General features: G+C 61.7%; 5 protein-coding genes and 3 long non-coding RNA genes across 17 annotated transcripts; 3 read left to right on the top strand and 5 right to left on the bottom strand.

Annotated features, from left to right (window-relative positions):
• The first annotated feature begins 190 nt into the window (after positions 1-190).
• On the top strand, positions 191-1023 carry LOC109261727 (uncharacterized). The gene is made up of 2 exons (XR_002077499.2): positions 191-269; positions 582-1023. It is a non-coding gene; the product is annotated as an uncharacterized LOC109261727 (long non-coding RNA).
• A 15943-nt stretch (positions 1024-16966) lies between these two features.
• Positions 16967-33417, bottom strand: LOC128778658 (translation initiation factor IF-2-like). Of its 2 annotated transcripts, none has more exons than XM_053908494.1 (3): positions 33084-33417; positions 17715-17964; positions 16967-17408 (listed from the first exon to the last, which is right to left on the bottom strand). In XM_053908494.1, exons 1-3 carry the CDS (start codon positions 33225-33227, stop codon positions 17080-17082), a joined length of 723 nt encoding a protein of 240 aa, XP_053764469.1. In that variant the 5' UTR covers positions 33228-33417; the 3' UTR covers positions 16967-17079. The 2 variants fall into 2 exon arrangements, with proteins under 2 accessions (XP_053764469.1, XP_053764470.1); XM_053908495.1 differs by lacking the exon at positions 33084-33417 and adding an exon at positions 18399-18591.
• Positions 33418-33855: 438 nt separating this feature from the next.
• LOC109249973 (uncharacterized) lies at positions 33856-38937 on the bottom strand. Its single transcript, XR_008424389.1, has 3 exons — positions 38545-38937; positions 35455-35827; positions 33856-34056 (listed from the first exon to the last, which is right to left on the bottom strand). It is a non-coding gene; the product is annotated as an uncharacterized LOC109249973 (long non-coding RNA).
• Positions 38938-45790: 6853 nt separating this feature from the next.
• On the top strand, positions 45791-55165 carry GBGT1 (globoside alpha-1,3-N-acetylgalactosaminyltransferase 1 (FORS blood group)). Of its 2 annotated transcripts, XM_019420662.2 has the most exons (7): positions 45791-45911; positions 46500-46673; positions 47212-47277; positions 51343-51393; positions 51477-51512; positions 52052-52186; positions 53769-55165. In XM_019420662.2, exons 2-7 carry the CDS (start codon positions 46588-46590, stop codon positions 54451-54453), a joined length of 1059 nt encoding a protein of 352 aa, XP_019276207.2. In that variant the 5' UTR covers positions 45791-45911; positions 46500-46587; the 3' UTR covers positions 54454-55165. The 2 variants fall into 2 exon arrangements, with proteins under 2 accessions (XP_019276207.2, XP_019276208.2); XM_019420663.2 differs by lacking the exons at positions 45791-45911; positions 46500-46673; positions 47212-47277 and adding an exon at positions 46685-47190.
• A 19262-nt stretch (positions 55166-74427) lies between these two features.
• RALGDS (ral guanine nucleotide dissociation stimulator) lies at positions 74428-104845 on the top strand. Of its 5 annotated transcripts, none has more exons than XM_053908492.1 (18): positions 74428-74604; positions 90603-90713; positions 92138-92331; positions 92793-92888; positions 93769-93962; positions 94194-94525; positions 95248-95463; positions 95790-95893; positions 96359-96443; positions 97419-97487; positions 97835-97921; positions 98484-98516; positions 98885-99006; positions 99194-99289; positions 99575-99776; positions 99942-100184; positions 101653-101767; positions 103780-104845. In XM_053908492.1, exons 1-18 carry the CDS (start codon positions 74443-74445, stop codon positions 103953-103955), a joined length of 2637 nt encoding a protein of 878 aa, XP_053764467.1. In that variant the 5' UTR covers positions 74428-74442; the 3' UTR covers positions 103956-104845. The 5 variants fall into 5 exon arrangements, with proteins under 5 accessions (XP_053764467.1, XP_053764466.1, XP_053764464.1 ...); XM_053908491.1 differs by having other exon boundaries at positions 92790-92888; XM_053908489.1 differs by lacking the exon at positions 74428-74604 and adding an exon at positions 80589-80818 and having other exon boundaries at positions 92790-92888.
• LOC109249978 (uncharacterized) lies at positions 77780-82036 on the bottom strand. 3 transcript variants are annotated; one of them, XR_008424388.1, is made up of 3 exons: positions 81745-82036; positions 78684-78829; positions 77780-77941 (listed from the first exon to the last, which is right to left on the bottom strand). It is a non-coding gene; the product is annotated as an uncharacterized LOC109249978 (long non-coding RNA). The 3 variants fall into 3 exon arrangements; XR_008424386.1 differs by lacking the exon at positions 81745-82036 and adding an exon at positions 80042-80400; XR_008424387.1 differs by lacking the exon at positions 81745-82036 and adding an exon at positions 80065-80400.
• A 5633-nt stretch (positions 104846-110478) lies between the features above and the next one.
• Positions 110479-118275, bottom strand: CEL (carboxyl ester lipase). Its single transcript, XM_053908488.1, has 11 exons — positions 118143-118275; positions 115937-116087; positions 115722-115844; positions 115414-115611; positions 114681-114811; positions 114410-114517; positions 114170-114287; positions 112861-113047; positions 112478-112681; positions 111377-111574; positions 110479-111046 (listed from the first exon to the last, which is right to left on the bottom strand). Exons 1-11 carry the CDS (start codon positions 118206-118208, stop codon positions 110566-110568), a joined length of 1965 nt encoding a protein of 654 aa, XP_053764463.1. The 5' UTR covers positions 118209-118275; the 3' UTR covers positions 110479-110565.
• A 2028-nt stretch (positions 118276-120303) lies between these two features.
• On the bottom strand, positions 120304-134358 carry GTF3C5 (general transcription factor IIIC subunit 5). Of its 2 annotated transcripts, none has more exons than XM_019420673.2 (11): positions 133929-134357; positions 131561-131780; positions 130093-130291; positions 126909-127104; positions 125656-125760; positions 124448-124562; positions 123877-123957; positions 123594-123691; positions 122626-122708; positions 121821-121963; positions 120304-120966 (listed from the first exon to the last, which is right to left on the bottom strand). In XM_019420673.2, exons 1-11 carry the CDS (start codon positions 134073-134075, stop codon positions 120812-120814), a joined length of 1542 nt encoding a protein of 513 aa, XP_019276218.2. In that variant the 5' UTR covers positions 134076-134357; the 3' UTR covers positions 120304-120811. The 2 variants fall into 2 exon arrangements, with proteins under 2 accessions (XP_019276218.2, XP_019276219.2); XM_019420674.2 differs by having other exon boundaries at positions 120824-120966; positions 122622-122708; positions 133929-134358.
• Positions 134359-135140: the final 782 nt, after the last annotated feature.

Here is a 135140-nt window from a genome sequence, read left to right as displayed (position 1 = left end):
TCTTTACAGAAATCAACTGATGAAATTGGGAAACGTCTGGCCGAATCCCGATACACAAGCCCTACAGAGTTGTGCGTGTGCCCCGTCGCCCAGGAGGGCCAACCTGGACCCAGGGAGAGAGTGGCTGCAAGGAGGTCTTGGGAAGCAGAGCCTGGAGATGACCTGGGAAGGCCTCCTTCACCGCCCCGGCCCCCCCGCCCCCCCGCACAGGGTCCTGGTTCACGGGTCCTGGGATCAGGACCCGGAGCCCCCGGAGCCAGAGCCCGAGGGTGAGAAGGCTGGGGTGGGAGATGTGTGTTCACGGGGTCCGGGCGGTGCTGGGCCACCCAGAGAGGAGCCCCCGGGGGCTCGTGTGGGGCCAGGAGCAGAGACTGAGAGCCCGGGCTGCGGCCTGCAGGGGGGCAGAGGTTCTGGTGTTGGTTCCTGGCCGCGGCTTCTCGGGGAGGCTCTGGGGTGAGTTGTGTGTCTGCAAAGGCCCTTGGAGAGGCTGTCGCTGGGTGGGTGGGGGGCGGGGGGAACTTCCCTCCTCTCACCCTGAGGCCTTGGAGCCGCTGCAACCATCACTCTGTTTCCTTCTCAAGAGTCCGGGGCAGGACCAGAAGCCGGTGCGGCTCCAGAGCCCGACCCAAGGGCATCCGGGTCCTCGGCGTCTCTGCAGGCAGGGGTGGAGTCTGGGGCGACTCCTGCAGGGGCCGGAGAGCCAGCAGGTGACCTGGAACCTGTGCTGGGACAGCGGGCACCTGAACAGTGTCAGCTGGTTCCTGCTTCTGCTCCCGACACCGTTCCTGCCACCGCCCTTGTTCCCGTATGGATTCCGGCCACAAATCAAGGGCCCAAAGGCCTTCGAGGGGTGTTTATTGTATTTCTAATTGTTGCTCCAGTCCCAGTCGCCGACCCCGCCACCAGAATGACTCTTCCTCTTCTCCCTTATCCTTTCTCTCCACTACATTTTAGGTGGTACTTTATTTGTTCATGGTTTGTTTAAAATCCACATTAATCTTCAATAAAAATTTATTTATTTTATATTGTGCAATTCCTGAGCACGGGGTACGCTCACGACTCTGTGAACCACGCCACAGAATTTTGCTGCAGAATATCTCGGTCCCCAAGGGTCACCATGTACCCGGAGCCCTCACTCCCCATTCGTGTCCCTTCCAGCCCCTGGGAACCCGAGTCTGTTTTCTCTCGGTGTTCCGTTACCTACTCTGGAGGTTTCCGTCAAGTGGAATCTCGCCAGAGATACCTTTGGGTCTGAACCAACTTTTCAGACGAGACAGATTCATTTTTGTACTTTGTGTTCGTTTGAAATAGACTTTTTGTCCTTTGATATTGAAATCACAATGGATTAAAGATTAGGTGGGTTAAAAGAGGCCCCTTCGGTTACAATGGGCACAGTCTCAGGGTGGAGACCCCTGTTTGTGCCGTGACACCACAGCCTGACACCAGAGAGGACACGGCTGGTCCTCCCGTGGCCCAAACAGAAACCGGGAGATGCAGAAGGCCGGACGGTCACATCACGGAGCGGAGAGCATCCCTCATGACCCAGGGCCCGAACGGTTCACAGGCTTCTGCACCAAATAATGCTCCAAAGCCAGTGCGTTCCCCGGGATGGAGGCCAGACCCGTCCCAGTCCAAGGGGAGGCAGCCCCCATGGGAGCAGGCGTCAGAGATGCGGAACGTCCCGGGGAGGGACTCGGGCAAGTGAAACCCAAGGGACGCAGCGCTGGGCACCTTCAGACGGGCAGGTTTCTGGTCTGGGGACCCGCAGCCCAGGTGACAATGTGAGGAAGCACAGGCCCCAGCCGATCCACAGCGAGAAGTGTGACCGGCACCCCTCTCTTGGACAACAGAGCGCAGGCCCCATCCGTGGCCACAGGCGCGGACCCTCCCCCAGCAGGGCTCGTCCCAGGACCAGCGGAGAAACTCTGGTGCAGCGTGTGGGGTGAGGCGGGGGCCAGGTAGGTGCTCTTCCCGAACCAGCTTTCCCCGGGGCTGGGTGCTGGCCACTCAAGTCTCTTCCTCTGCACCCTGTGTCCCCACATCAGAATTTCCAAAGCGCCCCAGCCCTGGAACATGGGCCGTTTGTGAGTTTTCACTCCCAGCTTCCTCAAGGGATCAACTGTGTGCATAAATCTCTCCTTTTTCAGGACACAAGCCGTCAAGTGGACTTTCTGGGTCAAATTTTATATCATTTGTCAGGTACAAGCCTCGGCTTTCAACCTCCACGGTCTCCTGGGCCACTGAGATCCTTGCTTGGGAAAACGGGGGTGCAGAGCCCCGGGACTATGATCTCCAGGAGGGATCGGGCAGGCGAGCTCTGAGTGGAGTGACCAGGGTACCTGGGGTGGCCGGCCCAGCAAAGACCGTCCTGACCCCAGCCCCATACTGGCCCCCACGATGGTGGCGGTTGACAAGGAAGGAGCGGACCCTCGTGTGGGTAGTTCCACAGCTGGTGCTGGAGCTGCTCTGGCTCGAACGGGGGCTCTAATCCCGGAACTGGCCCCAGGGCTGAAGCCGGAGCCGGCCCCATCTCTGCAGCTGGGGCAAGAGGCGGTGTTGGACGTGGCTCCAGCTCTAGGGAAGGTGCTAGAGCCGCAGGCACCTCCAGAGAGGACCCAGACCTGCTTCTGCAGCCGGATATGGCTCTGGAGCTGAAGCTAGAGCTTCTGCTGTAGACTCTGGCTCTGGCTCTGGCTCCTGAGCGGGTGCTGAAGCGGCTTCAGCTTTGGCCCCGGAAGTGCAGCTGGCCGTGCAGCCAGTGCGAGCGACGCAGCTGGTGCCAGAGTCCCGGGGGTTCCGATCCCGGAACCGCTGCGGGAGCTGTCCATGGTGCTGGAGCTGCTCTGGTTCGGAGCTGGCTCTCGTCGCGGCTGCGATGCCGGACCCGGTGCCGGGGGCCCCGCTTGCATCGCCGGTCCTGGATCTGGCCCTCCGGCTGGTGGGGAAACCGGCGGGGGAGCCGGTCGGAGCCCCGGCGTTGGCTCCACCTGCGGAACCAGAGCCGGCGCTGGAGCGGACACGGGCTCCGGCACGGGAGGCGGTGACGGAGCCGGTGCCAGAGCGGGACGTGGCTGGGATGTCGGTGCCGGAGCTGGTTCTTTGTCCGGAGGTGGCATCGGCTCTGCGTCTACCACTGGTGCCCAAGGCAGCTTTCGCTCTGGAGCTGGCGCAGCAGCTGGCACTTGCGGGGGCTTCTGCTCCGGACCCGGTATGAGAACTGCTGCTGTTGCAGGCTCTGACCCTCAACTCGGTCCTGACTCTAGTTCTGGAGCCGATGCTGGAGCCGATGCTGGAGCTGGCTCTTCCTTGCACCCTGGCACCGGCGTTACATGGGGCTCGAGCAGCTTCTCTCTCTAAAGTGGGCACTGGAACGACCACCGGGGCTGACACTGCAGTTGGCGAGAGAGCGGCCGCCGTCTCTGGAGGCAGCGCTACAGCCGGCATCGAGCCAGGGCTGGCTGGTGGGAGAACACCGACCCTGACCTTGGACCTGGCACCGCAGCTAAAGCTGGACTGGCCTCGATCTCGGCAGTTGAATCAGTGCCAGACCTGGAGTTGACTCGAGCTGGCAAGTGGCTTGACCTCATGCTCTGGAGCCGGTTCTGGCTCTAGTTCTGAGGTGGTGACAGAACCAGCTGTGGCAGTGGCTCAGACGCAGAGGCCGGGGCTCAGACTGACTCTGGGTCTGGAGCTTCGGCAGGAGCTGGCTGGCTCTGCAGGTCTCTCAAGCTCTTGAGCTGGTGCCGGAGCTGGCTCTAGGGTGGGATCTGGCGCTGAAGCCACTTCCGGTGCTGACGCTGGCTCTGGAGACGGTTCCAGCCCTCGAGATGCCTGTAGCTCTAGTCGTGCTGCCGGGAGCGATGAGGACCAGGTCTAGTTCGCTCCTGCCTTGTCCGTTGGTCTGGAATGTACGTCGGTCCGACCCACACTCCAGAGCTGGCTGGTGCCGGACCTGGCAAGTCGGTTGACGACAGAGCTGCCTCAGTCTCTGCAGCCGGTGATACCGCGGGTGCCTGTGCTTGTTCCAGCCCTTCCGCTGGTCTTGGAGCCGGTGCTGGAGCTGGCCGTGGTTCCGGGGCTCTCACGTGAGCCGATGTTAGAACAACAGCTCTGGACTTGACACTGGATCAGGTGGGAGAGCCGGCCCGCGCTCCCTACCTGCCGCTCTATCTGCTGCTGGGCTTGTGCCGGAGACGCCTCTAACTCCGGATTCGGTACCAAAGAGCTGGCCCTGAAGGCGGTGCGAGCTTTGAGCCGGGGGTCGAGCCAGCACCGTGGTCAGCACTGGTGCCACAGGAGGACGAAAATTGGCCACGTGAGCGCCTTCCCACGTGCCTTTGCAAAACCAGAACACGTTCCAGCGCCGCGCAGAGAAGCCCCAGCCCGAGGATCCACCCCAGGGCGTCTTCCTCACCTGTAGACCGTATGCGTGAATGTCAAATACCTTTCTTTTCTTCCCTTCCTTCTTATCGTGTAACATCTTATCGTGTAACATCATATAAGATGCATTAATAACGGCTCACTTCACATCATAGGATGTAAGTCACAGGATATCGAAGACAAGCGTGGACGTCCCCTGAGAGCTCAGCATCCTCCTCGGGGAGAGGATGTGTATGGTTTGAACTGTACGTGGGACAGCTGTGCTACGTTAGGAGGGGGGATGACTTTCTCACTCTCTTTCTTTGGAGCTTAACCTGGAGAACCTCAACTACCACAGCTAAACTGCCTTCCCGTTCCCACTTTAAGAGTCCCTGTCACTTGCGGGCCTTAGAGACCGAGCGCCACGCAGCGTGCAAAGTGCCTCCCCGGTCCAGGCCTCGTGGTGCGTACTGGGCTCTGCGGGCACCTCCCGGGAATGCCGAGAAGTGCGTGGCTGATGCTTTCCTGGCTGAGGACACAGGTGACCCCCCAAGCCCTCTTACCTGGAAGAGGCCAGGTTGTGGGCTCAGAGCTGCCGCTCGCGAGACCGGCCGGAAACACCGTCAGCACCCAGACTCCCGGAAGAGAAAAGCGGGCCTCCCGACGCGAGGCCTCAGAAAACAAGCCAGAAACGGTCTTTTCGGAACGTGGTCTTCCACAAAGGAAGTCGGTACAGAAGACGCTGTATTCCCTCTGACATGCGTCTCGGGTGAGCAGGGGGTTTTGCCTCCTTGTCATTACCCATTGGGACACATGCTTGATATGCTCTGTTTCCCGTACAGTCGTCTCCATTGATGCTAAACATTCTCACTCTATAGTCGGGACAGAGAAGAGGAAATTATGGCATATGCATGCCAGAGGCAGCCACCACCTGGAAGATTATCGTTACTATTTTGATTTCTAGTTGTCCCTTGTGGGGCGTGTCATCTGAAGGGGCCCACCCCCAGGCACACAGCGGCCCGAATGAGGAGAACCAGGACCAAAGAACTCCCATCCGGATCCTGATGAGCTTCCAGAGAAGCTCTGTGTGTTTGTGTGAGGGAGAAAGACAGAAGAAGAGGGAAAGCGACACGACTTCGTGGTTTTCAAGCTGCTGTAACATCCGATCGCCACTAAGTACAGAAAACGCTTGACAGCATCCAACACCATTTCGTGATACGAACGCTCAAAGCAGAAACAGAAGGGAACTTCTGTTCCCCAAATGTCATATCTCCTTTGCAAGTGGGATCTTAAAAACAGAGCTCAAAGAACTCACAGACAGAGCGATCACACTGGTGGTTGCGAGAGGCAGGGGCTAAGGGATGAGCGAACCGGGGAAGGTGGGCGAAAGGTACAAGCTGCCGGTGATAAAATAAATAAGTCTAGGGACGTGATGTGCAGCGTGGTCACTGTAGTTAATAGTGCATTGCACGTGTGGAAACTGCAAAGGGGTAAATCTGAAAAGTCTCTGTGACAAGAAAACATGTGCAACTACGTGTGCAGATGGACATAACGGGACCTGCTGCGTGATCACTCGGCCATACACACAGCTACCCAATCATCGAGGTACATACGGAACTGACTGAATGCCACGCGTCCGTTCAACAAAATCGGGGGCGCCCGGGGGGCCCAGTCGGTTGAGCGGCCGACTTCAGCTCAGCTCACGATCTCACAGTTCGTGGGTTCGAGCCCCGCATCGGGCTCTGTGCTGATGGCTCAGAGCCGGAGCTGCTTCGGATTCCCTGTCTCCCTCTCTCTCTGCCCCTCCCCCACCTGCACTCTGTCTTTCTCTCTCTCTCTCAAAAAGAAACACTACAAGTAGGTGAACTGAAAGACAGCATCCCGAAAGCTAGAAGGCACCCTACTGAATGGGACAATGAATCGGCTAAGGACATATATCCTAAGAGACTCGCATGTGGAATGTATATTAAATCTTACAACTCAACAGGAAGAAACTACGCATCCAATTTAAAAATGGGAAATGCAGGGGTGCCTGGGTGGCTCAGTCGGTTGAGCGTCAGACTTCAGCTCAGGTCATGATCTCACGATTTGAAGAACATGATCAGGCTTGAGACCGACTGAACTCCCAGTCCATGCCGCACTCAGGGTGAACCTTGACAGCATCAGCTGCATTAAAGGAGCCTTCGGAAACCAGCACATCTGCGTTATTCTGTGTATAGAAAAGGCCCAACACAGCCTCCCTAGCTACAGCTGGGCACCTGCTACCAGGTCATTACAGGAAAAATGACCTCAGGTGTGCCCCTGCCCCCAGGCGCCCCGAGGGGGTCGAGGGCAGTGGTGGTGGACGGTGCTCCCCTTGGTGCCGAGGATGCGCCCTCTCACCTGCTGGATGACGGGGGTCCCCGATCCTCCATGGAGGGACGGAGGTCTCCAGCCGGTCCCTTCATACACAAACAAGGACAGTGCAAGACAAAGGCCCGGGGACAGGGAAAGGATCCCCGGTCCCCCGGGGCAGCTGGGCAGTCGAAGGGCACCCAGACCTACCCCAGCACCAGAAAGTCCTAAGTGGACTCTGGGCACCGGCTGAGCGCCGAGCAAGGGCTGCAAACTGTGGGCGGGCACGGGTCGCCCTGCAACAGGTTGCGCACACCCAGTGCGCACGACGAGGCCCCACAGTGGCCGGAGGAACCCTTCCAACACCCTCACGGACTTGCGCCACACGGGACCAGGAGGGGCGGAGTCTCCGGGGTGGGGTGCACGCCCTCCCAGCTGGGTCCCAGGACTCGGCTAAGTGAGGACAGAGGCCCGCGATCTGAGCCCGAGCCTCCCTTCCCCTGCCCCAGGCCTGCATCTCCTCCCCTGCCCTGTTTGGAGGGCCCCAGTCCTGCCCCAGTGTCCCCACCCCTGCCTCCGGCGTCCCCACCCCCTGCCTCCTGCTACCCTCCAGCCCTGCTGAGAGCCCACACTGCCCCCAGGCTGGGTGAGCGATGTGTTTCCACCTCAGGCCCTCGGGGACAGTTGGGAAACAAGCCAGGAAAGGCGGGCACTGGCCCAGGGCAGCTGTAGGAAACACCTGTGCGCTCACTCCTCTGTCCCGGCTGTTGCTGGCCATGTGAAATTCTGGAACGAAAGGTTGGGCCAGTTTCAGGTGGAATACAAAATGTAGACACTGCGGGGAGGGCTGAGACCCAAGAAACACAGCAGGTTTCCGGGGGAGATGTGCGTCCCCCAACATCCCCGCCCCCGCCAGGCGGCCCTGCCGCCCCAGACCCTGCACGCCAGCCACGGTGTCTCCCGCCGGGATGCTGGCCGGGGTCCAGCGTCTGCCATGACCCTCATTGTAGAGGATCTCGTTTCAGAAAATCTAGAACAGGGTGTTATGCAGACATCGTGTGTGATACCTTGTTCCAGTTACTGGCATATTTCCTACAGGATGTTAGAAATGAGAAAAAGAACAGTGATGGGCCCGGAGACACCCCATAATCCCACCGCTGACCTCCACCTCCCCTGGCTCCCAGGTGGGTCCTGGGCGTTTGAGTCGGCATCAGACTGGGAAAAGGGTGCTTGGCTTTCCGCGGCATCGCCCTCGGACGCCCCAGTGTCGGGGCTCCAGGGACTGACCGGCTAGAGGTCACCTGCTTATCCCCCACGCGTGTCCAGACGGGCAGGCTGCAGGCCCCGGGCGCTTCTCCCTGCCCCTCCTCGTCAGCTCTGTGCTTGCCCCTGCCCCTCGCCTGGGGGCCGTGTGGACTCCGCTCCCTCCCGCTACTCCCTCTGCTGCAGGCCGGCGGCCACCACGTCCCCAGCCGGAGAGGGAGGGCCGACGAGAACACCCGCAAGCGACGTATTTCTGACGTCTATGCCCGGCTCGAGCGGCACCCGCTCCGGTCAGCCCCAGGCGCACACACCCCGTCCCGTTCCCTGCTGGATTCTCAGCCCTCAAACTGTGCCGGGTGAGGACTAACACTTCACATCTCGCTGACTCACTGGGACCGTCCCCGAGCCGCATGACGCGGGCCCCGCTGTTCACAACGACAGATGGGAGCCGCAGCCTCGTGTGCATTCATTCATCCCCGCACGCGTCAGCACCCGTGTCTGTCTGCTGCTGTGTGCAGGCACCCGCACACGATGGTGAAGCCCAGACACCACTCCGCCCTCGAGCTCACAGCCTAAGCGGTGGGACGGCGTCTCCCCCACAGTCAGCTGCTGGGGGCCACAGAGGCAGAGCACCCCACCCTCCCCGACCTGCAGTGACCCCCGACTCCAGGCCCAACATCCGGCGCCCTGCGTGAGCTGGTCCAGACGCCCTCCCCTGTGGGCAGCCCTCACCCCACTCCGGCCTCCCGAGGGCCTTCCTCCCCCAGGGAGCCCACGGAGCCCCGGCCCCTCAGAGGCTCCTGCGGCCACCGCCCCTCCCATGGCCCCCACCTAGGACGTCCTCATCTCCAGGGTTGGAGCCTCCTCAGGCTCCCGTGCGAGCTCAGGCTTTGGGTCAGATTGTCCGGGGGGCAAACCCACAATAGGGCCATGTCCCAGCCCTGTGACCCACAAGCTCACGTGGTGGGGGTCAGAGCCTCATTTTCTCCGTTGATAATGGGGTCCGTGACTCCCATCTCAGGAAGGTGAGCAGGAGGCACGGGGGTCACCTGGCTGGGGGAGCCCCAACCCAGGACAAGACCTGTGATGGTCAGGGCAGGGCTCCATGAGGGTGAAGACTGAGTCCCTTGTTCCCGTTCACGGCTGGCCTTAGTCACTCAGAGCTGAGTGCCCTTGATCCCGGGGCCGCAGTTCATGTATAAGAAGGGGTGAAGTCAGTGAGCACCCCGGGGTGTCCCTAGCAACTCTAACGACCCCCAACACTCAGACATCCCCACGATGTGCCCCCTCCTTCCTGGGCTCCCTCCCACCCCTCTGACCCGGCCAGGGCTGCAGCCAGGGACAGGCTGCCCCTTGTGTCCCGGGTTCTGGCAGGAAGACCGTGGGAGGAGGTGGAGAGAAGGAGGGGGAGGCGGGAGGTGACAGGCCGATCCTCTCCTTGCCCGTACTTGGTGTCCACCGTCTCCTCCAGGCCCCCTCCCCCGGCCGTGCACCCAGCTGGACCCTGGGGGGGAGCGTGGGGTCTGTGACAGCTGGGACGGTGTAGGGACATTCGGCGACACTCATGTACCCGCGTGTCCAACCCACCCGGCCCTCAAGTCTGCAGCCCACTGGCTGGGGTGAGGCTGATCCGAGGGCTCACAGGATTTGGGGTTACAGGGCAGCGGTCTGGAGGCAGGGTGCACACGGGATCAGTGGCACGGAGCCCCCCGGGGAGGGCACACAGCCGTGCCAGGCCGAGGACACGAGACCCAGCTGCCCTTTGCTAGGGAGGCCTGTGTGCCTGGCCCATCTCCTCTCCATCCACCCAGGAGGAGAGCCTGGGCCCTGTCCACGCTGACGTCACTCCACGCCCAACCTCAGGGCCAGGTGGGAGACTGAGGCCAGGGACCGGCCCAGGATACGTGAGGTGGGCAGAGTCCAAGCAGTGGGGGTCTCCGTCCTAAACCAAACTCAGTCCTCCCCTGGGGATCACCCTGGGAATGAGACCCCTGAGATCCCATCGGATCCCTATCAACCCCATACGAGGTGGGGCTGTTATATCTGGATGTCCCCAGACCGTACAGGCAAGCACACACACACACAAACACACACACACAGGCACACACGCACACTGACCACCTGGCAGCGGCTCAAGGGGAGTACACCCTGGAGGGGGGAGGTGACACCGGGGCAAGAAGAAGGGGACTGGAGGCAGCTCTGCCACCTGGGCAGGGGCGCCCAGTGGGCTGGCAGCATGACCAGGGCTCATACGTGGGGTGGGGAGACGTGCCAGTCTGATGACCAGCCGGGTCTCCAGGGTACCCAGGGGGCTGCCTGGGCTGGGCACTTCCCCGGGGCACCCGGAGAAGACTGGGTCTGGGGTCCTGTGTCCACCACAAGCCTGGAGCTAGAAGGAGACACCCCGCTAGTGGGAGGGGGCTACAGGACAGGCCTCAGCTTACTCCTGGGTAAATTGGGCTGCATACAAGTGGTGTCCCAAGGGTCCCACAGGCTTGTCTGCTGGCCCTGGACCTCCACCCCTGCCCCAAGATGCTCCTGGTCCTGGGAAAATGCTTTCTCCTCCCTCAAGGTCCTTCTGAGCAGAGGGCAGCCTGAGGGCTTGGAGGACCAAGGACCTGGGTTTGCAGCACGTGGCCAAGCAGCAGACCCTGGTGTGGGGACCGAGGTCAAGACCCTCCTTGTCGGAGCCCCGGGGCCTCATTAGGAAGGGCTTCCAGAGGCAGTGCCTTGGCTGGGGTGAGGAAGCCTTAGGAATGAACTGGGCACCGGGACGGGAGAGGTGGAACGGGGGACAAGGGAGGCTTCTGAAGTCCTCACATCGCCCCTGGAGCCCGCAGGTCCTGCCCCTGTGCCGCCCTAGGGCCAGGGAGGGCTGCTGCCTTGACTACACCCAAACAAAGGTGTGTGTTTTGTTTTCTGGTTTCCCTGCCTGGGGCTGTCATGCCGGTGCTGACCACCAGGGGGCAGGCTGTGTCCACTGCGCTCACTGAAGCCTCGGGAGCCCGGAAGGGACGCTCAGGGGTCAAGCTGGGCGTCCCCTGCCCCCAACCCAACATGTACCTCTTACTATTAGTCTGCATGTCCACAGCGTGAGCTGCTCAGAGGCAGGTAGGGACTCTGAGATCCTCTCTGGACGCATTCAGCCCCTGTGCCTCTCACCCTGAGCAGGGGCTGTGTTGGGCCCGGGGGCCGGAGTCAAAGGTCCCGCGAGGTCCCAGCCCTCCAGGAGCTCACAGCCCAGAGGGGGAGGTGGGTCAAAGCACAAGAGCAAATCCGTGTGAAAGGAAAGACCAACACTGTCGGGAAATGAAGCAGGGTGAAGGAGGGCGGTCAGGGGCCCCTTGGTAGGGGCGGGTCTCACAGGCTTCCAGGGTGGCCCTGATGCTGGGACCCAGAATTACAAGAGGAGCCAGTCCCACACACGTCTGCAAGCAGTGTGCTGCGGGGACGAGCAAAGCTGCACAGAGGGTTTGTCTGGAGAGGAGCTGAGGAGGAGCCAGTGTGGCCGGAGAGAGCTCGGGAGGGAGGAGGGCGGGCCCGGGCCCCAGCCTGGAGGATGGGCTGTTGTCTATGCTGGGGGACACATTCACCTTACTTGGACCACCTCACACTTTCTGTACCAGTCTCCCGGCTCGGCTCGGCTGGGAGCCTCAGCCCCACGGTCACCCAGGAGGCCAGGGCTGCAGCCTCAGCTGAGGCTCGACTGGGGCAGGGTCCGCCTCCAAGACCGCGACCGGGCACGCGCTCTTGGCAGGATTCGGCCGGGACTGGGGGGTCTCAGGACTTCTGTGTCTCAGCCCGGAGCCTCTGCAGGTTCTTGGCACTGGGCCTCCTGGGGCAGCTCATATTATCTGCTCTTGCTTCGTCAGACAGAGACACACACACAGACACACACACTGACACAGAGACAGAGAACGGACCCGGGAGAAAAGGAACCCGGAGAAACCACAGGCTTTCATGAACCAGCTTGGAAGCGACACCCATCATTATATTCTCTCCCTCAGAACCGGTCACACGGGCCTTCCACCGGCGAGGGGACGGGATGTCACGAGGATACAAGAGGCTGTGTTAGTAAAAGAGGGCACGTGTCAGAGATAGAGACCCCTGTGCGTGCTGTGACGCCACAGTCTGACGCCAGCCAGGACAGGGCTGGTCCTCCCGTGGCCCAATCACAAACTGGGAGATGCAGAAGGCTGGACGGTCACACCACAGAGGGGAGAGCATCCCTCACGACCCAGGGCCAGAAAGGTTCACAGGCCTCTGGGCCAAATTTTGCACCAAAGCCAGTGCTTTCCCTGGGATGGAGACCAGACCCGTCCCAGTCCAAGGGAGGCGGCCTCCACGGGAGCAGGCGTCAGAGATGCGGGGCGTCCCGGGGAGGGACTCGGGCAAGTGAGACCCGAGGGAGGCATTGGTGGTCTCTTCAGACGGGCAGGTTTCTGGTCTGGGGACCAGCCGCCCAGGTGACACGGTGAGGAAGCACAGGTCCCCAGTTCAGATGTGATGGGCTCCCGTGTCTGGGAGAGAGTCCTCAGGCAGAGAGGAGGGACCGGGGGCTCCAGGGGGATGTGGCAAGCCTGCCGGGAACCAGCCCCTCCGGCTGCAGGTGCACCCAGGTGCCAGAGGGACCTGAACGGGACAGCAGTGCGTGGCCGGCCTCGCTTTCCCCATCCAAGGCCAACGTCCTCTGCAGCCCTTGCCACTCCGCCCCTCGTCTCAAAGCAAAGTGGTCTCTTCACTCAGGTTCCCTGGTGCCCGTTCAGGACAAGGATGCCTCCCGGTAAGAAAGAGGAGAACCGGCGGGGGCAAACCAGCCCGGGGGCCCTGGCAGACAAGCCGGCACTGGGCCTGTGGGCCACGGCCCTCTCCTGCCCCCACCGGCACCGTCTGCCCTCTGTCCGCTGACCCCCACCTCCCAGGAGACGAATCCAGCCCGAGGACCGCCTCGGGGTTGGCCTGGGAAGAGCCGGGTGGAAGGACACGTGAGGGAAAACACAAGGGGTGTTCTCGACTCCCAAATCTGACGACCAAAGTCTGGGAGGCGAGAGGAAGATGGGAGGAAATGCAGGCTGTGCATTTGCACGTCTTCCTAATAGGAGAGGTGGGTGGGTGATGCAGGGACTCGGGCAGAGACCTGACGCCTTCAAGGGAGCCAGGAGGAGGATCCGAGAGAACCAGAGCAAACCCACTAAAGCACAGGGGCGGCGGGAGGTGCCGGAGACATACGTGTGCGGGTCCTCCAGGGCCCCCACCCTTCGCTCTATGTGTGTGTGTGTGTGTGTGTGTGTGTGTGTGTGTGTGTGTGAGTGTGCACGATAGTTAAAAACCTTGGTGAATATGGCTTACGTGTCTTCTTAGGGTGAGGAGGGCCATGGGGACAGCGCTCCCCTTGCTGGCTGTGGGTGAGAGGCCATACCACCTCCTGGGTGGGGTCCGGGGCTTGCTTTTGGGATCCAGGTTCGGGCACACAGCGGGGAGCAGACAGGGTGCTGAGGGCAGGCATGGACGCATCCACAAAGGAACAAGGACAGAAGCGGTTTCTGTCAATGACAGCACCTTACGCATATCAATTCATCTGCTTATTCGAGAAAGGTAAACGTCCACTACGTTGAGGGAAGGTTCTGGGGACTTGGACTTAGAGCAATGAGCCAACCTAGTTCCTGCTCGCATGGGGCTGACTGGAGCAGGGAGGGGTTCACTGAGGAATTCTGGTGACAGCCACGTGGTCTCGCTGGGATCAGCGGGCTCGTCCAGCAGCTTAGGACCAAGCCAAGTGAGGCCCGCGGTGGAGGGGCTATGCCCGAGCCACCCCGGATAAGCAAGCCTCCGTTCCCTTGGCCTCTCCTTAGATTTCCCATCTGTCCCATGGGTGTGTAGGGAAACAAGCCCCTCGATTTGTCCGTGAACTCGGTCTCGACTCTTCCGGGCAGATGAGGAAGAACTTCCTGGTGGTCGGTCTCCCCACTGGTAACTCCAGGAGAGGGGTTGACGTCACCAAGGGGATGGGGCGGCACCCCCGGGGGAATGGCTAGGGATCCTTTTCTGGTTAGCGGCCAAGCTGGACCGGGAGCCCTGGCCTCCAAACTCCGTCCTCAACCTCCCTACCACCCAGATCCTCCCGCTTGATCCCTGGCTGTGACCTCCGCCTGAGATCCCGGAGGAGGCCCGGGAATGTCTCCCAGGAAGGAGGGGCTACGTGGTCGAGCATGTGTTAGCACCCGGGAAGGAGCAGGAACAGGGCTCCCCAGACCTTCATCTCCAAGGGCAGGTGGAGGCAGGGCCTCTAGCCCAGTGAGTGCACGCACCTCCCATTTGTTACCGGAGGGCAGAACCTTCTGTCTGGAGCAAGGGCCAGCGTTTTCCCGGGAGCCCAGCAGACGGCTCTGGAGAGCTCAGGGTAGACCCAGACATCCGTGTCAGGCCCCGCGGGGCCTCGGTACCGGGACTGGGCGACAACAGGAGACGTGTCTCTGTGGACAGATGCCAGGTCTCAGGCCACCTGCCATGGGCCCTGCCCTCGACGTTCTGGGTGACCTTGGACAAAACCTCAGTGTTTCCCGCTATAAAAAGAAGCGATGGGTTCCTCATGGGCTCGTCAAGCTGTGCTTCTGGGATTGGGGGTCGGGCCTCTAGGGGGCCGTGGACGTTCGGGGAGTCCACACCTCATCCCGGTGTCACCCTGAGCAGCTCTGTCCTGTGTTTGCCACACAGGGTTTCTGCCTTAGGTACCGTCGGGACAACATAGGCCCGCCCCCATATAGGTGAGGTTTAAAAACGTAAGGGCAGGTGAGCGCTGGGCCAAGCCTGTCCCTCCGGGTCTCTGCTCCTCTGTTCCTTGTTGTCCTGTGCGCTCAGGGGGGACCAGTGGGTATGCAGTCTGGTTGCTCAGTCTACGGGAGTCCAGCTGAACCTGCAGGTCATTCTTTCAACAAATCCCATCGTCCCGCACTCGCTAAGTCCAGGCCTCGACCCACAGCCCCCATCCTGTCCCTGGGATCAGCTGGTCATGGGGACCAAATCGGCAAGCTCTTCTGAGACCAGCAGGCCGGGACCCCAGGAGCAGACCCAGGGAGAGGAGAGGGCTGCCCCTGCATCCGGCAGAGGAGCTGAGGGTGGGGCAAGGGGCCCAGACCCACATGTGAACGAGGGCATGTTCGGAGGGGCCTGTGTGCCCAGCAGGCTCACCCTGGGCTGGAGAGAAGGCCTTGCCCTTTGGAGAAGGCTGGGAGGGACGAAGGTCCAGCCTCCCTCATCCACTGTGGGGGTTGGGGCCGCCTTGCCGTTCAGGCTCCACAGGCTGGGACCTGGGGCAGGTGGTCTGGACCTTCTGGACTCGTGCTTCCTTGCAGGCACATGTGCAGAGGCCTCCCTCCCAGACTCGCCAGAGGGGACACAGCGCAGGAAGATTCAGACCCTGCAAAGGAAGATGCCACGTGGGGTATCCTGTAGAGTTGTGTTCATTGATGAGGTCACAGTGCTCGGCACACGGCAGGCACCTGAGATCCCCGGCTGAATTAGGGAAGGAGGAAGGGAAGGAGGGAGGGAGGGAAACCATAGAAGTGGGGTCCACACCAGGTCAGGTCAGAGGTCCCGTCAGAGGGCGTCACAACTCGGGCCCTGGAAGGGGGCACGGGACACGTCCTTCTGTCCCTCCAGCGCTGACCTGCCTCCACGTGGGACCTGTTGACCTCCTGGATCGTCTCCACCTCCTCCGCAAACAACGCTGAGTGTTCCCAGAAGGGGGACAGCGAGCAGGGGCCAAGGAGGAGCTTCCGGAATCCAGTGCCCTGGGGGACTCTGGGACAGCCTTCCAGGTGGCCCTTTATGTCCTCCAGGCACCAGGCCACGATTCCACCTCATGTCTCAGGGAATGTGCCAACCCATCTAGAAGGCCGTTACATCCCCATGTCACAGATGGGGACACCGAGGCTAATAGCACAGCCTGGGTCACTAGTAAGACGAGCTGGGTCAGGAAGCCCATCTCCTTGACTTTGGATTGTCCTTCCTGGAGGCCTGCATCTTGGCGTCCTGGGGCTCAGGGTCCCTCCTCCTGGGGGATCTCACCACCCGCCGAAGGCCCCCCCTCACTGATCTCAGGGGAGCAGAGCTGACCAACCTGCCTGGGGCCCCACATGGGGCTGGGGAAGGGTCGACTCCGGGCTCTGGGGACTCTCCCAGTATTGGGCCAGCCGGTCCCCTGCAGGACGAGGACTTCTCGCTGGGGATCGGCTGGGGCCTCTGCTTCCTCACGTGGACACCTAGGCTGCCGGTCCCCAGACCAGAAACCTGCCCGTCTGAAGGCCACCAGCGCTGCCTCCCTCGGGTCTCACTTGCCCGAGTCCCACCCCAGGACGTCCCGCATCTCTGACGCCTGCTCCCATGGGGGTCGCCTCCCCTTGGACTGGGACGGGTCTGGCCTCCATCCCGGGGAACGCACTGATTTGGAGCATTATTTGGCCCAGAGGCCTGTGAACCTTTCTGGCCCTGGGTCGTGAGGGATGCTCTCCCCACTGTGGTGTGACCGTCCAGCCTTCCGCATCTCCCGGTTTCTGTCTGGGCCACGGGAGGACCGGCCGTGTCCTGTCTCGTGTCAGGCTGTGGTGTCACGGCACAGACAGGGGTCTCCACCCCGAGACTGTGCCCATTGTCACCGAAGGGGCCTCTTTTAACCCACCTAATCTTTAATCCCTTGTGATTTCAAGGTCAAAGGAGAAAAAGTCTATTTCAAACGACCACAAAGTACGAAAATGAATCTGTCCCATATGAAAAGTCGGTGCAGACCCAAAGTATCTCTGGCGAGATTCCACTTGAAGGAAGCCTCCAGAGTAGGTAACGGAACACGGAGAGAAAGCAGACTGGGGGTTCCCAGGGGCTGGCGGGGGCACGAATGGGGAATGAGGTTTCCGGGTACACGGTGACCTTTGGGGACCGAATTATTCTGCAACAATATTCTGTGGCGTGATTCACAGAATCGTGAGCATGCCCAGCGCTCAGGAATTGCACAACGTAAAACAAATAAAATTTTTATTGAAGATTAATGTGGATTTTAAACAAACCACGAACAAATAAAGTACCACCTGAAAAGTAGAGGAGAGAAAGGATAAGGGAGAAGAGGAAGAGTCATTCTGGTGGGGGGGCGGAGACTGGGATTGGAGCAAGAATTAGAAATACAATAAACACCCTTTGTAGGCCTTCGGGCCCTTGATTTGTGGCCGGCATCCATGCAGGAGCAAGGGCGGTGGCAGGAACGGTGTCGGGAGCAGAAGCAGGAACCAGCTGACTCTGTTCAGGTGCCCGCTGTCCCAGCACAGGTCCCAGGTCACCTGCTGGCTCTCCGGCCCCTGCAGGAGTCGCCCCAGACTCCACCCCTGCCTGCAGAGACGCCGAGGACCCCGATGCCGTTGGGCCGGGCTCTGGAGCCGCACCGGCTTCTGCTCCTGCCCCGGACTCTTGAGAAGGAAACAGAGTGATGGTTGCAGCGGCTCCAAGGCCTCAGGGTGAGAGGAGGGATGGTCCCCCCCTCCACCCAGCGCCGGCCTCTCCAGGGGCCTTTGCAGAGACACAACTCACCCCAGAGCCTCCCCGAGAAGCCGCGGCCAGGAACCCACACCAGAACCTTTGCCCCCCTGCAGGCCACAGTCCAGGGCTCTCAGTCTCTGCTCCTGGCCCCACACCAGCCCCTGGGGGCTCCTCCCTGGGTGGCCCAGCACCGCCCGGACCCCGTGAACACACATCTGCCACCCCAGCCTTCTCACCCTCGGGCTCTGGCTCCGGGGGCTCCGGGTCCTGATCCCAGGACCGGTGAACCAGGACCCTGTGGAGGGGCCAGGGCGGTGAAGGAGGCCTTCCCAGGCCAACTCTAGGCCCTGCTTCCAGAGACCTCCGTGCGGCCACTCTCTCCCTGGGTCCAGGGTGGCCCTCCTGGGCGACGGGGCACATGCACAACTCTGTAGGGCGGGTGAATCGGGATTCTGCCAATCGTTTCCCGATTTCATCGGTTGATTTCTGTAAAGACAGTGACCCGCGGACGGCCCGGAGACATCACAGCCCCGCCCGGCCATCCTCAGTGTCCTTCCGCCCTCTCTCCCCGCTGCTCCCAGATCGGACACATCCTGAGTGTGCACAGACCTGCGCCTGGGACACAGTGACATCCACCTGCAGGGCTTGTGATGAACCTCGAAGACAAGAGGACCACCCCAGCAGACCCTGTCCCTCCCATCCAGCCTTGACGGGGATGTGAGCCTGACCCGCCCACCAGGCATCTGACCCCTTCATCAGTCTGCCCCTGCTCAGGTGGGCCTTCCACACACGACCCCTCCTTCCACACAGACACACACACACACACACACACACACACACACGGGGGGACATGGGGCTGCACAGGTCAGATCAGAGTGGTGTCGGGCTGGAATGGATGTCTCTAGGTCTCCCTGTGTTACCTTTGGGTCCCTGCGAGGTAGAGACCTGAGGCGTCCTGTGCACGACCTGACCCACTGTCTCAAGGGTCGGGAAGCATCGCGGCCTCGGGCTCCCCTGAGCCGGCAGCCGGGGGACACGGGCACACAACAGGAGAACATGTTCGTCAAGCGAAGGTGTCCCAACGAATGAGCCCAGTCGGGCGCTGTCTCCAGAACGTGGGTGCCTGGTGACCCGGGTTCCGAGTTCTGTTGGGCTCTGTTACCAGGGAGGTGAGGTCACTTCCTGTGGCCCCCTTACCCAGCTTCCTGCTCCTACAAGAGCCCCTCCCAGGCTGCAAAGGGCTCCCCTCCACCCCATGCCCTGTCCCTACAGTGACACCAACACAGCCCAGACACGTCCCCGCGAGGCCTGGTGCGGCCGGTGCCACGGCTTTGGGGCCACAGAGCTGGGTTCAGACCTGGGATTTCCTCCTGACCTGTGCTGGGGCCCTGCACAGACCCCGTGCCTCCTAGGGCGCCCCGGTCTCCCCATCTGCACAGTGGGGTCCTTGTGGCATCTACTTGTAGGGGCGCCATCAGGGAGACACCTGTAGACACGTCCCGTGCCTGCTATCCCATGAGGCTCGTGGGCACACGTGGCCGTGGAAGGATGAGGAAGGGGTGGGCCTGGCACGGAACACACTCACGCGGGCCTGGGTCTGCTCCAGGTCCAGGCACAGCCACCCCTCCTGCCTGAGTCCCGGGCCCCGCAGAAGGTGGAGGTGAACTCGTTCAGACCCTGTGCCCTCCGGACACGCACTCCAGGGGCTCATTGCATTTGGGCTCGGGTCCCGTTGCCTGGTCTGGGCCTAGGTGCTGGGCGGTCCCCACTGTGGCTCCCAGCCTTCCCGATTCCTGGTCCCACGTCCCTCTGTCACCCCCTCCCCTCCCGGGTGGACGGCCTGTGTGACCGGGTTTAAGGGTTAGTATATAATGACTGGGTGTCGTTTCCGGGCCGATTCATGGAATTTCTGGTTTCCTCTCTCCTGGGTCCATTCTCTGTCTCTGCCTCGGACTCTGTCTCTCTCTGTGTGTCTCGCGGGAGCAGGGCCTGTGGGCTCCAGGGTCCAGGTGACAACCCTCAGAAGCCTCCCTTGTGGCCCGTGTCGCTCCCCTGGCCCGGTGCTCAGGTCCCTCACGAGGCCTCCTCGCCCCAGCCAGGGCTCTGCCTGGGGAACCACTTCCTAATGAGGACCCAAGGCTCCAACAAGGAGGGTCTTGACCTCGGTCCCCACACCAGGGTCCGCTGCTCGGCCACGTGATGCACACACAGGTCCTCCGTCCTCCAAGCCCCCATGCTGCCCTCCGCTCTGAAGGACCTTGAGGGAGTAGGAAGCATTTTCCCAGGAGGGGAGAACAGAGGGCCAGGGATGAAGATCCCAGGACACAGAGTCGTCTATGAGCCTGTGGGACACTTGAGACACTGTCTACGCAACCCAGTTTAGGAGGAGTTCTGTGCTGTAGCCCCATCCACACCTCCTAGCTCCATGGGCTCAGCGTCGTGGACACAGGACCCCAGACCCAATTCTACCCTAGTTCCTGTCAATCCCCCCAGACACTTGTGGACCCCCTGACCCTCAGCCGGCACATATCCCCTCCCTATGTGGTGGGTCCCGGGCTATTGCCAGGAATCCTGATGTCCCTGCCCCATGGCCCCGCTGCCTCCAGCCTTTCTCTTCTTTCCCCCTATTACCCACGCCCTCCCAGTGTGGACTCCCCTCTGATCCCCAGCTGGGCAGTCAGTGTCAGCGTGTGTGTGTGTTTCTGTGCGTGTGAGCCTTTCTGGAGATGTCCAGAGGTCACAGCCTCACACGGATGGGGTGGATAGGGACCCCCGAGCATCTCAGGGGCTCTCATTCCCAGGGAGAACCCCATGTGGGGGCAGAGGCTGGCCTCACTTGTCCTAGGCCAGTCCTTGCCTCTCCTGACCTCAGTGTTCCCCCTGTCCCTGAGGGTCAGATGGCGAAGTGCATCAGCGTGGCCGTGGTCCAGGCTCGCCCCCAGGGGTAGGTGGAGGGGAGGTGTCCTGGGTACACAGGCCTCCCTCCCCAAGGCCAGCCGGGTCTGTGTCATGGCCAGGTATGCCCAGGGACCGGCACTCAACACCTGTGGATGATCCAGAGGTGACGCTGATGTGCGTGAATCCAATCGCTCCCCGTCTGGCTGGTCCCCCATGTTCCCACCTCCGCCAACTACTCTGGAACCCCAACCTTCCTGAGCCCCAGAACCATGCCCTCCCCATCCAGGCAGGCCTCAGGGTGCGAGGCCAGGTGGGTTGGACATCTGGGGACACGATGGCCAGTGACTACACCCACCCCACCCAGCTGGCCTGGACCGCAGACTCCACCCCAGGGTCCAGGTGCTTGGACCCTGGGGCATGGCTGGGCCAGGGTCCTGGAGGCAGCAGTGGAGGCCGACTCAGGGCAGGGAGAAGTCGGTCCTCCCCTTGCCCTTCTCCTTTCCTCCTTCTGCCTTGTCTTCCTGGCAGGACCTTGGACAGAGGTCCATCCTGTGCCTGGCTGCAGCCCTGGGCGGAGTCAGAGGGTGGGAAGAGGCCCTTGGAGGCCAGGGGGCACCTCCAGGAAAACCAAGTGTCAGGGGGCTACTGTAACTGGGCATCCCCCGGGCACTCAGTGATTTCAGCCCTTTGTATACATGAGCCCTGACCCCGGGACCGGGTCCCGGCCCCCTCTTCATCCCACGAGGCCCGCATCCTCCCCAGCCGAGGCCCCGTCGGTGGCCGACTCTCCCTGCAGCCCCAAGAACTCCGCGGCTCCAGAGGCTCTACATCTTTCGCGGCTGGAGCCCGAGCAGCCATCAGGGGCCTGGATCCGGGCCCTGGAGCCCCTCAGGGAGGACAGGTGAGACCGGGCAGGAGCCAGGAGAGGGCCGAGTGGAGTCTCCTTGAGGTCATGGCCTCCTGCTCAGCCCAGACCCAAGTGTGTGCTGATCTCTAGGGCACCTGGACCCCAGCTGCTGGGCAGGCTCGGGGACAGAACCCACAATGTGGCTCCTGGTAGCTCACAGGTGTCCCTGTGCCCTGTAGCTACACCTGTCCTACCAGCTGGACTCCCTCCTGCTCGGCCAGCAATACCTGTGGCCAAAAGGAACAGGCCACCGTCAAGGTCTGGGAAGAATGAGTGGCCAGGCAGAAGGGGAAGGCTCGCCCTCGGCTCGGGGGCTCCCTGCCGGGCTGGCGGGGGCTCCGGAGGTGGTTTTCCAGCTCTCTGCTGACCAGCCCTGTGCCCAGAAACACCTGCCTCCCTTCTTGGGGCCTCACTCTCCTGCTCTGTGAAATGGGTGATGCAGACTGACCCCTCCCATGGCAGGAACAAGACGGGACCCCAGGGCCCAGGTTGTCCTCCCGGTCCTTCCCAGAGACATCGGGCTTCAGCTCAGCTTCAACCACCACACGCCCCGGAGCAGCCTTGGGCCCTCAGGAGCTCTGCCTCTCAGGGTCCGCAAGCACAGCTCCTCACTGCCCCTGACCCCCCAGCCGGCGGGCGACACCGCATCGCCGGTGCCCGCCTGGACATGACGATCAGCAGCTTGGACGAGAGCATCCGCCGAGCTGGCAGGGGGCGCGTCCCTTGGTCCCTTCTCGGAGACCACCGAGGTAGAGACCTCACTTGAAAAACTCCTCTGGCTGGAGACCATCTCTGGACCTGTCAGGGAATCCAGCCCCGGGGGGAGATGACGACCTGCTCTGCTCTACAGAGGGGGAGACTGAGGCAGCATCGTCCTCCCAGGCCGGTGCCTGGGAATCCATGCTTGCCTGGGGGCAAATACCAAGCCCTCAAGCTCCCTCCACATCTAGGATGCCGTGGCTCTGACGACACTGCCTGGTCACGTCCCCTGCGCCTGGCAAGCTGCGGTGACCCCTGACTCCTTACCCGACATCCGGAGCCCCGAGTGAACTGGGCCAGATGCCGTCCCCGGGGTGTTCCCCTCCCCCCTCCCTAGTGTTTTCCTCCCCCAGGGAGCCCACCATCCCTGCCCCTCGAGCCCCCGGCTCCCACCGCCCCGCTCCATGGCTCCCGTCCAGAACACCCTCATCTCTAAGGCTGGCTTCAGAGGTCACCTCCTCGGGGTCCTGCCAAAGCCCAGGCTTCGGATCAGAGCGACCCGGGCTCACACCCAGAGCGGGGCCACGTCAGAGTCCTGTGACACACAAGCTGTATGCCAGCTTCTGGGACCTCGGTGCTCTTTTTGCAGATGGGGTCGGCGGCTCCCACCTCCGCTGGGTGTGTGGGGGATGAAAGCAGGGAGGAGAAGGTGTCCGAAGTGGGGGAGCTTGTGGGGGGAGGGGGCTCTCGGGAAGGCAGGGGGCGGGGATGGGGAGGAGGGAAAGGCGGCCTGACCTCCCCCCTTAGACTGGTGTCCCCCTCCCCCTCCTCCTGGCTCAGCCACGCGCCCGCATGAACAGTGGAGTGGAGTGTGGGGGCCAGGTCAGCAGGGTGGGGGTCTGTCTCGTTTCCCTCTTGCCCCCGTGTCTCCATACCCACTGCGTCCAGCCGCCCTGCTTGGGTGGAGTGGCCGTGGGCTCAGGCCTAAGGGGATATGAGGGTCACTGAGCAGGCGTCGGAGATCGGATACGTGCGACCCCAGGTGTCGTGGGCTCCTGCCGCGAGGTGGTCCCGTGCGTGCAGTCCCGTGGTCCCGGTGCACCTGCCCACGCTCCACCTGCCTCGACCTTTGGTGGGAGCACCTCCCCGCCCACAAGGCTCCCGCGCCACATCCTGCCCAAAGGTGGGAGCCAGGGGCCACTCTAGCCGGACTGGTGAAGCCCCTCCTCCAAGCGCTCATGGAACAGTCAGGAAACTGAGGCAGGAGAGGCAGGCACTGGCCGGGGACCCAGCAGGTGAGCAGAGCCTAGAGGGGCTGGGGGAGGTTTCGGGTCCTAGGCCAGGGCTTCACTTTCCCAGGGGGTTTTCGAGGGAATGAGAGCCTCTAAGTTCCTGGAGGACCACTGAAGCCATCCCGTGTGGGGTCCTTTCCTCTGGGCATCCCCGAGTGGGCACAGGTCCACGCAGTTGCATGGAAACACGGTCCCCCGCCCCCCAGTAACTAACCACCCGCGTGGGGGTCAAAGGATGAGTGGACCCTGGAGGTGACAGGGGTTGGGGGAGAGAAGAGTTGTGGGGCGGGGACCTTGTCTCCAGGGAACATGCCCATGAGGGGAGCCACGCCAGGCCGATGGCCAGGGGATCCCCAAGATGCCCCCGTGTGTATCACAGGCACCCCCATTCTAGAGAAGCACCCCACTCAGCTCCCGTGGTTGGAGACCTTCGAATGCGCGACGTGTTCTCATGCTGTGTCCTGATCTTGAGGCTGTGGTCTCAGGAAAGCCCACAGGGAGAGCCTTTTCCCACCTGCAGACGGTGGGTCAGGTCTCACCCTTGAAGGCTGTGGTCATGTGCCCGGAGGGACGCAAAGGTGACACCGGGAGGCCCGGGACTGGCCGGTCTAGCCTGACACGGCCCTGATCCGACTGGTGAGTCGCACGAGCCTCCCTGTGTCTGTGAGTGTGTGTGAGGCTGTGTATGTTTGTAAGGATGGGACGTGGGGGGGAAGCCACCAGAGCAGGAGCAGGCTGATGGGAGGGTCATGTCCACACCCCAGGTCAAGGGTGACCGGGAGGGACAAGGTGAGTTGTGTAGAGCTACAGGACACAGGGACACATTCTGGTGTCCGTCCCCGAGCCTGGCCGGAAGCTGGGGTCCAGGTGCCCTAGGGGTCGGCACACACCAGGGTCTGGGCTGAGCAGGAGGCCGTGACCTCGAGGAGACTCCACTCGGCCCTCTCCTGTGTTCCGTGCCAGGCCCACCCTGTGGCGGGGAGCCACAGTGGGGACCGCCCAGCTCATAGGCCCAGACCAGGCAATGGGACCCGAGCCCAGATGTAATGGAGCCCCGGGCGTGCATGTCTGGTGGGCACAGGGTCTGAACGAGTTCACCTCCACCTTCCCCCGGGCCCGGGACCCAGGCAGGAGGGGTGGCTGTGCCTGGACCCGGAGAGGACCCAGGCCCGCGTGAGTGTGTTCCATGCCAGGCCTACCCCTTCCTCATCCTTCCACGGCCACGTGTGCCCACGAGCCTGATGGGATAGCAGGCACGGGACGTGTCTACAGGTGGCTCCCTGATGGCGCCCCTACAAGTAGATGCCACAAGGACCCCACTGTGCAGACCGGGAGACCGGGGGGCCCCGGGAGGCACAGGGACTGTGCAGGGTCCCAGCACTTGTCAGGAGGAAAACCCAGGTCTGAACCCAGCCCTGTGGCCCCAAAGCCGCGGCCCCGGCTGCAACAGGCCTCGCGGGGACGTGTCTGGGCTGTGTTGGTGTCACTGTAGGGACAGGGCATGGGGTGGAGGGGAGCCCTTTGCAACCTGGGAGGGGCTCTTGTAGGAGCAGGAAACCGGGTAAGGGGACGCCAGGAAGTGACCTCACCTCTCTGGTCACAGAGCCCAATTGAACTCACAACCCGGGTCACCAGGCACCCACGTTCTGGAGACAGTGCCCGACTGGGCTCATTCGTTGGGACACCTACGCCTGACGAACATGTTCTCCTGTTGTGTGCCCGTGTCCCGCGGCTGCCGGCTCAGGGGAGCCCGCGGCCGCGACGCTTCCCGACCCTGGAGACAGTGGGTCAGGTCGTGCACAGGACGCCTCAGGTCTCTAGCTCGCAGGGACCCAGAGGTAACACAGGAGACCCAGAGACAGCCGGTCCAGCCCGATACCGCTCTTATCTGACTTGAGGGGCCCTAGGTCCCCGCCCGTTTGTGTGTGTGTGTGTGTGTGTGTGTGTGTGTGTGTGTGCCTGGATGGAGGGGTCATGTGTGGAGGGCCCTCCTGAGCAGGTGCAGGCTGATGAAGGGGTCAGATGCCTGGTGGGCGGGTCAGGCTCACACCCCGGTCAAGGCTTGACGGCAGGGACAGGGTGGGCTGGGGTGGCCCTCTTGTCCCCAACGTTCATCTCAAGCCCTGTAGGTGGATGTCACTGTGTCCCAGGCACAGGGCTGTGCACACTCAGGATGTGTCCGATCTGGAAGCAGCGGGGAGAGAGGGCGGAAGGACACTGAGGATGGCCGGGCACGGCTGTGATGTCTCCGGGACAGCCGCAGGTCACTGTCTTTACAGAAATCAACCAATGAAATCGGAAACGTCTGGCCAAATCCCGATACACCTGCCCTACAGAGTTGTGCGTGTGCCCGGTCGCCCAGGAGGGCCAACCTGGACCCAGGGAGAGAGTGGCTGCAGGGAGGTCTTGGGAAGCAGAGCCTGGAGATGACCTGGGAAGGCCTCCTTCACCGCCCCGGCCCCCCCACCCCCCACACAGGGTCCTGGTTCACGGGTCCTGGGATCAGGACCCGGAGCCCCCGGAGCCAGAGCCCAAGGGTGAGAAGGCTGGGGTGGGAGATGTGTGTTCATGGGACCAGGGCGGTGCTGGGCCACCCAGGGAGGAGTGCCCGGGGGCTGGTGTGGGGCCAGGAGCAGAGACTGAGAGCCCCGGGCTGCGGACTGAAGGGGGGCAGAGGTCCTGGTGTGGGTTCCTGGCCACGGCTTCTCGGGGAGGCTCTGGGGTGAGTTGTGTGTCTGCAAAGGCCCTTGGAGAGGCCGTCGCTGGGTGGAGGTGGGGGGGGGGGGGAACTTCCCTCCTCTCACCCTGAGGCCTTGGAGCCGCTGCAACCATCACTCTGTTTCCTTCTCAAGAGTCCGGGGCAGGACCAGAAGCCGGTGCAGCTCCAGAGCCCGACCCAAGGGCATCCGGGTCCTCGGCGTCTCTGCAGGCAGGGGTGGAGTCTGGGGCGACTCCTGCAGGGGCCGGAGAGCCAGCAGGTGACCTGGGACCTGTGCTGGGACAGCGGGCACCTGAACAGAATCAGCTGGGTCCTGCTTCTGCTCCCGACACCGTTCCTGCCACCCGCCCTTGTTCCCGTATGGATTCCGGCCACAAATCAAGGGCCCAAAGGCCTTCGAGGGGTGTTTATTGTATTTCTAATTGTTGCTCCAGTCCCAGTCGCCGACCCCGCCACCAGAATGACTCTTCCTCTTCTCCCTTATCCTTTCTCTCCTCTACTTTTTAGGTGGTACATTATTTGTTCATGGTTTGTTTAAAATCCACATTAATCTTCAATAAAAATTTATTTATTTTACGTTGTGCAATTCCTCAGCACGGGGTACGCTCACGACTCCGTGAACCACACCACAGAATTTTGCTGCAGAATATCTCGGTCCCCAAGGGTTTCAAACCCTAAACGTGGTTTTCAAGCTGCTGTAAAATCTGATTCCCACTGAGTACAGAAAACCCAGGCACCCAGCTGGACCCTGGCCAGGGGAGCCTAGGGTCTGTGACAGCTGGGACGGGGTAGGTACATTCGGCGACCCTCGTGTACCCGCGTGTCCAACCCACCCGGCCCTCAAGTCTGCAGCCCACTGGCTGGGGTGAGGCTGATCCGAGGGCCCACAGGATTTGGGGTTACAGGGCAGCGGTCTGGAGGCAGGGTGCACACGGGATCAGTGGCACGGAGCCCCCCGGGGAGGGCACACAGCCGTGCCAGGCCGAGGACACGAGACCCAGCTGCCCTTTGCTAGGGAGGCCTGTGTGCCTGGCCCATCTCCTCTCCATCCACCCAGGAGGAGAGCCTGGGCCCTGTCCACGCTGACGTCACTCCACGCCCAACCTCAGGGCCAGGTGGGAGACTGAGGCCAGGGACCGGCCCAGGATACGTGAGGTGGGCAGAGTCCAAGCAGTGGGGGGTCTCCGTCCTAGGCCAAACTCAGCCCTCCCCTGGGGTTCGCCCTGGGAATGAGACCCCTGAGATCCCGTCAGATCCCTATCAACCCCGTACGAGGTGGGGCTGTTATATCTGGATGTCCCCAGACCGTACAGGCAAGCACACGCACACACACACAAACACACACACACACACAGACACACACACACAGGCACACACACACACACACACACAGACACACACGCACACTGACCACCCGGCAGCGGCTCAAGGGGAGTACACCCTGGAGGGGGGAGGTGACACCGGGGCAAGAAGAAGGGGACTGGAGGCAGCTCTGCCACGGGGCAGGGGCGCCCAGTGGGCTGGCAGCATGACCAGGGCTCATACGTGGGGTAGGGAGACGTGCCAGCCTGATGGCCAGCGGGGTCTCCAGGGTACCCAGGGGGCTGCCTGGGCTGGGCACTTCCCCGGGGCACCCGGAGAAGACTGGGTCTGGGGTCCTGTGTCCACCACAAGCCTGGAGCTAGAAGGAGACACCCCGCTAGTGGGAGGGGGCTACACGACAGGCCTCAGCTTCCTCCTGTGTAAATTGGGCTGCATAGACGTGATGTCCCAAGGGTCCCACAGGCTTGTCTGCTGGCCCTGGACCTCCACCCCTGCCCCAAGATGCTCCTGGTCCTGGGAAAATGCTTTCTCCTCCCTCAAGGTCCTTCTGAGCGGAGGGCAGCCTGGGGGCTTGGAGGACCGAGGACCTGGATGGGCAGCACGTGGCCGAGCATGGACCCTGGTGTGGGGACCGAGGTCAAGACCCTCCTTGTCAGAGCCCCGGGGCCTCATTAGGAAGGGCTTCCAGAGGCAGTGCCCTGGCTGGGGTGAGGAAGCCTTAGGAGTGAACGGGGCACCGGGACGGGAGAGGTGGAACGGGGGACGAGGGAGGCTTCTGAAGTCCTCACATCGCCCCTGGAGCCCGCAGGTCCTGCCCCTGTGCCCCCCTAGGGCCAGGGAGGGCTGCTGCCTTGACTACACCCAAACAAAGGTGTGTGTTTTGTTTTCTGGTTTCCCTGCCTGGGGCTGTCATGCCGGTGCTGACCACCAGGGGGCAGGCTGTGTCCACTGTGTTCAGGGAAGCCTCTGGAGCGGGAAGGGACGCTCAGGGGTCAAGCTGGGCGTCCCCTGCCCCCAACCCAACATGTACCTCTTACTATTAGTCTGCATGTCCACAGCGTGAGCTGCTCAGAGGCAGGTAGGGACACTGAGATCCCCTCTGGACGCATTCAGCCCCTGTGCCTCTCACCCTGAGCAGGGGCTGTTGGGCCCCGGGGGCCGGAGTCAAAGGTCCCGCGAGGTCCCAGCCCTCCAGGAGCTCACAGCCGAGTGGGAGGTCGGTCAAAGCACAAGAGCAAATCCGTGTGAAAGGAAAGACTAAGCGGCCAAGCTGGACCGGGAGCCCTGGCCTCCAAACTCCGTCCTCGACCTCCCTACCACCCAGATCCTCCCGCTTGATCCCTGGCTGTGACCTCCGCCTGAGATCCCGGAGGAGGCCCGGGAATGTCTCCCAGGAAGGAGGGGCTACGTGGTCGAGCATGTCTTAGAACCCTGGAAGGAGCAGGAACAGGGCTCCCCAGACCTTCATCTCCAAGGGCAGGTGGAGGCAGGGCCTCTAGCCCAGTGAGTGCATGCACCTCCCATTTGTTACCGGAGGGCAGAACCTTCTGTCTGGAGCAAGGGCCAGCGTTTTCCCGGGAGCCCAGCAGACGGCCTTGGAAAGCTCAAGGTAGACCCAGACATCCGTGTCAGGCCCCGCGGGGCCTCGGTACCGGGACTGGGCGACAACAGGAGACGTGTCTCTGTGGACAGATGCCAGGTCTCAGGCCACCTGCCACGGGCCCTGCCCTCGACGTTCTGGGTGACCTTGGACAAAACCTCAGTGTTTCCTGCTATAAAAAGAAGCGATGGGTTCCTCATGGGCTCGTCAAGCTGTGCTTCTGGGATTGGGGGTCGGGCCTCTAGGGGGCCGTGGACGTTCGGGGAGTCCACACCTCATCCCGGTGTCACCCTGAGCAGCTCTGTCCTGTGTTTGCCACACAGGGTTTCTGCCTTAGGTACCGTCGGGACAACATAGGCCCGCCCCCATATAGGTGAGGTTTAAAAACGTAAGGGCAGGTGAGCGCTGGGCCAAGCCTGTCCCTCCGGGTCTCTGCTCCTCTGTTCCTTGTTGTCCTGTGCGCTCAGGGGGGACCAGTGGGTATGCAGTCTGGTTGCTCAGTCTACGGGAGTCCAGCTGAACCTGCAGGTCATTCTTTCAACAAATCCCATCGTCCCGCACTCGCTAAGTCCAGGCCTCGACCCACAGCCCCCATCCTGTCCCTGGGATCAGCTGGTCATGGGGACCAAATCGGCAAGCTCTTCTGAGACCAGCAGGCCGGGACCCCAGGAGCAGACCCAGGGAGAGGAGAGGGCTGCCCCTGCATCCGGCAGAGGAGCTGAGGGTGGGGCAAGGGGCCCAGACCCACATGTGAACGAGGGCATGTTCGGAGGGGCCTGTGTGCCCAGCAGGCTCACCCTGGGCTGGAGAGAAGGCCTTGCCCTTTGGAGAAGGCTGGGAGGGACGAAGGTCCAGCCTCCCTCATCCACTGTGGGGGTTGGGGCCGCCTTGCCGTTCAGGCTCCACAAGCTGGGACCTGGGGCAGGTCATCTGGACCTTCTAGACTCGTGCTTCCTTGCAGGGACATGTGCAGCGGCCTCCCTCGCAGACTCGCCAGAGGGGACACAGCGCAGGAAGATTCAGACCCTGCAAAGGAAGATGCCACGTGGGGGACCCCGTAGAGTCATGCTCACTGAAGAGGTCACAGTGCTCGGCACATGGCAGGCACCTGAGATCCCCGGCTGAATTAGGGAAGGAGGGAGGGAGTGAAACCACAGTAGCGGGGTCCACACCAGGTCAGGTCAGAGGGTGTCACACCTCGGGCCCTGGAAGGGGGCACGGGACATGTCCGTCTGTCCCTCCAGCGCTGACCTTCCTCCACGTGGGACTGTTGACCTCCTGGATCGTCTCCACCTCCTCTGCAAACAACGCTGAGTGTTCCCAGAAGGGGGACAGCGGGCAGGGGCCAAGGAGGGGCTTCCGGAATCCAGTGCCCTGGGGGACTCTGGGACAGCCTTCCAGGTGGCCCTTTATGTCCTCCAGGCACCAGGCCACGATTCCACCTCATGTCTCAGGGAATGTGCCCACCCATCTAGAAGGCCCGTTATGTCCCCATGTCACAGATGGGGACACCGAGGCTAATAGCACAGCCTGGGTCACAAGTAAGACGAGCTGGGTCAGGAAGCCCATCTCCTTGACTTTGGATTGTCCTACGCACAGGCCTGCATCTTGGCATCCTGGGGCTCAGGGTCCCTCTTCCTGGGGAACCCCACCACCTGCCGAGGGCCCCCCCCCCGAACTCAGGGGAGCAGAGCTGACCAACCTGCTTGGGGCCTGGCATGGGGGCTGGGGAAGGGCCGACCGGGGCTCTGGGGGCTCTCCCAGTACTGGGCCAGCCGGTCCCCTGCAGGACGAGGACTTCTCGCTGGGGATCGGCTGGGGCCTCTGCTTCCTCACGTGGACACCTAGGCTGCCGGTCCCCAGACCAGAAACCTGCCCGTCTGAAGGTGACCACCGCTGCCTCCCTCGGGTCTCACTTGCCCGAGTCCCTCCCCGGGACGCCCCGCATCTCTGACGCCTGCTCCCGTGGGGACCACCTCCCTTGGACTGGGACGAGTCTGGCCTCCATCCCGGGGAACACACTGGCTTTGGGGCATTATTTGGCCCAGAGGCCTGTGAATCTTCTGGCCCTGGGTCGTGAGGGATGCTCACCCCTCTGTGGTGTGAGCGTCCAGCCTTCTGCATCTCCCGGTTTCTGTTTGGGCCACGGGAGGACCGGCCCTGTCCTGGCTGGCGTCAGACTGTAGTGTCACAGCACACACAGGGGTCTCCACCCAAAGACCATTGTCACCGAAGGGGCCTCCATTTTCCCACCTAATCTTTAATCCATTGTGATTTCAATATCAAATGAGAAAGAGTCTATTTCAAATGAACACAAAGTACTAAAATGAATCTGTCCCGTCTGAAAAGTTGGTTCAGACCCAAAGGTATCTCTGGCGAGATTCCACTTGACGGAAACCTCCATAGTAGGTAACAGAACACGGAGAGAAAGCAGACTGGGGGCTCCCAGGGGCTGGCGGGGGCACGAATGGGGAGTGAGGGCTCCGGGTACACGGTGACCCTTGGGGACTGAGATATTCTACAACAAAATTCTGTTGCCTGGTTCACAGCGTTGTGAGCGTACCCAGTGCTCAGGAATTGCACAATGTAAAACAAACAAAAATTTTTATTGAAGATTAATGTGGATTATAAGAAACAATGAACAAATAAAGTAACAGCTAAATAGAAGAGGAGAGAAAGGATAAGGGAGAAGAGGAAGAGACATTCTGGTGGGGGGTCATGGTCCGGGAATGGAACAACAATTAGATATAGAAGAAACACCCCGTGAGAGTCTTCAGGCCCTTCATTTGTGGCTGGCATCCATGTGGGAGCAAGGGCAGTGGCAGGGGCGGGGGCAGGGGCGGGGAGAAGGGCATTGGGAGGGGCGGGGAGAAGGGCAGTGACAGGGGCAGGGGCAGGAGTGGGGAGAAGGGCATTGGGAGGGGCGGGGAGAAGGGCAGTGACAGGAACAGAGTTGGGAGCAGCAGCGGGAACTGTGACAGCAGCAGAGGCAAGAGCAGAAGCAGGACCCAGCTGACTCTGCTCAGGTGCCCGCTGTCCCCGCACAGGTCCCAGGTCACCTGCTGGCTCTCCGGCCCCTGCTGGAGTCATTCCAGGCACCACGCCTGCCTGCAGAGCCCCGGAGGCCCCCGATGCTGTTGGGCCAGGATTTGGAGCCGCACCGGCTTCTGCTCCTGCCCCGGACTCTTGAGAAGGAAACAGAGTGATGGTTGCAGTGGCTCCAAGGCCTCAGGGTGAGAGGAGGGAAGGTCCCCCACCCTACCCAGCGCCGGCCGCTCCAGGGGCCTTTGCAGACACACAACTCACCCCAGAGCCTCCGCGAGAAACCGTGGCCAGGAACCCACACCAGGACCTCTGCCCCCCTTCAGTCCGCAGCCCGGGGCTCTCAGTCTCTGCTCCTGGCCCCACACCAGCCCCCGGGGGCTCCTCCCTGGGTGGCCCAGCACCGCCCCGACCCCGTGAACACACATCTCCCACCCCAGCCTTCTCACCCTCGGGCTCTGGCTCCGGGGGCTCCGGGTCCTGATCCCAGGACCGGTGAACCAGGACCCTGTGGAGGGGCCAGGGCGGTGAAGGAGGCCTTCCCAGGTCATCTCCAGGCTCTGCTTCCCAAGACCTCCCTGCAGCCACTCTCTCCCTGGGTCCAGGGTGGCCCTCCTGGGCGACGGGGCACACGCACAACTCTGTAGGGCTTGTGTATCGGGATTCGGCCAGACATTTCCCAATTTCATCAGTTGATTTCTGTAAAGACAGTGACCCGAGGATGGCCCTGAGACATCACATCCTCGCCCGGCCATCCTCAGTGTCCTTCTGCCCTCTCCCCCTGCAGCTCTCAGATCGGACACAGACCTGAGTGTGCACAGCCCTGCGCCTGGGACACAGTGACATCCACCAGCAGGGCTCTGGATGAACCTTGGGGACAAGAGGGCCACCCCAGCACACCCTGTCCCTGCCGTTCAGCCTTGACGGGGGTGTGAGCCTGACCCGCCCACCAGGCATCTGACCCCTTCATCAGCCTGCACCTGCTCAGGTGGGCCCTCCACACATGACCCCTCCTTCCTCGCACACACACACACACACACACACGGGGGGGGGACATGGGGCCGCACAGGTCAGATCAGAGCGGTGTCGGGCTGGACCGGCTGTCTCTGGGTCTCCCTGTGTTACCTTTGGGTCCCTGCGAGCTAGAGACCTGAGGCGTCCAGTGCACGACCTGACCCACTGTCTCCAGGGTCGGGATGCGTCGCGGCCACGGGCTCCCCTGAGCCGGCAGCCGCGGGACACGGGCACACAACAGGAGAACATGTTCATCAGGCGAAGGTGTCCCAACGAATGAGCCCAGTCGGGCGCTGTCTCCAGAACGTGGGTGCCTGGTGACCCGGGTTCCGAGTTCTGTTGGGCTCTGTGACCAGGGAGGTGAGGTCACTTCCTGGGGTCCCCTTACCCGGCTTCCTGCTCCTACAAGAGCCCCTCCCAGGCTGCAAAGGGCTCCCCTCCACCCCATGCCCTGTCCCTACAGTGGCACCAACACAGCCCAGACACGTCCCCGCGAGGCCTGGTGCCGCCGGTGCCACGGCTTTGGGGCCACAGCGCTGGGTTCAGACCTGGGTTTTCCCCCTGACCAGTGCTGGGACCCGCTCAGACCCTGTGCCTCCCGGGGCCCCCCGGTCTCCCCGTCTGCACAGTGGGGTCCTTGTGGCATCTACTTGTAGGGGCGCCATCAGGGAGCCACCTGTAGACACGTCCCGTGCCTGCTATCCCATGAGGCTCGTGGGCACACGTGGCAGTGGAAGGATGAAGAAGGGTGGGCCTGGCACGGAACACAGGAGAGGGCCGAGTGGAGTCTCCTTGAGGTCATGGCCTCCTGCTCAGCCCAGACCCTGGTGTGTGCCGACCCCTAGGGCACCTGGACCCCAGCTTCTGGCCAGGCTCAGGGATGGAGACCAGGCAATGTATTCAGAGCCACGGCATCCTAGATGTGGAGGGAGCTCGCGGGCTTGGTATTTGCCCCCAGGCAAGAATGGATTCCCAGGCACCGGCCTGGGAGGATGATGTTGCCTCAGTCTCCTCCTCTGTAGAGCAGAGCAGGTCGCCGCCTCCTCCCGGGGCTGGATTCCCCGGCAGGTCCAGAGATGGTCTCCTGTCAGAGGCATTGTTCAAGTGAGGTCCCTACCCGGAGAGGTCTCGGAGAGGGGACCAAGGGACGTGCCCCTGCCAGCTCGGCGGATGCTCTCGTCCAAGCTGCTGATCGTCACGTCCAGGCCGGCACCGGCGATGCGGTGTTGCCCGCCGGCTGGGGGGACAGGGGCAGTGAGGAGCTGTGCTTGCGGACCCTGAGAGACAGAGCTCGTGAGGGCCCAAGGCTGCCCCGGGGCGTGTGGCGGCTGAGGCTGAGCTGAAGCCCGATGTCTCTGGGAAGGACCGGGAGGACAGCCCGGGCCCTGGGGTCTCTGGGGGGAACTGGGAGGACAGCCCGGGCCCTGGGGTCTCTGGGGGGGGACTGGGAGGACAGTCCAGGCCCTGGGGTCTCTGGGAAGGACAGGGCTCCAAATTGAGACTCACAAGCTGCCGAAGCAAGTTCCTGCCGAGTTTTCTGTGAAACCTCCTTTCAGTGTATATGGTGAATTCGGGGGCTCACACATTCAAGTGTAGACTCACTGTTTACAGCCAGTATAACCCGCTGACCCCCTACCCTCGCCAGGAAAATAGTCCAGGGAAGAGCTGTCTGGGCTGTGGGAGGGCTCCTCCCATTTCTCCTGGCCTGGGGGGACCCCAGAGAACGTCTCCATTGTTCTCTTTCCCTCCAAGGGAGGAGCTGCCCCGAGCACCCCTGCACCCTGGATGTCCCCACCCCCAGGTCCCCACTGCTGAGAAAGAGGCCACAGTGACCTGTGTCCGGAGTCTGGTCGGCCACTGCTCCTGCGGCCATGCCAGGCCCTGGTGGCTGGATGGAAAGGCTGGATGGCTTTGGGGGCGGGCCTCACTGGCGTCCCCTCTCCCCTTCCCCACTGCGGTCTGCGATCCGGGCCCTGTACGGGTGCTCCATCCATCGCCGTTACCCGCCTTGTTCCTGCCATGGAAGGGATCAGTCTGCATCACCCATTTCGCAGAGCAGGAGAGTGAGGCCCAGAGAAGGGAGGCAGGTGTTTCTGGGCACAGGGCTGGTCAGCAGAGCGCTGGAATACCACCTCCAGAGCCCCCGCCGGCCCGGCGGGGACCCCCCGAGCCGAGGGCGAGCCTTCCCCTTCTGCCTGGCCACTCATTCTTCCCAGACCTTGACGGTGGCCTGTTCCTTTTGGCCACAGACATTGCTGGCCGAGCAGGAGGGAGTCCAGCTGGTAGGACAGGTGTAGCTACAGGGCACAGGGACACCTGTGAGCTACCAGGAGCCACATTGTGGGCTCTGTCCCCGAGCCTGCCCGGCAGCTGGGGTCCAGGTGCCCTAGGGATCAGCACACACTTGGGTCTGGGCTGAGCAGGAGGCCATGACCTCGAGGAGCCTCCACTCGGCCCTCTCCTGGCTCCTGCCCGGTCTCACCTGTCCTCCCTGAGGGGCTCCAGGGCCCGGATCCAGGCCCCTGATGGCTGCTCGGGCTCCAGCCGCGAAAGATGTAGAGCCTCTGGAGCCGCGGAGTTCTTGGGGCTGCAGGGAGAGTCGGCCACCGACGGGGCCTCGGCTGGGGAGGATGCGGGCCTCGTGGGATGAAGAGGGGGCCGGGACCCGGTCCCGGGGTCGCGGCTCATGTATACAAAGGGCTGAAATCACTGAGTGCCCGGGGGATGCCCAGTTACAGTAGCCCCCTGACACTTGGTCATCCTGGAGGTGGCCCCCAGCCTCCCTGGGCAGCCTGCCACCCTCTGACTCCTCACAGGGCTGCAGCCAGGCACAGGCTGGACCCGTGTCCAACGTCCTGCCAGGAAGACAAGGCGGAAGGAGGAAAGGAGAAGGGCAAGGGCAGACCGACTTCTCCCTGCCCTGAGTCGGCCTCCACTGCTGCCTCCAGGAGCCCTGGCCCAGCCATGCCCCAGGGTCCATGCACCTGGACCCTGGGGTGGAGTCTGCGGTCCAGGCCAGCTGGGTGGGATGGGTGTAGTCACTGGCCATCGTGTCCCCAGATGTCCAACCCACCTGGCCTCGCACCCGGAGGCCTGCCTGGCAGGGGCGGGCATGGTTCTGGGGCTGAGGAGAGGTTCGGTTCCCAGAGCAGTTGGCGGAGGTGGGAACATGGGGGACCAGCCAGGTGGGGAGCGGTTGGATTCATGCACGTCACCGGACCGTCTGGATCATCTACAGGTGCTGGGTGCAGGTCCCTGGGCACACCTGGCCACCCCACGACCCAGCCGGCCCTGGGGAGGGAGGCCTGGGTACCCGGGGCACCTCCCCTCCACCTACCCCAGGGGTGAGCCTGGGCCCTGGCCACACTGATGCACTTCCCCATCTGACCCCCAGGGACAGAGGGACCCTGAGAAGAGGCAAGGACTGGCCCAGGACAAGACAGGTGTGCAGGGTCCAAGGCGCAGGGCTGGTCTCCAGTCCTAGGCCAGCCTCTACCCACACATGGGGTTCCCCCTGGGAATGAGAACCCCTGATGTTCGGGGGTCCCTATCCACCCCGTCCCTGTGAGGCTGTGACCTCTGGGCGTCTCCAGAAACGCGTGCACACACACACACACACACACACACACACACACACACACACACACATTCTGACTGTCCAACTGGAGATCAGAGGGGAGTCCACACTGGGAGGGGTTGGGTAACACGGGAGAAAGAAGAGAAAGGCTGGAGGCAGTGGGGCCATGGGGCAGGGACATCAGGATTCCTGGCAATAGCCCGGGACCCACCACATAGGGAGGGCAGATGTGCCGGCTGAGGGTCACGAGGTCCCCAAGGTGTCCAGGAGGATTGGCAAGAACTAGGGAAGACGGGGTCTGGGGTCCTGTGTGTACCATGCTGGGCCCCTGGAGCTAGGAAGTGTGGACGGGGCTACAGCACAGAAGGACTCAGCTTCCTCCTCCTAAACTGGGCTGCGTAGACAGTGTCCCAAGGGTCCCACAGGCTCATAGATGAGTCTGTGTCCTAGGATCTTCATCCTTGGCCCTCTGTTCTCCCCTCCTGGGAAAATGCTTCCTACTCCCTCAGGGTCCTTCTGAGCAGAGGGCAGCCTGGGGGCTTGGAGGACCAGGCCCTGGGTTTGCAGCACGTGGCCGAGCAACGGACCCTGGTGTGGGGACCGAGGTCAAGACCCTCCTGGTTGGAGCCTTGGGTCCTCATTAGGAAGTGGTTCCCCAGGCAGTGCCCCGGCTGGGGCGAGGAGGCCTCATGAGGGAGCTGAGCACCGGGTCGGGGGAGGGACACGGGCCACAAGGGAGGCTTCTGAGGGTTGTGACCTGGACCCTGGAGCCCACAGGCCCTGCTCCTGCGGGACACAAAGAGAGACACAGAGTCCGAGGCAGAGACAGAGAATGACCCAGGAGAGAGGAAACCAGAAATTCCATGAATCGGCCCAGAAATGAAACCCAGTCATCATATTCTAGCCCTTAGAACCCGGTCACATGGGCCGTCCACCCGGGAGGGGAGGGGGTGACAGAGGCACTTGGGACCAGGAACCGGGAAGGCGGGGAGCCACAGTGGGGACCGCCCAGCTCATAGGCCCAGACCAGGCAATGGGACCCGAGCCCAGATGTAATGGAGCCCCGGGCGTGCATGTCTGGTGGGCACAGGGTCTGAACGAGTTCACCTCCACCTTCCCCCGGGCCCGGGACCCAGGCAGGAGGGGTGGCTGTGCCTGGACCCGGAGATGACCCAGGCCCGCGTGAGTGTGTTCCATGCCAGGCCTACCCCTTCCTCATCCTTCCACGGCCACGTGTGCCCACGAGCCTGATGGGATAGCAGGCACGGGACGTGTCTACAGGTGGCTCCCTGATGGCGCCCCTACAAGTAGATGCCACAAGGACCCCACTGTGCAGACCGGGAGACCGGGGGGCCCCGGGAGGCACAGGGACTGTGCAGGGTCCCAGCACTTGTCAGGAGGAAAACCCAGGTCTGAACCCAGCCCTGTGGCCCCAAAGCCGCGGCCCCGGCTGCAACAGGCCTCGCGGGGACGTGTCTGGGCTGTGTTGGTGTCACTGTAGGGACAGGGCATGGGGTGGAGGGGAGCCCTTTGCAACCTGGGAGGGGCTCTTGTAGGAGCAGGAAACCGGGTAAGGGGACGCCAGGAAGTGACCTCACCTCCCTGGTCACAGAGCCCGATTGAACTCACAACCCGGGTCACCAGGCACCCACGTTCTGGAGACAGCGCCCGACTGGGCTCATTCATTGGGACACCTTCGCCTGATGAACATGTTCTCCTGTTGTGTGCCCGTGTCCCGCGGCTGCCGGCTCAGGGGAGCCCGTGGCCGCGACACTTCCCGACCCTGGAGACAGTGGGTCAGGTCGTACACAGGATGCCTCAGGTCTCTAGCTCGTAGGGACCCAAGGGTAACACAGGGAGACCCAGAGACAGCCGGTCCAGCCCGACACCGCTCTGATCTGACCTGTGCAGCCCTAGGTCCCCTCCCGTGTGTGTGTGTGTGTCTGTGTGTGTGTGTGTGTGTGTGTGGAAGGAGGGGTCGTGTGGAGGGCCCACCTAAGCAGGTGCAGGCTGATGAAGGGGTCAGATGCCTGGTGGGCGGGTCATGCTCACACCCCAGGTCAAGGCTGGCTAGGAGGGACAGGGTGTGCTGGGGTGGCCCTCTTGTCCCCGATGTTCATCCCGAGCCCTGTAGGTGGATGTCACTGTGCTCCGGGTGCAGATCTGTGCACACTCAGGTCTGTGTCCGATCTGACAGCTGCAGGGGGAGAGGGCAGAAGGACACTGAGTTGGCCAGGCGGGGCTGTGATGTCTCCGGGCCGTCCGCGGGTCACTGTCTTTACAGAAATCAACTGATGACATCGGGAAACGATTGGTGGAATCCCGATACACCTGCCCTACAGAGTTGTGTGTGTGCCCCATCGCCCAGGAGGGCCACCCTGGACCCGAGGAGAGAGTGACTGCACTGAGGTTTTGGGAAGCAGGGCCTGGAGTTGGCCTGGGAAGGCCTCCTTCAGCGCCCCGGCTCCACTGTAAGGTCCTCATTCACCTGTCCTGGGACCAGTACTTTGAGTGTCCAGAGTCAGAGCCCGAGGGTGAGAAGGCAGGGGGTGGGCGATGGGGGTGCACGGGGCCCGGGTGGTGCTGGGCCACCCTGGGAGGAGTCCCTGGGGGCTGGTGTGGGGCCAGGAGCAGAGACTGAGAGCCCCAGGCTGGGGACTGCGGGGGCAGAGGTCCTGGTGTGGGTTCCTGGCCGCGGCTTGTCGGGGAGGCTCTGGGGTGAGTTGTGTGTCTGCAAAGGCCCCTGGAGCGGCCGGCGCTGGGTGGTGGGGGGACCTTCCCTCCTCTCACCCTGAGGCCTAGATGCCGCTGCAAGCATCACTCTGTTTCCTTCTCAAGAGTCCGGGGCAGGAGCAGAAGCCGGTGCTGCTCCAGAGCCCAGCCCAACAGCATCGGGGTCCTCGGCATCTCTGCAGGCAGGGGTGGAGTCTGGGGCGACTCCTGCAGGGGCCGGAGAGCCAGCAGGTGACCTGGGACCTGTGCGGGGACAGCAGGCACCTGAGTAGAGTCAGCTGGGTCCTGCTTCTGCTGGTTCCACTGTTCCCGCTTCTGCTCCCAACACTGTTCCTGCCATCGCCCTTCTCCCCGCCCCTGCCACTGTCCTTGCTCCCACATGGATGTCGGCCAAAAATCAAGGGATTGAAGACCTATACAGGGTGCTTTTTTTATTTTCTTTTATTTTTTGTTTATTATATTTTATTTCAAATTTATTCTCTAATCCCTGACCCCGATCCCCACCAAAATGTCTCTTCCTCCTCTCCCTTATCCTTTTTCTCTTCTACTTTTTAGCTGTTATTTGTTCATTAGTTATAATTTATATTAATCTTCAATAAAAATTTTGTTTATTTTACGTTGTGCAATTCCTGAGCACTGGGTACGCTCACGACGCTGTGAACCACGCCACAGAATTTTGCTGCAGAATATCTCGGTCCCCAAGGGTCACCGTGTACCCGGAGCCCTCAGTCCCCATTCGTGCCCCCGCCAGCCCCTGGGAACCCCCAGTCTGCTTTCTCTCCATGTTCCGTTACCTACTCTGGAGGTTTCCTTCAAGTGGAATCTCGCCAGAGATACCTGTGGGTCTGCACCGACTTTTCAGACGGGACAGATTCATTTTCATACTTTGTGGTCATTTGAAATAGACTTTTTTTCCTTTGATATTGAAATCACAATGGATTAAAGATTAGATGAGGAAAAAGAGGCCCCTTCGGTGACAATGGGCACGGTCTCAGGGTGGAGACCCCTGTTTGTGCCGTGACACCACAGCCTGACACGAGAGAGGACATGGCCGGTCCTCCCGTAGCCCAAACAGAAACCGGGAGATGCAGAAGGCTGGACGGTCACACCGCAGGGGGGAGAGCATCCCTCAAGTCCCAGGGCCTGAATGGTTCACGGGCCTCTGGGCCAAATAATGCACCAAAGCCAGTGCGTTCCCCGGGATGGAGACCAGACCCGTCCCAGTCCAAGGGGAGGCAACCCCCATGGGAGCAGGCGTCAGAGATGCGGGGGGGTCCCTGGGAGGGACTCGGGCAAGTGAGACCAGAGGGAGGCAGCAGTGGTCACCTTCAGACGGGCAGGTTTCTGGTCTGGGGACCGGCAGCCCAGGTGACAACGTGAGGAAGCCGATGCCCCAGCCTATCCCCAGCGAGAAGTCCTCGTCCTGCAGGGGACCGGCTGGCCCAGTACTGGGAGAGCCCCCAGAGCCCCGGTCGGCCCTTCCCCAGCCCCCATGCCGGGCCCCAAGCAGGTTGGTCAGCTCTGCTCCCCTGAGATCAGGGGGGGGGCCCTCGGCAGGTGGTGGGGTTCCCCAGGAAGAGGGACCCTGAGCCCCAGGATGCCAAGATGCAGGCCTGCGGGTAGGACAATCCAAAGTCAAGGAGATGGGCTTCCTGACCCAGCTCGTCTTACTTGTGACCCAGGCTGTGCTATTAGCCTCGGTGTCCCCATCTGTGACATGGGGACATAACGGGCCTTCTAGATGGGTGGGCGCATTCCCTGAGACATGAGGTGGAATCGTGGCCTGGTGCCTGGAGGACATAAAGGGCCACCTGGAAGGCTGTCCCAGAGTCCCCCAGGGCACAGGATTCCGGAAGCCCGTCCTTGGCCCCTGCCTGCTCTCCCCCTTCTGAGAACACTCAGCGTTGTTTGCAGAGGAGGTAGACATGATCCAGGAGGTCAGCAGGGCCCATGTGGAGGAAGGTCAGCACTGGAGGGACAGACGGACATGTCCCGTGCCCCCTTCCAGGGCCCGAGCTGTGACACCCTCTGACCTGACCTGGTGTGGACCCCGCTTCTGTGGTTTCACTCCCTCCCTCCTTCCCTCCTTCCTTCCCTCCCTCCTTCCCTCCCTCCTTCCCTAATTCAGCCGGGGATCTCAGGTGCCTGCCGTGTGCCGAGCACTGTGACCTCATCAACGAACACGACCCTACGGGATCCCCCACGTGGCATCTTCCTTTGCAGGGTCTGAATCTTCCTGCGCTGTGTCCCCTCTGGCGAGTCTGGAGGGAGGCCTCTGCACATGTGCCTGCAAGGAAGCACGAGTCCAGAAGGTCCAGATGACCTGCCCCAGGTCCCAGCCTGTGGAGCCTGAACGGCAGGGCGGCCCCAACCCCCACAGTGGATGAGGGAGGCTGGACCTTCGTCCCTCCCAGCCTTCTCCAAAGGGCAAGGCCTTCTCTCCAGCCCAGGGTGAGCCTGCTGGGCACACAGGCCCCTCCGAACATGCCCTCGTTCACATGTGGGTCTGGGCCCCTTGCCCCACCCTCAGCTCCTCTGCCGGATGCAGGGGCAGCCCTCTCCTCTCCCTGGGTCTGCTCCTGGGGTCCCGGCCTGCTGGTCTCAGAAGAGCTTGCCGATTTGCTCCCCATGACCAGCGTGGGTTCAGGGACAGGATGGGGGCTGTGGGTCGAGGCCTGGACTTAGCGATGAGGGACGATGGGATTTGGTGAAAGAATGACATACAGGTTCAGCTGGACTCCCGTAGACTGAGCAACCAGACTGCATACCCACTGGTCCCCCCTGAGCGCACAGGACAACAAGGAACAGAGGAGCAGAGACCCAGAGGGACAGGCTTGGCCCAGCGCTCACCTGCCCTTACGGTTTTAAACCTCACCCATATGGGGGCGGGCCTATGTTGTCCCGACGGTACCTAAGGCAGAAGCCCTGGGTGGCAAACACAGGACAGAGCTGCTCAGGGTGACACCGGGATGAGGCGTGGACTCCCCGAACGTCCACGACCCCTAGAGGCCCGACCCCCAATCCCAGAAGCACAGCTTGATGAGCCCATGAGGAACCCATCGCTTCTTTTTATAGCAGGGAACACTGAGGTTTTGTCCAAGGTCACCCAGAACGTCGAGGGCAGAGCCCGTGGCAGGTGGCCTGAGACGTGGCATCTGTCCACAGAGACACGTGTCCTGTTGTCGCCCAGTCCCGGTACCGAGGCCCCGCGGGGCCTGACACGGATGTCTGGGTCTACCCTGAGCTCTCCAGAGCCGTCTGCTGGGCTCCCGGGAAAACGCTGGCCCTTGCTCCAGACAGAAGGTTCTGCCCTCCGGTAACAAATGGGAGGTGCGTGCACTCACTGGGCTAGAGGCCCTGCCTCCACCTGCCCTTGGAGATGAAGGTCTGGGGAGCCCTGTCTTCCTGCTCCTTCCCGGGTGCTAACACATGCTCGACCACGTAGCCCCTCCTTCCTCGGAGACATTCCCGGGCCTCCTCCGGGATCTCAGGCGGAGGTCACAGCCAGGGATCAAGCGGGAGGATCTGGGTGGTAGGGAGGTCGAGGACGGAGTTTGGCGGCCAGGGCTCCCGGTCCAGCTTGGCCGCTAACCAGAAAAGGATCCCTAGCCATTCCCCCGGGGGTGCCGCCCCATCCCCTTGGTGACGTCAACCCCTCTCCTGGAGTTACCAGTGGGGAGACCGACCACCAGGAAGTTCTTCCTCATCTGCCCGGAAGAGTCGAGACCGAGTTCACGGACAAATCGAGGGGCTTGTTTCCCTACACACCCATGGGACAGATGGGAAATCTAAGGAGAGGCCAAGGGAACGGAGGCTTGCTTATCCGGGGTGGCTCGGGCATAGCCCCTCCACCGCGGGCCTCACTTGGCTTGGTCCTAAGCTGCTGGACGAGCCCGCTGATCCCAGCGAGACCACATGGCTGTCACCAGAATTCCTCAGTGAACCCCTCCCTGCTCCAGTCAGCTCCATGCGAGCAGGAACTAGGTTGGCTCATTGCTCTAAGTCCAAGTCCCCGGAACCTTCCCGCAATGTAGTGGACGTTTACCTTTCTCGAATAAGCAGATGAATTGATATGCGTAAGGTGCTGTCATTGACAGAAACCGCTTCTGTCCTTGTTCCTTTGTGGATGCGTCCATGCCTGCCCTCAGCACCCTGTCTGCTCCCCGCTGTGTGCCCGAATCTGGATCCCAAAAGCAAGCCCCGGACCCCACCCAGGAGGTGGTATGGCCTCTCACCCACAGCCAGCAAGGGGAGCGCTGTCCCCATGGCCCTCCTCACCCTAAGAAGACATGTAAGCCATATTCACCAAGGTTTTTAACTATCGTGCACACTCACACACACACACACACACACACACACACACATAGAGTGAAGGGTGGGGGCCCTGGAGGACCCGCACACGTAGGTCTCCTGCACCTCCCGCCGCCCCTGTGCTTTTGTGGGTTTGCTCTGTTTCTCTCAGATCCTCCTCCCGGCTCCCTTGAAGGCGTCAGGTCTCTGCCCGAGTCCCTGGGTCACCCACCCACCTCTCCTATTAGGAAGACATGCAAATGCCCACCCTGCATTTCCTCCCATCTTCCTCTCGCCTCCCAGACTTGGGTCGTCAGATTTGGGAGTCGTGAACAGCCCTTTTGCCTTTCCTCACCTGTCCTTCCACCCAGCTCTTCCCAGGCCAACCCCGAGGCGGTCTTCGGGCTGGATTCGTCTCCTGGGAGGTGGGGGTCAGGGGACAGAGGGCAGATGGTGCCGGTGGCGGCAGGAGAGGGCCGTGGTCCACAGGCCAAGTGCTGGCTTGTCTGCCAGGGCCCCCGGGCTGTGTGAGCCCCGCCCGGCTCTCCTGTTTCTTACTGGGTGGCATCCTTGTCCTGAATGCGCACCAGGAAAACTGATTGAGGAAAAACCACTCAGGTTCGGAGGGTGGCTTGTGCCTGGCTTCCTGGAGGCACAGCGCTGTCCCTGTCCCGACAGTTCACTCTGGTTCCGCTGACAGACTATGGTGATTCCTGAGCCTCAGTCTGGAGGCCCTTAGACTATTTCTGGGCTATGTGTCTTGGCAATACAGCTGCAAAAGAATTAGCAAAACATTGTCAAGAATCAGTAAAGCATGCGACTCTTGACGTCAGGGTCTTCAAAGCCCCACTTTGAGGGCAGAGCTTACTTAAGAAAAAAACAACACATGGGCGCCTGGGTGGCTCAGTCGGTTGAGCGTCCGACCTCAGCTCAGGTCATGATCTTGCTGTCCGTGAGTTCAAGCCCCGCGTCAGGCTCTCTGCTGACAGCTCGGAGCCTGTTTCAGATACTGTGTGTGTGTGTGTGTGTGTGTGTGTGTGTGTGTGTGTCTCCCCCTCCCCCGCTCATGCTCTGTTTCTCTCTCTCTGTCAAAAATAAAAAATAAACATTAAAAAAAAAAAGAAAAAAACAAAACAAACAAAGAAAAAAAAAAACCCACTCAGTCCCAGACCAGGTCCCAGGGAAGCAGTGTTTGCAGCTAAAAATGGAAGCATGACCTTTCCGCGGGCACTTACCAGCTTCCCCAGGCATGTGCCAGGCTCCTGCGTATTCTGGGGACACTAGCCCCACCTGACGGAAACCTGCGGTCGTCAAGGGAAACCCTAAGGACACGGTGACACCTCCAAAGGACCTGAGAGGCTATGCCCAGGGTCCAAGAAGAGTTACAACTTCAAGAGGCTTCCTTGTGACCTTGAGCAAACCTGCAACCTCTCTGAGCTGCATGAGTCCTTACTTTCCCCTGCTGTTTCTGTCTCTCCCTTGTTGCTACTCCTTTATTTACCATTAGGGTGCCTTCCTTTTTTGTCCCTCTTTATGACCCCTCCCTCATCCAGGCCCAAGCAAAGGCCTCTCTCCTTTCCAGACCCTCCAGCCCTTGGTGACACATAAGAGGGTCCCCATGGGGCTCTAGAGTCTCTGAGGTGAACAGAGGGCAATGGTACCCCAACAAGCCGTGGGAGGAAACTATTTCGACTCCTTTTCCAGGGGAGGAAACAGGCTCAGGGAGATTCCGGAACCGCACCGGGGGCCCGAGGCCAGCGTGCCGGCAGCTAGGCCCTGAGCAAAGGGGGAATGCCTAAAACCGCGGAACATGCGCACCGTTCAGCTGGTTTTGCCTTCCTGTGACTGTTTCGACGCTGTTCTAAAAACACGAAAGTGTTTCTAACTTCTCAGGCCCTCACCCCCACCCCGAGTTCCCGGATCGGCTCTTCTCGCCCGGAGCTGGGCCCGCTGCGCCAGCGGCTGCCGCCCACAGGGCCACGGGACGGCAGAGCCCAGGGGACACTCCGCTCCCTAGGACCCGGGGACGGGGGCCGTGGCCCGGGCGGGGGGCAGGGCACGAGGGGCGGGTGGGCGCGGCTTGAGGGCTGGGCTCGCGGGGCGGGGGGCGGGGCAGCGGAGGGGGAGGGGCGCGCGGTTCCCTTCCCCCCCCCCCCGCGGGCCCCGCCCCCAGCCGGAGACCGCTCGCCGGGAAGCCGGCCCTGCCCCAAGGGTCAGCGCCGCGCGCGGCTACAGGCGCCGCGCGGCCGCCGGGCATCGCCGGGGCCCTGGCGAGCCGAGTCCCTGCTCTCCCGGCCTCGGTGCGACCCTCCGTCCTCAAGCTGGTCTGGCGGCAAGGGGTGAGTCTACAGCCCTCGGGGACAGTCGCGCTTCCTCCTCCCCGCGCCGCACCCGAGCGCCCCGCGCCCGCAGCGGCCGGCGGAAGTCGGCTGAGCGTCTCGGCCCCAGGCGCGGGGTGCGGACCGCTTTGGCCGAGGAGGACACCGAGACCGGCCGAGGGGGAGTGAAGTGACTCGTCCAAGGGTACCGGGCCATTGAGAGCGGAAGCGCGTTCCCGCCGCCCCCTGGAGAGCCCTGGCTCGGCCTCCCGGAGGAGGACACGGCTGCCCCCACCCCACCCCGGGGGCATCACGGCCGCCCCTCTCCGCGCAGCCCCCGTCCAGGCCGGGTGTGTCCCCGCGGGGCTGACTCGGGACTCGACTTCCGGTGTCCCCGCTGTTGCCCGCGGGCATCCTTCTCCCAGCCCCGCCCAAGCGCCCTGCCCTTCGCTGCTGCGGGTCCCCTGGCCCGCCGCCCTCGGCGTCCCGCGAAGGGCGGCGGTTGGGAGGCAGATCCGAGAGCGGCTATCCTAGCTGGAGCCACCCAGGGGAGGGCAGGGCAGCAAGGATGGGGCCGCTCTCCCCTGAATAGGGCGCATTCCTTTGCAGGTGACACGGCTTTTAGAGCCTGCCAGCCCCGGGAGAGGTGGACTGACTCACCGAGGCACGCTCAGTCTCTGCAAGAGCCCGGGCTCAAATGCTGTACCCAGCAATGCGCGGCCACAGACTGGCCCTGGGCCTAGGATTCTGCCTGCTGTTGGGCACTGCCCTCTGCTCGCTGTGGTGAGCGTGCCCCATGCAGCCCACCCCTCACCCCTGACTCCTCCCTTTCTTGGCCTTGCAACCCCCAAACCTTGACCCCTTTATGGATTCCCAGGTCCCATCCACCTCTCTCGGCCCGCCTGTCCCCCAACCCCAGCCCCAGTAAGACCAAACTGGTTTTGGCTTCTGGATTTTGCTTTGCACTGGCCTCCTGGCCTTTACACTTGCTTCTTCCTCTGCCCGGACCATTCTTCTAGCCACGTTAATGAAGCACTTGTGTCCACACCCCAAAATGCACCTCATGTGTTCCTTCTCTGAAGCCCCACCACCCCCGCCCCCACTCACCACCAAGCTCTTTTGGGGGGAGACTGGCGTTAAGAACATTCCTTCCCTGGGAAATGAAAGACCGCACTGCAGAAGACCAGGAGGCTTTGACCTCCGAGGTCAGCCAGACCCAAGGAGTGGGGGGATCCCCAGATGCTCTCCACTGCAGGCCTCCACTCCCTTAACGTGCACCAAGAGGGTGCACGGTCAACAGGTGGGTGTTTTTCCTTCCCAGGATGTATTTTGAGAACTGGCTGCGGGTCTCCTATGTTCCCTATTATCTCCCCTGCCCAGAGATCTTGTAAGTATGGGGCTGGGAGAATTTGGGGCCCTGTGGGCTGTCTGGAGTGGAGGCAGTGGGAGAGTTTTACGGTCAGTTTGCAGATTATTAGTTCCTAAGCTCATGATTCCGATCAGTTTGAGAAGTATTTGGGTAATTTACGGGCTGCCACAAATACGGAGTAAAATTCCTATTTCAGTCCTCCAGTGTCTTTGAGCGCCCCCTCCGTGGTTTGACCTTGATCCTGCCACACGGCTCTGAGTCTCACTTGCTTCATCTGTGAAATGGGCTGATAGAGGTGTCGCTCCTGGCCGTCTGGAGCATGCAGTGTGAAGACGTCTGTATAGCCTCCTGTAGCAGGTGGCACATAGGAGGTGCTCAGGAGACAGTGCTCTCAGGACCTGACCTTTTGGCTAAATTTTGTGTTCAGTGAGGATTCAAGGAACAAATGAACATGTGACCAGTCTTCCCCCACATAAGGAACCTGATGCTTTGACAGTTTAGAGTGGAAAAACAGGTTGGCACAGTCTCAAGGGGGTGTCTTCATGATAGCTAAAGGGATGTTTAAAATCCGGATCCTAGACTGCTTGCTAATTAACAACAGGCGGGTTTTGCGGTTAGAAACACAGAGTATGGAAAATTAGGAAGCTAGAAAGCAAAACAAAACGCTGTTGTGTCCTACGGGTCTGAGTTACACTTTGCTTCCAAAGTTCCTTGTCAACTTGTTGGCTGCTTTACTTTCTCATTGAATAGACGGTGCCTCTTACTTGGTTCTAAAACCAGAAAGCCCGCTTGCTGTTGAAAAGAGCTGAGATTGGGGCGCCTGGGGGCCTCGGTTGGTTAGTCTTGGTTTCGTCTTCGGTCACGATCTCGCGGTTCGTGAGTTCGAGCCTGGCGTCAGGCTCTGTGCTGACAGTGAGGAGCCTGCTCGGGATTCTCTCTCTGTCTCTGTCTCTGCAACCTTCCCCACTCACGCGCTCTCTCTCAAAAATAAATATACAAACGTTAAAAAAAAAAAAAAGCTATGATCATAATGTTTTTGCAATTTTTATCCTGTTTTCCCAGAATTGGCATATGTGTACTCTTCATGGCCACCATCATTTTACCGCCCCCAGGAGCTGGGTCCTAATTTTTCAACCCCTCCCCCTCTCCCTCCAACAACGGGGTGGGTATTTTCGTTGCGTCCAATTCCCCAGTGTCCTAAATTAGTTTATAATGAGCAGCTTTGGATATAAAGCTTTTTCCATATTAAAAATCCTTTCATGGGGTGCGTGGGTGGCTCAGTCGGTTGAGCGTATGACTCTTGAATTTCGGTTCAGGTCATGATCTCACGGTTCATGAGTTTGAGCCCCGTGTCGGGCTCTGCGCTAACAGCACGGAGGCTGCTTGGGATTCTCTCTCTCCCTCTCACTGCCCCTCCCCTGCTCGCGTGTGTTTTCTCTCTCTCAAAATAAATAAAATACGCATTAAAAAGTTTTTTTTTTTTAATTTTTTTTTTCAACGTTTTTTATTTATTTTTGGGACAGAGAGAGACAGAGCATGAACGGGGGAGGGGCAGAGAGAGAGGGAGACACAGAATCGGAAGCAGGCTCCAGGCTCCGAGCCATCAGCCCAGAGCCCGACACGGGGCTCGAACTCACGGACCGCGAGATCGTGACCTGGCTGAAGTCGGACACTCAACCGACTGAGCCACCCAGGCGCCCCGATTTTGGTTGATGTTAAATGGTCACACCTTCCCTGCTTTTCATCTGGATATCTTCACTTTTAGTTTTCCTACCTTCCAGTGTGAAAACATGAAGCTGATTTTTTTTCTTCGCTCTGGCTCACATGTGGCTTCGGTATTCTTACGACTGACCGTGTTCTTTAATGCGGCTGGAGCGTGGCTGGGCTTGGAGGCGGGGGTGGGGGGTCCAACCGCCAGGGCTGTGGGCCCTTTTCCTGTTCACTTCCCGCCTTCCCAGAACGCCGTCACTTTCTGAGCAGGGACCTGAAGCGTGCTTGTCTGCGGGCACAGGCGGCCAATTTGATGGACTAACTTCTAAAAACTGTTGACTCAAGAGGTCAAAGTAATCACAGAAGGACAACTGTTACAGGATTCCACTTGTAAGAGATCTCCAGAACAGTCAGAGCTCTAGAATAATGGTTACCAGGGCCCGGGCAGATGGGGCAGAGGGGAGTCAGTGTTGAAAGGGGACACGGTTTGGGTTGGGGAAGATGAGAAAGTTCTGGAGATGGATGGTGGAAACGGCTGCACGCTAGTGCGAATGTGCCTAATGCCCCTGAAGGGCACGCTTGGCGATGGTTAAAGTAGTAAATCTTTGTTTTGTACATTTTACCACCAAAAACAAACAAAAAAAGCAGCAGCAGAAGCATAGACTAAAAATTGGAAGGAAAGCTCAAGGAGGCTTAAGCTATCCTCTCAAATACGCCATATTGAAAATTCTCGGGGCTCTTGGGGGGGCTCAGTCGGTTAAGCGTCTGACTCTGGATTTCAGCTCAGGTCTTGATCTCACGGTCTGTGGGATCGAGGACCGCGTCCAGCTCTGTGCTGATAGCCTGGAGGCTGCTTGGGATTCTCTCTCTCTCTCTCTCTCTCTCTCTCTCCCTACCCCCCACCAGCTCATGCCTGCTCTCCCTCTCTCAAAAATAAATAGATAAACATTTAAAAAACAAAAAGAAAATTCTTTAGCGAGTGGCAGTCACCGTCCCCTCAGGTGGTCTGCCCCTTACAGCCAACCTCAGGCGTCTTCAGGAGCTGATCCACTCCAAAGGTCCTCAGGCAGGGGTTTGCCTTCTCTGGGCCACACTTCTACCCTCGGGGGAGGACTTTATCGGGAGGACTCTAGAGCCCCAGGAGTCAAATGTCTGGCTCCAGGTATCTCCAGCCAGTTAATGGCAGACCCAGAGGCTCTCTGCACCCTGCAGCCTCCGTCCTTAGGGACCTCCTTCTTACTTGCCCACCCAGGCTAACCCTGGCTGTTGCTGGGGGAGGCTGGCCGCCCAGGCCGCTTGCTAAGAAGGGGACAAGACGCCTGGTCTTAACAAGCGTTTGCTCTGTGCTGGGCGTGGGCACACACCTTGTTTAATTCTCAAGGCAGCTCTCAGGGTTAAGGATGGCTACCGATTTTACAGATGAGGAAAAGTGGGGGCATCAGTCAGGGTTCCACTAAAGAAACAGAGCGGAGGCGGGAGGGAGAAAGGTTGACCCACTAGGCTAAGCCAGTCTGGACTCCCTGGAGCAGGCTGGACCCCGGGAGTGGACACTGACCGAATCTCATCACGGAAACCTCAGCTCTGTTCTTCACGCCTCTCACCTGGTTGTACCAACCCCATCCAGGCCATGTGGAATATCTTTTTTGTTTTTAATGTTTTATTTATTTTTGAGAGAGCACAAGCGGGGTTGTGGCAGGGAGAGCGGGACAGAGGATCCTAAGCAGGCTCCGTGCTGACAGCAGCGAGCCCGACGTGGGGCTCGAACTCACACACTGCGAGACCATGACCTGAGCCGAAGGTGGACGTTGAACGGAGGGAGCCACCCAGGCGCCCTGGGATGATCTTTACCTAAGGGCAGCGGGTGTAGATGTTAATCACATCCGCCAGGCACCATCACCGCGAGGCCTCCCTCGATCGGTGATTGGTGTTGGTGTAACCGGTTACCATAACTGACCGTCGCCGCGGGCTCAGGTAAAGGGACTCGCCCAAGGTCCCCAGGCTGGAAAGCAACAGAATGGCGCTCACCAGGCCTTTGCAGCTTCTCAAAACTTGTCTGCTGCCAGGCCCCTCCAGAGTGACGTGTGTGAGAGAGCATCGGCTTGGGAGACAGACGGCACCGGGTACCAATCACCGCCTTGCCACTTAGTGACCCTGGACAGGCTGCTTCCGTAGGAGCCCAGCCCCCCACCCCTAGCAGAGTGGGCACGCAGTGGGGAAGGGCGCGCAGAGGGAGTCTGCACGGAACCTGGAAGGGTGCCTGCCCTTGCGGGGGGGGGGGCGGGTGGTTGGTTATTCTCCACTCTGTCCTTCCCGCACCGAATACGTCTGTCCCCAGCCCTGGCACTAACAGCTCTCTCTGTCCTCTACCACCAGCAACATGAAACTGCAGTATAAGGGGGAGAAGCCATTTCAGCCTGTGACACAGTAAGCAGACCGTCATTTCCCCCTTTGTGGCCCCGGGGGGTTGGGGGCTGCCTCCCCTCACCACTGGCCCTTTTTGGTCACAGGTCACTGTACCCTCAGCCCAAGCTTCTGGAGCAAAGGTAGGTGTTGGGTAGGGCCTGGGAACGGGGAGATCTGGTGTGGGGAGGGAGGCTGGGGTGGGCAGAGCTCTGATTTACAAGTTGGGGTGGTGGGGGTATCAGGTGGCCCCGGGGTCCAGCCCGGTTCTGCCACCGGCTGTGTGACCTTGGGCAGGTTACTCAACAGCTCTGGGCTTCTTTCTATGCAAGTGGCTAATAAGAGCCACCTCCTGGCAGCTTGGAGGACTGGATGATGGGACGGTGTTTGCAGAAGCACGGCTCCATAGCAGGTGCCCAATCTCCACCCCTCATGTATTCGGCACTTAGCAGGCACCTGAGATGCCAGGCCCCCTTAGACACTCGGTGTGCATTAACTCCCGGTCCTCTCAACCGTGCTGGGAAGGAACTGTTCCGAACCCCGCCTTCCACATGAGGATAGTGAGGCTCAGAGACAGGGATGAAGCTGCCCAAGGTCACACAGCGGAGGAGGCCGGGCCGGGGAGAGGCTGAGGCTTTCACAGGGAAAGGGCCTCCGTGCCCACGGCCTCCCCCGCTGCCAGGCCCGCAGAGCTGCTGACCCTCACGCCCTGGTTGGCGCCCATTGTCTCGGAGGGAACCTTCAACCCCGAGCTGCTGCAACACATCTACCAGCCGCTGAACCTGACCATCGGGCTCACAGTGTTTGCCGTGGGCAAGTGAGTAGTGGGCCGGGTGGGTGGTTCTCACTGAGCCACGGGAGCTGCCGGTCTGGGAAGAGACAGGACCTGGACGGCAGGGACACCCTGAACCAGGCACCGTGTGTGGGGGGGGGAAGATAGGGGGTAGAGGGTGATGATCGGAGGGCTTCCTGGAAGAGGGGATCTGGCCCTGGCATGGAAGCGGGGAGCCAGCCCCGGCGACGGAGCAGCAGGAGACTTTGTGACGACACCCCCTTGCCTCCTTACCCCTCTCTGCTTCCCCTGAACGGTCCGGGCAGGTAGGAAGGAACAGAATCCCTCAAGACCATCACATAACTGGGGGTCCATGGTCAGGCTACAGGCAGGTCAAGGCCTGCCCTCAGGGCCCTCTCCCCTCTCCCACTCTGGGCCTCCCCCTCGCCCCCCGTTTTCCTCTCCTGTCCCTCACCCCACCTGGCCTTTCCTTTAGGGGATACCACCTGACAGCTTCCCCCCGGGGCTCTCGCTGGGACTCCTGAGAGAGAAACCAGTGGGGCCCCAGTATCTAAAGTGCTGGGTGGGGTGGGGTGGGGGGGGCATGTCAGGTGACCCTCTGGTCCAACCAGCTTCGACCTGGGGGGTGCGGCCCTGCGGGTTCCTCCAGCTGGGACCTCAAGAGCCCCAAGCCCCCAGCACCACTCACCTGGCCTTGAGGCAGCACATCCGGGCCATGTGATCACCTTCCTCTCTCTGAGCCTCAGTATCTCTGCCTCTAAAAACGGGGATTATGGGGGAGGCACTGGCTGGCTCAGTAGGTGGAGCCTGAAAAAAATTAACATTACAATGGGGAGTAGGGTGCCTGCCTTCAGGGAGTTTAAGAGGCTCAAAGGAGCTAAGAATCCCTTGAAACTCTGCCCGACTCCTAGGAGGTACTCAGTAAACGTCAGCTTAGTTTGCGAGTTTGCGGATTTTAAGAATCCTCGTGAGGGATCATTCCTACGAGGGCTGTAAGAGGCTGGTGCTGGAGGGCGCCCGGGGGGCTCGGTCGGTGGAGCATCCGACTCTTGATTTCAGCTCCGGTCATGATCCCCGGGTCGTGGGATTGAGCCCCACATGGGGCTCCATGCTGAGTGTGGAGCCTGCTTAAGATTCTCCCTCCCTCCCTCTCTCTCTCTCTCTCTCTCTAAAATTAAAAAAAAAAAAATTTTATTTAAAAAAAAAATTTTTTTTTTCAACGTTTTTTATTTTATTTTTGGGACAGAGAGAGACAGAGCATGAACGGGGGAGGGTCAGAGAGAGAGGGAGACACAGAATCGGAAACAGGCTCCAGGCTCCGAGCCATCAGCCCAGAGCCTGACGCGGGGCTCGAACTCACGGACCGCGAGATCGTGACCTGGCTGAAGTCGGACGCTTAACCGACTGCGCCACCCAGGCGCCCCAAAAAAAAAAATTTTAAAGAGGTTGACACTGCAGTTGTGGGGCTTTGACAGAGAAGGGCCCCGAGGGTCACACCTGCGTGGCTTCTCAAGGTGGGGAGCTGGGAGGTGGACCCCAAGCCCCACGCCCTGCACAGGCAGCGGCCCCGTGGGGCCGGGGAGGATGACGGGGTTCTTCCTGCCAGGTACACCCGCTTCGTCCAGCACTTCCTGGAGTCGGCCGAGCAGTTCTTTATGCAGGGTCACCGGGTGCACTACTATGTTTTCACCAACGACCCCGCAGCCATTCCTCGGGTCCCGCTGGGCCCCGGCCGCCTCCTCAGCATCGTCCTCATCCAGAGGCACTCGCGCTGGGAGGAGATCTCCACGCGCCGGATGGAGACCATCAGCCGGCACATTGCCGAGAGGGCACACCGGGAGGTGGACTACATTTTCTGCCTCGACGTGGACATGGTGTTCCGGAACCCGTGGGGCCCTGAGACCCTGGGGGACCTGGTGGCGGCCATTCACCCGGGCTACTATGCTGTGCCCCGCCAGCAGTTTCCCTACGAGCGCAGGCATGCTTCCACTGCCTTTGTGGCGGACGACGAGGGGGACTTCTATTATGGTGGGGCGGTCTTTGGGGGGCGGGTGGCCAGGGTGTACGAGTTTACTAGAGGCTGCCACATGGCCATCCTGGCGGACAAGGCCAATGGCATCATGGCCGCCTGGCAGGAGGAGAGCCACCTGAACCGTCGTTTCATCTCCTACAAGCCCTCCAGAGTGCTGTCCCCTGAGTACCTCTGGGATGACAGGAAGCCCCAGCCACCGAGCCTGAAGCTGATCCGCTTTTCTACGCTGGACAAGGACAGCAGCTGGCTGAGGAGCTGACGGCTGAGCCAGGCTGCTGTGCATGGGGACCCTAAGCCCTGCAGCCAGCTCGCCCCGGCAGAGCACCCGGCTCGTCCCCAGCAAGCACCCCGCTCGCCCCCGGCGGAGCACCCCAGCTTGTCCCAGCAGAGCACCCTTTACCAGTGCCCCCCCTTCTCAGGCCTCAGGTGAGATCCATCCGGTCCTGCCTCCCTCAGTCTATCAGCAGAAGTTCACCTGGAAAATGGATGTGGAAGGGCCTTTGTAAACTGTGAAGGGCTGCGCCCACATGAGCGGAACACCAAGATCACACGGCAGCGTGGCCCGAGAATGGTCAGGCGGGAAGAGGTGAAGAAGACAGAGCCGCAGGCCTGGCCCAGCAGACGTGCCTTCGGGGCAGGCTCCGGAGTCAGCCCTACTCAGTGCCTGAAAGCCCGCCTCTGCCCCACTTCTGTTGCCTATTTGCCCCTAAAGCTGCACTTCTCAGACCCCGGTGTGAAAGGCATCCACACGCCTCTTCTCTGGCTGTAGGGGTCCCGGGTGCTGGGACGTCCCCCAGCCACACGGCGCCAACCCCTCGCTCGGCCCTGGAGTGAGTCTTTGCAACAGAACAGGCCTGGCCCTCTCTGGCGTTGAGTCTAGCCCGCACCCCACGGCGGACCACACTCTCTGGCACCAGCCCCACCTTTGCAAGGGGGTTTGGGCAGTTTTTAATAAAGGTGACGTGCACGAAGTCCTCACCGGGGCGTTTTCACCTACGCATCCGAGCGTCTGCGCGGCCAGCCACCGGGGATCCAGGCAGCCTGGGTTCCACGTACAGTCAGCCTGTGGGGGTGGAGGAGGGAGGGTCCGGTCTCCTAGAAAGCCTGCATTACAGCGGCCGCTGCAGCAGACGAGATTCTGTTCCCGTTTTCCTGGGAGAGGGGTGAGGTGAGAGCGAGCCATACCCCCCGACCACGAGGGGGGCAGAGCTCATCAGCTGGACACCACGGTGGCCTCTCAGCCCCTGATGTCGGCCCTCTGCCGGCACCTCCTGACCCTGGGGCAGCCTCAGCCCTGTGAGGCCACCTGCGGGTGTCGGGCTCCACAGCTATGGTGCAGGCCCAGGATTAGTGGGCGCGGGAGGGCAGCCTCACCAGTGTGGCAGCCACAGAGGGACTTCAGAGCCCCTTCGGTGGCCGCGTCTGCCTGGCAGGATGGAGATGGGGGGGGAGGGAGGGCTCAGGGTTTGGTGGCCCAGTGTCCCCTCTGGGGGCAGCATCACCTTTGCCAAGCGGGGCACAGAGGGGTACACTCTGGCCACGTAGGGAGGAACAGGCACCCAGCCACATGGCCCCCCTCCAAAGCTGGGGGTCAGCCCAAGGCGCACTCCTGTGGCCTGCAGTCTGTCCAGCGGGCAAGGACAGATTACTAGAAAATGAGCAGAGGGGAGGGCAGGTCAGGGAAAGGCGCTGAGGTGCCTGCAGGGCAGAAGGGCGAGGGTGGGCCCACAGTCCACGTGTTCTGGTGGGGAGCCCCTGCCTTGCTCCCAGCCCGGCCCCTCCTGGCCCCAGCTGACGGACCTTCCCAGCCGCGGCCCGAGCCCCCAAGGAGTACAGCTGACACCGCCATCGCAGGACCCAGCTCTCAGACACAAGGGAGTGATGGGACCCAACTCTTAGACCCCAACCAGGGTCCAAGCTACTTGCCAAAGAAGGGCTGAGGGCTTAGAGCCACAGCTGCTCCACAGGTGGGGAGAAGTGAGGGGCCTGGCGGGGGTGCAGGGGGGACGGGGACGGGGCCTGACCTGGCAGACAGAGGTGAGAGGGCTCAAAGACAGTCCCAGCGGTCCTCAGCCCCTGACTGGCAGGATCGGGTCTGAGCCCCAGGCACCAATGTTGTCAGGGCCCATCAGTCTGGGGGGCTTCGAAGTTTTCTAAATTGCAAAGGTACTTCTTTAAGAAACAGACAATAGCCCGAATACAAAATGTCTGCCGTGGAGGCCCCTGAAACTTAGGCTTCCTGTCCCTTCACGGCCAGCAGCTTCCTCCCCGCACTATCATTCGGCCATCGGGCCTGGCCCCCACACCTCTGCTCACACTACCCACCACTCGGGTCTGCCAGTCCCATCACCGAGCTGATTTCTGGGGACTCGTGCCTGACATCACCTCCGGGAAGTCTGCCTTCATTTGTGCCCCCCTCCAGAGTGGGTGCCTTTCAGTGTTTCCACGAACCCTCCGCAACCCTGTGTCATGACGTCTGCCTATGTGCACCCCTCGCCCCAGCTGGTAAACTCTAAGGGGGGATAGAATGGGGCGGCCCAGATTCCCCTGGTAGCTGGAACCCAGGGGGCGTCCTATAAATGTTGAATGACTGTGGGAGGGGAGACAGCACCTGTGGGATGTTGGACAGGTCATCTGAGGCCCTGGGGTGAGGGCCAAATGAGATTATGGCTGGGACACCAATTCCTCTTGGGCAGTTGGTGAGATGTGGCTTCTGAGACGTGGCTAGGTCTGGGCCCTCCAACCAGCGTGCCCCCAGCCTGGAAGGAGACAGCAGATGACCCCCAGAGCCCCCATTACACAGGAGGAAACTGAGGCAGCCTCCTCCTCCCTGGTTGGTTTTGGGGATCCATGCTTGAGTGGGGCCAAATAACATGCCCACCAAACTCCCTCCAAATCAAGGATGCTGTGGCTCTTATAAGACTGCCCGGGGGCGCCTGGGTAGCTCAGTACGTTAAGCATCCAACTCCCGATACTGGCTCAGAGCATGATCTCACAGTTCGTGAGTTCAAGCCCCAAGCTGTCAGCGTGGAGACTGCTTGGGATTCTCTCTCCTCTCTCTGCCCTTCCCTGATCACACACGCTCTCTTGCTCTCTCAAAATAAATAAACTTTAAAAAAACCAAAAAGGTTGCCTGAATTGTGTCCCCTTCCCTCCCCAACCTGCGGTGACCCCCGACTCCTTACCTGATATCCAGAGCATTGCATGAACTGGTCCAGACGCCCTCCCCAGTGTGCACCCATCACCCTACTCCAGCCTCCCTAGAGCCTTCCTCCCCCAGGAAGCCCGCCCCTCAGAGCCCCTTGCCACCAGTGCCCCTCTCCATGGCTCCCACCCAGGACATCCTCACATCCAAGGCTGGGATCAGAGGCCACAACCTTTGGGTCAGATTGACTTGAGTTCAAACCCACAGTGGGGCTATGTCACACAAAGCCCTGTGACCAACAAGCTCCTGTGGTGGCTTCTCAGAGCCTCATTGAAAATGGGGTCTGTGGCCCCGACCCCAGAAGAGTGACCTGGAGGCACAGGGGGAGCCCTAACCCAGGACAACGCCTGTGATGGTTAGTGCAGGGCTCAGTGAGGGTGCAGACAAATGACTCTGAACCCCCCGTTCGTGTTCACGGCTGGACTTGGTCACCCAGAGCCAAGTGACCTTGATCCCTTGGAGGCACTGCTCATGTATAAAAAGGGGTGATGCGGCGCCTGGGTTAAATCAGGCTCAGTCAGTCAGGCATCCGTTCTTGATTTCTGCGGGGGTCACCATCTCACCGTTGGTGCGTTCCAGCCCTGCCACCACGGGGTGGCGCTAACAGGGCAGAGCCTGCTTGGGATTCTGTTTCTCTCCTCTCTCTGCCCCTCCTCCTGCACCCTCTCTCTCTCTCAAAATAAATACACTTTTTTTGGTTGTTTAAAAAAGGAGGAGGAAATCACCGATTGCCCAGGGAAGTCCTTTGCAACACTCGGCGCATCCCTCCGGCACCCCCGAGGAGGGCCCCCTCCTCCCTGGGCTCCCTCCCACACCCCTGACCCCAACCAGGGCTGCAGCCAGGTCTACGCTGCATCGCGTGTCCCGGGGTCCCGCCAGAGAGATTAGGGGAAGAGGCGTAGAGGAGGAGGGGGAAGGGGCGCACTGACCTTCTCCCTGCCTGTGCTCCGTGTCGACCGCCGCCTCCAGGTCCCCTGGCCCAGCCATGCACCCAGCTGGCCACTGCAGGCTACATGTGGGGACCAGGACAGAAGGACAGTGCTGTATATTCAGAGATTCCCAAGTCTCCAGGTCTCCGCGCCAACCCGGCCCAGCGCCCGACGGCCCCCGCCCGCTTGGGTTCGGGGTGGCACGAGGTCCCAGCGGGCGTGAGCGACGCGTGGGACCCGCCGCGCGCTGAGCCCTCGCTGTGCTGCGGCGAGGCGCGGCGCCCGTGCACGCGCTGTCCGCGGGCCCGCACGGGCCCCGTGCGCGCGCGACAGTGGACGAGGCCCGGGAGCCTCGGCAGGGTCCCCCCACCCGCGCCGGCGGGAGGGAGGCCGAGCGCGCCCCCGAGCGCGCCCCCGAGAGCGCGCGCGCGCGCGCGGCCCGCCCCTCACACCTGCGGCGGGCGGGCGGGGCGCGGCGGGGCGGGGCCGCGGCTGTCCCCGCCCACCCGGCCGGAGCCCGGGAGCCCGGGCGGAACCGAGCAGCGGGGCCCGAGCGGCCGGCGGCGCGGGGCGGTGCAGACAATGGGAGCGGCGCGGGCGGCGGCGGTGGCGGCGGCGGCGGCGACGCGGGCGGCGGTGGTCGCGGAGTCCCGGGCCCGGCGAGGACGGGAGGCCGCGCCATGAGCCCCGCAGCCGGGCGCCCCCCTGGGCCGCGCGCGGGCCGAGGCGAGCGGCCTCTGCGAGCCCCGGGCCCCGCCCTGGGGCCGGCGATGCGCTGCCAGGGCTGAGGATGATGGTAGATTGCCAGGTGAGTGCCCCCCGCCCGGCCCCGGCCGCCCTCCAGGCCGGCGGGGGTGGAAGGAGGACCACATGTCCCCGGCCCACACCCCATCCGGCGAGGAGGGTGCACGGCACCCGGTCCACGCTGAGCGCGCGCTTACGCAGTTCCGCGTCCAACCCCTCTTGGTACAACTGGGAAACTGAGAGCAGGAGAGGCGGGGACTTGCCCGGAGCCGTGAGGTGAGCAGAGCCCAGAGGAGAAGGGAGGGTCCCGGCTCCGGGGCCACGGCTCCACCCTCCCATACGGTTTCCAATGAAAATGAGAGCCCCTAAGATCCTGAGGGACTCCGTCCACCCCTTACCATGTGGGGCCCTTTCCTCTCGACATCCCGACGAGCCCGCAGGTACATACACACATTGACTTCACACATGGGGACCATGGGATGGGGTCAGAGGAGGAGTGGACACTGGGGAGGTGACAAGGGGGCAAGAAGAAGGGGACTGGAGGCAGCTCTGCCACGGGGCAGGGGCGCCCAGTGCGCTGGCAGCATGACCAGGGCTCATACGTGGGGTGGGGAGACGTGCCAGCCTGATGGCCAGCGGGGTCTCCAGGGTACCCAGGGGGCTGCCTGGGCTGGGCACTTCCCCGGGGCACCCGGAGAAGTCGGGGTTTGGGGTCTTGTGTCCGCCACCAGCCTGGAGCTAGAAGGAGACACCCCCCTAGTGGGAGGGGGCTACGGGACAGGCTTCAGCTTCCTCCTGTGTAAATTGGGCTGCATAGACGTGATGTCCCAAGGGTCCCACAGGCTTGTCTGCTGGCCCTGGACCTCCACCCCTGCCCCAAGATGCTCCTGGTCCTGGGAAAATGCTTTCTCCTCCCTCAAGGTCCTTCTGAGCGGAGGGCAGCCTGGGGGCTTGGAGGACCGAGGACCTGGATGGGCAGCACGTGGCCGAGCATGGACCCTGGTGTGGGGACCGAGGTCAAGACCCTCCTTGTCGGAGCCCCGGGGCCTCATTAGGAAGGGCTTCCAGAGGCAGTGCCCTGGCTGGGGTGAGGAAGCCTTAGGAGTGAACGGGGCACCGGGACGGGAGAGGTGGAACGGGGGACAAGGGAGGCTTCTGAAGTCCTCACATCGCCCCTGGAGCCCGCAGGTCCTGCCCCTGTGCCCCCCTAGGGCCAGGGAGGGCTGCTGCCTTGACTACACCCAAACAAAGGTGTGTGTTTTGTTTTCTGGTTTCCCTGCCTGGGGCTGTCATGCCGGTGCTGACCACCAGGGGGCAGGCTGTGTCCACTGTGCTCAGGGAAGCCTCTGGAGCGGGAAGGGACGCTCAGGGGTCATGCTGGGCGTCCCCTGCCCCCACCCCAACATGTACCTCTTACTATTAGTCTGCATGTCCACAGCGTGAGCTACTCAGAGGCAGGTAGGGACTCTGAGATTCTCTCTGGACGCATTCAGCCCCTGTACCTCTCACCCTGAGCAGGGGCTGTGTTGGGCCCAGGGGCCGGAGGCAAAGGTCCAGTGAGGTCCCAGCCCTCCAGGAGCTCACAGCCCAGAGGGGGAGGTGGGTCAAGGCACAAGAGTGAATCCGTGTGAAAGAAAGACAAAACACTGTCAGGAAATGAAGCAGGGTGAAGGAGGGTGGCCAGGGGCCCCTGGGGGGGGGGGGGGTCTCACAGGCCTCCAGGGTGGCCCTGATGCTGGGACCCAGAAGGACAAGAGGAGCCAGTCCCACACACATCTGCAAGCAGTGTGCTGCGGGGACAAGCAAAGCTGCACAGAGGGTTTGTCTGGAGAGGAGCTGAGGAGGAGCCAGTGTGGCCGGAGCGAGCTCGGGAGGGAGGAGGGCGGGCCCAGCCCCCAGCCTGGAGGATGGACTGTTGTCTGTGCTGGGGGACACATTCACCTTACTTGGACCACCTCACACTTTCTGTACCAGTCTCCTGGCTCGGCTCGGCTGGGAGCCTCAGCCCCACGGTCACCCAGGAGGCCAGGGCTGCAGCCTCAGCTGAGGCTCGACTGGGGCAGGGTCTGCCTCCAAGACTGCGACCTTGCACATGTTCTTGGCAAGATTCATCTGGGCAACGGGTGTGGGCAGAGAGATATTCCAGAAGGAAGTGTCCTGTGGTCAGGATTGATTCAAGGCAGGGAGGCTGAAGATGAGGGTGATAATTGGGGCCTCTGTCTATTGTGTGCTCACATGCACTCTGTCCTCGCTGCCTAGGTCGCCTCCTGCATTGCCATCAGGTTCCTGGGGCTCTGCCTGGGACACTGGCTTGCCTGCACTTGGCTAGGGGAGCAGCGGTGGGAGATGCTCCTGGGGGAGGGGTTATATTCATTTTTTGTTGCCACTGTCACAAAGGAGCACAAGCTGGGTGGCTCAAAACAACAGAAATGTATTCTCTGTCAGTTCTGAAGGCCAGAAGTCCAGAATCAGCAGGACTTTGAGTCGGCAGTTCCGTGCTCTGTCTGAAAGCTCTAGGAGGGGATCCTTCCTACCTCTTCCAGCTTCTGGTGGCTGCAGCAAGCTGTAGTGTTCCTCGACCCAGGGATGCATTGGTCCGAACTCTGCATCCATTTCACACGGCCTTCTCTGCGTGTCTGTGTCCGGTTATCCCCTGCTCGTGTAAGGACACCGGTCGTTTGATTAGGGCCCACCCAGATCCAGCGTGCCCTCGTCTTAACTTGATGACATAGGCAAAGACCCTCTTTCCAAGTAAGGTTTGTGCACAGGTGCTGGGTCAGGACTTCAGCCTAGCTTCTTGGGGACACAGTTCAACCCACAACGAGGGGCGTTGGAGTGGTTCTCCCTCCCCCTCCGAAGGTCAGGTACCCAGGTGCCCACGGGGATAGGGGGCACAGTTGGTGTCTGCGGAGGTCTGGGGGACTCTGCCCCCAGTTTGTGGGTGTGAGGGGAGCCTGAGGGTGTGCTGTCACCAACAGCAGGTGGCGCTGTGACCTCCTTACTGCCGCCCTCGCAGGGCTCGGAGGCTTGGAGTGGCGCTAGAGCAAAGATCTCACCTCTCAGTTGCGAGGAGACAACACTCAACTGTAAACACCAGAAGCACCGTCATTTCAGGGGTGACACGTGCCATCAAAATCAAACAAGGTGGGGCCACGGGATGGTGAGCCGGTGACACCTTGGACAGGAGGCCAGGGAACCTAGCAGGAACAGGCCTTCCGAGGTCAAGAGTCTGCGTTTCCTCCTACACCTGCAAGTTGAGCCGGCCCTTCTCAGCCATTTTTCAAGGGCCCTGCAGCTATGATTACGCTCTGTGGTTTCTGGGCAGCTCCCCCGTTACTGTTACCGAAGGGCAGGGCGGCTGTGTCTGAGGAGCACGCAGAAGGCAGCCGTCTGGATGGGTGGGCTGTCGAGATTGAGGGGTCCCTGTCCCCAGAGACCCTTCCCAAAGGGTCCCCCCACTGCTCACCTGCTGGGGTTCTGCCCGGTCCTCATACAAACCGGAGAGGGCCATCTGGGGCTGAGGAACAGGGGCCCTGGACTCCCCACGGGCGAGTAGGCTCCTAGGGGCATCAGTGAAATGAAGCAAAGTGCCCAGGGTGGCCTGGCCCCAGAAGAGAGGCCATTTCTTACTGTGGCCCCCTGGGCACTTCTGGGTCCCACAAGGCTCAAGTCGCCAGCCCTCGACAGTGGGTCATTCGCTGATTTCTACGAGAGGTACTTACCCAAGGGCCTCTGAGCATCGTGCCTGGGCTTCACTCTGGGAGGATGAGACCGTAGAGAAGAAATACAGGAAAAGGGGTGTAGGACCGACCGCAGATCCTGGGAGAAGGCATTGGGACCCCGGGGACCTGCACACCAGCCATTGGACTATGCTCTGCAGAATAACCCCCGGACCGTCCCACACTGCTGCCGGGTGGTATGGATGTGGCCTATAGCGCCACCCCCCCCCCACACACACACACACATCCCCCTCCCCCCGCCGCCCTGGCCCTGGCCTTGGCCTGCACTGTCTCATTATATCCACAAGATAGGTACCACTGCCATCTTCATTTACAGCAGGGGAAACTAAGGCACTGGAAGGTGAACGGGCTCCCCGACTAGGTAGTGGCAGGGCTGGTGGGGACGTGTCCCTGCATGCAGACACGCCCGGGAGGGGCTGGGCGTAGGTGCTGGGACCAAATTCCTTGCAATTACAATAAGCTTCCGAAGTCTGGGCTGGGCAGGCCCCAAGGTGATGGTTAACAGTGGGAGTGGAGACATAAACAGAGTTAATGAGCCCCTTCCTCCTCCTCAGCCCCCACGCCCCCTCCCCTCGCTCTAATGAAGGCCTTGGGCTCTGGGCTCTGCATTTTCTCGGAGTTCTGGGTGTTTGATGCTCAGATTCTTCACTTAGGGTCACTGCCGGCTGTGTCTCCGTGGGGGCTGGGGAATGAGCTTAGGGAGCCTGGATATCTCCCTCCAGGGCGGCCAAGCCAGGGTGAGGAGGTGGAAAAGAGAGGGCATCCCCCTAAAAATGACAAGCCCCAGAAGGAGGGAGAGTTCCCATGGTAACCTAGAGGGGTTGCTTGGCAACTACAGGCCCCCAAAATACTTGCCTGCAGGAAGGCTCAGGGCTGGGGCTTTCCGATGGCCTGTGTGTAGACGCTAGCAGTGGAGTCTGGTCCACCCCGCCCCCGCCCAGCAGCCCCCACCCTGGATCCTTCCAGAGGGAAACCCTGGTCTGTTCCTCCCTCCCTGTAGCTCCACCCTGTATCAGGCCGGTCCCCTAGCAACAGAGGCTATTTCCTGGATACCTGAGTGACAGTTGATGGCACAACGTCAGAAAATGTAGGGTCAGAGAGCACCGTAGATGGGGCCAGGCGCCAGCCAGAGTAAGGGGAGCTGGGCTTGGTGCCCTGTACTTTGTACCCACTGCAGCCACGAGTGACCTGGGCCTGGGGACAGGGTGGCGCAGCGGCAGGGAGGTGTGGCTGGGAGGGTGGGGTGGGTAGAGCCCCTGGAATAGGGAGCTGTGGTTCTGGTCTGAGCCAGCTGAGACTAGCTTTGTGACCTTGGCAGGTCCCATCTCACCAGCCTCAGTTTCCCCATCTGTGGCCCCTTCTTCCCCTGTGCCTGTGTGTTCACCATTCAGTGCACGAACACTGCCCTGTAAATCATGTCACCTACTGGGGCTTTGGGGGTGGGGCAGTGAGGGGCCTCTGGGCTTGCTCATCCGCTGGCCTGATTCCATCAGGGTGCTGGGGGGAGGCAGGCGGCCTCACGGTTAAGGCCATTGGCTTTGGAGATGGAACCTGTGTCTATATCCCAGCATAATGCTTGTTACTGAATGTCCTAGAATGGGCACCAAACCCCTTGCTTTTCCTCCAGCTGTGAGCAAAATATGGGAATGGAAGGAAGTCTGGCCCTGCGGGCTGTTAGGGGCTGCTTTCCTTCGTGGGTGCTGACCCTGTACCTATCAGTGAGCGGACTGGCCGGGGCTGTGTCCAGCAGGGAGGGCGCAAAGCCCCGGAGCCCCTGCCATGCCTTGGGATGGAGGAGAGAGGGCCTCGGAGGGCCAGACTGCCCTGGGGTGGGTCGTAGATTTTGGAGCCGGGAAGATCGTGAAGCCCAGGTGCCCCCTGGGGAGGGCGGTGATGGGTGGTCTCGTTGGTGAGGGGTCCCGGGTGCCCTCAGGGAGCCTGGATTCTAGTCTGACCTTGACCATTCAACTCATTCTGTGACCTTCGACTATAATCCCACCCTCTGAGCCTCCCTGGCCTCCCAAAGGGGAGGGGGCGTGCCCACCTCTGGCGTTGGGAGGAGGCGTGGTGGCCTCCTCTGCCCAGTGCCGGGCACGCACGTTCGGCGCGGGGGCGGGGGCGGCGGCTCCCGTGGCTCCCGCGCCTCTGCCCGCTGTGCCCCACCGCCCCTCACTCGTGCGCGGCGGGAGGAGGGGGCGGGGCGAGGGCGGCGCAGACAATGGCCCGGGCCCGGGTGGCGACGACGGTGCCCGGAGCGGGGCGGGACGCTGCGAGCCGGGCGCCCGGCGACCGCGGGCGGCGCGCTCCAGCCCTCGGCCCCAGGCGGGGTGCGGCCCCTGCCCGCGTTCATGCTGGTGGTCCCGCCGAGCGTGCGGGCGGACGAGGTGAGCCCCAGCCCCGCGGGCTGCCGGGGGAGGAGGGGCAGGGGCCGCAGGGTGGCGGGAGCCCAGAGGCCGGAGCGCTGCCCCGCCCCCACGATAGAGGCGGGCGCGCTCCACCTCGGGCTCTCCCCCCCTTTTCTAGGTTGGGATCCGGAGTGGGCTCCCTTGGGGAAGACCCCGCCTGAGGTTCCAAGTGTGCCCACCTGCCCTGTGGGTCCGCGCTGGGGTAGGGAGGGCGTGGCCCGGGCCAGTGAGGGGCTGAGTCCAGAAACCTGCCCCGCCCCCCCCCCCCTCCCTTCTTGAGATCTGGGCGAGCGGGCGCAGGCCTTCCTTCCAGGAGCTCCTTTCCCTGTAACCGTGCGGGTCAAAACTGGGCGGGGGAGCGTGTGTGGGGAGGACCGGAGTGTGCGGGCCCTGGGGGCTGCCGCCACCCGAACTGAATCTCTCTGCCTGATTCTTGCCGCAGCCACTGCGGCTGGGCCGAGGCGGGAGCATAAGGAGCCCAGCCCTGGTTATCTCTGTCCGCTGCTCTCAGCACGCGAGGTCAAGTCTGTCTGGAGGTCAACGGGGAGAGAGAAGTCTGGGAAGGCCGGGTGGGAGCCCTGGCTGGGGCTTGCTGGACCCCCGGCAGGTACTTTCCTTGACTCCTCTGTGCCTTGGCTGCCTCACCTGTGGATGTCAAGGTGTGTGAATGTGCTGGGGAAGCAGGTACTGGCACCAGTAAGCCCTCCGCAGGTGACAGGAAAGGTCTCTTCCAAGGAAGGCAGATGGTGTGGGGGCCAGAGAAGTTGAGTAGATTGCCCAGGCCAGAGGGTGAGCCCCACCTGGATCGCCTTCCTCCCTGAGGCCAGAGTTCTAGGTCCCCGCCCCCCCCCCCCCCCCCCGCGGGGTGTGCTGACCAGGAAGTTGCCCGGGGGTGCCCTTTGGCCCTCTAGTTGATAGGGTTGAAAAGGGTGAGGCAGTCCGCCTGGCCTGAGGCCCTGGGCGGCCCGAGAGGTGACAGCTGTGGGCTCCCGAGACAGGGGAGCAGAAAGGTAGGCAGGCAGTGCCCCGTGTGGACAGGCTGAGCTGCCCCCGCCTGCCCCCCTCCCTGCAGCAGGGGACAGTGGTTCTCCACTATGTCAAGGAATCTTCTTCGCAGCCACGTGGGACCGGGAGACCCTTGTGCAGCACACGGGGCTCCTTTCCTTCTCCCCAAGCCAGAAGCAGGCGCGGGGTGGGACCCGAGGGCGCACGCTCAGGGTCTGGGGACGCCGGTGGCCGTCACTGTCTGGCAGATGCGCGGGGGGGGGGGGGGGGGGGGGGGGGCGGGGCTGGCGGGGGCTGGAGGTACCTCCGGGGCTTCTGGGGTTGACCTGCGGTCCTGCACCTGCGCATGGGAGCGTGGGTGCACGTGACTTGGGAGGAGCCCCATGCCTTTGGGTGCCGGCACATTTGAGTGCATCTGTATCCACGTGCCTCGTCGTGGGCCCCCAGTGTGCACGACAAACCCAGCGGCAGCTGAGTGAGCACGTGTGTGAGGGGGCTCGTGTGGAAACACGGCTAGTTACGGGGGTGCGTGTGCGGCACGAGTTCACGCGTGTATTTGTGCATCCGCGCGCGCGCGTGTTTGCATCTTGGATTTTCAAGGCGCCAGCCCCCCCCCCCCCCCCCCCCCCGTTCTTGACCACGAGGAACCCCAGGTGTTCCTACCCCCTCAACTTCTCAGTGTCGGTTTCTCACGGTTTTTGTTTGTTTGTTTGTTTGTTTTTAAGTTTATTTTGAGAGACAGAGAGGAACGGGGGAGAGAATCCCAAGCAGGCTCGGTGCTGCCAGCGCAGAGCCCGATACAGGGCTCGGTCTCACCAACTTTGAGACCATGACCTGAGCTGAAATCAAGAGTCGCACGCTTAACCGACTGAGCCACCAGGCGCCCCACGTGCCTCATCTGTTAAAGGGGTTAATAAATGTACAAAAGCTTACAAGGCTGGGTGGCTTTAAAGTACTCAGCCCTGTGCCCGGCGCACAGAGCCGCTCTGTTGCCTGCTGGCGGCCGGAGATCTGCACCGCTCTTGGCGGGTGCCCGGCAGGGGGGGTCCACCCGGTGCCTTGCAGAGCTCAGCACATATCCCATGTACGAGCAGGTGGAGGCAGGGAGGAGAGGCCCTGGAACCTCGCCAAGGAGGAGAAACCAAGGAAGGAGCCAAGTCCTGGGCCTGGCAGAGGGACCGTGGGTGGCAGGAGGAGGCTGGGACACAGGCTGTGTCTCCGAAGCTGTCAGCCCCAAGGCCCTGGGAACCCAAGGCATTGCCCCCATCCTCTCCTGCCCCCTCCACACCTGGGGAAACTTCCTTGCCGAAAGACTGTGGGAAAGGCACCAGCCCCCCACCCCCCGGCAGCCAGCTGGAGCCCCGGGTCCCTTCCAGAGGCTAGGGCAGCTCAGGGGGCCCCCCTCTGAAAGGGTAGCCCTGCTTCCCAGGCCCTGGGCCCCCGCATGCAGACAGCAGGCGGGTGGCGGCACCGGGCACACAGTGTCCCTGGCACGGCGGGCACCCTCCTCACCACAACGGCCCGTTTGTCCCAACTCCCCTGGCCCTGAAGCCCCAAGTGACCAGGCCCTGCCGGGCACAGCGGCCTGACTGTGGGCTCCGCTCCCCCCACCCACCCAACCTTTAGCAAGCCCCGCCTGTCCTTTAGGGAGAGGCTCCTTAGCGCAGGCCAAACCTCTACTTACCCGATCAGCGGAGACCCATTCCCCAGGAATTGCGGAAGGAGAAAAAAACCCCAGGTTGAACCAGAGCTGAGCCGACTGCCTGCCTCCCCGCCCTGACACCCCACGGCAGGCTGGCTTCTGGGAACCTCCTGGCTCCTGCTTCCCAGAAAGCCTGGCTCGCCTCCAGCCTCGCTCTCCGGAAGGCGCTGTCATGGCAGGCTGGCAGAGAGGGCCTTGCCCTTCCTGTGCTCTTTGACATCCCTCGGGCTCCTCTCCAGCTCTGCTGCCTCCTCCAGGAAGCTTTTCTGGCGGTCTCCCCACGAGGAACCCTCTGGCCCCGAACCCTGAAGATTTTTCGAGTCCAGGAACTTGAGACTGGAGAGACTGGGTGGACCATCCAGGCGTTTGTTGAGAGCCCACCGTGCGCCTGGAGCTGCCCTAGGCATCGGTACGTCAGGGGGAACAGAGTCCCTGCCCTTCCCAGGGCTTACGCCCCTTCCAGTGTTAAAAAGAGGGAAGGGCTGAAAACACGTGGGACGCCCAGGGGTGGCGTGTGCATACGTGAGTGGCATGGCCACCCACCTACCTGTTGGCAGTTACGAGAAAGCACCACGGCCCAGGCGTCCTTCTGGGCACTTGGGTATGAAGAGCTGGGAGCCCGGGGGCCGGGTGGGAGAGGGGGTATGAAGCCAGCCCACAGTGGATGAATTGTTCTGTGAGTCTTCCCCCACAGGGTACTTCCTGGCTCCCCCACCCTATCGAAGGCTGCGGCGACGCTCCACCCCTCTTAACCCTCTTCTGGTTTTGCTTCTCCAGCACACCCACCCCCCCAACGCCGTAGTTTACTTCTCGTACCCCCGACCAGAAGGTGACTTTGACCCGTTTGGTTCCCTCGTGTGTTTTGGGCACTTGCACATGGCCTGGTCCCTCCCTGGCAGGTGCCCTGTAGACTCCCCAGGGCGGGTCTGCGATGATGTCCTCGAAACTACTGCTGGTCCTCGGGGACGTGGGGTGGAGTGAACTTGTTTGGAGATTTTTACGGCAGCTGGACTCTGCTAGGAGGACTTTCTGTGGCATCTTATGAAGTATCAGTTGTCCCTGACTTGGCACGTCCCGGGCCACCTTGGGGTAATGTTTTTTTGACCGCGGGGCCTATGCCAGGCCCTCTTCCCAAGTGCCCCCATCCGTTGGAGACAGAAGCCGTCTCCTTGTGTAGGGCCGGACAAGTCTCAGCAAGTGACAGGCTGCGGGTTTGAACCTGGATTCCGTCTACCCAGGGCCCCCAGCTCATAGCTGCCACTCTGATCCTTAAAGTTAGACGTTGGGCTCGTTGGCAAGACGGGCACAAGGAGCAGGCCCAGAGGGGCCTCGGCTGCCGTGAGAGGGGGTCTTGTGGTCCCCTTGGCGGGGCTGGAGCCTGCCAGGCACGAAGCCAGCAGCAGCAGCTGGGGCAGGGCCTGGATTCTCGGATCCTCAGCTTCTCAGCAACCTGGGTGACTCAGTGGGCCGGTATAAAGGGCCGGCAGGCAGGCAGGCAGCCAGCACAGGGGAGTCCTGGGCGGGTGAGTCAGCAGCTGGAGAGGTCCACCGACCTACCTCCCTACCGCCGGTTACTGTTCTGCGTGGGGCGGGGCTGAGCCTCGGCTGCCAAAGTAACGAGCCCCTCCTCGCCTTTCTGCCTCCCAGCTCTGCCCCACCGTGGCAGGGGGTCCCCAGGTCTCCCCAGCCTGGAGCAGAGGAAAGGGCTGCCCCATTTGCGTCCACGGCCTTCCTCTGGCCCTTCTCAGCCTTTCTATAAAGGAGGGGGGTCCTCTGCTCACAGAAGGGCACCAGGAGAATAGTATCAGCCTCAAAGCCAGACTGCCGTGTGACTTTGAATCTGATGGGTCTCCAAGCTTCTGTCCCTGAGCCCACCTGTAAATCTGCTTCACATATGGGGACATGTCATATCCACAGCGGCGCATCAGTGAATAGTAGAAACATCTAGGGCGGCGGGTCATTGAGTCCAGCTTATACACTGGGCTGGGGGGCAGAGGGGCGGGGGAAATTGAAGTCAGGATCCCTAACTGGGCCTCATACAGGGAACAGACCACCCACCTGCTGACAGGGACCCGGCGGCCCCACGTGTGGTCTTTGACCCGGCCCAGAGTGGAGGAGATTGAGCTGCCTTGGGGGCCAGACAGGCCAGGGTATGTACCTGGCCTTGGTAGTGACCCACTGTGCATCCTTGGGCAAGTTGTTTGCCCTCTCTGGGCCTTGATCTTAGTTTTACGGCAGAGATGATCACTGCGGCTGCGTCTGTTTCACAGATGCTGCGTGGAAAAGTCCTTTGTCCCCAGAGAGGAGTGAGGAGGGACAAAGGCGGAGCCGGGCTGGGCCCTGGGTGCCCAGGAGGCATCAGGAGCCGCTCCGGCCTCCAAGGCTTCTAAGTGCAGGCAAGCTTTTGCCTTTGGCTGCAGGGCGGCAGCGTTTGCAGTGTCCCGGGCCAGGGGCCTCTCTCAGAGCTGAAGAGGGAGGGGAAGCCAGAGGAGATGCACCCTGGTTCTGAGCCCTGTTCCTGGCTCCGAAGGCTGGTCCCTCACACGCAAGGCTGCAGCGTCACCTGACCTAGCAGTCTGGCAATGGCTCTGACCTAGCAATTTGGCAGTGACCGTGTGATGATGGGGCTGCAGGTTCCCGGAGATGAGGGGGAGGGGAACTGGGCTGTCCCGCGCCCCCAGCAGGACCCCGAGTCGGGTCAGGAGGCTGCCGAAAGAGGAGCCAAAGCCAGCCAGGCCTCTCCTATCTGCTTCCTGGACAGGATGTTGTGCCGAGTAAACAGCTTCGAGAAGAGTCACGGCTCGCTCGGGCTCTGAGTCACAGCTCCTAGCGACAGCCACACATGTTTATAAACAATGTGCTTTGCACCCACCAGGGCCCGCCCCCCAGGAGCCCGCAAAGCGTGAGAGGAACCCCCCCAGATGTGGGATGTAGCAGGGGCCCACCCAGGAGTCCCTCCCCTGCCAAAGGGCTTAGGTCTGGGTGGCGGGGAGCTTTGGCGCGTCTGTGCACGCATGTGTGCTCGGGAGTGGGGTTTTGCTGCGTCTGGGCTTGTGTGTGGCCGGCCAGGTGCGTCAACCCAGAGCCATCTGGTGTGGTGGGCAGAGCACAGGACTGTTGGCAGGTCACGTGACCTCGGGTCCTGGGCGAAGCATCTCAGGGCTGGCGTGAGTGTCCCCGGGGGCCGAGTTCACGCAGAGCTCCGTGCACAGTGGGCGTGCATAGGAAATGCTTGTGTGCGTGCGCCTCAGTCCTCAGGAGGCCCAGCCCCCGGAGGTGGCAAAGGGGTGGGGGTGCAGGTGAAGTGCCCCTAACTGTCCCCAGCCCCCAGAGCCCTGGCCCTCCGCAGCCGGTCTTTCGTTCCAGGCAGTGACAGTGATATGGCGCACCATGTGGTGACACCAGACTGGCAGGGAACAAAGGCGCCTCTGCTCTCCCCCTCCCGGGTGGGAGGAGGGGTGGATGCGCCCTGCCCCTCCCCTCCCCTGTCCCGCCTTCCCGGGGCTCCCGTTTTTTTCTTGCCTGCAGCTGGTCTCCCCAGCCTGGGCCTTCCCGGTGAGCCCTGTCCTGGCGGCCTGGCTCCAAAGGCCCAAGATGTCCGGGGGGGGGGGGGGGGTCGCTGGAGAAGATCACGGGGACCCTTGTGTGACACTGAGGAACTACGGAAGGGAGACGTGGTGCCTTGCAAGGGGCCTGGTACCTGGGAAGGGCTCGGTAAATGCTCCTGGAATCAGAGGCATTGACACACAGATGCACCTAAGGGGCAGCCTGTACCCCCGTGGTTCCCACCACCCACCCCCACTTCCTCCAAGGGCCTCTTGAAGCTCTCCCCCGCCCCCAAACACGTTCGCCCAGTCGGAAGCACTTTCCCTTCCACTGACTCCTTCCACAGCACCGGGATGAGGAGGCCGGGTCTCGGGAAAGGCACTCCCCACCCCCTCAGTTCAGCTAAGGCCCCCAAAGGCTCAGGAGAGCTCGCCGGGATGCATGGAGGACAGCCAGGCTGCATCAGGCAACGCCCGAGGTCCCACAGCCAGGCAGCACGGGGGGCTGAGCGGCCGAGGTTCTGAACAGCCTGCGCACCCCAGGGCTGTCTGCCCCCTGGAGCTCTACTGACTCCCGGGGGCCTGGCGCCTCCACCAGCGCTCCGGGCCTCTTTGCTGCTTGTAGACAGCAGACGTTCCTGGGTCATCCACTGGGATCCAGTTCCGGGGCCCATGCTAGCACCGGACAGACCCCAGATTGCCATTTGGAGCTGGCCCTCAGAGATGGGAGCCAGGCAACGGCACCCGCCAACATCCCTTGGGTGTTTATTACGAGCCCGGCACGGGAGCAGGCTTACGACTGTGGGAGAGGATCAGAATGCACATACCTTGGGTGCCGGCCACCAGCAGGCCCCTGCTGAGGTCTTGCCAAATCCTCAGATGAGGAAACTGAGGCAGTAAGTGACGCTAAGTCACTGGCCCAGGGTCTCAGCGCTGGCTGATTCAGAGCCCCGTCGCCTGTGCCGTTTCTCAAAGGTCACGGTGGGCACGAGGGTGGCACGGGAGGCAGGTTCCACCTGGGACTTCCAGCTCTGTTTCTCCGATGCCCACCCAGCCCCCCACCCCTGGATGCCCACCTCCCCAGGGATTCCTATTTTTTTTTAATGTTTATTATTTTTGAGAGAGAGAGACAGAGCGCAAGCAGGGGAGGGGCAGAGAGAAGAGGGGAGACACAGAATCGGAAGCAGGCTCCAGGCTCTGAGCTGTCAGCACGGAGCCCGACGTGAGGCTCAAACTCACCAACCGTGAGATCATGACCCGAGCCGAAGCGGGACACGTTAACGACTGAGCCACCCAGGCGGCCCAACGGATTCCTAACTTGTGCTCACAGGGATTCTTTTGCGCCTGAAAGAAATTTTCCTCTGGAGCCCAGCAATGAGAATTCGAGGCCAAGAGGTGCAAGGGGGGCAGGGGTTGGGAGGGTTCAAGTGTGAAAACCTCTGTGTCTGCCCCTCCCACCCCCACATCCATGACAGATCAGGAAACTGAGGCTCAAAGGGAAGAGGAACATGCAGGTCCCATAGGGAGGCAGTGCTAGGCGGGGACAGGAACCAGGTCTCAGCCCCTGGGCTTCGAGCAGCCTGCTCAGCCGGGTCCCCTGCGCCCCACAAAACCACCGGAAGAGGATGTGAAACTCAGGCAGAGTGAGTGCTGGTGTGGCTCTGTGTCAGGGCAGCATACTGGGCCCCCGCCACCCCACCACAGCCAAGGGACCCGATGTGCGTGCAGACCGGCTCCAGAGCCCCTGCGCCGCCCTCTCTGCTCCCAGCCCCTGTCAGCCCCCTTGCAGCCAGGGGCAGGACGTCCATCCCGCCAGGGGGGCCTGCAGGGTAAGGAAGCAGCCCCGCCTCTCAACCTCTCTTTGCCCTGGGACCTCTGGGTTTGGGGATCTGGGCTCTGAGCACTGATGGAAGGAGCATCTGTGGACTCTGCAGAGCTTCAGACAGACACAAGTCCTGAATTCTCCCTGTGAGATTTCGGGCAAGCCCCTGCTCCCCCCGGGCCTCGGTTTTCCCATTCGTCAAATGGGTGTATTGGACTCGTTCAGTGCTTTCCGATGTCTGGTTTGCAGCAAAATGAGAAAAGTGGGCACAGGGTTGTGCGCTTTTCTTAAAGCCAAATGCACTCGTTTAACAACTGCCCTCTTTTCTGATGGTGTCTCCTAGTTATTTTTGGTGGCATCTTTTTTGGAACGATGGTATTTTTTTTTTTTCTACGCTACTTGGCAAAGTAAATACTTGTCAACCCTCGGTTCGTCTTGCAGTTTAAAATGAAGTCTTGTAGGGAGCGCCTGGGTGGTTCAGTTGGTTGAGCGACGGACTTCGGTTCAGGTCATGATCTCGTGGTTCCTGAGTTCGAGCCCCGGCGCGTCGGGCTCTGTGCTGACAGCTTGGAGCCTGTTTCGGATTCTGTCTCCCTCTCTCTCTGCCCCCACCCCGCTCACGCTGTCTTTTTCTCTCTCAAAAATAAATAAACATTAAAGTGAAGTCTTGTATCTGGGGGCCACAGCCAAGGAGCTTGAGGGCAGGGTGCAGGGAAGCTTCAGGAATGAGGCGGTGGCTTTGAGTAAGTGAGGATGTCCTGTGCTCCCTCCAACGCCGCCTGGCCAGGCTCACACCTGCCTGGTGGCCCCGCTGGCTGAGCCCTGTTTTGATCTCGGTGACTTATACCTGCCAGTGTTGTAACTCTGGGGAATGGGGATGGGGCCTTGGGGTGGTTTTTGGAGGGGACGGCGGGGCCCAGCCAGGAGGGGCCGTTCTGGCTGGAGCTGCTCACACAGCCTTGGCTGGCCCACGGCCTGGGACAAGCGGGAATTCCTGGCCCTGCCCATCATGGGAGCAGGTATGACAGCCACGCAGGTGACACCAGGCCTAGGCACTCGGGTGCTGGACTCCACCGGGGCAGCCAGGCATCCAGGCAGACTGGCAGAGGGCCTCCTTGGGAGCCCAGCCCCTGCCTGGCTCCCGTGCCGCCATGGCCCGGGAAGCCAGGCCCGCTGCGCCCAGGGTGCGGAAGGGCTGGGTGTTCTTTGCCTGTGTCTCTGTGGTGACTGCCAGGCGCTGGGCCATCGCCCGCCGCGCCACGCTCCGAAGCCCCGCACCTTGGCCAGCATCTGTGCCAGCACCAGCCACCGAGGTGAGTCTCCGGGGCAACCGGGGCCGCTGCCGGGAGGCCGGGTGGGTCACGGCCAGGGCCCGCCGCCCCTCCCTCAGAACTGGTTGAAGGAGTCTGGCCGGAAGCCAGCGGACGTCGCCATCCGTGTCTGAGAGGAGGGGGCGCACTCGGCAGTGGCCGTGTGCGCCCCCCCGCCCTGGGCCGGCCTGTCCCGCCCCCTGCCTGGGCGGCCGCTGCCAGGGAGCTGTGGCGTCCAGCGTCTCCTGTTCCTGTCGTGCTTCTCAGATTACCAAGGGCTCCTGGGCATTGTTTTATCATCCGCTCTCCTGAGAGCCCGGTGGTGGCGTTATTATTATCACCCCATCCTACTGATGGAGAAACTGAGGCCGGGAAGGTGCAGAGCAGGGACGAGCACAACTCTAGGCTCCAGATCTCAAGAGAGAGTCTCCCAGACCTACGGGGCTCCCCCTCGGCCGTGTGTGCGCGGGCTCTGCGAGGGTCAGGACCCGGCCTCCGACTCCGTTTCCTTTCCCAGGGCTCCCCTCTCTGTGATTCTCTGTGTTTCGGCCTCCCCTGCGGTCTCTGTGTGCATTTCCATCTACTTGTGTCTCTTTCTGCCTCTTCCTCCTTCCTCCCTTCACCTCCAGCCGTCGCAGGGTGGCTGGGTGGCCTTCAGAAGTGTCAGGGGTCAGCGACCCCTGGGGTGGTGGGCCCCAAACTCTCCAGGAGTGGGGGACCGTTATCAGAGTGGCCCCTGGCTCCCACCGGTGTGGGTGCTGTTTATCAGGGTGAGCCGGCTGCCCTGTGCTCCTCTGAGTGACCCCCCTCCCTCCCCCCGACACCCTGGGAGTCAGTGTCAGGGGCGGCGAGAGCCCACTTCCTGGGGAGGCCGGGGAGGCCCCACAGCAAGCTCCAGGCTGGTCTGGAACCCTCGGCCTGCCCCTCCTGGGCCGTTTCCGTGGCTCCAGGCGATGATGTATTTTGTTCTAGTTGCCCGGGGACAGTAACGCCCTGTGAGGTCAGAGATTGGGGGTGACAGTGATATCACACCCCTCCGCCCAGGATGGTCTCCGGGAGGTTTAGATACTTCATTTTCCGCCTCCTGACCAACCCGGAGCTCGGCCTCCAGCCTGTAGGAAACCCCCTCCCCCTGAGGAGGAGGAGGAGGACTTGGAGGACGAGAAGGAGGCCCCTGGAGGTTCCCAGGAACCCAGTGACGGAGGAGGTGGGGCTAAGCCTACGCTCTTAGCCCAGGTGCATCACCTCCTGCCAAGGTGCGTCACCTCCTGCCAAGGTGCGTGCTCACCTGCCCACAGAGGGCCGACCTGGGAGGCAGGCAGGCCAGGAATGGTGACGTTGATGTCAGGAAATGACCCAGGAGCCTGGCCAGGCTACACCCTCTTCGTGTCCTCCTCAGGCTCTAAATATAGACCGCAAAACACAGGTGGTCACCTGCTCAGAAAGAGGTGAAAGGTCCTTTTCCACTGAGGGCCGGCCCAAGTCTGGGTACCTGGCTGCTATTTCTCACTAGGCCACCAGCGCCCTCTGTGGCCTTGGCTGAGCCCACGTTGGAGGCGGTGACGGGCAAGGCCTGCGTGGCCGCCTGGACGTGGCCTGGAGCCCAATTCTCGTGCCGAGACCTCCCCAGAGCAGCAGCTAGGCCCCAACCCCGTTCCCCGAGACCCTGTGCAGAGGCAGGGCCGGGTCTCGATTTGAACGACCACCGGAGCAGCACTGACGAATCCCCTTCCGTGTACAGGGAGGGCAAGGGGTGGGCAGTGGGTAGGAAGCAGGGCCAGGCGGCCGGCAGGGGATGGCTTGAGGCGCCGGGGACCGTAGTGGTCCTGTGTGAGCCTGGCTTGCCCCGAGGGCAGCGGGGGCACTTTTGAAGGGTCAAGACCAGCGGGAAGGAAAAAGTGCCCCAGAGATTCGGCCTCTGGACCCCTCTCCCTTCAACTGGGGGCGGCTGGCTGTCCAGGGGTTCTCCAAGCCAGGGAGCGATGGAAGGCCCGGTGGGGTCTGTGGCAAACCTACAAGCACAGGGTCTGCCCAAAGGGGACAGCTGCCCGCCAGCCCCCACCCAGCCTCCGGTTGCCCAGGAACACAGACCCCATGCGGCCAGATTGTCTGAAGTTACGGGAGAAGCCAGAACTGCGGATTTTCATATGAAATCACCTGACCTTTTACTGTTGGCTCAAAAATGTAAAAATACTTTGCAAGCCAAACAAAACACACGTGTGGGCCGATGTGGCCTGCCTCCAGCCCCTGACTGCCAGTTCTCTGCCTGTCTTGTAAGCTTCCTCTGCGGGGAGCATCCTGGCGGTGGAAAGGTCTGAACAGCATACGGTTGTTCTCGGAGCTGCTTGTGACCCCCGGGGAAGGGCAGGTGCACTCCCCGGGGAAAGGTTGGGAAGCTGGGACTGCAGGAGGTGGGGTGAGCTGTGAGCGGGATGAAAGGAGGGCCCCGATTCTAACACCCCCCCCCCCCCCCCCGCTTTCTACAGTGCTCTGTTTCTCCCAGCAGACCCTCCAAGGGCAGGGGTTATAACCTTGGTCTTTACCCACCCAAGGTCACTGGGCTGCCATGAGCCCCATGTGCACAGTATGACTTGGTTTCCCAGCCGCCCACTGCCGTGGCCCCCAAAGTGAGGCCCCCAGCCTCTTTTGATGTTAAGGACGCTGGGAGCGCCTGTGGGCCTGGGGCGAGTGATAGATAAACATGGAAGACGGCGGGGCTGGCCATGTGTCACTGCCATGACCTGGGGTCTGAAGACTGTTGCCCTCCCTTGATGGCTGCTGAGAGCCTAGGCGCATGCATTGAGGGTGAGTCTCAAACTCTGTCCTTTTTCTTTTTAACTTTTACGATGGCAGATTCCAAACAGACACAAAAATGGAGAAAGTGCATAAACGCATCCCAGTGCGGGGACTCTCTTGTTTCCGCTCACCACCCCCATGTCCTACCGTCCCCCGCAGCGGACAAGGCTTGTGCAAGTCCCGGGCACGTCGTTCTATCCGTAAAAATCCCAGCGTGTTACTCTAATAGCAACTGCAATACCGTGATCGCACCCAGAAAATGATACGGAATATCATCAAGTATCCAACAGGGTTCACATAATCTCAGTGGTCCCTTAGGTTTTGTTTTGTTTTGTTTTATAATAGTTGCCCTACTAAACAAAACCCACATGTTGCATTTGGAGATGTCTCTCACCTTTCTTTTAATCTGTGGTTTTCCCGTTACTTTTTCCCCCTGAAATGCATTTGTTGAAGAAACTGGGTGGTTTGTCCCGTCGAGATTCCCACAGTCTGGAGTTTGTGGATTGCATCCTCAAGGGTTGTGTTTAACGTGGTCCCCTGTCCCCTGTAATTCCCCAAAACGGTAGTTACACACACAAGCCTGGTTGGATGAGTGTTTAGTTTTTGCCAGGAACACTTTGTGGATGGCTCTGTTCTTCTATCAGGCAGCACCTCCCCGCTTTGGGGCTGCCCCTGCCCTGGTAAGGTCCCCGCTTTGGGGCAGGATTAGGAAGGGAGGCGCGTTGGGGCTCAGGAGAGGGTCTTGCATGCGGGAGGTGCGCCGTGACTCGCGGCCCCCGTCACTGACTGTGTGGGGCAGAGTCTCTGGCCCGTTTGACTCGGGGGCACCAAGCACCTCTGTGAGGTGCTTCACCTGTGCTGTCTCATTAGTTATGCCCCCTTTGCAGGGGAGAAAGCTGCGTTGGAGGGGAGGTGATTTGCCCACAGGTAAAGGAGTCACTTAGGAAGAGAAAAATGGAGCTGGGCTTCAAACCCAGGTTATTTCAGCGTCTGAACCTGCCCTCTGTGCTACACCAGCACCCTGGGAGCTAAGGTGTGTGTGCACGTGCCTGTGTTCACACTCATGTGCGTGCAGCTGGAGCAGTGGGCAGGTTGGCCAGGACCCCCGAGGGGAGCCCCAAAGTGGGGGTGAACAAGGCAGGGAAGGGGACTTTGTAAAAACAGACAGATGCGAACCAGAGAGATTGGTCGACTGAAGCGCACCCCCCCCCCGCCCCGCCCTCCAGCCGTGCTGGGGGCAGGTGGTATCGGGATGGAATCCCCCCCCCCTCACCTCTCCAACCTACCTGGGCCCCAACCCCAGCACCTGGACCTTCAAGGTTGGAGACGTGCTGGGAGCAGGTGGAATCCCCCCACCCCCTTGAGTCACTTGGCCTGCACGGGCCCCTTTCCAGCTGTAAAATGGGCTTGAGCTCGCTTTCCAGGCCCCTCCCTGGGAGAAGGAGATAAAGAGAGCAGAGAGATAAGTGAGGGCAGGCTCCTGCTGGATTAGCCCGGAATTCCCAGCAGCGCCTCGAGAGCGTGGCCCCAGGGGAAGGAGTGGGAAGAGGAGTTGCTAGTCAGAGGGCAGGGGCCAGTGAGCAGGTCACCCTTCTGTTGCTCTTTGAGGCCCTCCTTCCTCTAAATGCGCACCACCCACCTCTCGCCCTCCCTGGTGGCAGAGCCCAGAAGCTTCCTAAACAGCCTCCTAGGGATCTCCACCCCAAACTAAATCTACCCATCTTGCTTTATTTATTTTTAACTTAAAAAAAAATTTAAATTTATTGAGAGAGAACGCGCGCGCGCGCATGAGCAGGGGAGGGGCAAGGGGGGCGGAGAGACTCTAGCAGACTCTGCTCAATCAGTGCACAGAGCCCGATGTGGGGCTCCAACTCACGAAACCGTGAGATCAGAACCTGGGCTGAAAGTAAGAGTCGGGCACTTAACCGAATGAGTCACCCAGGAGCCCCTAGGTTTTTTAAAATGTATGTTTGTTGGTTTGTTTGTTTATTTCTGAGAGAGGGAGACAGAGAATCCCAAGCAGGCTTCATGCTGTCAGCACAGAGCCAGATGCGGGTCTCAAACCCACGAGCCATGAGATCATGACCTGAGCTGAAATAGAGAGTCGGATGCCTAACCGACTCAGCCACCCAAGTGCCCTGGTTCGGCACAGCTGTAATCGACGTTTCCATAAATAAGCTTGTATTGACAGAGACCCACGTCCCTCCCCCTGATTGCTTCCTTCGGGTGAATTCCTACCAGTGCATCATTGAATCAAAGGGCATGAGCATTTTTTTTTTTTTTAATACCCTTCATAGAAACTGCCGGATGGCTTTCTACCAGTCCTTGTCGAGGCCTTGCTTCAGGGCTGGACGGTGTTCAAGCTGCCGTGTGGGTGGGGCATGCCGGGGGCCCCACTATCCATGGATAGCTGAGGCTTGGCACACAGTGGGTACACACGATACGCTTACGGAATGTGCAGTCTGGCCTTCCCTCTCCTCTTACAAACAGAGAAAGCGAGGCCCGGCGATGGGAGACCGGTTCTGGGGAGGTCGGTAGCATTGCCAGGGCTGACAGGTGATAGTGCAGCAAAGGCCCCCGCAAGGACAGGGCTTGTCCCCACACACCACACACACACACACAGCACTGAGGACTTTACGCGCACGGGTGTACCGAAGGCACAGTTACCATTCCAGGACTCAGGAGCACAGAGCCAGGCGCAGGCAGCGGCTGAGGGCTGTGCATGACTTCCCCGCTGCGATCCTTCCCGAAGCAGAAACAGGCTCAGAGAGGTTTAGCAATTTGTCCGAGGCCACAGAGCTAGGCTTAACTGGAATTCGTGGGAGGCAGGTCTGACACCAGGGCCTCTCGACCAGTCTCAACGCCCACACAACGCTGGCACTGCACCAGCGCACGCACCCACGCAGGGCGCCTCACCGCGGGCCCACGGCACGCACAGCACGTGCACTCCGGGCCACGCTTAGGGCAGTCTCGCGAGGACGCGCGCGCGCGCGCGCACACACACACACATACACACGCCCCCGGCATCGCCGGCCCCGCCCCCCGCGCCGCCGGCCCCGCCCCGAGGCCCCGCCCCCGGCCTGACCTCCGCGGGGCCGGGCCGCCGGCGCAGAGCGCAGGCTGCGCCGAGCCGCGCGGGCCGCCGCCGCCGCCGCCGCCGCGCGCCGGGCCGGCCCCGCGCCCGCGCCGCCCCGGGTCTCGCGGCCCGGCCGGCCGGCCGCGCGCCCGCGAGCCGTTCATGGTGCAGCGCATGTGGGCCGAGGCGGCCGGGCCTGCGGGCGGCGCCGAGCCGCTGTTTCCGGGCTCCCGGCGGAGTCGCAGCGTGTGGGACGCAGTGCGCCTGGAGGTGGGCGGCCCCGACAGCTGCCCGGTGGTGCTGCACAGCTTCACGCAGCTCGACCCGGACCTGCCGCGCCTGGAGGTGGGTGAGCGGGCCGGGGAGGGGCCTTCCGCACAAAACCCGGGGCGGCGAGGGGGGCGTGGGGGCTGCCGCACAAAAGGTCCAACGCTTTGGGGGCCAGAGCCGAGACTTCGTGGTTCCCCCCTCCCCCCACCGCCACCGTCTGTCCCGGGACCTGGCCCCACCGAGCTTCTAGGTGTGCCAGTCCCGCGCCCCCTGCAGCCCAGGTAGATCTGTTCCCGCGCGCTGTCACTGTTTACGTCTGTGAACTTCTGACAGCAGGGGCTGGGCCTGCACCGGCGGTTAGGCTCGGCGGTGCAGGAGGTGAACCAGTGGTTGGGATGACAGAGTCCTCCCCGGCAGTTGGGACCACAAGGGCCTTCCAGACAACACCCCTTGGGGGCAGACAGGGATCCGATGTTCAGAGCTGCCCCGAGAAGCAGGGTGGAGGGCAGACAGGCAGGCCTCCCGCCTGTGCCTCTAGGTGTCCAGGCAGGGAGGTTGGGAGAAGGGCCTTTGAGGCCGAGGGGGTGACTCGTTTCTGGGTGACGAGAAAATATGCCGACACCCTGAATTCATAAGGATTTAGGAGGGCCCAGAGAAGGGGCATGTGCCTGCCACGAAGGGGGCTGGGGATACCTAGGTGAGGGCTGGGTTCCTCGTTTCCGGTGTGCTCTGGGCAGTGAGGCTCAGTGGCTCGTGGGGTCTCCACCTCCCACCTGACTGTGCACCTGACTCTGCAGCAGAGTCTGGCACAATCCAGGGATGGGCCCCCTCGCCCCGTTCTGCCTGAGCGTGGGGCCTGGACAGAGGCTGTCCCTGGGTCCCGGGGCTCAGGGCACATCTAGGCCAAGCCAGAGCCTTAAGAGTGAAGTTTGAGCCCCCGGCTGGTTAGAGCCCCTCCCCCTTGGTGCCCCCTCCCCTTCCATCATTTAGGGCCCCAGTACCTTGTAATTGCTGGAGATTGCCAGCCTGGATCTTGTGCCTCTGCATCCCCAGTGCCTAGATGGGGCCTAGATAGGTATTTGCCCGAGGATAGAGCATGTCTCCGTGCCCCGCATGGGGGAAAGATGGGGCGGGGAGCTCGCTGAGGGGACTGTGGGTCTGGGAGACTCCTCCTGAGCTTGGCGGATGGCGGCGCCAGGCGAGTCCTCCAGCCCTCATCCCCCCACAGCTCCAGTCTTTGGCGGCTGGAGCAGCCCCCCAGGGAGGGTGGGGGTGGGAGGCCTGACACCAGCCCAGTGCTCATCTGACTTTCATTATGTCTGGCAGTGGCTCCGGCTTTGTGTGCTGGGAGGGTCCGGCGTGCGTGCGCACAGGGGCCGGGCAGGTTCCTGGCCTGGGTGGGGCGGGCCTTTGTGGCTTCTATGCCTCCCTCCCTGTCCATCTGCATCCTGGAGGGTCGAGGAACCGAGGGAGAGGCAGATCTGAGCCCTTACCCCTGCCCAGGGGTCTGCCTTCCCTCCATCTCCCTGCTTCCCCTCCCCCTTTCTGTCTCCCTCTTTAGCTGCTACTCTCCCTCACCCGGCCTCAGCGCTGAGATCCAGGCCATGGCCGCTGTTTAGAAATCAAAGGGGAAGCTTCTGGCTGGGGCAGGAAAACCAGGGTCCTGGCAGAAGAGGAGGCCACTGCCGGAAACCAAACACAATGACCATTTACCATGGGCTGAAGGGAGGGGGGCCAGGGAAGTCCCTGTCCCTCCTGCCAACACAGTGCCCCCCCCCCCCCCCCACCATCCTGGGGCTGGTTTCCTGGTCTCTGTAGCAAGCCAGAGCTGAAGCGGCCCTGCTCGTGGCCCTGTCCTGTCTGGAAACCACCAGGCAGTTTCTGCTTGCCCCCTCCCAACCCCCGCCCCCCAACCCCCATTTCCCCACCACGCCTCCACCCAGGCCCTCCCTCTCTGGGCTGCCAGATGTCCTTGCACATCTGGGCATCCACTCGTCATCGTGATCGAGAAAGCCAAGTCGCTGCTGACCCAGCTTGGCCTGAGGAGTTCTGTGCTTTCTGGAGGTCACCTGGCCCATGCCCTCGTCTCTGGGCAGGCCACTACATTGGCCAGGCAGGGAGGAGTTCTCAGGGTGCAGCACGTACTGGCTGCAGGCACCACCCCTCTCTCCAGCTGGCTTTGACCAACCCTGCAGAGTAATAGCCAGCCCCACTTTATAGCAGATAAAGGGAGGCAGAGAAATGAGGTCCCTGATTTTCACGTACACCCAGCCGAGGACGCACAGGCAGGATTTGAATATGGGCTGTTGTTTATTGGGGGCCTGCTGTATTTGAGAGCCCACCGCAAGGATCAGAGAAGGATAGGGCAGAGCTCACTGCCGAGGCAATTATAAGTTCATGGGGAGGGCAGTGGAGCTGTCAGGGGAACAGAACCACGTCCAGGCAGCTCAGAAGCCCCCGGGCAAGTGAGGGGTAGCAATGCTTCTAGACCAGAGAAGGCAAAAGTCCTTTGGGCCAGAGGACACTGGGGAGGGCTTTTAGGAAGGAGCGAGCCCACAGCTGGACCCCAAACGTTTAAAGTCATAGCTCATATGAGCCAGCCAGCGCTTTGTGGGAGGCCCTGTGCTAAGTAACACACAGGCAGCATTTCTCTTTGCTGCCAGGATCATCGATTGCCCATTTCACAGATGAAACAACTGAGGCCCTAGAAGTTAGACTGCACAAACGCCCCAAGTTAGTGAGTGGCAGAGATGGGATTCTGACCCACACCATGTGACGGTAAGGCCTGAGCACACTCTGGATGGAACGGAATGAGGAGGGCTTCTCTGTTCTTCTGGTAGAAATAAATAGGAGAGTCTCCCCACCCCCAGTCTCCTGCCTCCTTCCCGGTTGTCTGGTCTCCTGATCAGCTTTGTGCAGCTCTTCAGTTTCACCCCCAGGGCTCATTTGCCTTTGACACCGGAGGCCCTAGAGGCATAGCCTTGGGTGGGAGGGAGTCTCTATCTGCACACTGCAATCTTTGAGGAGGGCTCCTTAGCTAACTCGGAGGGAGCAGGCTCCAGGCTGCAGGCCAAATCAAGTTCAGGAGGGGACTGACTGCCACCTGCTGGGCCCCCGTGAACCCCAGGAGAGGAGGAAGGGGGGCCGCAGGCTGGCTGGTACCGGGTCGTCGTGCCTTCTGCCAAGCTGCCTCCCTGGGGCAGCCGAGGTGAGACTGCTCACAGGCGGGGCTCCGGTCCGTCCTCAACCTAGAAGTCGGACGTGTGTTTCTAGGCCCAGCCTTCACGGCTGCTAGAAGGGGTTGGAGTAATCCCGCGCTGGCCCCAGGCAGTCGAGGACTGGCTCCCGGGGCTGCTGACCGGCCACCCGGATAGCTCCCATGGCTCAGTACCATGCTGTGGCCACCCTGTCCCGGGCTCGGGCTTCTGGCCTCCCGGGCTCCGAGACGCCGTGTTCCTGGACACACAGCTCTAGCGAAGCGACTCCCCACTCTGCTTCTCAGGGGATGGGAGTAGAAATCTGCAGCCTCGGGCAGGAGAAGCAGAACTTTGAGCTGTCCCGGGCCTGCATCCCCTGGCTGGGAGCGAGCAGATGAATGGCTGGGAGACTGCTTGGTGAGCGGGGCCGGGACATAAGGCTCAAGGGCCCGCGTTTGGGGAGCTCTCGGGCATGGGTGTTGCCTCGGCATTTCCCTCTCCGCCCTGGGGAACTGTTGGTTGGCCAGTCACACCTGGAGGCAGAATGTCCTTTTGAACCGGGGAACAGCGTCGTGCGTGCTGGTCCAGAGCTGGGTCTCTAGGGAAGAGAGCTGCGGGGCAGTGCCAGCTTGACCCCTCGAAACCCTAGACCTGCTCCCCATCCCTGAGCCTTGGTTGCCCATCTGGAAAATGGACCTGATACCGGTTCCTCTCCTAGGGTTCAGGTGGAGACTGCGAGAGGCGGCCTGGTAAGCGGTCCCCACGGTGCCCGATGCAGTGTCAGAGCCAGGCAGGTCATGACTGCCACGGTCGTGTGGTCTGACAAGGTGCCAGGGGAGTGCCCGGGCCCTGGACTGGGCCGCACGGCTGTCTGATGCAGCTGGCGTGGTGCTTCTCAGGCCTGGGTCCTGGAGCTGACCTCAGGGCCCCGCGGCAGGAGCCCCAACCAACCACCCGCTCCGTGGAAAGGTGTGGGCGCCGGGCCCCGCCATCCCCGACGGGCTGTGCCCTCTAAAGAAGGCCTTCCCCTCTCTGGACTCTGCTCTGAGGCTGTGACTGCAGCAGCCACAGTGGATCAGGGTGGCGGCCAGGCCCGGCCAGGAGGGTCATAGGCCAAGGTTGAAATCCCTGCCCCGGCCGGCCGCCGCGTCCTGGCTGCTGACCTGAGTGAGTTCCCTGCCCAGCTCTTCCCTCACGCGTCAGGTGAGGCGTTGCGGGGTCTAAACGTGAGGAGTGTGTGCGAAGGCCGGCACCCAGCAAGTGCCCGCAGACATTGGGCGCTGTGGTTGGTGGTGTTGCTCTTGGACTGGACCTTCAGCCGGCCCTGCCCTGCACCCCCTTCGGGACCAGGCCACCCTCCTCCTGAGCTGTCACCAGTTACACTCCCTCAAAGGCCTGGTCTGTGGTGGCCTGCTGACCTGACAATCAGGAGCTGGCCCCGGATGGACAGAAGGATGGGTGGGCAGGGCCAGCCTGGGGGCGCCCTCACCCCTCCCCGCTCAAGGCACATTTCCTCCTCCTAAAATTTTTTATTGTTTTTTATTTATTTTCGAGAGAGAGGGAGACAGAGCATGAGTAGGGGAGGGGCAGAGAGAGAGACGGAAACGCAGAATCCGAAGCAGGCTCCAGGCTCTGAGCTCTCAGCACAGAGCCCGACGCAGGGCTCAAACCCACGAACCGGGAGATCATGACCTAAGCCGAAGTCCGATGCTTAACCGACTGAGCGCCACCCAGGCGCCCCAAACTTCCTCCTCTTTAAATGCTGATGAGTAACTTGGACTCAGGCTGATGGCAAGGGTTCTTGGGGACAGCCTCTTTGGGGGCTCCACGAGGCTGGTCCCCAAACTCCAGCTTCTGGGGTCCCCAAGCTCCCCGGTTGCCCTGGCAACCAGGCACCTTGCATGGTCCCCAGCAAAGGTCCCCTTGCCTCTACGGCTGCAGTGGGGGGGGGGGGGGGCGGGAGTGTGGCTCGCCCCTGTCCAGGGCTGACCTCTTGTCCCCCACTCGGTCCCGTCTGTGCCCTCAGACTCAGGGTGCAGGACACCCACCCAGAGCTTGAAGGCAGGGCCCTGCCGCACACAGCGGCCTTTTTCTTCTCCCCCAGTTTTTAGAGCTTATGGTCTAAGAGATGAACCAGGACTTGGACTTGAGAAGTCCGTTTCTTTTCAGCCCAGATCCTCAGTTTCCACTCTGAATGGGTGTGGGGTGCCGCGTTTAAACTGTCCCAGGAGCCTCGGATCCCAGGAGGGCTGATCAGGCCCTCTGATCTGTCTCCCGCTGTGGTTCCTGCATTTGAGCAAAACGCAAAAAGTCCGAAGGCTGCAGGGCTGGCTCGGGCAGTTTTAGGACACCTGCCCTCTCCGTACTGGCTCTCCTCCAGGTTTCCCTAGGTGCCCTCAGGGTTTTCCCGCTAAATGTCTGTCGGCAGCTCCTGGGGGCTCTGGTTGTTGGGTACTGCCCAGTAGCAACAGCGCCCTGTCCCCCTTTCCTGGGCACCACCTGTCCCCACTTCCTGGGTGCCACCTGCCCCCCTTTCCTGGGTGCCACCTGCCCCCCTTTCCTGGGCACCACCTGTCCCCCCTTCCTGGGCGCCACCTGTCCCCGCTTCCGGGGCGCCACCTGTCCCCCCCTTCCTGGGCGCCACCTGTCCCCCCTTCCTGGGTGCCACCTGTCCCCGCTTCCGGGGCGCCACCTGTCCCCCCTTCCTGGGCTCCACCTGTCCCCCCTTCCTGGGCGCCACCTGTCCCCCCTTCCTGGGCGCCACCTGTCCCGCTTTCCTGGGCGCCACCTGTCCCCCCTTCCTGGGTGCCACCTGTCCCCGCTTCCGGGGCGCCACCTGTCCCCCCTTCCTGGGCGCCTCCTGTCCCCGCTTCCGGGGCGCCACCTGTCCCCGCTTCCGGGGCGCCACCTGTCCCCCCTTCCTGGGCGCCACCTGTCCCCGCTTCCTGGACGCCACCTGTCCCCCCTTCCTGGGCGCCACCTGTCCCCGCTTCCGGGGCGCCACCTGTCCCCGCTTCCGGGGCGCCACCTGTCCCCCCCCCTTCTGGGGCGCCACCTGTCCCCCCCCTTCCGGGGCGCCACCTGTCCCCGCTTCCGGGGCGCCACCTGTCTCCCCTTCCTGGGCGCCACCTGTCCCCGCTTCCGGGGCGCCACCTGTCCCCCTTCCTGGGCGCCACCTGTCCCCGCTTCCTGGACGCCACCTGTCCCCGCTTCCGGGGCGCCACCTGTCCCCGCTTCTGGGGCGCCACCTGTCCCCCTTCCTGGGCGCCACCTGTCCCTGCTTCTGGGGAGCTTTCACGGGCCAGGCGCCGAGCTGGGCATGCTGCGTACATTTTCTTAACACCCACTCTTGCCCTGTAGGGAGCTGCTGCTCTTTTTCCCATTTCACAGATGAGCTCACTGAGGCCAGGGCCAGAGAGGCTCAGCAGAGCTGGAAGTCAGAGCCTTTCACGAGAGGCAGTGCCCTGGGGTCTGGTGGTTGCCTCCTGTGCCCAGGGCTGCAGGGTGCCGGTCAGTGTCCAGTGAGGGCCTGGGGTAACCTCTGTGAGTCAGTGGCCCTGGGCAGTGGCCGCCACCCTGCCTGAGTGTGACTGGGTCTCCATGTGTAGCCTGAAGAGAAGACAGGAGGACACTGTGGTACAAGCTCGGGCCCTTCTTTGTCCGCCCCAACCCTCAACCAGGTCTCTTAGGAGGATCCAGTCCGAGGTGGAGGCCCCTGTGGGTCTGGAGGCCCCTTATGGCCCCTCATTGTGGCTTCCACGGGAAATGTATACCCAAGGAGGGCAGAGGGGCGATTGGAATGAAGGTGCCGTGATGTCTCCAGGTGTGTGGGCCCCGGCCGCCTTGTGGGACAGATGGCAGGGCTGGGGAAAGACCAGTAGGTCCCCTCAGGTCCATCCCAAAGGAGGTGGGGCGGGCGACCCCATTTTTCTCCTTTGAGCGAATGGGGCCTGGCCTGCAGTCATCTGGGGACAGGCATCCTGCTGGCCTGTCACCCTAAGAAGGCTGATCAGGTGACACACGACCAGATGCCACCCAGGCCATTTCTCCTTGTCCCTGGGGCTCTGAGCTGTACTCAGAGGGACAGCAGAGGGTGAGGCACAGAGGTGCCATGCTTCCAGCCTCCGCTTACCGGGGCCTGGGGGTACCCTCCCCCCCCCCCCACTTGAGCCAAGCCGTGGAAGGTCAGGCAGTGTGTGGGGCATGGCTGCCAACTGGGTCTCGGGGACCCGGGGACACTGGCCCCCCCAAGGACACAGCCATCCCTGTGGCATTCTTTTCCCTACAGAAGCCTCCCCTCAGGACATCTGCTGTTTGCTGGGCGGCTCCCATTCTCCCCCAGGAGCCCCCCAACCCCTCGCCACAGACCTGCCCTCTCGGGCTGCCTGCTCCCGGGCCCGCATGCTGTGCACACTGCCAACAGGGTGGCCCAGGGTCACCCACAGGTGCCAGGGCCCTGCCTTTCCTGCCCTAGAGGGTCGGGGGCGGGGGGCAGATGCCACGCTTGGCTGCTTTCCTTCTCTGTCCCTGCAAAGGAGTAGGAGCCGGAAACAAATGCCCCCCCCCCCCCCCGTCTGCCAGTTTCTGCCCAGGCTCCGGGGCAGTTTGCCTGAGAACCTGGTCATCTGTCTCTTGGTAGATGGTTTCAATGGCGCCTGCACTCGGCATTGCTCTGAGCATCTGGTTTTGTGTCTGTGGCGGCTGCTGCGTGAAGGGGCCGGAGCAGCCCCGCGTCTGTGTGACAGGGTAGCAACTCCCTGTCTGTCCCTCTCGGCGTCAGCCCTGCCCCCCACCCCCCACTGGCTTCAGAAGGGGGCCCCAGGGGGTGGGGGAGGGGCTCAGGAACCATGTGACACGCAGGCCAGCTGCTCTGCCAGCGAGGCGGGTGGCTGAGTGCAGGGCCTGCTCTCTGGCCCTGCGGGAAGGGGCGGGGGGGGGGGGGGGGGGGGGGGGGGCGCGACTGCCTGGCCGAGGCCCCTGCCAGGGCCGGCCTTGACGGAGCCCCGCTGGGAGCCAGGTGCTATGTGGAGTTCAAGTGCGGTGCCCTCTGGCGGGTGGGTCCTGCATGGGGACCTCCAAATCGCTGCCACCAACCTGGGTGTTTTGGACACGGACTGGTTCCCAGCTGGGCCAAGTGTGGCTCAGAAACCCTGGAGAAGGGCAGGTGCTTCCACTCGAGCCTCGGCCTTTGCAGGAAGCATTCTGACCCCTGAGAACGTGCCTGGGTGGTGGGTCCCCAGTCCAGCAGGGGGACAGCTGGTCCCCGAAGCCTGTCTTCTCTGAGGCCTCTTCCAGGCAGGGAAAGGGAAAGTGAGCCTATGGCTCAGCTTTTCTGCCTCAGGAATCTCCCTTCCTCAGTGGAAAGGCCGGACCTCCACGTGTCCCGGCTATTTGACGGGCGTGGGCGTGGGAGGTGCCGCTCGGGGTTGGGGTGACCTCCGCCTGTGGTTCCCCCTGGCTTCCCAGAAGTCGGCTGGCTCTCTCTCTCTGGAGAGAATGTGATCGCAGTGGCTTCCCCGTTGGCATGGTGCCCAGTGTGGGAGGGCGGCCACAGGCCAAAGGAAGTGGTCTTCCCGAAGGCAGCCCCCCCAGGGCCCTCAAGGGTGGGCAGGAGGCGAGAGGCCCAGGCGCCCCATCGCTGCCCCCGGAGGCGCAGTGGGGACCAGCTTAGGCCAAGGGCTTCAGGGAGGGCACTTTCGCCTGGGTCTTCTGTCAGCTGCAGCCCACCTCGGGTCAGGGCAGTGACCCACACTCCCAGCTGCGGGTGAGGACCGGCAGCGTGGCCCTCTGCCAGCTGGCACCTCCCAGCTCCTCCCTCAACTCTCAGAGGTCCCCCTTCCCACTGCGGGCTCGCCCTTCCCTGGACAGGGGCAGGTGGGAGACGGGGCTGTGAGGCCCGGGCTGATGCGACTGAGTGGCCTTAGCCAGGTCTTGATGGTCACGGCCCCCCAGACCAGCCTGTTCCATGGAAGGGGTGGCTGCCCCCTAAAACCAGGGCATTTCCTCTCTGGTCCTGGTCCAGGGAGCAGCCAGATGATCCCCCTTTCTACAGCCCTGTGATTTTGAGTCCCGTGAAAGCCTAGTCCTCTGCCCAGATGCCTGCACCGTCATCATTTTCACCCCGTCCCCACGCACGTGATGACGGACAGGGAAGGGGAACTCCTCTGTTACCCAAGAAAGCACCCGGGCTTGAATGAGCAGAAAGGGAAGGAAGTGGCATCGGATGTGGCCTTCGGGGATGCCCAGCACCTGCCCCAGACCCGTGATGCTGACTCCGGGGCTGGGTCCGTAGGAGCTGCTGGGTCAGCCGAGGGGTGGGGGGGGTGGGGGGGCATGATGATGAGCTGGGGAGACATGACGAGGGCCTGGGGCCCCAGACCGTGGGGGAGGCACCTTCCGGGTGGCACGAGCAGGTGGCTGGGGGTTTGGGAGCCTGGGGACTTGTCTCGCTCGTACCCAGCTTGTGGCTGGTGGAGTAGGAAGGGGGCGAGGCTGGGGGTGGTGTCCACCTGCCCCGATACTACTCCTGAGAGCCCTCGAGCCGTCGGCCCATTTAGTCCTGGCCTGGGGATCTGTGTGGACACCGGGCCTCAGCTGCAGACCGGAGGTTCATGAGGCAGCCCCTGACGCCCCTGCCTGGTGGCCGGGCATTGTCTCCCCAGAGCTGCACGCAGGAGATCGGCGAGGAGCTGGTCAACGGGGTCATCCATTCCATCTCCCTGCGGAAAGTGCAGGCACACCACGGCGCCAACAAGGGCCAACGCTGGCTCGGGGTGAGTGTGGGCACGGGGGGCCTCCACCGCCCCGGGACCCTGCAGAGGCACCCCGCTCGGCGACTCTGTTGGGTTCCCTCCCAGGGCCTTCCTGCCTGAGGGCCCCACAGCGCCCCCTCCCAGAGGATCATGGGCCTTCGTGCCCCCCCCCCCCCCCCCCCCCACTTTCTGGTCCTGGGCTCGGCCGGGAGCATCCCTCTGCACGTATTTGATGAATGTGAGAAAAGACACTCTTTGGTAAAACATTTATATTTAAAAAAAAATATTTTTAATGTTTATTTATGAGAGAGAGAGAGAGCGCACACGCACTTGTGCGGGGGGGAGGGGCAGAGAGAGAAGGAGACAGAGAATCGGAAGCAGGCTCCAGACTCTGAGCTGTCAGCACAGAGCCCGATGCGGGGCTCGAACCCACAAACCATGAGATCATGACCTGAGTCAAAGTCGGATGCTCAACTGACAGAGCCACCCAGGAGCCCCCCCAAAAAGACCCTTTTCGAAAAACACAACAAAGGCACTTCCCTGCTTTTTTTTACTTCACGTTAGGCTGCAAGTGATTTTGTACGTTGCCCCGGTTTTTCTCGTTTTAATTCCTACCCCCGGTTGTGTCAGGGGCCGTGAGCCCGCCCTTGCAGACCCTCAAGCCCTTCCGCTTCCGCATCACCTCGCTTAGAAGGGCTAGTTGACCCAAAAGGGGCGGAGGCTGAGGCTACTATATAACTTGCGGTCTCCTGGGGCACAGCCCTGTGACCCCTCCAGGTCAGAGGTAGGGCCGGACTCAGCAGCACAATATTCCAAAGGGGAGGCCCGGTCGTCATGGTGATTCACCCTTTCATGCTCTAGGACCTGGTCTTGATTCCTTCCCACAGCTTTCCCCGGGGCTGCACTGAACATGCCGTATCTCTTCTCACCCCAGAATAAGCCTCTGTGTTATCGTCTCTAGAATGGGCAGGTTTTGCCAGGGCTCACGGGAGTGATGCTCCTAATACAAGGAGGGGCGGTCGTTTTAAGTTCCCCTAACAGAATGGCCGGAAAGTGTTGGGTTAGTATTTTTTAGCCCTCCCCATCTCCAATTCCACTTTTTTTTCCCAATGCTTTATTTTATTTTTGAGAGAGAGAGAGAGAGAGAGGCAGAGTGCGAACGGCAGTGGGGGGCATTGGGCAGAAAGAGGGAGACAGAATCGGAAGCAGGCTCCAGGCTCTGAGCTGTCAGCACGGAGCCCGACGCGGGGCTCGAACCCGCGGACTGCGAGATCGTGACTTGAGCTGAAGTCGGATGCCTAACCGACTGAGCCACCCTGGCGCCCCTTCCGATTCCACTTCTTAAGCTGAGAACCTTTTTCTGCTGGGGGCACGCATGTCTGCGCCCTTGCCACATGTCACTGAGCTCTTGGGAGTTCATCGGAGCCCCTGTGTCCCACCCCCAGTGTGAAAATGAGTCAGCCCTGAACCTGTATGAGACCTGCAAGGTGAGGACGGTGAAGGCCGGCACGCTGGAGAAGCTGGTGGAGCACCTGGTGCCCGCCTTCCAGGGCAGCGACCTCTCCTACGTCACCATCTTCCTGTGCACGTACCGAGCCTTCACCACCACCCAGCAGGTGCTGGACCTGCTGTTCAAAAGGTGAGCACGGCCCTCCGCGCAGCACAGCGGCTTCCCCGCCCCCTCCTGGCACCCTTTTTGAGCCTCAGGTGTCTCGTGGGAACCCTGGGTGTCAGGAGGACCACCCCACATGGGGTCTGTGTCCCACTGTTGGGACAGGTCCCCCACCCTGTGCCCGGCCCGTGGAGGGGGTTGCCTGGGGCTGCCGTGCTTCCTCTCTGCCTCCGGCCTGGGTGTCCCGTGCCTGGGGCGAAGCTGCTCTCGCCCTCGATTCCATACGGGGGGACCCATCCTGGGGGTGGCCAGGGAGGGGGTCCCCGACCCCCCTCGGATGTCTGTAAGGTGCTGGCTGGGCTTCGTTCACTCAACAAGTGGGGCACGGAGCCCCTTCTAGACGTTTCGCATACCCCAGACCAGACTCTACCCTCCTGGGCTTCCGTTCTCGTCCAGAAGTCAGCCAGTAACCCTAGACATCATAGCAGGTACGGTAGATGTGATGCCCTCACGGCCTCCTCTAGATACGGATGCATCCTTCCTTATTCTGACGAGGACGGCGGACCCCAGGACCAACTGAAAAAGTGAGCGGACTTGGGAGCTGATGGGAGGACCCCGTCTCCAAGGTGGGGGACATCTGGGGCGGGGGGCGGGGGGCGCCGGGCAGAGCCGTGGCTCCCACACGAGCTGTGATTCCTGCTGGAGGGCCGAGGGGTGGGGGCCTCTCCTGCAGGAGGAAAGGAGTCAGACAGCCGTGGCTGGGGTCCTGGGCCCTGGGGAGCAGAAGAGAGGCCGGGGGCTGAGGTTGGCCCCTGAGAGAGTGGGTCCCCCCCACAGCCCACCCCAGCCCTTCCTGCCCGGCCCCGACCCGGGGTCCCAGGACGGAGGCGTGGGGGGCCACCTGCTCAGCCATCGACCTCACACGTCAGTCCCCTGAGTCCAGCTGCCTGGACTGAGAATAGTGTTTCTGAGAATAGTGTCTGTGGGGAGAGGAGACCCCCAGGAGCCTCGAAGGCAGTACGGCAGCCATGGGTGCAGGAGCTGGGGACGAGGGGCCATGAGAGCCCACGCAGGCTGGGCGGGAGGACGGGGCCTGTTCCCTCCTCCTCACACACTTACGCAGCACCTACTGCGTGCGGCCAGGGCAGGGACAGGGCAGACACGGCAGCCCTCCGCCGTCCTGGAGTTTACGCCGTAGCCAGGAGGCCCCCGGACAGACAGAGGGGAGGGGCAGGCCTCCCTGAGGAAGGCAGGGGTGCCCACACCGTCGATGGAGGGCTCCCTCCCGTGGGGACGGCCAGGCCCCCGCCTCCTGACCGGACCTGCCCCTGCCTGGACGGCCAGTGGCGGTGGGGGGGGGACGGTGCTCAGGTGGGCCTGGCCTCTGGATGGAGGACCCGCAGGGGGCCGTGCGGAAGGAAAGGCCGGGCCGCTGACTCTGCTGCCTGCCCCCCCTCCCTCCAGTGCCATCTCCTCCATTCTGGGCACCTGGCTGGACCAGTACTCGGAGGACTTCTGTCAGCCCCCAGACTTTCCCTGCCTCAAGCAGCTGGTGGCCTATGTGCAGCTCAACATGCCTGGTTCTGACCTAGAGCGCCGTGCCCAGCTTCTACTGGCCCAGCTGGAGCACGCAGAGCTCACGGAGGCCGAGCCCGAGGGTGAGAAGGCTGGGGGGTGAGGATGGGGGTGCACGGGGCCGGGGCGGTGCTGGGCCACCCAGGGAGGAGCCCCCGGGGGCTGATGTGGGGCCAGGAGCAGAGACTGAGAGCCCCGGCGGGGGACCGCAGGGGGGCAGAGGTCCCGGTGTGGGTTCCTGGCCGCGGCTTCTCGGGGAGGCTCTGGGGTGGGTTCTGTCTCTGCAAAGACACCTGGAAACTTCTCTCCTGTAGCTCTGTCGCCAGCTCCAGCGCCACTTCTAAAACCAGCTCCGGAACTAGAGCCGGCTTTGGCACCTGAGTCAGAACCAGAGCTAGAGCCAGCTCCAACACCGGCTCCAGAACCAGAGCTAGAGCCGGCTCCGGAACCGGCTCCGGAACCGGCTCCAGCCCCAGCTCCGGAACTAGAGCCAGCTCTATCGCAAACTGTAGACCTAGAGGCAGCTCCGGTGCCCGAGCCTCCCTGGCCGTCACCTGTGGCTGCAGAAGATGGCCTGAATGAGAAGCCTCACCTCTTGGCCTTCCCTCCCGACCTGGTGGCAGAGCAGTTCACACTGATGGATGCGGTGAGCAGTTTTTCTCAGCCGGGCGGGGCAGGGGAGCACTTTCCTCCAGCCTCTGGTCCATTCCCTGCCATTCCCCGGCATATCCCAGCTCCGTTCCTGCGTGGTCTCTGGACTGTGGATGCAGAGTTGGGACCCTCCCCACCCCATCCCTGTGCGCAGTGACGGTGGATTAAACGAGACGGGGCTGTAGAAGGCTGGGCGGAGCCTGGCCCATTCGGTGGGGGGGTGGAGCTCACCGTGGTACGTCCAGCTCCGTGGGTCACCCCACCATGTGCTCGGGAGGCCTCGGCACCTACGAGGCACCGGCCACGTCCTGGAGTTTATGGCAGACAAAGCCTGTGGGTGGAGCGCCCGCGGTGAGCGTGCATCTGGACAGGGTGGGGGGACCTGAGCCACGATGGGGGAGCCGAAGGTGCCGCCTGGTGTGCGCAGCTGTGAGCCAGCTTCTGGTGCTTGCAGTGAGTGAGGGTGGGCGTCTGAAAATGCCAGACGCTCTTCGCTGCCCGTGTGTCATCCGGGTCACTCGTGCGCTGGGCGCCCACGGTCGGCAGAGAACAGAGCCCAGAGGCACGGCCCCCACCCCGGGCCCGCGAGCCTCGAGCCACATCCTCAGCTTTCCCTGAGCTCCAGCCCTGACCGGGGACCCTGCCTGGGACTAGGGAGACCGGGGACGCGGAGCTGGGCCGTGGCAGTGCTAGGTGACGCTCCCCCTGATCCCCCAGGAGCTGTTCAAGAAGGTGGTGCCCTACCACTGCCTGGGCTCCATCTGGTCCCAGCGGGACAAGAAGGGCAAGGAACACCTGGCTCCCACTGTCCGCGCCACGGTCACCCAGTTCAACAGTGTGGCCAACTGCGTCATCACCACCTGCCTGGGGGACCGGACTGTGACGGCCCGGGACAGGGCCAGGGTGGTGGAGCACTGGATCGAGGTGGCCAGGGTATGCCTTGGAGGGGCCCTGGGGAACCCCTTTCTCGCCTTCATCTGCCCTCAGGGCTGTGGTCTGCGGTCCACGGCCCTGCAGAGACCCCAGCCCTCCCTTCCCAGCGGCTCGCTGGCCTTGATTCACACATCCCACTGCCTCGATGCTCACTGCCCGCTTAACGTCCTCCCTCGTGTTGAGCTCAGAGCCTCCTCCCTGGGAGTGTCACGGACGGGGGCCCAGGTGCTCGTTGGGGCTCCCTGGGAATCTGTGCCACCCAGGATGGAAGGTCAGAGCTCAGGGGACTGCACCCGCACCCCACGGCCCTTCTGTTCCTCCGCCAGGAGTGCCGTGTCCTCAAGAACTTCTCGTCTCTCTACGCCATCCTGTCGGCCCTGCAGAGCAACTCCATCCACAGGCTGAAGAAGACGTGGGAAGAAGTTTCCAGGTGGGGAGACCTCTCTCTGCAGGAGCTCCACCTGGAGGGACCCGGGACCCCCCCAAGCGACTGAGCATTGTCCCCTCAGTGAGCCTGGGACCTGCCAGGAAGCAGCAAATCCTGAGGCCGGCCTGCTGGCTGAGGGGCACCCCTCCAAGTGTCCGTTGGCCTTAGGCCAGCACCTCTGCCCTGGGACTCAGTTTCCCTATCTGTCAAGCACTAGACAGAGCCACACTGGAGATTTCCCTGTGTTTCCTTGCCAGCCACACCACTCTGTCCCCTTGAAATCCAAACCGATCCAAACAGAGCCACACACGTGGAGCTCGCCTCCCCCAGCCCACAGAGCGCCCTGGGCCCAGCAGAACCCTGGGTGAAAACCACCCGTCTGGGCGGTTGGGTCCTTGGGTCCTAAATGGATGGGCACTCATACCCCTCCCTGCCATTCCCATGGTTCTCCTCCCTTCCCCCACCCAGGGACAGTTTCCGCATCTTCCAGAAGCTGTCGGAGATTTTCTCGGATGAGAACAACTACTCACTGAGCAGAGAGCTGCTCATCAAGGTAAAGTCTGGGCAGAGGAGGGAGGTTCTCGGTGGACGTTTCTTTGAAGAGTTCCAGTCCTGTCTGGGCGGGACTTTGGGGAGAGTGGGATCTTTTTGGTGCATGGGCCGGTGTGGGGTAGTTTGGGGGACAGGAGGCCCCGGTAATGGAATGGTGTGGGAGCAGCTGAGGTGTTCACGAGGCGGGGAGCGGGGGGGTGGCTGGATCGGCAGGTCTCCTGCTTCCTCCAGGCTGCTGGGCGGCTGGGGTCCGGGGTGGGAGGCTCCTTCCGTCGGCGCTGCAGCTCAGGGTGGGCACACCCTGGCTCCCTGAGGACAAGGTACCGCAGGGGGTGCCAGAGGCTAAGTCCCGAAGGGGCTGCTCGACCTTGGGTCCAAATGAGCAGTCCTGGGAGGCAGCTCTGGGAGCCCTGGGGGACTCCTCACCCCGCCCCGGGGCAGGCGCCACAAATGGATCCCAGACATCCTGCAGGCTGTCACTGCAGGGCCTCAAATTAGCCGGATGACCAGTTAGCAGGAACAGATCTCCAGCCCACTCACCTCTGAGTCCCTCTGGGACCTTGGGCAGGTCACTACCCCTCTCGGGGCCTCAGTTTCCTTAGCGGGGGAGCGGAGGAAGGATGAGCCTGGGGTCCCTCTAGTCTCACGACTCACGAGGAGGCAGTGAGATACCAGGAGAAGAGGAGTGTGGGAGAGTTCTGTGCAGGGCCCCCACCTCGGAGAGGGCACGGGCTGCTGAGTCCTTGGAGACCTCCCGGAGGTGGGTGTCTTGCTCACCTGCACTTTCCAGACCAGGAAACAGGCTTGGGGAGGCCAGGCCACTGGCCCCACGTTCCCACACCCCGGGAGCGCCAGGGCACCCCACTGGTGGCAGCAGAGTGTTCGGACCAGTGACCAAGTACCAAGGTCAGGTCTGCTGGAGGGGAAAGAGCGGACGAGAGGAGGGTCTCACTGATCCTGTCCTCAACCCTGGCAGGAGGGCACCTCCAAGTTTGCCACCCTGGAGATGAACCCCAAGAGAGCCCAGAAGCGGCCAAAGGAGACGGTGAGTGCACTCGAGGCCGAGAGAGGTGAGGGGGGGCCGGCCCGAGGCAGGAGAGGAGGGGTCGCCCCCAGCCCTTCCCCCCCTGCCGCTGCAGTGACCTGCGCTCCTCTGGGCCCTGACAGGGCTGTGCCCTGACCAGCAGGGGGTCTCGAGGGTGCCGATGGCAGCTGGGCTCGGTGGGCTTAGGGGTGGGCAGGGTCCAGGGACCACAGAACCTCGGCGAGGTTGGGGTCTGTGGGCACTGGGAGGGAGTCTGGGGGAGACCGCTAAAGGTCCCCGGGCTGCTCCGAGTGGGAGGCTGGGGGAGGCCTCGGTCGTTGCTCATCAGCCCTACCCCAACGTCACAGGGTGTCATCCAGGGCACCGTTCCCTACCTGGGCACCTTCCTCACAGACCTGGTGATGCTGGACACCGCGATGAAGGACTATCTGTATGTGAGTGAGCCCCGGGGGCCGGGGCCAGGCGGGAGTGGGGCCGGGGTCCTGGAGCCCTAGGGAAAAGCGCCCCTCACCGAGCCCTGAGCTCTCAAGCGCTGGGCACACCTCGTCTGAGGGCCCCCAGCCACCCCCACGTGCCTGGGCTCCTGCCCAGCTCACCAGTGAGTAAACAGAGCTAGGTGCCCAGCCGCTGAGGCTTAGAGCTGCCCAGGGTCTGGCCCAGCTGCCCACGGCCCTCCCTTGGGCAGCAACCACAGGAGGAGAGAGGCCCGGCCTCCAAGCTGGGCCTTCCTGCCTGACGCCTCAATCCTTTTGTCCTCAGAGGGCTGGGCCAGTAGTTGGTTGAAGCTCTGTCCCTCTGCCCACCACCCTCTAGATCCTAGGACCACCCCCTCCCCAGGCCCAGGGGTGTGTGTGTGTGTGTGTGTGTGTGTGTGTGTGTGTGTTCGTCCACCCCGCCCCCTGGTGTATGCTGTCGGTAGTGCAGCCTGAGAGGGGTTGAGGGGTGGTCATGGGCAAGGGGACGCCTTCTGATGCTCCCTGGCTGTCTGCCTTCCAGGGGAGACTGATCAACTTCGAGAAGCGGAGGAAGGTGAGCGGCTGCCGTCCGTACGTGTTGGCGGGGGGGCGGGGGGGGGGGAGTGGAAATCGGAGACCTGCCTCAGCTGCATCCTGCTTCCTGTTATATTTGTGGGGAGAGTTGGATACACAGAGGAGGGGGGACCTCTCCCACTGGAGGGGGGTACAGGAGGCCAGAATCAAGGACAGCTTCCTGGGAGGGGCTGTTTTGTTAGAACAGAGTGGCCCTGGGCGGGAGTAGAGAGTAGGAGAGGACACAGAGACCCTGGGCCCCTGCCCCGCCCAGCACCCCCACCCACGACCTCCCCGGCAGCCCCCCCGGGGCCACACCCAGCACCGCATCCATCCCACCGCTGTCCCGTCCTTCCCTCTGGGCCCCAGGAATTCGAAGTGATCGCCCAGATCAAGCTGCTCCAGTCGGCCTGCAACAATTACAGCATCACACCCGAGGAGCACTTTGGGGCCTGGTTCCGGGCCATGGAGCGACTCAGCGAGACGGAGAGGTGCGGCTGGCTGGGTGCGGGTGGGGCACGGCAGGGGCGGGCGGGCTGCGGTGTGGGATCTTGCTCAGGACCGGGCTCCGTTGCCTGGTGGCGGCTGGGCGTCTGGACCCCCACTGCCAGGCAGGTTCTGGGAGGGAGACCCGAGTGTGCCTCCTGCTCGCCTCACAGCTGCCTCTCTGTCCTGTAGCTACAACCTGTCGTGTGAGCTGGAGCCCCCCTCCGAGTCGGCCAGCAACACCCTCAAGGCCAAGAAGAACGCGGCCATCGTCAAGCGCTGGAGCGAGTGAGTGGCCCCGGGCTGGCAGGAAGGGCTCCCTCGGGGCTTACGGAAGCCTCAGGCTGAGCGCGACTGGGGCCACTTGTCTACCCTCCCTGGGCCTCAGTTTCCTCCTCTGTGAAATGGGGCGATCCTAAACCGATCGCTTCCAAAGCAGGGACAGACGTGGTGCTGGTGACTGACCGAGCCCTTGGCGCAGAGCCTGGAGTGCCGAGTGGGGGGGGGGGGTGGGGGCAGGGGTGGGATGTGTCCCAGGGGAGGCGCCCCGAGTAAGCTGAGCCGTCCACGCAGCCGCCAGGCCCCCAGCACGGAGCTCAGCAGCGGCGGCAGCTCCCACTCCAAGTCCTGTGACCAGCTCAGGTGCGGCCCCTACCTCAGCAGCGGGGACATCGCCGACGCACTCAGCGTCCACTCGGCCGGCTCCTCCAGCTCCGACGTGGAGGAGATCAACGTCAGCTTCGTCCCGGAGTCCCCCGATGGTCAGGAGAAGAAGGTGACCGCCCGCCCCTTCTCCCTGACGGCCCTTCGCGGGGCCCGGGGCCCCCACGCCACACCCGTGAGCGGCCGAGGGGCGCTCCCGGCTCCCGAACAGAGCGCCCGGGGTCCCCCGGAGCCGGGCGCTGGCCTGGGCGCCCTGCTGACCGTGCCGTCCCCACAGTTCTGGGAGTCGGCCTCCCAGTCGTCCCCGGAGACCTCCGGCATCAGCTCGGCTTCCAGCAGCGCGTCCTCCTCCTCCGCCTCCACCACGCCCGTGGCTGCCACGCGCACCCACAAGCGCTCCGTCTCAGGGGTCTGCAGCCACGGCTCCTCACTGCCCCTCTACAACCAGCAGGTGGGCGACTGCTGCATCATCCGCGTCAGCCTGGATGTGGACAACGGCAACATGTACAAGAGCATCCTGGTGAGCGGCGCGGGCGGGCGTCCCCGTGCCCGCGCTCTGCCGGGCCGCACGCGCGTGCTGGGCTCCGTCCCCTGCCCGCTGTCCTGGAGCCGACCTTCCGGGGGGGGTCGGGAAAGACAGATGGTCGGCGGACAAAAAGAAAGCAGCTTCCGTGGAGATCCGGGGCCAGGGAGGGCTTCACAGACAAGGCGCCCGAGGCGGGCAGGGAGGGAGGGGGGGAGGGGGGGAGGCAGGGAGGCCTGAGGTCCGGGGCTTGGGGCCTGGATCTCCGTGGCGGCAGACAGAAGCCGCTGCTGGCTGGGGTGACTGGTCGGGTGACTCAGGGCTTCTCTGCGGGGGTGGGCTGGTGGCCGGAGAGGCAGAGGGGCCAGTCAGGAGGCGGTCAGGCCGGGGAGAACGGTGGCTACCAGGCTGGTGGCTGTGGAGGTGACGGGCAGTATGAGACGTTAGATGTCATTTAACGCTTGAGATCAAGCCAAGGGGATTTGTCTCCAGACACTGTCTGTGCTGCTGGTGGGGGCAGGGACTCGCGTTCCAGAACTCAGGCTGTAGATGAGCCCTGTGCGCTCTCTGGAGGTACCCCATCCGGTCACAGTGCCCGCGTTCCCTGGGGCAGCGTCCTCGTTGGCCCCTGGCGTGTGCCCCTTCCTGGGCGGGAACCGGCCGCGGGAGACCTAGTTCGCAACTAGCTGCACCAAGGAGCGAAGAGAAAAGGCTTTTCTCCCGGGGCCCCGCAGCCAGACGGCCAAGCCCGAGGGCCGTTCACAGGGACAGGCTGGCTGAGAGGGGAAACGTGCTTCCGAAAGAACCTCAAATATGTGAAAATGCACGCACGGGTGACCCTGTCCTCGTCCGTGCAGGCTGCCGTTAACAACGGGTCAGGTGCCCGTTACATACCCACCGCGTACTGAGCTGCTCTCCCTGCCAGGAACTAGCCTGACTGTCCTTAAAGAGCCACCTGTATGACCCCACGTCCGAGGCCTGTCTGCACTCTGACCTTTGGGGTCGAGGCAAGACGGGCGGCCTGTACTGGCCACCACAGCAGCCTCTAGCCAGTGCAGGCCTGGCCTACAGGCAGCCCCTGGGCATCTGGCCAGCTCCTCTCCTACCTCCAGAGCTGGGACTAGATGCCCTCTCCTCCCTGGGTTCATTGATCCCATTGTCCCGCCGGGCCGGGATCCAGGGGAACAGCCCCCGGGAGCAGGCAGGTTCCCACGGTGGCATGGGAGGAGGTGGCAGGCTTGTAGGAGAACGGGGGGGTGGGGGAGGCAGGAACAATGGGGAAAAGGCCCTCATCGTAGTGTGGGGGGCCTCCCGGGGCAGGACCAGGTGGTGAGGCGCCCGTGGACCCAGCCAGAAGCTGAGCCTCTGAACGCAGCACAAGGCAGCTCCGAGGGTCCCTGGTGCTGTGCTCTGTGGGGGCTCTTCCCGGACCCTCGACCTCATGGCTGCCCCCTCCCCGATCCAGGTAACCAGCCAGGACAAGGCTCCAGCCGTCATCCGCAAGGCCATGGACAAACACAACCTGGATGAGGATGAGGCTGACGAATACGAGCTCGTGCAGGTTATCTCCGACGACCGCAGTAAGTCCGGGGCCAGGCGGGCAAGCTGCGGGGGGTGGACAGCACCACACCCCAGGCCCACGGCCCCGCGCTCCCTGGGGCAGCGTCCTCGTTGGCCCCTGGCGTGTGCCCTTTCCTGGGCGGGAACCGGCCGCGGGAGACCTAGTTCGCAGCTAGCTGCACCCAGGAGCGAAGAGAAAAGGCTTTTCTCCCGGGGCCCCGCAGCCAGACGGCCAAGCCCGAGGGCCGTTCACAGGGACAGGCTGGCTGAGAGGGGAAACGTGCTTCCGAAAGAACCTCAAATATGTGAAAATGCACGCACGCGTGACCCTGTCTTCGTCTGTGCAGGCTTCCGTAACAAAACACCACGGGCCGGGGAGGGGCTGTTAAACTAGTGAAATGTATTGCTCACGGTTCTAAAGGCTGGAAGTCTAAGATCAAGGTGCTGGCAGCATCAGGTTCTGGTGAGGGCCCTCTTCCGGGTGGCAGACGGCCACCTTCTCGTGTCCTCACGTGGCAGAAGGGGCGTGGGGGCCTCAGGAATGGGATTATAATATCCTGACCTCATCACTGCCCCAAGGCCCCAGTGCTTGGGGCATTAGGATTCCCACACGAATTTTGGGCACACGCAATCATTCTGATCATAGCAGACGTTAACAATTGAAAAAAAATTTTTTTTAGTGTTTATTTATTTATGTATTTATTTTTAACGTTTTTTAATGTTTCTTTTGGAGAGAGAAGGACAGAGCACAAGTGGGGGAGGGGCAGAGAGGGAGACACAGAATCCAAAGCAGGCTCCAGGCTCCAAGCCGTCAGCACAGAGCCCGATGCAGGGCTCGAACCCATGAACTGGGAGATCGTGACCTGAGCCGACGTCGGACGCGTAACCGACGGAGCCCCCCAGTTGTTTGTTTATTTTTGAGAGACAGCACGCACAGGGGAGGGGCAGAGAGAGAGGGGGACAAGGGGCAGAGAGAGAGGGGGACAGAGGATCCGAAGCGGGCTCTGTCCTGACAGCAGAGAGCCTGACGTGGGATTTGAACTCATGAAACGTGAAATCATGACCTGGGCCGAGGTCAGGCGCTTAACCGACTGAACCCCCCAGGCGCCCCCGGCAGATGCTAAAAACAGGCTCCGAGGGTGTGGCTCAGTGGGTCAGAGCTGGGAAAGCGACAGAACCAAGAGCAAGCACAGACTCGGAGCCGGGCTGCGGGGCTCGGAGAGCTCGGGCAAGGTCCTTAGGCCCCCTGTGCCTGTGTCCCCATCCCCACGAGAGCGGGGAACGAGCCAGGGGTTAATCCCTACATACACCTGGCAGCACGTGCTGTGCAGGTTCCCTGTGCGTACTGTCCTCGCCCTGCTTTCTCTCCACGAGCCGCACATTTGCCGCCGGCCGTTAGTGACCCCCAGCGTCCCCACAAGTGGCTTCTAAACCCTCTCCCACCTTCTTGCACCATTTCGGTGGCGTGGGGAGGGGGACTGCGCAGGCGCGTGCCCCATCTTGCAGGGCAGGAGGACTGAGGCCCAGGCAAGGTAGGGAAAGTGAGGCAGGGGCGCGATGCTGGGCTACAGACAGGGTAGGAGGGGCCCAAGTAAAGCCTGGCATCTGCCACTCGGAGCAGGGAGGCATCCTGGACCCAGGCACAGAAGACCTGGGGCAGGGCCTGCCCGTCGCTGGGTCCCTCAGCCTTGGTCCTGAGTAGCACGGGATCCAGGGGACGGGTTCTAGATTCCAGCTCGGGATGGTGGTCAGTGGAGGCAGCAGGTGTGCAGGATGGATAGCCCTTTTCCGGCTCCAGGCCGAGGCGGGGACTTAGGGAGTCGAGTCCCTTTGTAACCAAGAGTCATTGGGTTTCATGAGTCCCAGCAGTCGACCCTCGGCAGGTGTCCTTCCCAGGGGTCCTTGGTATTCCTGGATTTAGACTGGGCGTCTCAGGCCTTTGGCTCGGGCCTGCCCTCGGTGGGGAGGGGCGGGGGGGGTTAGGTGAGGTCTCTGTCAGCACCGCTGACCCCCCCCGCCCCTCCCCCACCAGAGCTGAAGATCCCGGACAACGCCAACGTGTTCTATGCCATGAACTCTACTGCCAACTATGACTTTGTCCTAAAGAAACGGACCTTCACAAAGGGGGCAAAGGTCAGGCATGGCGCCAGCTCGACTCTCCCTCGCATGAAGCAGAAAGGGCTCAGGATCGCCAAGGGCATCTTCTAACTCGTCCCCGGTGCTGGCCCGCCACAGGGACCCCTCTTGCAGGGTCCGGCTGCCTGGGTAACTGAGCGCTTGCGGACTCCGGTGGCCCAGGCCAGGCGGGCACCCTCTGCCCAACCCGCCAGCTCAGGCCACCCCCAGACTCGTTTCACCCTCAACGTCTCCCGCTGCCGGGATTGACGCCTGCTGCTTGACAGGCTGACCTGGCCTCCTGTGGACCACTCGCCGCCTTAGGTGCCTTCTGCTCTCCGGAACCAGAGGACCAGCTGACTTTGGCCGAGGAGCGCCGTCGGTGGGCACTGCCCTCTGTGCACTGCCCCTCACACCTGCTCAGGTGTGGGTCACTGCCACCTGTGCCCGTGGGCACCCCAGGGTACCTGCTCATCCACCGGGTCTGACCACTGCAATTCTCTCCTCCGCCCGTGGGCATCGGCCCGTGCCCTTCTGGGGTCCCGGCCCCTCTCGGCCACCACACTAGCCTTTCCCGGGCCGCACCAAAGATCCCACCGTCGGGGCCAGCAGAGTGAAGGAGTCTCGCCCACCCCCTGCCCAGCCCTCCCCCAGGAGGTTGGGGTGGGGGGGGAACCCTCTTCACAGATCACACTCCTCACCCGGTGAGTGAGGACGGTCTCAGCCGAGTCGCGTTGACACTGAATCTCACGACACCGCGGGTGCCGCTCACTACCACACCCTGGGCTTCACGAGACCGCACACGACGGGGGTTAGTGGGAAAGAAGGATTTGGGGGAAGGGGAGGGGTGTTGAATATTTGTATAAAAGGCAAAAACAAAACAAAACAGAAAAAGTTTACCAGTTGGGGAGGGGCAATATTTATTTGTTGTAAATAGCAAATGCTAGACTTGAATATTCTATTAAAATCCAGTTTCTACTATAGCCTGGGAGTCGTGGTTTTGTTCTTGCACATCCAGTGAGCTACAGACGCTCACCTTCTGTGTTCAGATAGGAAATCTTGCGTGGCTGGCTTATTTGTATGGAGGAGAGGCGAGAGGGGCCAGCCCCCGTTCTCCGGCTCCCCTCCGGAAACAGGCAAGCCCGTCTTTCACAGAGCACATAGATGCTCACCTCAGTGTCATTCACCTGGGCACCGAGCCCCCCAGAAACCCTGGGATTAGAGGCTGGAGGTACTTTCACAGGACGTAACCATAAGCCTGGAAACTTGGGTGTGTTTAAAAATAACATTGGTGAGGGGCGCCTGGGTGGCTCAGTCCGTTAAGCGTCCGACTTCGGCTCAGGTCATGATCTCGCGGTCTGCGAGTTCGATCCCCACGTCAGGCTCTGTGCTGACAGCTTGGAGCCTGGAGCCTGCTTTGGATTCTCCCTCTCTCTCTGCCCCTCCCCTGCTCACACTCTTGTCTCTGTCTCTCAAAAATGAATAATAATAAAAAAAAAAGTTAAAAAAAAATACCATTGGTGAGAGAAAATCGTGGAGGAAGCCACGCCGGGGCCAGCCTGTCCAAGAAGACGGTTCAGCCAGGGGGAATAACGATCAGAATTAACAGTCCGGGGACTCCGGGACCTCATCCAGCGCGAGAACCAGGGGCGTGCTTGATGGCCAGCAGCACAGCGGGACGTCGGCGGGTCAGGCATCTCTGCCAGACCTCACGCTGACCACCAAGGCAGCAGGACAGAAGCTTCGGTCCCTGACCAACAAGGAATACAGGGAACGGCAGAGCTGGGAAAAGTCACTATAGAAACGGAAGACCGCAGCTCTCCAGCAGCCGAAGTAAGCCCTGGTTTCCAGAGTTACCACATTATCATCTCCAATACCCAGTTCCCAACAAATTGACAAAGTTTACAGAGAAGTAGGAAAATGGGGCTTGCAGGTAGGAAAACAAAACCGGACAAAGTGCCCGAGGGAGTCCAGAAGGTGAAGTTACTAGTCAAAGACATTCAGTCGACTGTCTTAAATACGCCCAGTGAGTTAAAGGAAACCACAGACAAAAAGAAAAAGAAAAAAAAAAATCCCTAAAGGAAATCAAGAGAACGATGTAAGAACAAATGGGAAGTTTAACAGAGACAGAAAAACTCAGGAGTTCAAAGTACGAGACTTGACAAACTCACTAGAGGGGTTCAGTGGCAGAGTTGCACAGGCAGAAGAGAGAAGCCGTGAACTTGAAGATCAGGACGACGACACTGTGCTCCTCGAAGAGCAGAAAGGAAAAAGAGTGAAGAAAAATGAACAGTCCCAGAGGCACTGCGGTGACATCCTCAAGTATAGCAACATGGGCAGATGGGGGGTCCCAGAGGAAGAAGAGAGAAGGGACCAGAGAGATTATTTGAAGTAATAATGGCTGGAAACATCCCAGATTTGATGAAAGACCCAGATCTACACACAAAGAAGCTCACTGAACTCCAAGCAGATAGACTCCAAGAGAGCCACGCAGAGATACGTGATAATCAAGTTGCTGAAAGACAAGGAGACAATCCTGAAAGCAAGAAGCGATTGATCGTGGACAAGGCACCCTCAAAAAGATGAAAAGAGGGGTGCCTGGGTGGCTCAGTTAAGCATCCGACTCTTGATTTCAGCTCAGGTCATGATCTCATGGTTCGTGAGATCGAGCCCCACGTCAGGCTCTATCCTGATAGTGTGGACCCTGGTTGGAATTCTCTCTCTCCCTCTCCTCTGCTCCTCCCCTGCTCATGCTCTCTCTTTCTCTCTCTCAAAAATAAATAAACATTAAAAAAAATTGCTGTAGCAATACACTGTATTTAAAGAGACTCACTTTGAACACAAATATACAAAAAGGGGGTGGCGCCTGAGTCAGTGAAGTGTCTGACTTTGGCTCAGGTCATGATCTCGTGGTCTGTGGGTTCGAGCCCCGCGTCAGGCTCTGTGCTGACAGCTCGGAGCCCGGAGCCTGCTTCGGATTCTGTGTCTCCCTCTCTGTCTGCTCCCTCCCCTCTCGTGCTCTGTCTCTATCTCTCAAAAATAAGTAAACGTTTAAAAATAAATAAAAAAAATACCTAGAACAGGGTTGCCTGGGTGGCTCAGTCAGTTAAGTGTCCAACTCTTGATTTCGGCTCGGGTCATGATCTCACGGTTCGTGAGATCGAGCCCCATGTCGGGCTGTGAACTGACAGCGTAGAGCCTGCCTGGGATTCCCTCTCTCCTTCTCTCTCTGCCCCTACCTCAGTCTCTCTCTCTCTCAAAATAAATAAATAAACTTAAAAAAAAGAAAAGATCTAGAACAGGCAAATTGGGACAAAAAGTAGAAGAGACTCTCGGGTGGGGGAGGAGAGAAGGGAGGACGGTGTTATTAATGGGTACAAAGTTTCAGTTGGGGGTGATGGAAAAGTTTTGGAACTAGATATGGTGACAGTTGCGCAACAGTGTGACCGGCCCTAGCGTCACTGAATTGTACTCTCAAAAGTAGTTAAACTGGCACATTTTATGTTGTATATATGTTATGCCGATTTTCAAAGAACGACATTTGCAAAGACCATTTCCTGACCCGGGACGGTGGCTGCCCTTCTACGGTTTTGGAGGAAGAGGGAATATTTTCTCCTTGTTCTATTGGGGTTTCTGTTGACCACCAGTTAGGAACTTACGGATTTCAGGGTTAAATTTGAATTCCATCAGCGCTAAGCGGTGGCGGTGGGGGTGGGTGGGGTTGTAAGCAGATCAAAAATTTGCAATAGGAGCGTATTAGCCAGTGGACTATGGCCAGGCGCCTCTCTCTAGGGACCCGTGGTCAGCCCTTTACCTGGACTGAATTCTTCCTGGGACCCTCGCCTCTGTCCTTAGATTTCCTCCTCCTGCTTGCTTTGAATCTGGGGGAAAGATTTGTAATGCCGCCTGAAGGCTACAGCCGAGCCTTGTTCCGTAAGCATTTCCGCTACCTATGAGCTAGGATTTTCAGCCTCCCTGCAACCCTACATATAATTGATTTTGCCCAGAAACACGCTAAAAATCCCCACCCCACCCCACCCCACCCCCCACCTCTCCCTGCCGGGCTCACGGCGGCTGCTCATCCTGGCTGGGGTCTGATGACTCCCGGCTGAATGCTGGTGGGGATAAGCGTCCTGCCAGTGAAAGACCACCACACCCCCCACCCCTGGCCAAGACGAATTCTGGAGCCATGTGCTTCTGAGGTCCAGTATCGGGCCATCACCAGCGTATAGATAGACTCAGTCGTGTTGATGCCAAATTGTCCTAAAGGGTAGGTAGGCCAGAGCCCTGAGAGCTTGAAGCGCCCTGGATGGCTGGGTTGGTTCTTTGTCCACGTCTGTGCTTTGCTTTGTCAGGAAGGAGATGGGTGCATTGAACCTTTCCTGCGGGGACGGTAGAAAGATTGTGCCGTGGGCGAGAGGTGTGTTACCAGGGTAGTAAACAGATGCTGTCCTCGGCTTCCCTGAGTGTCCTCCCTGGGCTTCACCATAAAAGGTTAGCAGAAAAGGGTAACACCTGGCCCATCGGGGAGCCTCCAGGACCCTGGACAGCCTCCAGCCTGCACTTCCGGTAATCATAGTTGACCGTTGAATAGCACAGGTCTGAACGTGCGGGCCCAATTCCTCACAGCTTTTTTTTCCCAATACAGAATAGTACTGTGAACGTATTTTCTCTTCTTTACGATTTTCCTTTTTTTTTTTTAATGTTTATGCATTTTTGAGAGACAGGCGGAACATGAGCGGGGGAGGGGCAGAGAGAGAGGGAGACACAGAATCCGAAGCAGGCTCCGGGCTCCGAGCTGTCCGCACAGAGCCCGACGCGGGGCTCGAACTCACGGACCACAGGATCACGACCTGAGCTGAAGTCAGATGCTCAACCGACTGAGCCACCAGGCACCCCAGGAGACCATTTGAAATACCTATACAAAATACGTGTTAATCGATGACTTACGCTATCGGTGAGGCTTCTGGTCAACAGTAAGGCTGTTAAGTTTTGGGGGAGTCAAAAGTTCTATATGGGGGGTCGGCACCCCTAACCCCCACATTGGTCAAGGGTCAACTGTATTTTCACCTTCGTCCTCTGGATACCGCCTGTAAAGGCAAAAGCCAGATGAATTGTGGGATGACCTTGAGTTGTCACCAACTGCAGGTGTCACCCAGACATAGCGCAAGGCCGGCCTCTGCCAGAAAGGTCTTCTCCGCCCAGACCTGGACCCCGATGCCCCCACCACTCTGACACGGCCTGGCCATTCAGGGATGCGATTTCCTGAATGACAGGCAGGCACGACTATGCTTCCCCTCCCCCCGCCCCCCACAAACAGGGGCGAGAAGCGCCACATCCCAGGGCCAGTCCAGGGCCGGTCAAAGGCACTGGGGTCCAACGGGTTTCTCCTACTGTGTCAGGAGGCTCCTGAGAGCAGACCCAGCAGGTACAAGCACGTAGGGAAAGTTGTGTGTATGCTAATGTGGTGGAGAGACACGTTGTTGCGTTCTTGAGTTTCCATTGGCCAAGAGCAGGGACAGTCACCAGTAGAGGCCACAGGGCTGCCAGGGTCGCTCCCCTCAGTCTTGGACGAAGAAGCCCCTCTTCACACCTGAGAGCCCTCCACCAAGCCAGAAGCCCAGGGTAGCCAAGGTGGCCACAGGCCGGCCCGAGTGCCCCCTGCTCCTTGAGGGGGGGACACAGGTTTTCCCCCTGTCCAGCTCAGCCGCGTGGGGCCCAGGCTTCAGTCTTCAATCTGTGACTAGAGAGGGAAAGAGTGACTGGCTGGTCCCCGTGTGCTGCTGTCCCCAGTCCCACCAGGCAGAGCCATCCAGGACTCCAGAATCCGCTCTCCTGTGAGCCCTCACCACCTCCCCACAGAGAAAAGAATGGGTGAGGGGTGGGGAGGCTCCCCAATATCGCCTCACGCACTAGCTTTGGAGTTCCTGGATTTGAGTCTTTGATGACCTGGGGCACGTGTCCCCCTCCCGGTGCCCACCTCGTGCGGCCATGGTGAGGTCAGGCTGCTTAAGCACTTGGGCACTTGGCACGATGCCCGGGCCCAGACGCCCAGATGTGGGAATGGCCCTGACCTCTGCCTCCCGCCCCCCTCTCCCCCCTGTCCCCAACCAGCTCTGCCAGAGCCACCCAGGGCCCAGTCCTCTTACACCCTCTTCCTTCTGACCTTCCAGTGTGATGCTTTCTTCCCCTCGACTTGCATCCAGCTGGAAGCAGAGCCGGTTTCCAACCCCGGGCCAGTTCCCCAGACCCCGGCTACAACCCAGGGGTCACTGCCCATGCCCCAGAGGGCTTGGCGTGGCTGGACTCCACCGGTCCGGGGGGAGGGGGACACTGTCTGCAGAGCCCAGCTCCTCTCTCAGCTGCGGCCACCTGGGAACCAGCGGCCCAGGGCAGAGGGACCCGCACCTGAAGCCCGGTCCTGGCTCTGACATTTCACTTCTTCAAGCCCGTGTCCTCCTCTCTCGAGCGAGGGTGGCCCTCCAGACTTCCTGGGCCTTCAGGACCGAGGGAGACCATGGGGAAAGGCGGTGGGCCCAGAGCCTGGGGCTACCACATAACTGAGAGCCCTGCATTCTGCAGTGGGGACCAAGAGAGCAAAGGAAGACACCAGACAGAGAGGGATGAGGCTTTATTCAGGAAGAGGTCTGGAGGGGAGTGGGCCGCCGGGGTCTCACCCTACGGCTTCTTGGGGCCGAAGACATTAGAAGACAATGACTGCAGGCATTTGAACCCCTTCAGAGTCCCCGGAGGGGGGCGCGGGGGCGGCATCGGAGTCCCCGGATGGTGGAGCGGGGGCGGCATCCGAGTCCCCGGAGGGGGGCGCGGGGGCGGCATCCGAGTCGCCCGAGGGGGGCGCGGGGGCGGCATCGGAGTCCCCGGAAGGGGGCGCGGGGGCGGCATCCGAGTCCCCGGAGGGGGGCGCGGGGGCGGCATCCGAGTCGCCCGAGGGGGGCGCGGGGGCGGCATCCGAGTCCCCGGAGGGGGGTGCCGGGGGGGCCCCGTCTCCGGTCATCGTGGGCAGCGCCTGGTAAGTCAGGGTCCAGTAGCGCAGGTAATTCGTCCTCAGGTGCTGCTTCATGGAGCCGCCATCCATCTTCCTGTTGATCTCCAGGTAGTTGTCACTTTCCACAGTGTAGGGATCCCAGTGCGTGGGCACAGCTGAGTGGCCCATGTTGGGGTTCCTGCAGGGAGGAGAAAGGCTGGGTTGGGGGGCTGGGGGCTCACAGGAGTCTGGAGACCTGTGTCCCTAGCCCACCTGGGCCCCGGCTTGCCTGGCAGTCCTCTACCCTCCGCACCGACCCCACCATCAGGGTATATACGTCACTACGTCCTGGGCACTGGCTGGGCGTGAGCCCCAAGAGGCACAGGTCTCGCGGCCTAGCAGTACCTCTATCCACACATACGACAGAGGCACCGAGGCTCGGGGAGGTTAAGTGAGGGCACAGGAACCCAGGCCTGCAGGCCAAGGGGGCAGGAGGCCCTGGGCTCAGCCTCGACCCCGCCTTCCTTACCCGCTTCTGGCAAAGTTGGTCCAGTAGGCGATCATGGCCTTGGAGACGGTCCTGTCTTGGGACCGGTAGCCCAGGGGCGTGGCAAAGGGCTTCCCAAAGACGTACTGGATGTCATCGGCGTGGTCAGCCCCCACCCACTTGGGGTAGGTGGGCATCCGAGAGGGGTGCGAAAACAGGTAGGTGTAGGTTTTGGCGCTCCTGAGGAAGGGAGGGGAGACCGGCCGAGTTGCAAGGGGCTCACCCAGAGCGTCAGCCCAGAGATGAGGCCTGGGGGCAGGGGGGCTGGGGCAGCAGGGAAGGATCTGGGGAATCCCCCCAAGATTCATGAAGAATCCTGACACCTGGGGAAGGGAAAGCCGGGGGCCAAACCCGTGGATCCGTGGGTTCTACGATTTTGGTTGTATTTATAATTCACCTCCACGAAACAAACTGAGGCATCTTCCTGTAATTCGCTATCAAGAAAGATTTCTTTTTTCTCTGCAGGTGAACTTGTATCTTGATGTAACTGGACAAGGTGTATGCCCTTGGATGTTTTCCTTTTTTGCCTTGACTGCCAGGAAGCTCGGAACTACATTTATCGCTTAGTTGCTGCAAAGCTTTGGTTCTAGATTCTAGGTATAATATTATCTTCTTACTTTTGAAGCCTTCCTCACTTATTTTTTATTTTCATTGGCTATTATTCTACGGAGGTTTTTTGTTTTTTTTTTTAATGCGGCCACAGTCTTAAGTTACTTTGAAAGTTGGTAAAGCTGAAGCCCATAACAGAGATCCTCACCGCCCCGTGTTCTTTCCTTCTCCACAGCACGAGGGAGGCAGGGGAGACTCAAAGAACTTTTTAGCAGGAAGGACTGTGGGGTGAGGGAGGGCACGCAGCACTGGGCTGGGCAGAGGATCGTGGGAGGGTTTGGTAAAGCTCCCCGAGGCTGGGAGGCGAGGAGGGGCTCTCTCAGTTCTTGTCGGGTCCGGGCAAAGAGGTGGTGCGGGCATGGCCTTCCCAGGCCTCACAGACACCCGTGAGCCACCCAGCAGAGAGGCCTCAGGGCGAAGGTGCGTGATCCCAGGTGGCCCTCCCCCAGGGAGCCTCCCTGCCCAGGTCCTCACTTGGCATTGGCTCTGTGCTGGGCCAGGGCAATCTTGGTGGGCACCAGGAAGAGGATGTCCGTCTCGAAGTCCACTACGGTCTTCTTCCTGGTCTCCTGGGACGCGTCGAGGGCCCAGGGCTCGGTGTAGATGTCAAAGGTGGTGTTGGCTCCCCTGAGCCCCTTGGTGATGGTGAGCCCGCTGACCAGCTTGTAGAAATCCTCCCTGCGGGGACCATAGCAGCACTGGACCCGCCACCCGGTGCCGGTGGGAGGGTATCTGTGCCCCCACGGACTGTCCCCCCCGCCCCACCCCCACTACTGGGCTCAGTGCCGATCTCTGCTGATGCCTCCCTCGGCGGCCCCTGGGCACTGCCCCCCGGGGGCCCCACACCCACTGCTTACTCGGTGACCTCCTGTTTCTGTTTGTTGATGGCTGGCATGTCGATGCTGGCAAAGACGTGGCCGTCCATGTTGTTGGTACCTGCTAGGTAGTCGATGTCGGCCGTGTTGACGTATAGGTTGACGGGGTCATCGGGGAGGAAGTCACCGTCGACGACGGGGAGAAAGCCCAGGTAATGCAACATGGGATCTGGGGGGGGAGAGGCAGGATCACACAACTCCGGTACCCACAGGCCCCTCCCCTCTGTGGCAGAGTCAGCTCCATCCCATCGAGGCTGCGGTGTAGACCCCTGCTCCCTCTGATCTACACCAGGCTCCCTCGGGTCCAGCGCCACCGGCATTTAGGGCCGGGTCGTTCTACGTCACGGGGAGGCGGGGCGGCCAGCGCCCTTCGGGACGTTTAACAGCATCCCTGACCCCAAGCCACGGGATACCAGCGTGACAACCAAAACTGTCTCCGAGACTCTGCCGCACGTGCCCTGGGGCCACAACACCCAGAGGGAGAACCGCTGACCTAGAGGCCAAGGCTGTCCTCCCACCAGCCTCACTTCTCACTGGGCCTAAATCAGGAAGGGGGAGGATCTGGAATTGAGGGGACCGATGGACAAAGAGGCACCCCTCTCCGGCTGGGTCCCGGTGTGCCCGCCAGAAACGGTGCCAGGTCCGCATGGTCCCCCAGATCCTGAACTGGCCCCGAAGGGACTGGAGAGCCGGCTCGGGGCAGGTGGCGGCCCCGGCCTTCAGGAGGCCCAGCCTCGCCTGTTTTCCCTCCAGTTCGTGCCGGAGGAAACAGCTGGTTTGCATTTGGGGCCACGTGTTTGCTTGGCTTTCGGGTTTGCTCAGCACTTACGGTTTTATTTCACGTCCGGCAAAGGTGCAAAATGAGGGGGCCTCTTAGCATCAAAGGATGCGCGAGAGCGAATGCCAGCCCCCTGGGCTGGGGGGCCCCCCGGCACTCCGGCGACGCTGTGCCGCGGGGGTTCACTGAGCGTTGAATGAGGGGGCGGGGGGAAGGAACCAGTCGTCGCGTACAGAGGCGCTCGGTCTTAGGTCCGTGCATCCCCCTAAAACCGTGTGCACCGTGGGGGCTGGGACCCAAATGCTCATCAGCTTCTCAAAGGGGTCAGGACCCAGGAGGATACGAAGAAATCGTGGCCGTCTCCTCCCACAGCCGGGGCCACCCAGCCTGCAGGGGTGGCTGCAAGCTGCCTAGGGATGCCAGCAATCTGGTGACAGGGCCACGCCTCGGACCTGGTAGTTTGCTCTCTTCTCCAGGAGCATCGCCCTCCCCCGCCCGGCAGCCCCCACTCACACTCCATGCCTGCCAGGGGCATCTTATAGGCCAGCGTCAGGGCGCGGGGGTCGGTGACCTTCAGACACCTGGCCATCCTGGCGGTGTCGTCCAACGGGCAGCCCACCTTCTCGGCGATCTGGGGGGGGGAGGGGGGGCAGGCAGGCAGGTGAGGCCAGTGCTCCAGGCAGAGGAGGACGGAGTCAGGACGGAGTGGGAAGGAGGGAGGCCCCTTCCCCGCCTACCACGGCCCCTCTTTACCCTTTTGGCCCAGAAGAGGGGGTTCTTCTGGATGGCCCAGGGGCATAGTGCCACTCCACTCTGGCTGATGGCTCGCCGGATGAGGCCCTTGTTGTAAGGAGAGAGGGTCTGCAACACACAGAGGCCCTGTCACTGAGGCCTCGCCCCCCCTGCCCGGCCCGGGCTCAGCCAGGGACGCCCCACGCGTCAGTCCCGGCCCTCTCCTCCCTGCCCCCAGAGGCTCCCTCTCACACCGTGGGGGGCGGGTCCCCCCTCCAGGCGTCTCCCGGACCTGCAGAGAAACGCTAGCACCTCCGGCTGACTCTCCAAAGATGGTGATGTTGTCGGGGTCCCCCCCGAAGGCTGCGATGTTCCTTTTCACCCAGGCGATGGCCATGTGCTGATCCCGGAGGCCATAATTACCTGGGGGCAGGGTGGGGGGTGGGCCTTCATCGGGGACCCTTGGCCGGGGCTGGGGGTGCCAGGGCCTGGCCCGCACGAGGTGTACAATCCACGTGGGTGGGACGAGAGCGGCCTCGGCAGCGGAGACCCTGGCTGAGCCCCAGGATGTTGAACGGTCCCCCCGGGAGCTGGTCGGGTCAGGTGCTGGGGCAGATGTGGGGCTCAGGCTGGGGGAGGGCCGGCCTGCTCACTTCTCTCTCCCCCTGCCACGACCCCCCGTGTCTGTCTGTCTATCCTGCAGCTTCTGTGTCGCCACCTCGACGTCCTCTCTTCTGTCTCTTTCACTGGCCTCCGTGTCCCTGGCTCCTCTGGGCCTCTCCGGGTCCCATCCTGCCTGTCTGTCTCTCTGTCCGGCAGTCTCTTTTCTTTCACTGCAGCTGCCGAGGGGCTCCCGCATCTCACGGCCCGTTTCCAGCCCCCTGGCTCTGCAAATCGGATTTCCCGGGGGACTGTCAGGAGTTGCTCGAGCACGAGGGGCGTCGAGGGGCAGCCCCACGGGGCTCAGAGCTCACGGGGTCAGGCGCGCTTCCTTCCCCTCCCCGTGCCCAAGACGTGTAGCAGACCTGGCAGGTTGGCGTCCCCAGTGCTGAGGAAGCCCAGGGGGCCGACGCGGTAGTTGAAGGTGACCACGATGACGTTGCCCCGAGTGGCGATCTCCTCCCCGTCGTACAGGTAGTTGCTGAGGAAGTTGGCCCCGTGGCCGGCCCCCATGAGGAAGGCGCCTCCGTAGATCCAGATCATGACGGGCAGGTTCCTGGAGACTAAGGCGGAGCAGAGCGGGCCCAGTGACCCCGCATGCCCCCCTCCGTCCCCTCCGCGCCCTGTGCTGCTCTCGGGGGCCTCCTGCAGGGTTCGGGGAGGGCGAGCCCACCTTCCTTCTTGCCCTGGGGGACCCAGATGTTGAGGTAGAGGCAGTCCTCCGCCCCGTAGGTGTTGTCCTGGGTGATGGTGGCCTGCAGACAACGCTTCTTGAAGTCCTTGGCCTTCAGGGTCCCTGTGGGCGGCCAGCGGGGCCCGCGTGAGGACGGCAGCCGCCCCCACCGGCACCCCCGACGCGGGGCCTCGCCGGCACCTGCCCGCTCCCACCTTGCCAGCCGGGGTGCCGCTCCGGGTTCTCCAGGGGCCTGGGGACGGCGGCGAAGGGGATGCCTCTGAAGACGTCCACATAGTTGCCAAAGAGGCTGAGCTTCTTGTTGACGCCTTCCACGAAGCCTCCTTCCGTGTACACGGCGCCCAGCTGGGGGTGAAGGCCGAGGCTCAGGTGGGCTCGGGCCGCTCTCCCTCCCGAACGGGGGTGGGGGCCACCTGAGCCGCCCCAGGGTGTCCGGAGGCTCCCGGGAGACAGCTTCGGGGAGGGGCCCGTCCGCACCCGAGACCGAGGCCCCTGCCGCCTGCCCTCGTTCCCCGAGGGGGTCCCGCTCCCTGGATCCGGGAGGAAGCTGCTTCACCCAGTGTGTTCCCACCCTGGGAAGCCTTCCGAGTAGGCTAGGAGAGGCGGGTTTGGATCCCGGCTCCGGCCACCTGGCTGTGACCATGAGCCTCCGTTTCCCCATCTCTAAGATTAGACAGCAGCACGGCCCCCCTTGTGCCCCCCCCCCCCCAGTGTCCAGCTGGCCCGGAGTCTGTGGCCCCGTGCCGAGTTCTCACTGCTGGGAAAGACCTCTGCCCCCCGGGCCATCGGAACTACTGCTGTGTCCCCAGCCCTGGCACCGAGCCTGCCCCCGCGCGGCCAATGCATCCAATCCTCGCTAGGGGGGGTCCTGGGGGCTGGCGTTCATCTCCCCGTTGTCCCAGGAGGAAACGGAGACTTTCCTGCTGGAAGTCACCCTCAGGGAAACAGCTGTCCAACCTCAAAGCCAGGCCCTCATCCCCTCCTAGGGCCGCCTCCCCATCCGTCTGGTGGCAGGTCTCCGCTTCCTGGCTCTCACCTGCACTAGGTTCCCGGTGGGCGAGGGCGGGGCAGCCCTGCACGCCCAGGTGGGGACCCAGCACCTTGTGAGGTCTAGGCTAACAGGGGAGTGGGGAGGCGGGAGCTGCATTCAGAGGCCGGAGTTCCCGCCAGGTGCCGAGGGTGGGGCAAGGGACCCAGAGGCAGGTGCAGGTCTGCTCCCAGCCCTGTCTCTCCATCTCAGGATAAGCAGCCTTGTTTCAGGCCTCTAGGCATTTGTCCTGGCCGGCTTCGGGCTACTGGGGCACCGAGGTGGGCCAGGTCAGTGCCTGGGGACTGGGAAGTCACCTCTCAGAACGGAGATTGGCCTGAGGCTCCCGGGTGAGGGGTGAGGGCCAGGGCCCCTTGCCGTGGTGGCAAGGTGGGAGGGTGGTGCTGGCTGCTGGAGCGCTGAGGGGCAGTCCCGGTCCTTTCTGCCCTCAGACAAGCCCCTGCCCGCCCCCCCCCCCCACCACTGCCCAAAAAGACAGCAGCATCCCCTCGGGGCAGCACCTGAACTCACTCTAGGTCCCGAGGCAGCGGGGACGGAAGGGCAGGATAGGGGTGAAAATGACACGGGGGCTGCATGTCTGTGAGGTTTCGTCCTGAAGCACTTTCCCCGCCTCATTCCTCAGGCTGCAGCAGGGCAGTTACGGAGGGCAGCCCTCCCGCGCACCCCCTACCCGCCCCCTCAAGGAGATCTCCGGACTTTCCCAACTTCCTCTTGGGAGATGGAGGTTATGTTGGGAACCATACTCCGAGTGGGGTTCCAGGTTTCTGCTCAGCCACTGGTGGCTGTGTGACATTGAACAAATAGCTCACCTGCTCTGGGCCCATCTCCCCTTCTATAAAAAGGGGACAGCGACCTCTCTGGAGAGGAAGGAGCCAGACGGACGCTGTGGGTCAGGTTCCCAGACTCAGGAAACAAAAATTCAGGGCTCCCAGTTACGTTTAAATTGCACGTAGATGGATTTTTTTTTTTTTTTTTTTTTTGGAGTACAAGTATATCTCAAATATTGTACAGGACATACTCCTACAATAAACTCTCCATGTTTTATATAAGACTCAAATTTGGCAGCTCTTCCTGCCCAGGGGTCCCGTCCCCATGCTTTAATAAAAGCCCCTTTTTGCACCAAAAAAACTCAAATTTAATCTGGCATCCTGGATTTTATCTGGCAGCGTGAGCAAAGCACCAAGTGCCCAGGAAATGCTGTCTTGAGAGTTGAGGTCTCTTTCTCAGGCTGGCTCTTTCTGCCGCGGACTCTGCCCGTCTGCCTTCCCTCCACCGTGCCCTGTGCCCAGCTTCCAGATCTGGCTTAGTGAGGACTGAGCGGCCCCTGCCCCCTCTGCCGGCCTCTCGCTTACCTTGGCCGCACTCGCTGCTGCTAGGCAGCAGGCGAGGCCCAAGACGACCAGCTCCAGGCGCCCCATGGTGTGTGCCCGCCTCTGCGTGGCCCTGGTTTGGGCCCTCGCGTATTTATGGGGCTGGAGCCAGCCTCCGAGTCGCCAGCTTCCCAGCAGAGGGCCCCTCTCCCTCCTCCTACCTCCGGCCCTCCCTCCAGGCTGGCCACACTCCATGTAGCAGTACCTGGGGCTGAGACAGCTGTTGTTTCCAGCCAGCCTCAGGCCGGGCCAAGGTCACACAGTAGGGGACACGCACACGGGTGCAAGGACAGTCTGTCTTTCCCAGGGCTGGCTGCTCCGAATGCCCTGGTGCCCACAGCGCACCTGTGCAGGCCACTGCCTACCTGGGAGCAGACGCAGGTGGTACTGGGTAGACGGCCGCAAGGCCTTCGGCTTGGCCGGGGGCCCACTGCCCTGCATTATGGCTCATTTCTTCGCAAGGGCTTGGTTTCACCCTCGGAGAAATGGGCATGCTTGGTCTCCACGGCCCGCCTGCCCCCCAGCCCCAGCTCAACAGGAGGAGTTTGTAGGGGACCGGGCATGGGACTTCTGGGACACAGGTGGGTGTGGCTGACTCTTGTCACCAAAGGCCCACTGGGGGGTGGGGACCCGGAGCAATGTAGGTGATCCTGCCCTTGGGGTGGGGGAGACCCCACATTCAGCACAAGTCCTGGGACGGGAAGACCAGAGGCTCAGGTGGCCCACGGGAAGCGGGAAGCGGGGCTCCAGCCCAGCCTTGAGGGCTTCCCTAAGGAAAAGGAAACGCTGGACTTTCTGGCCCCAGAAATGGGCCAGGCAAAGACCCTGGAGCAAAGCCAAGCAGAGACAGAGACCAACCGACAGACAAGGGAAGGGACGGAGTCAGAGAGCCGGGGAGGGGGAGAAAACAGAGCAGAGGTAGGTGGCAATAGAAAAAACAGCCACTACCGTTTCCTGTGACCGTGTAGGACTTCGGTAGTCAGAGAAGGTTACTAAGTGGGAAGGCCACCATGGACAAGGCCTGAAGACTGTGCCTCTGAGTTTGGCCGCCTGCGGAGTCACCTCTCACGGAGGATGTTCAGGTTCCGCTGCACAACCACCTCCAGCGACGGGGGCCCATGCAGGAGCCAGGGGACAGCCAGAGCCCTGTCAGGCCAACGGCCCCTCAGACCGGGCCCCAGCGGGCCCTGTGCCGCCCGGGAGCCGGTGCTTCTGACACAGGCCACGGCCCCCCTGACATCATGCCTGCTGCTGTCACCAAGCCTGCCTGTCCACCAGATCCAAACCTTTTGGGACGCAGAGTGGACGACAGGCTGGAGAGGGGTGGGGAGAGGTGGGGGTGGGCACCTGCAGGTGGGAGGAGTCAGGACACGGGGAAGGGGCTGTGCGGGCCAGGCCGGGACTAGTGTGGCTTCGGCTGGGCAGCATGAGGACACGGGTGCAAAGGGCTCGGGTGCTGCCCCAGGACAAGGAAACGTATTTGTTAACTTGTGCCTTTCGTCCGGCTATTCCGAGAACGTGTTCCACAGGCAATTATTCTGAAGGGGGGGGGGGAGGGGGCCCCTCCTGGTCCCCAGCAGCAGGGAGCGGGGCCCTCCGGGGCAGTCCGCCTGGCCAGCTTCTCCTCCAGAAGGCAGGTTCCCAGGACTGGCCACTTTAGGCCAACTGTGAGCCACTGGGGCTCGTGATCTGTCATCCGAGGGGGCTGCCCAGGAGCCTGGTCAGCAGACCGAGGCTTACCGGAGGCACCTGACTTTAGAGTCAAAGTGACTTAGGGACTTGTCACACCAGGTGGCCCGGTCTGCAGGCTGATGGAGGGGGCGACTGGGCGCATCCCCGCAGCACGGTGGCCCAGCTGCCCCATGGCACGGGTGGGAGTGCTCCCCAGGGAGGGCAGCCTCAGCCCCACCAGGAACGCGCACCCCCTCTGGCTACACAGCAGGGAGCTCAGAGGCAACAGGGTCGGTTTCCCCATGAGCCTCTCAAGAACACGCCCGTGAGGAGCAGTAAGGGATCGGCTCGAGGCTGCGGGACCGTCTGCGGCCTGACGCGTACGTACTTGAGCCGCGTTCACCCGACCTCCAGAGGAAACTCCGCTGTGGCTCCGAGCCGCCCCCCCTGCCCTCTACTGAGACACCAAGACTCCTTGGGAAAGTGTATTTGATCGGGACGATTCCAGCTGGGCCCCAGGCGGATGGGATCCAAACGCAAGGGCCGTCTTCGCCCGTCTGTGACCGCGGAACAGCTTCCTCACACCAGGACTGCCATCGGTCATAACCTCCAAGGCAAGAGCAGCGTCTTCAGGCCACATCGTCTCCACCGCCAGCTGTTCTCGGCCATAGAGAGGTGGTGGCCATCGGCTCAGCCCATTGGACACTGGGCTGGCTCACGGCTGCACAGAACCAGGTCACAACCTCTGGAGGTGTCCCCAGGCACCCCGGGCCAGAGGGCATCCCGGAGCAGCAGGTGTCTGGGGCAGGTGGGCAGGACCAGGGTCAATGGCACCCAGTGCCGGGGTCCCAGCTTTCCTCTGAGGGGTCTCCTAGGGCCGTTCTGGTTGCTGTGGGCCGTACTGGGGAGCCACGGCCTGTCCTGGCACCGTTACCAGTCTCGTCTGATCAAGGAGGCCCAGCCGTGGCTGTAGGTCTACGTCACACGTAGTCCAGAATCTCGGTCTCCATCTCGTTCTCGCTGCCGTCGGATGGCTTGAAGTCCTCCTCCTCCTCCTCCTCGTCCTCGTCTTCCCCAGACTCGTACGTCAGCTGTTCTTTCCCGCCATCAGCCTTGGTCGGGCTGGAGAAGAGAGCTGGGGCCGGGAGACAAGGCCGTGTGTGTCCCAGCACAGGCTTCCCCGGTGTCCCCCAGCCCAGCTACTGGCGGTCCCGGCCTCCAGACCAGCAATCGGGCTCCTGGAGGCCTACTGACACTTATGGGCGGCTGGGCTCAAGCCCTGGGGAAGCCGCTCTGGGGGGGGGCGCGGGGGGCTGGGGGACCGGCACTCTGCAGTTTTACAAGCGCTTCAGGGGAGTATGAGGCCAAGGGCTTTGAAAACCACTCACCCCCGGAGGAGGCTAGGTGGCTTCACGGGTCCAAGGGACCCCGAGAATGCACAGGACATTTTGTGTGAGTGCTTTTCTCTGGGGAGAAGGTCCGCGGCCTCGGGAGGATTCTCCGAGAGGCCGTGTCCCAAACGGGGCCGAGACCCCTGCTCCCATCAGCTCCGTGGAGCACAGATGGTCTGGGAGGAAGCCGTGCTCACTCTCCCCCGCCCCTCATCACACCTGCAGACCAGGAGCGCCCACTCCTCTTCCTCACACCCCCCCACACCCACTGCCCCTGCTCTCCGAGTGCAAGAAGACAGGCCGAACGTGCCCACACGTGGCTGGAAGAGGGCGGGTGGCGTCAGGGCGCAAAGCGGTGGCTCCGATGGCAGCACCAGCCCTGCTCCAGCCCGGTCCCCCGGGCCCGTCTCCTGCCTTAGCCCCCAGGCTGAGCACCGTGACGCCCACCCGTGGAGACCTGGAGGGCAGGCCGGGGGACCGGCTCCTGGCGGGGGGTGGGACGATTCCACGCGGGTGCAATTTCTTGGGGGATGGGTCCGCTAGGGAGACTTGCTCTGTCCCCAGGGCGGGGCGTCCCTTTGCCCCGATCGGCTCTCACCAGGCCTCTTGGAGCGGATGGTCTGCCGGATCATGAGGGACATGGTGTCCCTCAGGTTGTCGCTGGTCTTGGGGAGGCACCAGCCATCTCGCTCCGTGCAGCAGTTCTCGGCCCCGTCGTTGCGGTGAATGATTCTCTGTAACCTGGGGGTCAGGACGTGGCGTCTCGGGTGGGCTTTCTGCCCACAGGTACCGTAAGGGTTTGGCAGAGGTGGGGCCGTGCCTGGAAAAACAGCACTCGGACGGCCGCGCGGGGGCGCGAGTACAGGACCGAACACCCACGGGACGCTGGACACTCCCAGCCAAGGTCCTTAACCGGCGTGGCCCCCGACCCCAAGATGCGCACAAAGCGGGATGCGGCCGCGCACACTCTCCTGTGAGAACCCCCGGCCCTCGCCAGATTTCAGGCCGTGTCTAACGTGCTCCCGTCTCTTCCCATCCCAGCTCCCCCCACCCCTTCTTTAAACACCGTAAGAACTGGGTGAAAGGTTCCTGGGATTCTGGTCCGCTGGGGAGGATCAGGCACCGGGTCCTAGACCTCCACGGGGGCAGAGGAGGGAAAGGCCCAAGACTCAACCACAAGACACATCGGCGCCCAGCCCGGCACCGCAGCTCAGAGGCGCAGCCCAGGAGGACCCTGGAAATGGTCCCCGGCGGCCGCCAGGCTGACGCGGGAGCCCCGTGGTGCCCACCGCCCCGGGCGGGGCTTCCCGCCGAGACGGGCCGCGCGGAACAGCTTCGGGACACCTTGGTCCCGAGCCCCGCCCTCCTCACCCTGGCGTCTCAGGGCCCCTTCACGTACGTACTCTTCCACATTCAGGTCACATAACTGGTAGAACATCTGGCGATAGGGCGGCAGGGCCCCCTCGCGGAAGACGTAGACCGAGTCCTGGGGAGAGGACAGGGCGGGAAGGTGGGTCGGAGCTCTCCCCGGCCAGTCCACACCCGGCGGGCCTGGCTCTTCCCCTGGACTCAGGCGGCGCAGACAGGCCAGAGGCCGGTAGTAGGCGCGCAGAGGCTCCGACTCCCCAGGAGGGGTCCCCCGGCCTCCGCGACCATGAACCGCCTGCGTGGCCGGCCGCGGTACGGTGTGGGCTGTCGCGCCAGCTTCGCGGGCCCTCGCGGTGCGCCCTCATTCCTCACTGCCTCCTACCCACCGGTCCTGTTCTGCTGCCCTGCACACTGCCCGCCCTCTCCCCCTCTGCTGCACGTGCCCCTGGCACGTGTCCCCTACGAGACAGCTGAGCCGAGGCTGGGGGTGCGACTCACAGCAGCCCGAGTGGGCGGGAGGCCCACGGAATCCCACGTCCGGTGAGCCAAGGACCCCGTAAGCCCACGAGCCCCCCGTAGCGGGGCCAGGTGGTCTGGCGTGGCCCCGCGTGCGTGTGGGCACCCGCCCCACCGGGCCGGTGCAGGTGGCGGCCACGGGCTCACAAAGGGCAGCCACACACAGCTGCCGGTGTTGCGCTCCCCGCGGACACCGGCCACTGCCTCTTTGCCCAGATGGTCAAGGCCCCCGGGGCAGGGCGGCTCACACCCTGAGCTCTCACTGTGCTCCCCAAGGCCATCCTGGAAGCTGGGAGCTGTGCAGAAGCACCAAGTGGGAAGAGCTGCCTCGGTCAAAGCCCCTCCTGGTGGCCTCGACCCGGGAGATGAGAGTATGTGCGTGTGTGTGCGCGTGTGGCCTGCACGAGGGGGGTGCCTCCTCTCCACGGTCCACTGCACCCCCAACCGGGCAGGCGGATGCTCTCCTTTGGGGCTCAGGGGCACCCACCTTGAGCTTGTACTTGTTAGAGGTCGATTTCCGCGTGCCACCTGTCCCCGACGGGCCCAGGCCCTGCTTCAGGTCATGCATGGTGACGAGCTGGCTGGCTGCAAGGGGACAGCAACAATACTTTGGAATCCAGGAGGACGTTTCTCCCCACCCCTCCCGGAGCGCTGGCCCCTTGGGAAGCCCCACCGTACCCCACCCCACCCCAGCATGCTGATGCCCACCTCCCTCAGCGTCTCCGTGAGGGCAAATCAGCCTGATCCACAGGGTGAGCCGGGGCACTTACGCATCTTTTTGACAGTGATGGGGAGGCTGTAGTTGTAGGTGCTGCGCTTGGCCTTGACAGGCATATCACTCGGGGCGTAACCTGCGGACGAGGAAGGGCGTGTCGGGTGCATGCGGGTGCAGGGCCCTCCTGGCCATCAGAAGTGGCTTTGCGCTAGTCGCGCACCAGGGTTCGCTGGGGCCGGCTCCTGAGAAGGGGACTCCAGGCCCCCAGGCCCCAGCGGCCACCCTTACGGCACCGACCACACGGGACTTCGTGCTGGCGCTCTGCGTGCGCTGCCTCACTGCAGGACTGGGGACCAGGCGGTATTGGGTGCCCGGCCCCCACCGCAGGAACCATAACAGGTGGAGGGACCGAGTGCACGAAGAACGAGTTTAGCGGCTCGAAGGCCAATGGTGGAGCTGGGACCCAGGCTGGGATCCCCATCTCTCTGCTATTCTGCAGAGATCTCACCCAGGAGGAAAAGACTTTTATCTTCGCCATAGGGATACATTCCCATTACAGAAGAGAATGCTGTAGAAAAAAAGACATTGAGAGAGAGAAAGAAAACCAAGGTGTCAGTAATTTTTACCGTATTTCATTCCACAACGGATTCGGAAGTCAAGGACTTGATAAATTTTGGCATCTGGGTTTTTTCGGGGATCATACCCGTATCGGATCCACAGGCTTCTCCAGGGGCCTGTTATCTGGGGACAAAAGGCGGGAGTGTGGGGTGGGGCCAAGGCTGGTCCCTGGCTCCCTCAGAGATGTAGGCCTGGGGGGACATGAGTTGGGGACACAGCTCTGGAACTCCACCCCGGCTCTGCCGGGTGCAGCTCTGTCACCTTGGGCAGGCCACTTGGTCTTCCTGTTCGAGAGGACAGGAGCCCCCTTTTCCATTGTTTCTGTGAGGATTAAATGAGATGATGACCCGGGAGCCTTCACCACGGTGCCTGGCACATACTAAGTGCCCAATAAATGTTACTGCCATCCTAATGGACAGGATATACTGTTCCCAAACAGTACTCCTGAAGCCCTTATGTCTAGAAAGCCTATGCTAAGAGACAGACAGCCACTCTCTGAAGTCTGGGGTCCAAGCACAGGAGGGATGAGCCTTCTTCGTGCCCCATCTGTCATCGCTGTTATGGTCACATCTCAGGCTTGCCTCCCAGTGCTCCATGTGGGGACCCTCGGCAGGTAGGACGCCTTCCTCCGGCACCTTTGGCAACCTCAGTAATGACACCTCATCTCCGTGCCCTCCTGGACCGAGTCCAAGGTGGGTCTGCCCCACCCCCACCCCACTCTGCCCGGGTAGAATGAGCCAAGGCTGGGGGCCCTGTGGTTAGGGAGCCTGGTCTCTGCAGCCCAACAGGCTGGGGTCCCAGGGGCTGTGTCACGTGCTGGCTACAGGACCCTGGCACATCGAGGCACCTCTCTGAGCCTTGGCTCTGCCTCAGAGGAAGAAGGGAATCCTGTTGCCACCCCCAGGGAAGAACAAAGGATGTAACAGGTACACAGCATTTAACCCAGCGCCTGGTCCTTAGAAGGTTCTCGATGTGAGATCGTTTAAAAGCATACAATCCCTTTATTCAGAAGTTAGGCGATTACTCTCTAATCCTAAGATCGCCGAGGGACGGCTAGCATTGCTGAGGAGGCTGTAGGGGACCTGCCTGGGGCTGTAACAGGCCTCCCAGGGGCACCAGGACAGAGCCGCCAGCTTTGCCATGGCTCTGGGAGGTCACAGCAGAGATCAGGGCAATCCTGGCGGGACCCAAGGCGCCAGGCTGGGCAGACACTCACCATGTAATAGGCCACGAAGGGCAGCAGAACCTTGAGCTTGTCAGGGTGGACGCTGATGTTGGCCTTGACAGCGTTACGTGACCAGATGGGACGGATTTCAAACAGCTGGGGGGGGGGGGGGGGGTCAAGGCAGAGACCGAGATGAACACCAGCAGCCTCCTGCCCCCCCGCCCCCAACCGGCTCTGCCTCTCCGGACTGGCCCAGCCCCCAGCAGACCCTTTGGGGGAGGAGCTGGCAGAGAGCGGCTGCTGACAAGCACACGGCAGCCTCTGGGCCCGGCCGCACCCACTCACTGTCCCTGCCTTCACAGGTGGAGCCCTGCACACCCAGCACAAGTCAGGTGTGGCTGCAGGACCTCCGGACTTCCGTGTCCAGAAATGACCACGAAAGACACAGTCTCTGTCCTCATGCAGCTCACAGGGCAGTGGGGGAGGCAGATGAACAAAGAAGCCAGGGCAGGGCCAAGAGGGGGACACGCCAGCGTTCTGGGACCCCAAGCAGCTCCAGCCTAGAGGGTGGAGCCTGAGCTGGGCTATCGTAAAGGCCGAAGCGGACGGCCGGGCCCAAGAGAGGACCGCAGGAGGCCAGTGTGGCCGGTGCGTGGCAGGGCCAGGGCTGGAAGCGCCCTACGCCAGGCTGCAGATTGGACTGTGTCCAGAGAACACGGAAGGGCCTCGGACAGTGGTCCCCCAGGTACCGCCTCCAGCGACCAGTGACCGCTAGAAAGGTGTCCACACAGTCTCTTTAAGAAAAAAACCCCAAGGGAACAGTCCGCTTCAGCAAGGGAAGAGGTGAGCCTCGGCCAGCAGCAACGTGGTCTCACTGAGAACCTGCCGTCTGTGCCTGTAGAGGCAGGAGTGAGAGGCCCCGCGGCTCTCCCAGGACCTGCCAGCCAGGGGACGGGCAGAAGGCCACTCGGTCCCCTCCAGCTGCTGGGGATGAAGCACAGGAGGGGCTCCATGTGGTTTCTTGCTCGAACGATGAACAAAAGCTTCCCAAACCCGGGCTCCACTGTGAAGTCACAAGCGGACGATGTACCGATTGCTTAGCGCCCCCAAGGAACCGGCTTGTGCCGGCATGGCTTTGACGTGTGACACCTGGAGGTGAAAAGCTCCCACGTGCCGACGAACCGGTTTGAAAAAGTCAGCACGGCCGAAGGCAAAATGATGAGGGACGGGGCGGGGGGGGGGGGGGGGGGGGGGCCCACCGGGTTCCCGGGGGGTGGTCCATGCAGAGGCCGCCCCGAGCTCACCTTCCTCAGCTCCTCCTCCACCTTCCGGTCCACCGGGTTGGTAGAGATCCGCCTCCACGTCTGCACTGCAGCCTCCAGGGGCCGCACGGGCACCTCGTCCTCCTCAAAGTTGACGAAGATGGCATTGTGGGGGCGCCGGGCCCTGCTCAGGCCGATCAGGTTCTCGCCTGAGACGGGCGGGTTGTTGTAGCCTTCCCTGGGGCAGAGAGAGCTGGCGTGGGCCCGAGTGCCGAGGAGACCCCAGGCACGGGCCTGACCGGACCAGGCAGGGAGCCCCCCGGGCTGTGACGCCAGCCGCCTGCCCGTCAGGCGGAGCAGTGAGGTCAGGAAAAGGCGCGGCCACTCGGGACACGGCTGACCAGCTGTCAGGCAACAGCCACGCTTTTATGATTCGTTTAACCCCAAAACAATTCCACGAGGAAGGAACCAATTTCCTACGAGGTAACCGACAGCAGCCAGAAAGCCGCCTGGAGTCAGAGCTCGTGCGGACAGAGCCGGGACTCCCACCCGGGGAGGCTGGCCAGGGGCCCGGTGACGCCTGTCCTGCCTCCCTCCGAAAGAGCACGTTCGGCCCAGAAGCATCTCTGCGACAGGCAGGTGCAGGGAAGACGGACGTTACCGAACTACCATCATACAGCACAGAGGCTGGAAGTGAGTGAGCATTCTAACGCCACGTCTGCTCAGGTCTCTCGTTGGGCACCAGGCCCGGCTGTCGCTGAGGGGGGAGGTCGCGAATGTCAAGCCTAGGCGAAAGCAGGGAGAACAGCCTCCAGAAGCCCCACAATCCATCACGAGCTCCAACAGTGACTGCCATCGCATCTGTACCTCACCCCAAACCCCGAGATTCTTCCGAAATACATTTTAAAGTGTGCCTGGACATCATAGGTTTTCATTCAGGTGACTGCTCCCTTTTAAATTTGTTTCCATTTTACCTTAATTTTCTACACGACTACAAGGTGTACTCGTGTACAAGTGTACAAAAAACAAGGTGATTTTTCACACTGGAAAACACAATCACAAAGACGGGAGCAAGTCTGTGCCTTTTTTTGTAACATGACTCCATTAGGAACCATCCTGAACAGGTACAACATTACCCGCTTTTCAAAGCTACCCCTCGAGACCCTGACCACTCCCAAGAGGGAAGGCACGGGTGGCGGCTCACTCCAGCCCTGGCAGCCCACCACCAGAGCACAGCAAGGAGCGGCTGCCCGCCGGGGCCCGTCGGCACAGGGAAAGGACTCCCTGCTAACTTCCTCAAGGACGAGGGACCCCCGTCAGGCCAGCCTTCCTCTGCCCGTCGTCCTGTAGGAAGCCGGACCTCCCTGGACCCACAGAGGGGCCAGCAGGGCAGAAAGATCGATGGGGGCCCTGGGAAGAAAGGCAGGTTCTTTCCATTTGCTGGAAAATCGATAAACCACATGGCGGCCAGCCTTCCTCCCTTATCACCCCGTCAGAAGCTTCAGAGCAGCTGCCTACTGGCCCTAGGGGACAGAGGGTGACTCAGCCACTGCCAGCCAGGGCCAGCAGTGCAGAGGGCCTATCTTCTTCTTCTGTGTATTTTGTCCGTCTCTGACTCTGAGAGTAAAATGCTTGGGGGATAAAAATAATCAGAACGTTTCAGAAATATGCACATGGTCTCTCCCCTAAAACTCCCGTGCCGAGGACAGCCGACTAGAACCCACACACGGAAAACTCCATCATCCCATGTGGAGGGTTGCGGGCCGGGAGGGCGCGGCTGACCCTTTCCGCTTCCAGGTGTCTGTCACGTTTTGCCCATCTAACCACCACTTGCTCCTGCGGTCAGGAGGGAGTGGGGGCTACAGATCCAACAGGCCCGAGGGCCGCGAAGAGGCTGCCGCGTGGCCCGCTTCTGGCTGGGGAGACTGCGAGCGGGCCGGAAGGTGCTGGGGAACATGGAAGGCTCCTCGCTCTGGTGACAGAGCGGCAGGTTCAGCAGGGTCGTGTAAGAAAACAAGCCCTTCCCCGCAGGAGGCACGGAGGGTGCGTTCTCGAGGCCGCGCTGCCGGGCTGGGGCTTGAGCTCGGGCAAGCAGCAGACCGGTGCCAGCCGCTGAGGCTGCTGCCGCAGCCTGGCCTCCACTAGACAATTCTCACTACTTTGGGCTATGTCTGGAACTCTCCGTATTTTGTTAAAGGAAGAGAACATACCTTCTCCTTCGGACCAAATCTAGGCCCCTTACCATGGCCCACGAGACTCTCACCCCTACCACGCGCCCAGGCTCACTCTGCGACCACTCTGCATGTGCCAATCCTCTGTTCTAGAACGTTCTCCCTGGATCTTCACCTACCCAGCTGTGTCATCGCCCAGGTCTGTTTCAAATGTCAGCCCCTCTGGGGGCCCCCGGCCCTCAGCCCACTCACTGCCCCTTATGACCCACACCCCTTTGATCTCCTCTGAGACGTGCACCAGGCCACGGGCCCCTTGCTCACTCATCATCTGCTTGTGTTCCATCCAGCTCCCGGCCCCGCCCAGCACAGGACCTCCTATGTGCTGTGCTGTTCTCGGCTGACGCTGACGCAGGCTCCGAGGAGCGCCCCGGGCCACAACAGGCAGTCAGTGCTCGTTGATGGCAAGAGTTAGTGAGGAAAGAACATTCTCTCACCTTCTAGAGATAACTGCTCTGGGCCCAATCTTCCAGATCTTTCTAGATTTCTATGATCATACCACAGCTTACTTTCATGCTATAGAACGTGCTCCTACGCCTGCTTTCTTCACAGAGCGAGGTACCCTGGGCAAGTGCCACGTCAGTCCACGAGCCTGCTGTCTGAGGCCACGTGGTGCTCCCTGGCACAGAAGGGCTGTGATTCCATTAGCCACCTCCCTACGAATGGACTGGTCACTTGCTTATTCTACCGAACTCTGCCAGGCACTCACCCTTCTAAGTGTTTCATGCTTTTGGGGATGGGACTTCAAGGCTGAGGGTGACATCCTGATTCGCTCTCCATGGTGCGGGGAGTTCGGAGCGAGGCCTCCAGCTGGGGCACAGTCACCGGCTGCTCTGCGTCTCGAGGCACTGGAGCCACGGGCTTGAGCGAAGCCGGCAGTGTTGGCTGCCTGACTCGCGAGCGGCAGACGTGAGCCTCAGACCCAGGCCCTGTGACCGCAGGGCCCTTGCTCTGAACCCTGATGCCGTAGTGGGGGTGGGGGTGGGGGCGGGGCTTACCGGTGCTGTGTCTCCGGTCGGTAGAAATAGTCCACCGGGGTGTCCAGCCGAGAGAAGATGGGCGGGGGGATGTAGAGCGGCAGCTCCTGGTGGAAGAAACTCTCCTTCTCAGGCTTTAGCATGAGCACTTTGTCATACATAGACACGCACCTGCCGCCCGCCTCCGTGTGCACAGCCAAGTACTGGAAGTCGGACATTCCTGGAAAGAGAGGGGGCCAGACGGCGGGCACCCTTTTACCCCCTCCCAGGAACTGGCAGCTGCTATGCACCAACACCCACGTCTTCTCAGGAGGCGTCGAGGGAGCCGTGCGGTGGGCGTTGCCAGGCAACGCTGGCGGGAGCCGAAAGGACACCCTTCCGGAAACTTCTGTGCACTTGACTCCGCGCACCTGGGCTCACGCGGAGGGGCTGAGGGCTTATGTGGGACATGAGGCTACGGTCTGGGTCAATGCTTCCTGAAATGTAACGTGCACATGCCTCACGGGGGACCCTGCGGAAGGCTGCGGGATGCTGTACCTCCCACGAGCTCCCAGGTGGGGCGGTGCTGCTGTCTGGGACGCGCACTGAGTCGAGGGGTGCTGGCTCAAGTACACAGAAGATGAATCACGGAAGACCCTGCCCCAGGAAGGACGGCCCTCTTCGGTGACGACCACGTTCCACCAGAAAGACTGACGTTCAAAATGCCCAACGCAGGGGTCCCAGGCCCTGGTTTCGTTTCTTGCCACTTTCTACCCCCCTCTTCCTTCTCAATCTTTATTCTGGTCAGATTCTCTCCTAGAACTGCAGCTGCAACCACACGTTCCGAAGGCTCGGCTAGTAACCTGCCAAGTGCCTCCTGTGTGCGCGAACCAGCCCCTTCACGGCACCCCTGACCTGGACCCTCCACGAGGGCCTAAGGAACCAGGGCCCCACACTGTTCGGACGAGAGCCCGAGGCTGAGGGAAGCCAAGCTACCCACCCAAACAGACTTGCTGTTCCTTACTTGCCCTCCTCATCCCATCCCTTACTGCCTCCTCACTGGGGCTCCCTATGGGTAGCAAACTGGATTGAGGGCCCCACGGGACACACCCAATTGGCCAAGAGTTCAAAGGAACATGAGGTCCCAAGGGGCTGAGGTGATCTGGGAAGGCTTCAGACAAGAGGCAAGACCGGCAGGGGGTCAAGCCTTAGGGAAGTTTCCAAAACCCTGAGGGTCAAAAATTGGAGGCCTGCTAATCAGCTTTATTTGGCCCTACATAATGGCCTTAAAAATTAAAAGATTACTCATAGAATCGAGCTCTTCTTAAGAATGCAGAAGGTAGAACAGCAGTGAGCCCACAGTCCACGGCCTGCACTGTCCCGCTCCACTCATGCCCCACCCGATTCCTGAGCATATATGGCCCTCTTCACTGTGTGGATGAGCCACAGAGCACCTGCAGGAATGTGGGCACAGGTCCTGAAATAAGCCCATGCAGTAAGCTGCAGTTACCTTGAAATTTATAAATGGTGGAGATGATGCCAAGCATCTCTATGTCGAATGTGACCTCGGGGTGGGCCCCAGGACCCGGCACCGCCCTCTGTCGCTTCGTCTTCCTCCTGATCCGCAGCAGCAGGCTGCTGGTACTGAAGCGGTTGGCACATACCGGGTGGCAGTAAGGGTCCTTGGGCCGGAAGTACAGCTCCAGCCTCTTGGTGGGGTCTGCGTAGATCTGTGGCAAAGGCCAAGGAAGACAGTGAAGCAGTGACCGCCTAAGCAGCTGGCAGGGAGCTGCTCCTGTCTCAACAAAAGCCTGACGGTGACCCAGCTGACGAGGGAAGGGCCAGGAGGCTGATGTTTCGTTCTGAGCTTTTAGTTCTCAGAAGACCCATTTTTCAAATCCGGGTATCTGTTTTTTATGTAGGAGAGAAAATGAGGATCGTCTCTCCCTTCTGAGAGGCTGGAAAGTTGGAGATAATAACTACCAGTTAAGTGAAGCCATCACCTCTCAGATGCCTGTTTGGTGTGGGCAGTCATGCACCTCTCCCAGCAAGACTGCGGCGGGGGGGTGGGGGGGTGTCTTCTCATCCCTGAGTTTACCATGGAGGAACTGAGGTTGGCAGGGGGAGTGGCTTGTCTTGACCTTCCTACTCTAGGAACTACCTGCTCCAAAGGGTCCTGCTATTCAGACTTCCGTGCAAATGTTTCCAGGTCCAAAGGAAATGGAATCAACTAGGAACAAGTACAAGTATGGCTAAGTATCACTCCTCCTTTTGAAGTCTTGGTTCCTTCTCCTTAAAACGAGGCACTAACAGCACCCCCTCGCAGGACTGCTGTATGCAGACGTATGCAGCACACTCAGTCTGCTAAGTCATGGTAACCACTCGGCACGTGTCGCCCACACAGGGTAAGAGTAGTGTCAGCTGTGTGCGTATGAAAACACCAATGATGCTCACTGAGCCCAGATCATCTGCTCTCTAGTTTGCTGGCTCCCCAACACTAAGGACACAGCCTGGCCCTTAGGAGGTGCTCAGGAAACGTGGAGGGAAAGAAGGTTAAAAGGAGGCCCAACCCTCAGGAATCCCTTCTCGCCCAACACTGGCCTATGAGACCACGAGGCTGGGAATAACCCCAGACATGGATCTGGCAGAGGACGTGCACAAGAAGCACCGACAGAATGAACCAATGACCAGTGTCTTCTCAAAGGCTCTCACTGTAGTTGGGTACAAATATCCCTGAGGTTACTGACAGTAAGGATTCTGTGAGTACCACAGTAAAGCCAATAAATCAGGATCAAACAGCAAAACATGACTAACAGCCTCTATGGCATCCTGTGCTTAATGACAGGTTTTCAGTATTCATTAAGGAGGAGGAAGCAGCAGGTAAGAGTTCAGACTTCAGAGGGCAGACATGCATGAGTTCAAACCCCCACTGCACCACGCGGGTGTTTTTTGACCCAGCTTTTCTTACCTGGTAACTTTATCTGAAAAGTGGGAATAATGGTACCTAACTCCCTGGATTGTTGTGAAGATTCAGTCACGCATCTGACAAGTATTTTGGAGGAAGGCACTGTTATGGATGTTAGAACTATAAAAGTAAACAAGAGAGACCAAGTCCTGCTCTCATGCAGTCTACAGTCTCAGAGCCAAGCGACCAAGAAGGACAATAAACGCGTTAAAACACAATTTCAGACTGCAATTAACAGATTGAAGAGGCAGGTATGAACTGCTAAGGCCAGTTTAATTAGGGCAGAGAAGGACTCTCTACAGAAGAGACATGTCAATATTTGGTGCACGGAAAAGCACTTCCCCGGAGCCTTGCACAAGGCAAGAATTCATCCCAGCTCCCTTATTTTCCTGCAGACCTTGAACAAATTGCCTCGGTTTCCTTGTAAAATGCGGACAACGTCAGTGGCTACTGGGCAGGGTTCTAATTTGGATCGGATGTCAGTAAAGCACCTGGAACTGAGCCTGGTACCGAAGAAGTTGCTAGCCATTACTATCTTTAACCCTAACCACACACTTCATCCCCTGTCCCGTTGGCCAGCGGTCTTGATCCGCGGCGCTTGGGTCTTCTCTGTGAATGAGGACAGGGCAGCCCAGCACACCGCGGGGGCTGCAGCTGAGCTGCGCTCGGGCTGCGCCGCCGAGGCTGCGGCTCCCGGGAGGAGGGGACGGAAAGGACACCCCGCCCCTCTCGGGGTCTCCCGTCGCTCCCGCCACTCCAAGGCAAGTCTCCGCCCACTGGCCGCCCAGCGCCCTGCTCAAGCGCCGTTACCAAGGAAACCACACTTCCCTGGGCGGTCCCTCCAGCCGAGGTCCCGCGACTCCGCCCCCCCCCCCCCCCCCGCGCGATTCCCCCTCCCACCCCAGCTTCTCACCCGGGAGACGCCCTCCTCGCCGCCCAGAGTCGGCAGCATCTTGGACACGTCGCGCACCACGCCTGGGTACTCCACGCACACCATCCGTCGCTCGCGCCGCAGGTCCACGGGGACCGCGGTCCCTGGCCCCGCGTCCGCCGCCGCCATCCCTGCACGTCTGGTCCGGCTCGTCGCGGTCCGGCCCTCCACGCGTTCCTAGGGGCCTCACCGCAGTGGTTCCGCCAAAGAATTGTTCCGGGTTCCTTCGCTGCTCGCGTCTCTCTACATCCCTGGGCTTAGCGAGACTCGAGGCCTCTGGGAGCAAAGGCCCGAGGGGAGGCCCCAAGGTTTCGGGGTGATCGACCGTCTGGTCCTCAATTCTGTGTTTAAAATGATGAGAGTACCCCGAGGGGCGGGACAACGGTTCGCCGCTCCCAGCAACCCAAGAGGGCCTCGGACTGTAAGACACCGCCCAGTTCTCGCTTTTAGCCAATGAAGCGTCAGGGGGAAGCCAGCTTCCGCCCCTTCTACTAGCTCTTAGGTTTCACCCAATGAAGAGCCAGAACTGGGCCGGGTTCCCGCCCCTTCCTAGGGCTTCTTCCAATGACGGCTCAGGAGCGGGCCCGAGGCAGACTTCCGGCCCGCCTTCCGGCGACGGACAGTCCCTGCGCTGAGTAGATTTCCGGACTGGAGCCCGCGGAGGGGTTTTCGTGGGGTTCGGGGGGTTTTCGTGGGGTTCGGGGCCCCCTCCTGCCGGCTGCTCCGGGGAGGAGTCTCCGGCGGCGGGGGGAGGTGGACCTGGAAGTGCCAGCGTGAAGACATTGCGCTTTGAATGCTCTCCTCACGTCCACGCACAGAAAAACCCCGGAGCTCGGGTCGGAAAGCGGCGTGAAGTCCCTCGTTTCTTAGTTATTAAGCGCCTACCGTGTGCTGGGAACTACTCAGAACCTAACAGAGGAGCGGAGCGTGAAGTGAGCGGCCCTGTGGGAGACCCTGAAGCGAGGAGCATGGCCCATTCCAGGAAGTGACAGAGGACAAAACTGTAGGGAGCAGACTGGGGGACATTGAGGGAGGGGTCAGAGGTCGACATATGCCAGACACAGCCTAAAAGTGTGTGCGTCCAACCTGTCGGCTCTTTCTGAGTGCGATGTTGAAGCGTTGAAGGGTTTTATACCGGGAGTGGCTTGATCTGACTTGTGCATGTAAAAGACTCTAGCTGTGGTGTAGACAATG

This window comes from Panthera pardus, unplaced genomic scaffold, assembly GCF_024362965.1.
Source record: "Panthera pardus isolate Hobbes unplaced genomic scaffold, ASM2436296v1 HiC_scaffold_20, whole genome shotgun sequence".
In the NCBI taxonomy this organism is placed as follows: Eukaryota; Metazoa; Chordata; class Mammalia; order Carnivora; family Felidae; genus Panthera; species Panthera pardus.
The sequence above is the reverse complement of the archived record's forward strand: the minus strand, read 5'-3'. Positions and strand labels throughout refer to the sequence as shown.

Coding starts and splice junctions, on each gene's coding strand:
- LOC128778658 (XM_053908494.1), bottom strand. CDS start 33,227: ATGAACATGTTCTCCTGTTGTGTGCCCGTGTCCCGCGGCTGCCGGCTC. Junction 17,965..33,083: donor TAGCTCGCAGGGACCCAAAG/GTAACACAGGGA, acceptor CTGTCTTTACAG/AAATCAACCGATGAAATCGG. Junction 17,409..17,714: donor CCCGGAGCCAGAGCCCGAGG/GTGAGAAGGCTG, acceptor TTCCTTCTCAAG/AGTCCGGGGCAGGAGCAGAA.
- GBGT1 (XM_019420662.2), top strand. CDS start 46,588: ATGCTGTACCCAGCAATGCGCGGCCACAGACTGGCCCTGGGCCTAGGA. Junction 46,674..47,211: donor ACTGCCCTCTGCTCGCTGTG/GTGAGCGTGCCC, acceptor TTTCCTTCCCAG/GATGTATTTTGAGAACTGGC. Junction 47,278..51,342: donor CTCCCCTGCCCAGAGATCTT/GTAAGTATGGGG, acceptor CTCTACCACCAG/CAACATGAAACTGCAGTATA.
- RALGDS (XM_053908489.1), top strand. CDS start 80,636: ATGGTGCAGCGCATGTGGGCCGAGGCGGCCGGGCCTGCGGGCGGCGCC. Junction 90,714..92,137: donor AGGGCCAACGCTGGCTCGGG/GTGAGTGTGGGC, acceptor TCCCACCCCCAG/TGTGAAAATGAGTCAGCCCT. Junction 99,007..99,193: donor CGACTCAGCGAGACGGAGAG/GTGCGGCTGGCT, acceptor TCTGTCCTGTAG/CTACAACCTGTCGTGTGAGC.
- CEL (XM_053908488.1), bottom strand. CDS start 118,208: ATGGGGCGCCTGGAGCTGGTCGTCTTGGGCCTCGCCTGCTGCCTAGCA. Junction 114,518..114,680: donor GTGCTAGCGTTTCTCTGCAG/GTCCGGGAGACG, acceptor TGTGTGTTGCAG/ACCCTCTCTCCTTACAACAA. Junction 112,682..112,860: donor CAGAAACAGGAGGTCACCGA/GTAAGCAGTGGG, acceptor TGGTCCCCGCAG/GGAGGATTTCTACAAGCTGG.
- GTF3C5 (XM_019420673.2), bottom strand. CDS start 134,075: ATGGCGGCGGCGGACGCGGGGCCAGGGACCGCGGTCCCCGTGGACCTG. Junction 122,709..123,593: donor CTAACAAGTACAAGCTCAAG/GTGGGTGCCCCT, acceptor TCCTCTCCCCAG/GACTCGGTCTACGTCTTCCG. Junction 120,967..121,820: donor CATCCGCTCCAAGAGGCCTG/GTGAGAGCCGAT, acceptor TCCCGGCCCCAG/CTCTCTTCTCCAGCCCGACC.